This window comes from Choloepus didactylus, chromosome 27 (genome assembly GCF_015220235.1).
Source record: "Choloepus didactylus isolate mChoDid1 chromosome 27, mChoDid1.pri, whole genome shotgun sequence".
Classification (NCBI taxonomy): Eukaryota; Metazoa; Chordata; class Mammalia; order Pilosa; family Megalonychidae; genus Choloepus; species Choloepus didactylus.
This window is the reverse complement of record NC_051333.1, coordinates 6,808,726-6,915,572: the sequence shown is the minus strand read 5'-3', so window position 1 is coordinate 6,915,572 and position 106,847 is coordinate 6,808,726. Positions and strand designations below refer to the sequence as shown.

General features: G+C 56.0%; 4 protein-coding genes and 1 long non-coding RNA gene across 10 annotated transcripts; 1 reads left to right on the top strand and 4 right to left on the bottom strand.

Annotated features, from left to right (window-relative positions):
• Positions 1 to 15,653: 15,653 nt before the first annotated feature.
• JOSD2 (Josephin domain containing 2) lies at positions 15,654 to 20,891 on the bottom strand. Of its 3 annotated transcripts, none has more exons than XM_037820307.1 (5): positions 20,510 to 20,649; positions 19,753 to 19,915; positions 18,197 to 18,322; positions 17,157 to 17,351; positions 15,654 to 17,051 (listed from the first exon to the last, which is right to left on the bottom strand). In XM_037820307.1, exons 2-5 carry the CDS (start codon positions 19,896 to 19,898, stop codon positions 16,952 to 16,954), a joined length of 567 nt encoding a protein of 188 aa, XP_037676235.1. In that variant the 5' UTR covers positions 19,899 to 19,915; positions 20,510 to 20,649; the 3' UTR covers positions 15,654 to 16,951. The 3 variants fall into 3 exon arrangements, with proteins under 3 accessions (XP_037676235.1, XP_037676236.1, XP_037676234.1); XM_037820308.1 differs by having other exon boundaries at positions 19,753 to 19,912; positions 20,510 to 20,640; XM_037820306.1 differs by lacking the exon at positions 19,753 to 19,915 and having other exon boundaries at positions 15,658 to 17,051; positions 20,510 to 20,891.
• A 75-nt stretch (positions 20,892 to 20,966) lies between these two features.
• On the bottom strand, positions 20,967 to 23,401 carry ASPDH (aspartate dehydrogenase domain containing). The gene is made up of 7 exons (XM_037820305.1): positions 23,269 to 23,401; positions 22,748 to 22,892; positions 22,405 to 22,489; positions 22,149 to 22,298; positions 21,845 to 22,065; positions 21,612 to 21,766; positions 20,967 to 21,140 (listed from the first exon to the last, which is right to left on the bottom strand). Exons 1-7 carry the CDS (start codon positions 23,321 to 23,323, stop codon positions 21,097 to 21,099), a joined length of 855 nt encoding a protein of 284 aa, XP_037676233.1. The 5' UTR covers positions 23,324 to 23,401; the 3' UTR covers positions 20,967 to 21,096.
• A 1,803-nt stretch (positions 23,402 to 25,204) lies between these two features.
• Positions 25,205 to 81,436, bottom strand: LRRC4B (leucine rich repeat containing 4B). Of its 3 annotated transcripts, XM_037820370.1 has the most exons (4): positions 47,833 to 47,971; positions 47,342 to 47,448; positions 45,198 to 45,529; positions 25,205 to 27,685 (listed from the first exon to the last, which is right to left on the bottom strand). In XM_037820370.1, the coding sequence occupies exons 3-4, from the start codon at positions 45,492 to 45,494 to the stop codon at positions 25,871 to 25,873; spliced, it is 2,112 nt and encodes a 703-aa protein (XP_037676298.1). In that variant the 5' UTR covers positions 45,495 to 45,529; positions 47,342 to 47,448; positions 47,833 to 47,971; the 3' UTR covers positions 25,205 to 25,870. The 3 variants fall into 3 exon arrangements, with proteins under 3 accessions (XP_037676298.1, XP_037676300.1, XP_037676299.1); XM_037820372.1 differs by lacking the exons at positions 47,342 to 47,448; positions 47,833 to 47,971 and adding an exon at positions 80,212 to 81,436; XM_037820371.1 differs by lacking the exons at positions 47,342 to 47,448; positions 47,833 to 47,971 and adding an exon at positions 58,281 to 58,625.
• Positions 32,892 to 34,219, top strand: LOC119521749. Its single transcript, XR_005214420.1, has 3 exons — positions 32,892 to 33,031; positions 33,299 to 33,420; positions 33,940 to 34,219. It is a non-coding gene; the product is annotated as an uncharacterized LOC119521749 (long non-coding RNA).
• Positions 81,437 to 89,822: 8,386 nt separating the features above from the next.
• SYT3 (synaptotagmin 3) lies at positions 89,823 to 103,601 on the bottom strand. Of its 2 annotated transcripts, XM_037820321.1 has the most exons (11): positions 103,557 to 103,601; positions 102,793 to 102,936; positions 101,333 to 101,498; positions 97,788 to 98,310; positions 95,454 to 95,835; positions 95,064 to 95,282; positions 93,370 to 93,490; positions 92,471 to 92,642; positions 92,255 to 92,387; positions 90,540 to 90,608; positions 89,823 to 90,334 (listed from the first exon to the last, which is right to left on the bottom strand). In XM_037820321.1, exons 3-10 carry the CDS (start codon positions 101,481 to 101,483, stop codon positions 90,543 to 90,545), a joined length of 1,767 nt encoding a protein of 588 aa, XP_037676249.1. In that variant the 5' UTR covers positions 101,484 to 101,498; positions 102,793 to 102,936; positions 103,557 to 103,601; the 3' UTR covers positions 89,823 to 90,334; positions 90,540 to 90,542. The 2 variants fall into 2 exon arrangements, with proteins under 2 accessions (XP_037676249.1, XP_037676248.1); XM_037820320.1 differs by lacking the exon at positions 103,557 to 103,601 and having other exon boundaries at positions 102,793 to 103,492.
• Positions 103,602 to 106,847: the final 3,246 nt, after the last annotated feature.

Sequence of the window (106,847 nt, the reverse complement as noted above, 5' to 3'; positions counted from 1 at the left end):
TTTGACACAGGAGCACCGTTCTCAGCACACTGTCCTGCCCTTGCTTTTCCTCTTTCCTGGTATATTTTGGACACCTGGCGGCCCCCGGGGCACGTCCCCGTTCTTTGTCACAGCTGTGTGGTGCCCACGGGGAGGGCGTGTCACAGTTTATTCAGCCAGTTCTCCCTGAATCAACATTTCCATTTTATACAAGTGTAGAAATAACTAGAATCAAATCCCAGAAACAGGGTGGCTGGGACCAGGGAAGGGGGCGTCTGTAAACGTGGTCGATGCGGCACATCACTCAGCAGAGTGGGAGCCCCTCTGCTCCCGCCGCGTAAGGGGGAGGGCGTTTCGTCGGGGGGAGGGAGGTGTCCTGCCACCCCGAGGACACCAAGAGGTCAGCGCCTCTGTCCCGGTGTCGGTCGCCGAGAAAGGCCCGGCGCTGACGCACGCAGGAGGAGGCGTGTTGGGGTCGGCCTCAGGGGTCTCCATCGCGTGGGCGCCAGGAGGTGGGCCAGGCCGGGCTCTGGAGGATGCACCGGGGCTTCCAGCGACTGCTTACGTGTGCTCGGGGGTGGGGTGGGGGGCAGCGTGCCCGCTGTGGTCTGCTGGCAGGGGTGGGGGTTCCTTCAAGGCGACTCCGAGAGGGGCTCAGTCCCCAGTTGCATCCTGTAGAGGAGCCGAGCTGACTCCCCTGGTCCCTAGCGCAGGGATTCTTTGAGGGTCCCAAGAAAAGGCGGTGGGTTGCACTCAGACACTCCCACCACGCCGCCCCGCGGCCTCACCAACTGCCTGCCCACGGGTCTGGGTTTTGGCCAGCCTGCTGGGTTAAAATGTTCCTCAGCGCAGTGCTCATCGCACAGCTCTTCACAGTGAGCTGGAGCGCGCTGGGGCCGTTTTAACTTTTCCGAGGGTTCTTGTTCTTTCCATCATTGAATCCGTCCCTGGTCAGTCACCCGGGGCTTCGGGGCTGAGGATGTTGTCCAGGCCTGAAAATGCTTCACTTGCGGTCAGAAGGTCTTTCTTTGCCTGGGGTCTTTCTTGAAAGCCCCTCCCCTGGCCCTGCCCCGCCCTGCCCTGTGGCGTCTCAGAGCCCCCCGGGGGCCGCCACCCCCTGCTGCGGCCTCAGCCCAGGGCCCCCAGGGCAGCCACTGATGGTGGCTGGGCCAGCTAGGTTCTCTCACACGCCTGCTGGCATCGCGGGTTATCGGTTCACGAGCTTTTGTGACTTTAATACCTAAAACTGTCCCAGAGTCACTTGGACCTTCCTTTCCTTCTCTGCTGGCAAGAGAGAGCGTGCTCCCAGGTTTTTTCTGTCTGTGTTCCATGTGAATTCTGTCTTCTCCTGGATTATCCCACAGACTTTTACTGATGCTTTTCTGGAACTCCTTCACAATTCAGAGTTCTTAACTTTGTTGAATTTGCAGATGGATATGCTCTCCCCAGTTATTTACTGCTCTGTTTTGTTATTTTTTAAAATGTATCAGGTTTTGGAATTGTCATGTATCTGAGTGACATTCTTTTCCTGTAGGACTTTTTCTCTTGCTCTCCAGCTGGGAAAGATATCCATTGCGTATTCTGGTCAATGTCTGAGTTAGTTGAGGTTCCCCAGGGCTCTGTCCTTATTAAACTTCTCTTCCAAGTCCCGCTTGTTCCTGGAGAGCTCGTTCGCCGTTTTACTTTATTGGTCAGGGCATCCAGGGACATGGTACAAAACTTGAAAGATAAGGGCGGGATCTACAGCAGAGAGCCCTCAGCTCAGCCCTGGCCCCTGACACCCCGCACCCCTCTGGAGGCAGCTGAAGTCTCCAGTTCCTGTGCATTGTTCTGGAGAGCATGCATCTAACAAGCAAACGTGAGTGGAAACAGTGGTTGCTCTTGCTTGTTCTTTTAAATCTTTCTCCCTCCACTTGACTTGTGCTAGAGTTTCCATCTTTGAATATAAACCGCATCCGCATTCCATGATGAGTGTGGCCCTGGGCTTAGTTCATTGTCTTTATGGAATGACTTTTGGGTTGTTTCAAAGGATGCTCTGGAATACCTGTGCGCCTGCCTCATTTCACACACACGTATGTCTGCAGGACACGTGGCCCGACGGGGGGCTTCTGGGGGGCAGGAGTGGGGTGTGGGGGGTAGGATGGGCACCACCCCATTGCAGCTCCAGGTCCCACTTATGGCCCAGAACCAGCTGGGTTCTAAAACCCTCTTCACCAGCAATCCCCAGACCCGTTGTCAGCCCAGATCCTGCTCCCAATGTCTAGACCCCTGGCCCGTCTGCCTGGCGGGCACCTTCCCTTGGCCCTGCCATGAGAACTGCTATAGAGCTCATTCCCTGCCACCCGGCCCTCCGCCAGGGCTCCTGCTCCAGTGAGTGGTGCCATGGCCTTCCCAGTGTTGCCGGCCAGAGCACTGCCCTGCCCCAAACCCTTCCCCTGTGCACCACTGTCCCTGTCCGTCAGCATCCTCCCTGTCTCGTCCCTTCATCTCCACCTGGGGCCCTGGCCCCAGCTCAGGCCTCGTCCTCTCCCACCTGGACCCTCACCTAGCCACCTCCTGGCTCCTGGCCTCTGGTCTAAGATGTGCGTGCACCCTGCATTGACAACACCCCCTTTTTCTACTTCACCCCTTGGATGCCCTTCTTTGCCCCACAGAAAGTCACCTGCTCCCCTCCTCCACGCCTAGGGTTTCAGGTTGGCATCTAGATGTTCTTAATACATATTGCTATGACAAGCAGTCATTTAAAATACACAAAATTAATTTTGGAGCTTTGGAAGACTCCCCCCAAATTGCGCATTTTAGCAGGTGGCTTGTGGACAGTTTTGTAGGCTCCTTTGTTTAACCCATTACAAAGGCTCATGGTAGGATCAGGGGTGAGTGACTGAGGCCTTTTTAGCTGTCAGTTCATCTCCCTTTGCACCCCCCTTCTGTTCAGTAAGGTTATAACAACGTCATTATGAAGGAAACGGAAAGCTGCCTTGGCCCTGCCTCTGGGATGTCAGTCTCCCAAGCAAATGTGTGTGAACCGACCCCGGTAAGTTCCAAATGTATTTCCATGGTGCGAGCGTTGCACAGTGGCCCCTCAGAACATGTCCATGTCCTCACCCACAGAACCTTTTTTGGTAAAAGGGCCTTTGCAGATGTAATTAAGTTAAGAAGTTTGAGATGAGCTTATTCTGAATGAGCCAGGGGGCCCTAAGTCTGATGACAAGGGTCCTTATAAGAGACAGAAGAGACAGGTAGGAAACGGGCCTGTGATGATGGAGGCAGAGATGGCAGAGGTGCAGCCATGGGCTGGGGAGCTCCTCGAGCCACCAGAAAACAGAAGAGGCAGGAATCTTCTCTCCCAGGGCCTTCAGAGGGAGCACGGCCCTGCCGGCACCTTGGGGCCAGACTCTGTCCTCCAGAACTGTGGGCAAACAAGTTTATCTTGTTTTAAGCCACTGAGTTTGTAGTAATTTGTTACGGCAGCCACAGAAAATTAATACAATGGAAATGCAGGAGAGAAGCCACCCCAAAATGACCTAAAACACATATAGTCAGAGCAGTAAGTTGACAAACAGAGAAGCTCGCTGGGTGTACTGTTTATATATCGATAGGAGTAAACATTTTCATTTCTACAGAATTTTGCAACTTCTTCCCCCCTCCCCTGCACCCACCCAGGAGCCTCTCGGGCGTTTCCAGTCCCTGTGCTTTTTTGTTGGCCCAGTCTCAGAGTCTAATACAGCTGGGTTGCAGTTCCACTCTTTGTCACTAGGTGGCAACAGAAGCTTCCACCCAGTCTGAGAATTTCTTGGGCAGCTCCTGATGGAGAGCAGGGCCCTGCAAGGCCGGGGTTCCCGCGAGGCCTCTCCTGGCAGCTGCTGGTCCTCGTTTGCTTATCGGAGATGCGGGAGTTGGGCCAGGTCCGCCCAGCATTACAGGCTCTGTGCTGCCTGAGGAGGAGCAGATGGTGGAGGGCTGTGGAGGGCAACAGAAGCGGGTCCTACGGCCAGAAGACAGCCCCCTCCCCACCAAGCCCAGGCAGGAGCCGAGCCCTGGCCCAGGCCCTTACCTGCCGCGCGGCTGTGGCAGCAGCTCCCCACGCACCTGTTGCTCATCCTTGGAGACCCGTGGCAGGCCCGAGGCTCCAGGCAGCGTCCGGGGTCCGGGGCAGACAGGGAAGAGAGAGGACGGGTGTCACAAGGGCCCCTCCACCCCAGCCCATGGCTCGGCAGCCTTGCCCAGGCCACCCGTCCTGCCACGGAGCCTGGGGGGCCCCAGGCAGACCCCAAACTGCTCAAAACCTGGGAACCTTGGGCATGAGTCAGCTACAGGGAGGCAGAGAGCAGGGGCTCTGGGGTCACCCCAGAACCCTCGGGGAGCTGGGGGTGCCGGGGCCTCCTCGAGATGGGGAGGGAACAAGGGAGAAGAGGCGAGCGAGAGTGGAGGGTTCCGACAGAGCAGGGCTGGGGGTGGGGAGGAGAAGAGATTCAGAGAGGAGAGAAAGGGGAGATGGGACACAGGGATAGAGAGAGAGAAGAAAGGAATGGAAGAGTGCAGAAGACAAGAGGAAAAGATTCAGAGAACAGAGGAAGAGAAAAGATACAGAGAAACTGGAGAGAGGCAGATGGAAGTGAGGATAGAGAAGAAAGTGGGAGAGAAGGCAAGAAAACTGGTGAGAGGGAGAGAGACGAGGACTCCAGAGAGGAGAAGGGGGGGGATGGAAGGCGGAGGAGGGAGGGAAGAAAGGGGGCAGTGGGGGGGTGAGAGAAAGGTGAGGCCGAGGGGGGAGAAAGGAGGGGAGAGGGAGGCAGAGAAAGAGGAAGGAGATGAGAAAGGAAGGAGAGATGAGATTAAGAAGGGGTCAGAAGGAAGGGGTCAGGGGAGGGAAGGAAAAGAAGCGGGAAGGAGAGGCCCACAAGCAGGAAAGAGGAGAGAGAAGTGGGGACGAAGGAGCGAGGGACAGTGAGGAGATGGTGGGGTGGGGTGGGGCAAGAAAAAAAAGAAGAGAAAATAGAAAAATAGAGGGGGAGAAAAACGGAAAAGGACAAAGAAAAAGGAGACGGGTGAGGGATGAGAGAAAGGGGAGAGGAGATGAGGGAGAGGAGGGAGCAAGCAGGAGGAACAGACAAGGAGAGTGCAGGAAGGAGACCAGAGGAGTAGAAAAAGAAGAAGAGGGAGGGTGCTGGGAGCGAGGAAGAGACGGCAGAGCAGGGAGAGGGCTGAGGGGAGGCACCTGCAGAGGAAACAGAGAGAAGAAGGGAGAGTAGGAGAGGGGGAGAGAGCAAGAGGAGGCGGCAGGAGGAGAACGAGAGAAAAATGGAGGGGGGTAGAGGGCGAGTTGGAGAGGGGCCCACATGTTAAGAGAGGAGGGCGTGAGAGGAAGAGGGACAGGGAGAAAGAACAAAAAGGGATGTGTGAGAACGTGAGAGCAGTGAGAATGGGTTGGAGAAGAGGGAGGGAAAGGAGAAGCAATGGAGAGAAACAGGGAGAAGAGAGGGAGGGAAGAGAAAGAAGTGGGGGAGAAGTAGGATGATGCCCCCAGCAGGCAGAGACAGGACGAAGGCGCACACGTGTTCACACACGTCACACACCCAGGACAGAGCCTGGAAGGGTGGGAGGGTCGGGAAGCCACTCCGCGTGGTCAGAGCCGCCGGGGGTGTCTCCAGGGGAGGAGTCAGAGGCCGGGAGCGGGATGGATGGAGGGGCGGCTCCCAGGGCCCTCCTGACCTGCCTGTGGGCAGGTCCCCAGGCCTCGTGGAAGCCTCTCCCTGCATCAGCCCCGATGGTGTGACCATGCTGTGCCCGTTTTGGTGACCGGGAGAGAGAAGAAAGCTGGGAAAACGAGGCGCAGGTGCAAAGCAAAAGGCGGGCGGAGAAGGGTCAGGGTGAAGAAGGGTGGGGGGCACTGGGCACAGAAAAGCAGAAGGGAAGGGAGGGACAGGGAGAGACAGAAGGGAGAGCAGGACAGAAGAGAAGAGAGGGAGAGTGAGACAGAAAGAGAAAGACAGAAACAGGAAAAGAGGAGAGAGGGGAAAGCCATGTGGAGAACGAGAGCACAGACGTAGGGGAGAAGCAGTAGGGAAAGATGGAGGGTGCGGGCACCTGGGAAGGGAAACCAAAGACAAGCGAGAGCAGCGCAGGTATCCAGAGCAGCGCGGGGGAGAGGGACAGAGGACAGGGTGCAGCCAGGGGAGATGGACGCCGGGCCGGGCTTCCAGGCCAGCCCGGGGACGGGGAACCCCTGGGCCCTGCATGGCATGGCTTTAAGAACCTTAAAGGCATTGACGTGCTGACGAGAACCTGAGGAAGACGTCGGCTAACACGGAGGGGAGGTGGGAGCCCGGGGAGGTGGACAAGCAGGTTTCTCTCTGTCTTTAGGGAGGGGGGCTTGCTGATCCGAGGAGACTGGACTCACTTTGGACCTTATCTAGGCGTCACGGGGGACTGAGATCAGGACCCAGGGTCCTCACCAGAGGCCAAGGCTGAGGGGACCTTCCTGCAGAGAGCCACCCTCAGGCAAGGTCCGGCCTGGGTCCCCATCTCCTCCACAGACCCACCAGCCTCGACCCTGGGCCCACGGGAAAATGATGGGAAGTTTTCCCTGGAGGAATATTCCTTTCACCCCATAAATGTTCAAATCTGACTAGCACACAGGGCCAAGAGTAACCAGACACACAAGGGAGCCAGCCAGGCACCAGGAGCAAGAACCAGCAGGAGGACAGACTGATGGCATGCTGTGATTAGACGCAGCCCACGAGACAGTTGACAGTCGTTATCGCTTCTTGTTAGAAATAATGCTTCAACAACCACGTCTGCTGGGGCCAGCAGGGAACAGGGGGCTCCCAGAGAGAGAGGGGGAGAGAGAAGGGGCAGGTAAAGTGGGGAGAGGGAGGAGGGAGCGTCCTGATATGAGCCCCTTCTGAACCCCGAATCCGGCCCGGTGGCCGAGGTGGCCCAGTCAAGCCGTGAGACTCCCAGGACCTGGCAGGACCGGGATGTGCTCCGTAAGCTGTGAAACCCGAGTCAGGCACCATCTGTTCTGAGGCCAGAAAACATACCCGCTGCCCTGTGGGCCCCCAGGCAGGGCCTTCCCAGCTGGGGGGTCAGCAGAGAACTGGGGGGCCTGGGGGGGGAGGAAGGTGTGAGGCTGAGGCAGGTGGGCTGTGCGGGGTGGGGGGCTGGGGGTGAGAACGGGGAGGGGGGATTGGGAGCCAGACACGGGCTCTCAGGGCGGGTGTGGGGGAAACAGAGACAAGGACTGGGAAACTGTTCAAGGGAAATAAAAAGCAGAGACTGTGTGAGAAGAAAATGGAGTTTATAGCTTTGTAAGGGGGGAAGAAAGGGCATGAGGGGTCGAGATGGAGGTGGGGGGCAGAGCTGGGGGGGCAGGAGGGGAAGGGGGTAAGGAGGCAATGGAAAGACGTGAAGGGAAAGTGAGTGAGGGGGAGACGGGATGGAAAGGAAACGGGAACCACATGTGGGGGGAGGGGATGGAGGGGACGGGGGGGTAAGAGCCCAGTGGGGAGACAGTGGCGAGGATGAGATGCGGCTGCCGGGCCAGAGCGGGGCCGGGGGAGCAGCCTAAGGCAGAGGGATGGTGTGCAGTGCAGATGGACCCCCCGTGTCCCCCCAGGACAGGAGCCGCCGGCAGGTCCCGGCCCAAAGCGGGGGGCGGGGGGGGGGACGGCAAGAACACCTAAGGAAGAGAAACCGGCCAGAGGGACGAGTGTGTGAGTGTGTGAGTGTAAGCACGTGAGAGTGAGTGAGAAATAGTGGGAAACACTGAGGATCAGAGTGAAATCAAAGGTCGAGAGGAATAAAGAGAAGATGAGTGTGAAAAGGGAGAGTGGGGGGGGAGAGGGGGGCGAGCAGAGGCAGAGAGGGGGAGAGAGACGGAGGATGGGAGGGGGAGGCAGGGTGGGGCTCAGGAGGAGGGGAGAAGCCTGGCCCCGAAAGAGCAGTTCGGGGACAGCAGGAAAGAAAACGAAGAGAGCGGACAGGGAAGCAAAACCGGGCAGAGCGCAGGCTGCCAGCGGCAGGGCTGGAGAGGGGCTGGGGGGGCTGGGGGGTGCGAGTGCGGGAGGCTGGGGGGGGCAGCGTCCCCAACCCAGGGGTGGGGGGTGGAGCCCAGAGAGATGGGAGGCGGAGAGCGAGGAGAAGGAGGGAGGGGAAAGAGACGGGGCCCAGTGGAATGGGGCGATTTTGAAAAGAAAGTGGGGAACAGAGAGAGAGGAAAAGAAGGGAGGAGAAGGTGCGTGTGAGAGAGAGACAGGAAAAGTGAGACCGAGTCAGAGAGAGGGAGAGAGAGAACTTCAGAGAGCAGGAGAGCCCCCCCCCCCGCCTCCTGCCCTTACCCCCAAACGGGCTTCACCCCGTCCCGCCTCCTAAAGGGGGTGGGAACTCCGCGTTTTCTGCCTGGTTTTTCTGTAAACCCACAACTTCTCTAATAAAAAATAAATGTAAAAATAACCCAGAAGTTCAAGGTGCAGGATGGGCAAGTGTGTCCTCAGCCACGCTGGCCCCGAGGCCCCTGTGAGGAGGGAGGCAAAGGGGCTGGAGAAGGGCGGGTGTGGAGGGGGTCAGAGGGAGGGTCAGGGGGGAGGGAGAGAGAGGGAGAGACAGACAGACGATAGCCAGGCAGACAGGCAGATACCGGCAGGACCTGGGAGAGGGTCAGAGGCAGAGAAGCAGAGACACATGGAGATGGAGACATGGAGAGGGGACGGGGGGGGGGGGGGGACGCGGTGGGGAGGAGAAGGGGAGGGAGGGAGGGTCAGAAAGAGAGCGAGATTCCGAGAATGAGAGACAGGAGACAGACAGACAGACCGAAATGGAGAGAGCGCGTACAGGAGAGAGACCTCGAGCAGGGAGAGAAAGGAGGAGGGAGAGAGAGAAGGGAGGGTGGAGAAGGGCGGGGAGGGGGCAAGGGGAGCTGAAGAGAGGGCGAGACACCCCAAGAGAGGTAAAGAGCAGGAGGCGTTGGGAGAGAGCGCCCTGGGACAAGTCCTCTGCCCGGCGGGAGCCTCAGTTTCCCCATGTGGTTTGCTTCCAGGTTCCACACGTTGCGGGCAGGAGGGCGTGAGGACAGCAGGAGGGCTCTGTTCCAGCACCTTCCTGACCCAGCTGCTTTAGTCCGCTCTGCGCCCACGAGGGACCGGCGATTATTACCCAGTCACCTGACTGAATTCGGCTCCATCTGGTAGCACCCTGGGGTGAGGATGGGCGCCCCCTCCACAGCTGTGGCGACTGAGAGCGCAGAGGATAGACAAGCCCCTTCTTCTGGAAAATTCACAGAAGAAAGAAAGAGAAAGAGACGGAGCCAGCAGAGCAGCAGCGGGGAATGTGTGTGGGGGTGTTACGGAGGGTACAGGGTGAGCCATCGGTGTGTGTAAATTCCCTGGCACACAGCAGGCACTCAATAAATGCCCTTTCCCTTTCCTGGTGGAGAAGGGGAAGGAAAGAAGGAGCAGCAGAGAGGAAGGGGAGGGGAGAGTAGAGGGTGTGGAAGGGGAGGCCATGCACATACAGAGCCTGGCACACAGTTGGTGCTCAGTAAATGCCCACTCCCTTCTTCAGGAGGGTGAAGACAAGTCAGAAAAGAGAAGAAACCAACGCAGAGAGAAACAAGGAGCCAGGACAGCCGGAGGGAAGGGGGCAGGGGGTAATTTGCCAGGTACACAGTAGGTGCCCATTAAGTGTTAGTTCTTTTCCCCAGAAGAAAGAAAAGAAATGGAAGATAAGGAGGAGGAGAAGAAGAGGAGAAAGAGGGGGAAACTCCAGCAAAGAGCAGGAATAGAAGGAGAAGAGAAGCCATGAGAGGAGGAGATAATATATGTAAAGTGGCTGGCTTACAGTGGGTGCTCAATAAATGCTCATTCCCCTCCCTGGCAGTGGGCACCGAGAAGGCAGCCAGGAGGAGGGAAGCAAGCAAAGAGGAAAAGATGAGAGAGAACAGAGTCTGTGAAGTGAGGGGACTGTATATAAAGGAGCGGCACACAGCAGGTGCTCAATACATGCAGTTTCCTCCCCCAGGAGAGAGCTGGTGGGGCAGAGAGGAGGGGGAGAAGCTGGGGGAGAGAAGGATCCAGGAGAGAAGAGAGGAAATGGGGAAGAGAGCATACAGGTGAGGCAGGGAGCACACAGGAGGCACTCAATAAATGCATGTTGGCCTCCTTGGAGGAGACACAGACGAACAAGAGGGAAAGGAAGGTGCAGACACAGGTGAAAGGAAAATAAGGTGTTGGCCAAGGAGGTCGCTTGCCGAGAGGAGGCGACGGGTCTGGAGGGGCAGGAAGGAAGAGGCAGTGGACGCACAGGTGGCGGCAGTGTGGGCAAATCATAGGCACACAGTTGGTGCTCTGTAAGTGCTGGCTCTTGTCCCCAGAAGAGGGCTCAGAGGGCAGAGGGAGGGAGAAGCCAGCCGAGAGAGAGGCAGGGAGAAAAAGGAAAGAGACGGGATTTATAGAGGTATTACAATGGGGCTGTTAATTACCAGACAGACAATGATTGTTCCTTCCCCAAGAAACAGCAGGTGGAGCAGAAAGAAGCCAGAGATGAAGAAATAAGGAGAAGCAAAGGTGCAAGGGAAGGGGAGGAGCATATGAAAATTGCATGGCACACAGTAGGTGCTCAAAAATGCCCATTTCCTTTCCTGGCAGAGAGAAGGCAGAAGCTGGGGTAGCAGAGACCACAGGTGAAGGAGAGTAGAGAAAGCACATGAATAGCTTGGTACACCAGAGGTACTCAGTAAGTGTGTTCCTTGTCTTAGAAGAGAGCAGAGAGCACAGAAAGATGAGGAGAGGATAAAGAAGAGGGACAGGGACAAAGAAGGAGAGGAGAGAAAAGGAGAGAAGGTAGGTAAAGTGCCTGGTACACAGGAGGTGCTCAATTTGTGCCTGTACACACACACACACACACACACACACACACACACACACACACACACACACACACACACACACACACACACACACACACACACCCCGAGAGGGCAGACAAGTCGGAAAGGAGAGAAAACTGACAGAGAGGAAAGAAAGAACCTGGGGGAGAAGAGAATGTGATAAGAGAGGAGACAGTGTGAATTCCCTGGCACACAGTAGGTGCTCAATAGGTGCCCATTTCCTTCCCAGGAGAGACCAGGAAAATCAGACAGGAGAGAAAGGAATCAGAGGGAAAGGGACAGGGGAGAAAAAAGGGGTATAAGGCAGGGAGGCACTATAGGAAATTGCCTGTCAAACAGTAGGTGCTTAGTAAATGTCCACTCCCTCGCTAGGAAGGGAGCCGGAAGCGCAGGAAGAACAAGCAGAGGACGCGGGGGAGACGGAGGGGGTAGGAGGGGAGAGGCGGCCTCTCGGGTGCATACAGCAGGGGCTCTATAAATGCCCGTCCCCTCCGCCAGGCAGAGCAGGAAGCAGGGGCGGGCGACAGCGGGGCCTGGCAGCCGCCCCCCCGCCGCCCCCAGCCCCCCCGCCGCCCCTCCCCCTCCCCCCGGCCGCCCCGCCTCTGGGGCCCGGACAAGGGCTCATTGTCGCCGCCCTGGCGCGGCGGGCCCGGGCCGGCGCTGGAGGGGAGGGACAGGGGAGGGATGGGGGGGGGAGGACAGGGGAGCCGCCCCGCCCCGGGCGCGAGGGGCGGCGGCGCTGTCGCTGTGTCTCCGTCGCCGGGTCTCGCTGTCTCTCCGTCTCTGAGCTGACACCTCCCCTCTGTCTCTGGAGCGAGCCCCCTCCGATCCCCCTCCCCCCAGGGCGGGAGGCAGAGGAGCGAGGAGGAAAGGAGGCGAGAGGAGCGGGGGGAGGTGCAGACAGAAACAGCTTTATTCAGCCGGGAACGCGGCGGCCGGGGCCCCCGTCCGGGCGGAGCTGGAGAGAAAGGGGGGGACCGGGAGGAGGGGGACGCAGAACAAGAAAGAAGGGGTGAGAGAGACGGGAAGAGAGAGAGAGAGAGAAAGGGACAGAAATAAGAGACGGGGGTGGGGAGTGGAGGGTCACAGAGAGAGAAAGAGACAGAGACTCAGAGACGGGGAGGGCAGGGGAGAGCCAGAGACAGATGGAGAGAAAGAAATGGAGACTGAAGGCAAGAGGAGAAAAGGGGAGGGATGGAGATGAGGAGGGAGACAGAGACGGGGGCGGGGGGGGCAGGAGAAGAGAGAGAAGAGAGACAGAGAAAGAAAGGGGGAGAGAAAGGAGATAGGAACAGAGACGGAGACAGAGAAAGGGAGAGAGAGGAAGGGAGGGAGAGAGAGAAGGGGAAGGGATAGATGGGGGGAGAAAGACAGGAAGAGAGAGAGAGGGAAAGGAGGAGACAGAAGAACAAAGAGAGATGGGGAAGGAGTAAGAGAGAGGGAGAGAAAGGGAGAAAAAGAGGGAGGGAGAGAGACGGGGAGAGAGAGGTGGGTAGAGCCAGGAACAGAGAGAAAAGGGAAAGAGAGAGGGAGAGAGAGAGGGAGAAAGGGAGAGAGGGAAAGGGGGAAGAGAAAGATGGGGGAGAGAGACAGGAAGAGAGAGAGAGGGAAAGGAGGAGACAGAGAGAGAAACAGAGAGGGGAAGGGGTGAGAGAGAGAGAGAGAGGGAGAGAATGAGAGAGAGAGGGAGAGAGGGAGAGAGGGGCAGGGGGAAGAGAGACCCTGAGACAGGCCGGAGCTGGAGCGCCCGGGAAGTCGAGGCGGGCGCGCCCCTCTCACCTGGCGTCGGCGGCGGCCGTCCCCCCGGGCCGCGCCGCGCGATTTAAGGGGTACCCCAGGATCGGGCCCGCCCCCCGGCCGGGTCTTATCGGGCCAGTCCTGGGCTCTGCGCGCTAAATCGGGCCTCAGCTGTCAGCACCGGGGGGCGCGGGGACAGCTGTCACCCCCACACCTGCCGCGTGACCGCAGCCCCCTTCCCCTCCCCCACCCCCGCGGCTCGGCGGCCCTTGCTGTCTGCGGGGGGGGTCCTCGACGGGCAGCTGGGACCTCTGAGCAGGGAGCCCCCCACCCCCTGCGGCTCCGGGACCCCCTCAGTGGGCGCTATGGCCAAGGGCGGCCCTGCCAGGCAGGGTTTCGGACCGTGAGAAGTGGGGGGGGGGCAGGGGGGAGCAGGGCGGCGGGCGCCCGGCACCCCAGGGGCACACAGTAAGTGCTCACTCAGTGCACCCGCGTTGCATGGCCTTCCCCAGCTCTGGGAGGGGTTGGAACACAGGGGGTCTGGGGGCCCCGTCCCCCCTCCATGCCCTCCCCCCTCCTGCGGAGCCTCACTCAGACCATATTAGGGCAGAAGCCCCTGGAGGGCCCATCGTGTCACAGGCCAGGAATAGAACCCCGGCCGCCGGGCTGTCTGGGGCCAGCAGGGACAGGTGGGGGGCGGGGGGGGGGCAGAGGGAGAGTCCCCCAGAGAAGGGGCTGGGCAGGGAGACAGAGAGACACAGCTCTGGATCTCTGCGTGGCTGTTCTGTAAGCAACAACTTCTCTAACAAAAAATACACATAGTGGGGGAGAGACAAGACAGACAGACATGGAGGGAGACAGAGATACAGAACTTAAAGGGATTAAGGCAAATTGCTGTAGAGAGACTCGGACAGAGAGAGAGAGAGTCAGGGACCCCGCTGGGGAGGGAGGGGCCAGGCCCTGGGGCACCGGGGAGCAGGGAGCGGGGTGCGGGGTGCGGGGCCGCCCGGTTCGTGCTCACCCCTGCTCCTGCCCGGAGTCCTGGGAGCTGGAAACGCCCCCCAGCGCCTTTATGAGCGTCCCGGGAGGCGGCGTGTCCCTCCCTGATGGGGTGTGACAAGGACCAGCTCTCCCCCACATCCCACCCGAGAGGCCGCTCAGCCCCTGGCCAGGGAAGGTGCAGGAGCACCCAGGAGTGCAGACTTTACAGGGGTCCCACGGGGCAGGGGTGGGGAGAGGGGCCTTTCCAGAATCGGAGCTGACTGCACGGGACCTGGGCCGTTTCCAGGCGCAGTTTCACCCTGCGGCTGCTCGGGGAGGGGACAGGGCCGGGGAAGGTGGGGGCCCTGGCAGGAGCCTGTGGGAAGCAGGCAGGGCCCCCAACGCGGGCTGAGGAGCCGGGACCTTGTCCGGGGGCGCTGGGACCCCGGCAGTGGGGCACCGTGAGCAGGGAAGGGCGGCGGCAGCTCCGGGTGTGCAGACGGACGGACCAGAAGGGGTCCTGAGCTGGGACGGGGGACCTGGGCCCGCGGGCCATGGGGGGAGGAAACGGGAGAGGGGGACGAGTCATCCGCGGTCTGGCCCCAGGACCACAAGACAGGGGGTCACCCCAAGAGACAGGAACGCAGGCAGGGGAGGGGATGGAAAGGAGCGGGGAGCCCCATAAGTCTGGGCAGAAGTGGGGGACCCAGAGGCAACAGGGAGGCTATGGGGCTGCAGGGGCAGGAGGGTCCCGCCTTGGGGTGCATCAGAGCCTGTCCCTTCTCCGCGCAGAACCCCTGGCTCCCAGTCGTCCCTCGGAGGACAGGCCCCGAGGCCCCGGGACGCACTCCCTCCCTGCCCTGCCGCCCCTCGGAACCACAGGCCCAGCCCCTCAGGGCCTTGGCACCGCCGGCTCCTGCCCCACCACTTTCCCTCCGGGGGCCCCTCGCCTCCCCCTCCCCTTCTCTAGGTCTTTGCTCAAACACCTTCTGGGGGACCCACTCCCCAATAAATGGCAAGAACCCGGCCTTAGTTCCTGTCGAGGCCATAAAGAAGGACCTGGAACTCAGGGGCACAACACAACCCAAGCTGATCCTCTCCAGCCCCGGAGGCTGGACGTCGGGCTCAGGCCACAGGCCACGTTCCTTCTGGAGCCCCTGCGCAGCTGCCCTCCCTCTCATCCCCTCGTGGGAGCCTCTCTTCCACTTTTTCTATTTAAATGAATCATCCAAAATGCTACTCTTTTTTTTTTTTTTTTAATAAATTTTTATTGTGGTAACATATAAAACACTATTTCCTATTTAACCACTTTCAAGTGGACAATTCAGTGGCATTAATTTTATTCACAATATTGTGCCCCCATTACCACCATCCATCACCAGAACCTTCCCATCAGCCCCAAAAGACACTGCCCCCGTTAAGCAATTACACCCCATCCCCTCTTCCCAGCCCCTGGGAACCTCGAATCTCCTTTCTGTCTCTATGGATTTGCTCATTCTAGATATTTCTATCTAGGCTGAATCATACAATATTGGTCCTTAAATGCCGGGCTTATGTCACTCGGCACCGCGTTCTGGAGGTTCACCCATGTCGCGGCAGGCGTCAGAACATCCTGGTTTTTACGGCCAAGATTCCTGCGTAGGAAGAGACCACATTTGTGGGTTCACTCGTCTGTGGCGGACACACGGGCTGCCTCCGCCTTGTGGCTCCTGTGAATAAGGCTGCTGTGAACCTCGGTGTGCAAGGATCCGTTCGAGTCCCTGCTTTCAGTCCTCAAACCAGCCAGTGGGGTTGTCGGGTCTCAGGCAGGTCCATGTTCACCTGTCTGAGGTGCCACAGCAGCTGCCCCCTCACGCGCCCACTGACAATGCACTGGAGTGCAAACTTCTGCACATCTTTGTCAACACCAGCTATTTTCCATTCTAAAAAATAGCACCCATCCTGGGGGTGTGAGGTGGAGTCTCATCACGGATTGGGTTTGCGTTTCCCCGTCTCCCTCGTGGCTAACGACGTTGAGCATCTTTCCCGGTGCTTATTGGCCATCTGCAGGTCCTCTCTGGAGAAACACCTGTTCAAGTCCTTTGCCTGCTGTTTAATTGGATTGTTTGTTTTATCATTGTTAAGTTGTAGGTTTTTTTTTTGTTTTTTTTTTTGATATATCCTGGGTATTAAACACTTACCAGATACATGATTTACAACTCTTCTCTCGCCTTCTGTAGGTCGTCTTTTCACTTTCTTGACAACATCCCCTGAGGCACAAAAGTTTTCAGTTTTGACAAAGTCCATTTTACCTGAATTTCTTTGTTGATCGTGATTTTGGATTGCCAAGTCCAAGGCCATGAAGATGTCTTCCTGTCTTCTAAAACTTTTTTGGTGTTAGCTCTTATATTTAGATCCATTTATATTTGATCCAGTATATATTTATATTTGACCTATATTACATCCATTTGTATTTACATTTGATCCAGTTTTGAGTTAATTTTTGTAAACGGTGTGAAATAGGGGTTCATTGCCTCCACTGTCCCTACCGGCCATATGGGGCTTGCCTCTGGGCTCACAGTTCTCTTCCACTTGTCCACCTGTCTGTCCGCAGGCTGGCACCATGCTGTCTTCATTACCGGAGCTTTGTTGTAAAGTTTCAAAGTTGGGAAGAGTGTGACTTCTAACTTTGCTCTTTTTCAAGATCACTGGCCATTCAGGGCCCGTCCCATTCTCAAGGACCCACCGGATAATCCAGGATCATCCCCCTACTTTAAAGTCATTGGATTAGCCGCCGGAACTCCACCGGCAGCCTCGGCTCCTTGGCCGTGGCAGGAATGGGGTGCTGGGGACTGCGGCGCAGAGTCTTGGGGCTGTTTTCCTGCCTCCCGCCCCCCTTGGTCCCTCCTCAGCGCCGATCGCCCCAAAGACGGTGATTGCACCTCTCTGTTCCCGGTCTGGCTCCCATCGGAGCCACGCCTGGCACAGGAAAGCCTGCCCTGGATGGCTGGGCCCAGCCTGAGCTCTGCAGGTGCCAACCGGCCCCATTTTACAGACGAGGAAACTGAGGCCCTGAGAGGTGGGTGAGGTGCAGGAGTCGCCCGCTGGGAAGTGGCAGAGCTGACCGGGACGGCGTCACCCACCACAGTCTCTCTGGTAAATGGGAGACCTGAGCGCAAGGGTCCGCGGCCCAGTCAGACGCAGGCAGGTGGGGGCAGCCAGAAGGTTTATTGAGGCAGCGGTGGGGGCGGGTTGGGGCCCCCGAGGAGCCCCCGCAGTGTGGGACCCGGCCCTTCCCTGGCACCCGGGAGCCGGACAGGGTCGTGCAGGGAACCCCAGGCCTGCAGGGGGCCGACGAGCCCGGGTGGCCGTGCTTCCCTCCTCTGGGGGTCAGTCTGTCCGCAGCCAGGAGCCCTTTCCCTCCACCTCCTTCGTCACCACCAGCAGCACCTCACACGGGCCCTGCGCCAGCACAGCCGCCAGGAAGGCCCTGGGCAGGAGACAGGGGAGACTGAGGCCCGCGGAGCCTCGGGAGCCCCCCGGGGGGGCCCCAACCTCAGCGCTGCCGCCCCTGCCCCGGCCCTGCCCGGCTCACCTGACGCCGTCTTCACCCCCGAGGGCCTGAGGCGCCCGCAGCTTGGAGTCCAGGTTGTAGTAGACGCCGTCCACCTGGCGCAGTGCCACCCAGTGCCGCCGGCGCAGGGGCAGGGACAGCAGTCCCAGAGACACGGGCGAGGGCAGGTTCAGGATCAGCCCCAGCACCTGGGGCAGGACCAGCTGGGACAGGGGCCTGGGGGGCGGGAGGACACTGCCGTCAGCCGCTCGGCCCGGCCCCCAGCGCACACCCACTGGTCAGGGGCACATGACGCGGGGTCGGGCATGGGCCTGAGCCCACCCACAGGCTTCCCTGAATCAGCCCAGTCTTTGTTTCCTTCCATTCATCTGTGCACCCACCCATCCAACCCCTCACCATCCAGCCAAACGCCACCACACCAAACCTCCCACCGACCCATCCAGCCCCTACCCAGTCGATAACTTACCTTCCACCAATCCAACTCCCCATCTGCTCTTCCCCCAAACCCTGTCCACCCATCCATCCGCCATCCTGCCGGCCACCTACCCAACAACTTATCCAACGTCCATCCAACTCCTCACCCACTCTTTACGCATCCACCCCCATTCTCTACCATCCGTTCACCCACCCACCCACCTACCCACTCATCTACCCGTCTATCTGTGCATCCACCCATCCATTCAACCACTCAACCACCATTTGCTATCCCCTGCCTACCAACCATCCATCCTTTATTCGGTCAACCAGTTAACCACTCATCCACCACCTATTCAGCACCTTCTAACCACCCATTCATCATCCAACTTACCCAGTTACCATCGATCCACCCATCAGCTCATCCCGTTGACCATCTCGTCACTGCGCTCCTCCTACCACCCACCCACCAATCCACCAGCCCACCCCCCACGCGTGCATCCGCCTCTGCAAGCCTTCCACTCCTCCATGCTCCCTTCCTCCATCTGTCCCCGCTTCCGCCATTCCCCTCCTCCCTGCTTCATCCCAATTTACTGAGCACCCTCTGTGCCTGGCTCTGCACATAAGCTCCCACCCTGGGTCCCTACCTCCTCCGGTCCCACCACACGGCCGCCAGGCCCAGCCCCTGCAGCGCCGCCATGATCACGTTGACGTCATAGTTGCCCGTGCCCAGGAGGCTGCGATGGGGGTTCAGCCGGGAGTCTGGGGCCAACCTGGTTGGGGGGTGGTCAGAGCCTGGGTTGGGGGCCCCTGGAAAGGCCTCACCCTCCCCACAAAGCCCAGGGCCCACCTGTCACCCCAGCTTTTGGACTCTTCCCTTCCTTCAACCCCTACAACTCAAGAGCCCCCAAGTGCTGTCCCCAAGGCACCAGCTCAAGCCTCCTCTTCTCCCAGACTCCCCCCAGCCTCCAGTCCGCCCCCTTCACATCCCAGGGGGTTCGCCCAGAGCTGACCCCACCTCACGCCTGCACATGGGCCTCCCGGGCTCCCCAGCACCCCCAGGAGACAGTCTTAGCCCCTCAGCCTGGATTTCGAGGCCCTGCCAGGTCCGGTCCCTGCCAGCCTTGTAGTTGCAGCCCCATCCTACCCCTAGCCACCTGCTCCCCAACCCCATCTCCTGCGCTCCTGCACCCCATCCCCCCCCCGCCTTTCCTCCAGCTGTTCCCCCAGCCCTGAGGCCCATCCTGTCACCACTTGTGTGTCTGGGCCTGGCTGCCTGTGAACAGTGGACCTCTGTTCTCTGTCTGGGCCCTTGGTGGGCAGGGCGGGGGACAGGTGGAGTGGGGAGAAGTTTGTGTATTATTTTACTGAGATCTGCTTCCCTCACCAGACTGAGGGCTCCCTCCAGGGCAGAGCTTGTGTCTGACTCATGCCTGGCTTGAAAGAGTTGACTGATCCCTATTCCCGAATGACGGAGATGAAAAAATTACATAATAACCAGTTTGAAAGACTAGGACTGACTGAGGATGCTGGGGAGCCACAGCAGGGCTGCGAATCAGCTCTGAGGCTAAGGCGGTAACTGATTGGAGGGGAGAGCCTGGAGGCTGGGGTGAGGATCCAGGCAGGGGAGGACAGGGCCTGAACCAGGGCCGGGGCTGTGAGCACAGAGTGGAGAAGACGAGGCAGAGAGATAATAAAGAAGCAGTGTCTGAGATCCTGAATAGTGAGGAGGAATGTGCCAGGCTGAAAGAGGAGGAAGCCATTCAGGCAGAAAGAATGGCAGGTGCAAAGGCCCCGAGGCAGCACCGTGAGGCTCAGTCAGGGACTGGAGAGAAGTTTCGATGGAGGGGAGCAGGGAGAGATGAAGCTGCAGCAGCGGGAGGGGCGGCTCTGGGCCCCGGGGTGGAAGGACTGGAGGGGAGAGATTAGAAGCTGGGAGGCCAGAGAGGAGATGGGGATTGGAGTCCAGGCAAACAGGGGTGAGGCCGGAGCTGGGGCTGAGGCCGCGGGGACGGGGAGGCGCGGGAGACAACAGTCTCCACCTCCGAGTCCCAGGGTTCAGCCCGAGCGGGGCGAGCGGGGCCAGCGGGGCTTCAAAGCGCCCGGGCTCTGCGTCCCTTCGCTGTGAGCCCCGGGGGTGGGGGCGGCACCGCCCTCCGAGCCCCGCTTCTCCGGGCGCCCCATCAGGGCGGGTGGTGACCACCTCTTGCAGATCTCATCGGCAGCCTCCTGGCTAAAGAGCTGCTGCTGCAGGACGTTGTTGAGGGCGTGGACAGCGCACAGCTCCAGGCGTTGCCGCTCGTGGTACACGGAGGGCGGGCTCGGCTGAGCTCCCGGGGCCTGGGACATGCCGCCCTCGGCTCCTGCTGGGGTCGGGGTAGAGGCTACTCAGGGGCCGGGGTCTGGAGGCCCGGAGGCTGCGGCCCTACCTCCCAGCAGGCCTCGGGGCACCGCCATTGCTGACCCTGCTCCCTGGGCTGTCCTGGCCACAGGGGTACCTCCATCTCTTGTACCCAAGACAAGGGCTTTCTTCAGCTCACCAGCAACAGAGGACCCCCCCCCACTTCCCTAATAAAAGGGTCCCTAGCAACGGAGGAACCCCCGTCCCCTGTCTCTAGGTAACAGGATCCTCTCTGGTTACTTAGCAACAGAGGACCCCCTCCCAACAGGTAACAAGTCTCTGCTCTGATTACCTAGCAATGGGATCTTCCCTGTCTCTAAGTAACAGGGTCTGTTCTGGTCGCCTAGCAACAGAAGACTCCCCCTCCCCTGTCACTGAACCACAAGCTTCTCTCCTGTCACGTGGCAACAGCGCCCACTCCCCACTCCCTAAGCACCAGGGGCCCCTCTTCCTATTACCTGGCAACTAGGCCCCTTTCCCGGACACCAGGAAATAGAGCCATTTCCCCGACCCGTACCCCAACCGCGGCGCTCCCCCGTTGCCAGGCAACGCCCCTCACCCCGCCTGCCGTTCCGCTCCCCCGAGCCAGGGGCTCCCGCATCCCCCTGGGCGGTGGCTCGGCGCTCCGAGTGCCGGGCGGGAAGCGCGGCGCTGACGGGGCGGACGGGAGGGACTACAGTTCCCGGCGGGCCCCGCGTGCCGGACTACGACCCCCAGAGGCCGCCGCCTGGCCCGGAAGTCCACTGTCGCCTCCAGCGAATATGGGACCACAACTCCCGTCGGCCCCGCGGCGAATTCCGGAAATACGCGCCCCAGAGACCTTTCTCGCATAGCGGCGAAAGATCACGCATCCTGCCGCTTAGAGGATTCTGGGAGGCGTAGTACGTAAGGTTCTCGCGATAGCTCCCGTGCGTTTTGCGCCCTATTGTGCCCGCCTCCCGCGATGGCGTCATGTACAGTGTACGGGCGCGGCGTGACGTCAGAGGAAGGGACCGGGAACATCGACACCGGAACCGTGCAGGGGGAGGGGCCTCCGAGCTTTACTGCGACAGGAGAGAGGGGTGGGGGAACGGAGGCCAGGGCTGCGTGGGAAGGTGGTGGTGGGAGGTAAATGAGACGAGGATGTCCCGGAAAGGAGGAGGCGACTCAGCAGAGATGGATCCCCGGCCTGGAGGGGAGCTGGCAGCAGCCTGCGGGGGAGAGATGGGAATTAGAGACTGAGAGAGAAGGAGAGGCAGAGAGATAGGGATGAGAGACAGATGACTGGAGTTGGGGGGACAGTGCTGGGGGAGGGGACAGACCAAGGCGAAGGGTGGGGGTCACCCAGAGAGAAAGGACTGAGAACCAGAGGGGGTTCCCATAGAGAGGGGCAGACCTAGAGAGAAAGAAGGAGGCAGAGGCCCAGGGAGAGAGGCAGGAACCTGTGTGGACAGAAATACATAAGGAGGGAGAGAGTCTGAGATTGGAGAGGGTGGGCAGGGGCTCAGGGGACAAGGACAGAGAGAGATACATATAAAGATTCAATGACATGGAGGGAGAAGTTCAGGAGACTCAAATAAAGAAACAGAATTGCAGAATGACGCAGCCCAAGACCCTAAACTCTGCAGAGGACAAGTCCCCAGGGAGGAGGCCACAGGCCCTGGGGAGGGACCTGGCCATACCCAGGAGGCTGCGCCAGAAGGCAGTGACAGTGGCGGAGCCGGTGACTGCTCCGGGCTCAGCAGGGTTCTCTCTGCGGGTGTGCACGGCAAGCCTGCGGCCTGTGGGGCCCGGGGGGCCGCTCAGCTCCACTTCCACCACGTGCATGTCTGTCAAGCTGGGCGAACAGGGAGGTCAGTCTGGCCAGCCTGGCTCCAGCCCAACGGCCCCGCACCCCCTGCTCAGCTCAGCTCACCTGAGATCGGCCACAAGCACCCCGATTACGCGGTCGAAGCCCAGGTTGGGGGCAGCCAGGGCAGCGGCTGCCATGGTGTTGGAGTTACGGGGGGCCAAGGGGCATAGCCCGCGGACGGGCCCTTCATAGAGCACCGTGCGAGAGCCAGGCCTTTGGGCTGCGGCCAGGGGTCCCTCGAGCCGGAAGCCATCAGGGTGTGTGGCCATGGTGACACGGAGGTTCTGGAAGTGAGGGCTGGAGTGAGGGGCAGGGCCTGGGGGTCTGCAGGCCCCCTCCAGTTCCTGGGGAGCCCAGTGGGCCTCACCTGAAGGCCCCCAGCCGCATCCAATCTGGCAATGTCCTCGGTGCCCCACAGGGCCCCCCGGGCCACAAACACAGCATGGTCCCAGCGGTGGGAGGCCTCCAGGAGCTGCCGCTCTGTGGCCTGGTCAGCCAGGGCTGAGGGGGACCCCACCTGGGGCAGGTGAAGGAGGGGTGGGTTGAGGCCCAGCCTTTTGGGAGGGCGGTGGGAGAGGCGGAGGGAGCAGGGGCCTGGGGGTATGGGTCGGGGTGGGGCTCACCAGGAGATTGGCATGGCGCAGGATTTGTGCCCCAGAATCCTGAATTATTTGGGGGTGGGCCACCTCCACGACGAGATCGGGGTGCCTGGAAGAGGGGAGAGATGGGGAGGCCTTGGAGAGGAGTTAGGTCTCCCCACGCCCCAATTCCTTCATGGTCTACAGCAGCATGCCCCTCAGCCTAGCCTGGAAGGGGAAATGGGAAGGCTGGGCTGGCCCCATTTCATATTTGGGTGAACCAAGGACCAGAGACGGCGAGGAACTCGCCTGAGATCACAAAGCAGCCGATGGTGAGGGAGAAGAGAAACTTCAAGGAGCTCCACTTTCCCACCAGGAGGTCACTGACCTCTCCCTGAGGTCAGCGAGGCTCCGGAGCTGCAGAGATGGGGGCACAGTGTCTGCCATTCGTCCTGGGTCCCGATTCCAGACAAAGACAAGTTCCAGGCCCAGTTCTGGGCCCTGAGCCAGCAGGTGGGAGACGAGTGATTGTCCTGGGAAAGGACGGAAAGGAGCAGGCTAGGAGTCAGAGAGAGAGACCCAGAGAGAGGGGGACAGAAGCCCAGAGAGAGGGGGACGGAGACCCAGAGAGAGGGGGACAGAAGCCCAGAGAGAGGGGGACGGAAACCCAGAGAGAGGGGGACGGAGACCCAGAGAGAGGGGGACAGAAGCCCAGAGAGAGGGGGACGGAGACCCAGAGAGAGGGGGACGGAGACCCAGAGAGGGGGGGACGGAGACCCAGAGAGAGAGGGGGACGGAGACCGAGAGGGGCTGTGGGAGGGAGGTGCTCAGACAGGCAGGGGCAGATAAGGGACAGACGGAAGGGGCTGGGGGCTTTGGTGCATCAGGTCCAAGGCAGGAGGGACTCACCGAGGCGGCCGTAGCCTACCACCCCCACCCTCCGCGGGCGGCTGCTGAGAGCCATGCCCGTGGATGGGGCGTCAGCGGCCCGTGCTCCTGCGGCTGCTCACTGACCCTGTCACAAGGCCTGGGCAGCCGCTGATCTTTGGACATTTGACCCTTGAGCCTCCCTGGAACCTTCCAGGGCGGCCCAGAGTTGGGGGGTGGGGTGGGCTTATTGGGATGAGAATCCTCCCCTGCTTTCCCGAGAGCACTGGGCACAATGATTTGGGGTTCCAGGGCTCCCGTTTTATCCCGGCCGTTCTTTGCTCTGCTCCGCACCCTCCTCCCTTCCTGCTGATGTGGAAAATTTCCTCTGCAGTCCCCCGCCCTCCTTTCGGGCCAGCCAGGTTGTCATGGAAACTGCATCCTGCTTGGGGTGGGGGTTGAGAGGACCGGGAGGGAGGGAGAGGAGACAGTGACAGGGGACCGTGGGCTCTCGGCTGTTCACTCGCTCCTGCCCATTTTTCTCCCCTTGGTTCTCTGGGGCTCCGTCTCTGCCCTCCCTGCCTCTGTCTAGTTCTGTTGCCTGCAGTGTCTCCCTGAGTCTCCATCTCCCCAGAGCCCCCTCCCCACTGCCTCCTCTTGGCCTGGCCTCAAATCTGTGCCCCCTCCTGCCATCCTGCCTCCCTGCACCCCCCTCTCCCCAGCTTCATTCTGGACACTGAGGGGCTGGGGTCTGCAGAAGGCCTGGCATGGCCCTTGTCCCCATCTCTCCCAGAAGAAACGGGAGCTCACGATCCAGTTTATCCTAGCCAAGCCCTTGCCTCCGTGGGCCCAGTCTCCCCAGGGCCCCCTCCAGCACCCCAACCTCTCTCCAGAGCCACCCTCCCTCCAGTCCCATCATCCTTGGGTTCACCTTCACTCAGCACCTGTCCTCCCCTCCCCCAGTCAGGAGGCCTCGGGACCCCCACGTTGTCTTCTCAGCCCCATCCCCTTCCCAGTCTTCTCCCTCCTCCCGTGGTCCAGGGAGGAGCCTCTGAGGACTGGGGCGTCCCTGAGTGCCCCCAAAATGAGCCCCGGCCTGTGCCTCCGGGTGCCTGGCATCGGAAATGGCGGAGGCTGCGGCAGCGCGGCTCCCTGCCCCCCACCCACCACCTGGTGCCCGCTGCAGTGTTGCTATGGCAACCAGGATCCGCGCTGAAAGAGAGAAAGAGGGGGTGCCGGGTGCGGGCATGGAGGGTCCCGGGCGGACAGGAGGCGAGAGCAGATAGGCGCGTCCCGCAGGGCCCGGCCGCCACACTTCCCGAGGGCTGCAGCGATAAGGGGAGGGTGGTGGAGGGGGTACGACGCTGGGTGGGGTGCGTGGGGCCCTCCCGCCGCCCTCGGACTGTCGTCGCCTTGCCCTGGGCCTGGGGGCCCCCAGTGTCAGCCGGGACTGCCGTGCGGGTGGGGCAGGCTGCGCCGCGGCGAGCGGAGGACGGGGGCTGGCAGCCACCGCGCCCTGCCCAGGGCCTGACGCTCGCGGCTGGGGGTCCGGCCCTCTATCCCCCCACCCCCCCACCCCGCAGGAAGGCACTGGAAGGCCCAGGGCTGGCGCTGGTCCCTCCCTCACCTCCCTGGGCCACGCCCGATGGCAGCCCTGCCTGGCCCCTCTCTGGGCTGCACCGTGCCTGCCTCGGGGTGCCCTGGGACACCCCAGGCTGGGACCCCTTCCCTCCTGCCCGTGCATCAGAACAAGAGACAGAGCTGTCCCCTGCTCCTGAGCTGCAGCACCAGCCCTCTTCCTTCTGTAGCTGGGGCGGGGGCAGTGGAGGTCTGGGACCACTGGATTCCCTGAGCCCCTGAGGACCCCTGAGTGTCCCGTTTTCTCCCTCCACTCTCCAGCCCGCATCCACTTTATTCTCTCTCTCCTCCATGCTTTCAAGACTCCCCCCCCAAAAAATTTGTTTTTTACTTTTCCGTGTTTTTTTTTTTTTTTAAAGTAATTACAGAGCAGGTAGTCGACGCAAACCTCCCTTCAGTATCAAAAGAGTCTGTGGAGCAGGTTGGGGCCAGGCCGGGGCTGGGTGACGGGTGGGCGAGGCTGTCCCTCCTCCCCCGCCAGGGGCCAGGGGCCTGGGGTGCAGCTCAGCGCTGCAGCGGGGGCTCTGACTGCAGGGCCTGTCTCTGCAGTTTCGGGGGCCGAAGAGTGGGGGGGAGGGACAGGCGTCAAACTGCAAAAAAAAGAACCGTAAAAGGAGGGTCGTTGGGGGGGGGGAGGGGAAAGGCCCCTCCCACCAAAAAGCTCCTGTCTCCCCTGGAAGGTCCGGGGGAGGCCGGGAGCAGTGGGTTGGGAGGGCCAGGAGGAAATGACGAAGGGTTCTGGCCACTTCTGGGTCCCGCATCCCGTCCCGGGGGAGCTGGGAGGCCCGAGCGCCCCCTCAGAGTCCAGCGGCGGGGGACACCCTCGTCCTCGCTGGGGTGAGCGGCTCCGGGGTCGGGGGGAGTCCAAGTCCCCACGGGGCTCTAAGCCGGCCGTTCCCCAGCCTTCCCCAGGAGGTCCAGGGGGCTGGGTGCCCAGGGAGGGGCCCACGTCCGGGGTCTCCGAGCTCCCCTCCCTGCCTGCCCTGGTCCCCCCCCAGCCCCAGCTTCAGATCTGCGTCTCTTGCACGTTCTCCTTGGAGCCGCTTTTGAAGAGCAGAGGTTCGTGGATGGAGTTGAGGCCGGGCGGCCCCTTGCCCCCGCAGCCCCCGCCCCCGGGGTTGCTGCTGTAGTGCGCCTTGAAGGCGGCGGCCACGTAGTGGTGGTGGTTGAGGTGGTCGCGCTCCAGGGCCGGCAGGGCCAGGTGGCTGTCCCCGCCCCCACCGGCCACGGACACGGCGGTGGCAGCGGCCACGGACACGGCCGAGGCGGCCGGCAGCTCGTCCTCCACGTTGATGATCTCCACGGTGCGCGTGGGCCCGTGGTGCTTGTGGAGCTGGTGCTGCCGGCGCAGCTTGTAGAAGGCCACCAGCATGACGGCCGCCATGAAGGTGATGGCCACGAAGCAGCCGATGATGATCTTGGTGGTCTTCATGACGTCGTCCAGGTCCTTGAGGGCGTTCTCCGTCACGTCCGTGATGGGCACCGTGAACGCCTTCTCCGTGGGCCGCGAGGAGCGCGGGGCAGGGGCTGTGGTGGATGACGAGGCCGGGCCCGCCGGGTCCCCGGGCCGGCCCCCGCCCCACGCGCCGTCCGTGGTGGGCCCCGGCGGCTCCTTCTCCGTCCCCCGCGGCTGCAGGGCCTCCTCTCCGGTCTGCGTCTCCAGGGTCTCCACCGTCACCGTCGTGAAGTAGGTGTAGCCGCCGCTGCCCCCGCCGCCCCCGGGGCCGCCCCCACCGGCCGCCACGGGGTCCACGGCCGAGACGTTGAGCGTGGCCGAGGCGGTGGTGTTGCCCGCCGAGTTCGTCACCATGCAGGTGTACTGGCCCGTGTCCTGCACCGTGACGTTGGTGAAGTTGAGCGTGCCGTCGTGCAGCACGGAGATGCGCACGCGGTAGGAGCCGTGCGTCATGAGCGTGCCGTTGGGCGTCAGCCAGTTGACTGAGGTCATGGAGGTGCCCGTGCGGCACTTGAGCTCGGCTGCCATGCCCTCGGTGACGTTGAGGTCCGTGGGCGGCTCCACGATGACCGGGGCGTAGCAGGTGAAGTGCGACTGGTCCAGCTCGCCGATGTAGCGGCCCTTGAGGCCGGCGGGCGCGTGGCAGCGGGCGCAGCACGTGGTGTTGCTGGGCACCGTCTCCTTGAGCCACCAGCTCAGCCAGAGCACGTCGCAGTTGCAGTGCCAGGGGTTATGGTTGAGGTGGACCCGCTCGAGGCGGTGCAGGGGCGTGAACAGGTCGTGGGGCAGCGACATCAGGTTGTTGTGCGACAGGTTGAGCTCCTCCAGCGACTTGAGGTCGTCGAAGGCGTTGCGCTCGATCGTCGCCACCTGGGCGTGCATCAGCCACAGCTTGCGCAGGCTGGTGAGGCCCTGGAAGGAGCCGGGGCGGATCAGGTCCAGCCGGTTGCCCGACAGCTCCAGCTCCTCCAGGCGCACCAGGGCCGTCAGGTTGGGGATGTCCTTGAGGTTGCACATGCCCAAGTTGAGGTAGCGCAGGTTGACCAGGCCCTCGAAGGCCGCCTCCGAGATGTACTCCAGCCGCTTGAGCTCGCCCAGGTCGAGGCGCCGCAGCGAGGGCACGCGGTTGAAGGCGTAGGAGGGGATGCTCTCGATGGGGTTGTTGCGGAGCCAGAGCTCGCGCAGCTTGGACAGGTACTCGAAGGCCTGCGTGGGCACCGTCGTCAGCCGGTTGTCGAACAGCTCCAGGGTGTTGAGGCTGGGCAGCCCGTTGAAGGCGCCCACTTCGATCTTGCGCACCAGGTTTTTGCTCAGCTGCAGGATCTCCAGGTGCCGCAGGTGTTTGAACGTGTCCGTCCGGATGACCTGGGGGAGGGGGAGACACCCGTCAGTACGGCTGGCCGGGGCGCACGGATAAGGCCACAGGTTGGTCCCCACGCGGCCCGGCCACCCCCCTCTCAGGTGTCCGCCCAGGGGGAAGGAGAGTGGCTGTCTGGGAACCCCAGCTCCCAGCCACAAATGACCCATGTGTCCATCAGTGGGACAGGGCATAAGGAACCCGGGCCATACGCAGGCACCGGACGCCACCCAGCGATGGGGAGGAACGAGCCACGATATACGCAGTGGCCTGGAGGAATCTCAGCCACGCTGGGGAGCCGAGGGAGCAGGCAGAAAAGAGCACAGATGCTGGTTCCACCCACAGGGTGCACATGTTGGGAACGGGCCGGGCCGGGTCTCTGTGTGGGTGTGCGAGGGGGTGCAGGGGGCGGAGATGGACCAGGAAGGGGCCCGGGGAACGTTCGGGGTGATGGGTCACACAGGTGTACGTCCACTGCCAAAATCCTTCAGCTGTACACTTAAAATGGGTGTGTTTTATTGTAGTTAAGTTATACCACAATAAAAGATGGAATGTGGTGATCCTGGCAGCTAATCTGTACCGAGATGTTCTCAGAGCCCGACCCTATTCTAACAGCTTTATGGGCAATAACTCGTTTAATCCAAACAGCCCTATGAGACAAGTACCACAGGGGGTCCTCGCTCAATACCTGTGATTCCAAAATCCATAAAACTCTGAAAACCAGGAGAGTTTTCATCACTTTGGCGCCACATCCCTTTTGGTGGCAAAACCCTGGTCAGAACTCATGCGAAGCTGTTTAAAGCATTTACTAATCCCACTCATGTGACTATTCAAACATTTCCCTCTTGAGACCTTCCTGCATTTGATTAGCTGTAGGGTCCACTGTGTTGTATGATTTGTGGCATAGACTGCATTTCTAATATGGGAGGGTGCAAACACATCTGGTCTTGGGTTCCACGTGAGGGATTATCAATCACTTCCATCTGGGAGGAAATGTACTGAGGCACAGAGGGGTGCAGTGACTTGCCCGAGGACACACAGGAGGGACCCGCAGACCTGGGGTTGGCTGGGGCAGAGGAGGCAGAATCTCACGGGACCCTGAGGCCGGGCTGCCGCCAGACTGCGTTTTGGAAGCCTAGTTAACGACACGAGAATGCTCGATCAGAGCATATTGTGTGATCACAGCTTCATAGAAATAAAAAAGATGAAGAGTCAGGAGTCTGTGTATATACAACCCCCCCCCCCCCAAAAAAAAGGCTGGGAGGAACTACTCCACATTGTTCTTACTAGAGAATGCCAGGTATTGGAGGATTATGGGCCATTTCTATTCTTCAGTTATTTTTTTTTCTCCAACGAACACAATTTACTTTTATAATAGGCAGGAAATAACCTTAAACTACTTAAAAAAAAAAAAACGAGCCTTGAGAGGCACCCACATCCTCAGCAGCTGTAATATCCAAGCACAATTACAGTCATAAAGTAACAACAAGCATGGTCCAAAAGAAATACAGTGCCAGCCACATACATAACTGTAAAGTTTTTAGAAGCCACGGTTACACAAAAGAAACAGGTGAAACTGATTTAATGATATACTTTATTGCACCCACTATATCCCAAATATTGTCATTTCAATATATAATCAAGAAAAAAAATTACTATTTTTTTTACATAGCATATACTCTTTTTCATACGAAGTCTCTGCAATCCAGTGGGCGAGCATGTCACACCCAGGCGCAGTCCGGGCACGGTGGTGGCGCGGGGGCTGCCAGCCTGTCCTACCCGCCCTCGGTGCTGGGCGATGCGCTGTGAGCACATCCAGCCGCCAGCAGCCCTGCATCCTGTGCAGAGGACTTGGAGACACAGGGGCGGCTGGTCCAGCCCCTCGCCACCTCGCACGGCTGCCGGGCCCCGATGTCATCACCGCCACCTCGGGCAGGTGAGGTGGCAGCCAGGGGCGGCCACGGGGCAGGTCCCCGCCGCTCTCCAGGCCACAAGGGCACCAGGGGCGCCTGTGCCAGCCGGTTTCTCCAGGGGACTCAGGGGCTTTCGCCCTCCTCGTTAAGGTTACCAATTGGCATGGAGTAGCGGGCTCCCCATCACTAGAATCAGAGCCCTGAGCCTCCCACCCGTGGTGCACACGCTGCCACCACCTGCGTGCTGAAAATCACGGCCACCGGCCTGACACTTGCCGGTGCCCAGCCCAGCCCGTCAGGAGTGGCATCCCCAGGCGGCTCCATCCCCACCTCTCCATCCTGGCAGCCCACCTGGATACAGCCCCAGAAGGGTCTTCTTACATCCCCAGCCCACCTATTCCTGCCCACGACCCTCCTGGAGCCCCTTGTGGCTCCCAGAGCACTGTTCTCTGTGTCACCTGTGACGGCTACCAGGACCACGGTGGCCGGGAGACCCCTCCTCTTCCACCGCCTCCTCCCACACCCCCTGAACACCGCAAACAGGCTCCAGCCTCTGGGCCTTTGTGTTTGCCAATCCCTCCCAGGAACACCTTTCCTACTTGTTTTTCCAGGCTCCTTCCCATTTGCACCTCAGTACCCAGCTCCAGCACCAGCTGCTCCTGAAGGATGTCCTGGCTCCGTCCATGGGTCCCAGACCAGGCCAGGGGCCCCCACTCTGCCCCCTGCCCCGGCACTGAGCTCACCCACACGGTTCTCTGCATCTGCCTCACCCAGCACAGGGGCTGGGACCCTCGGGGAGGGGACGAGTCTCAACTGCAGGGCGTGGGACACAGCAGAGCCCCTGAGGCTTTAGGGCAGCCTCCTGCCCGTGTCCTGCAGAAACCAGGTTTCCTGAGGGGCTGTAGGCAGCCCTGTGCCCAGCAAAGGATTCTCTGTGGCCTTTTCAGGGTGAAAGGGACAGTTCCAGAGTTACTTTGGAGCCCTGAAACTTTTGGAATTCTCAAGCCACTTCCCCTGGCTTACAAGGATGGTGCGATGGGATGTGGACTAAAGTGGGAAATGCTGAGTACCGAGTGTGGCCGCTGCCATCCACCCTCCCACCCCTCTACCCGCCTCCCCCATTTAATGAACATTAACTGGAGCCCTGTGTGCCAGGCCTGAGCTGGGTACCACGGTACATAAGGTAACAAGTAAGACAGCTTTTCATATAATTTTTTTTTCTTGCTGATAAAAGTAATATGTGCTCACTTTAGGAAAAAGCATATAAGAAGAAAAAGAAAACCAGACAAAATACCTCCAGTCCAAGTTAACTTATAGTAACAATTCCAGTACACTTCCTTCAGATCTTTTTTTCTCTGCACATGATGCAGAGAAATATTTTTTCATTGCCTTTTTAATTTTTACAAAATTGTGATCATTCAGTGTACTCTTTTGGGTCCTGTGTTTCCCCATAATAATACTGTATCCCGAGCATTTCCCCATGTCATTATATATGCTTCAAAAACATGATCTGAATGGCAAATATAGAATTCTTTCCCAGGGGCTATACTGTAATTTTAAAAACAAAATTCCTACCTGTGGACATTGAGATGGAATTTACAGAACCATCTTAATTTTCCTAAATATGTTCTGCCTTCTCCGTGCCTGTCAGGGAACATGGATGCTGTTTCGAATGGGGGGAGACCCTGGTGAACGCCATGCTGCCTGAAGGGGGTGGGCTGCCGGGTGGGAGGCGGCCCGCGGGCCCTGGGGTCTCTGCCCGGGCTTGAGGCTGGGCCGTGGGTGGGGGGCAGGGGGTCTCTACTGTCTTGGGAGGAGGAGGGGGCTGAGAAGAACCCGAGTCCGGCGCCTCCTGCATGTGCCTGTGAGATGCTAAACCGCAACAGCTGCAAAAAGGTTCCGCGATCCGCCGGGCAGGGAGGCAGCGCGCTCTCTCCGGGGGCCGCAGTGCTCGTGGTGGGTAAGGGCCTGGGAGGTCCCGGGGAGGACGGAGCCGCCACAGAGCCCCTCTCACCAGAAGCCTTTCCTCCCGGCCCTGGGAAACACCGGCGAGGCACAGAGCAGGCCCTCAACTGCCATTTCCACCACTAATTATAACAGTAAGAGGAGGAGGAGGAGGTGACAACTGTCACTGATCAGTTGGCAGGGGATGAGGGACCTGGCGGCAGAGGGATGGCTGGTCCTGGCGCCAGCAGGACCCCCCCGGAGGGCCCCCCACCGACCCCATCTTGGGCGGCCCCTGGGGTCTCCCTGTTCCTGCTGAGCGGAGCCCACCACATGCTCCCAACCTGCTCCGCTCTCCTCCCGGTCCCTGTCCTGGGCGGGCCCCTCCAACCCACCTTCCCAGCCGGAAGCCAGAGAGCCGGGCTGCAGCCTTGCCCTCCCCCGGCCCACCCACTGCCGGGTCCACGGGTCGGCCAGCAGTCCCGACAGTTCTACTCTTCTCATTTCCCACCGCCATCTTCTCTTCTGCCCCCATGGCACAGCTCAGGCCCTCGCCCCCGTCTCCCCACCGCCCTCCAGGCTCTCCGGGCCGCTCTGTGTCCGGGGTCTTGCCACGCCCAGAGCTGGTCCTGCCTCCGCCCTGCCCAGGGCCCCTCCATGGCTCCCAGCGTCCTCGGTGCAGTCCAGCCTGGCGTGGGCCGCCCTGCCTGGTTTGAGGTCTGCCTCCCCCCGACTCCGTGGCTCCCTCACCGGCAGTCCTCTCTCCAGCTGCGCTTTCGGCCAATGTCAGTTCTTAGAAGTCACCAAGCACTCCATGTCTGCACCCGCTGCTCCCTTTGTCAGTGCCTTTCTGTTTCCGTCCATCCGGAGGACTCCTGCTCATTCTCTCGGACCCAGCAAAGATGTCTCCTCCATTTCTCATTGCTCGTCTACTGACGTCTGCCGGGCAGTGGGGACAAGGCTGCTCTGAAGGAGCAATCGCAGGGCTGGGCTGTTGGTCCCCTTAGCTGTGAAAGGGCGTCACGATGCCCCCGTCGCGGAGCTGTTCTGAAGATTCAAGATGATTGATGCACTCGCTTAGTGCAATGCTTGGCATCGGCGGGAGCCCCCTGCGTGCCAGGTCCTGGGCTGGGCCTTTCACATCTGCCAGCTCACCTGCCAGCAGGTGTTCCGAGGCCTACTGACGAGGAAGTGGCAGGGCCAGGAAACCCAGGCGGTGCCCTTGGCCCTCGCTTTCCATCTCCAGCCCCCCGGGCCTCGGCGGGCCCAAGGTCTGCAGCCACACTCCACGGGAGCTCCAATTTACTCTGCCGGCAACCCTGGGACCCCATTTTAGAGGCAAAGAAACCAAGGCTTGGCAAGGTCAAGTGACTCAGCAGGCTGCCCACTAGGAAGCAGAGGAGCTGGGATTCCTGCCGGGAGCAGCTGTTTGCCAAGTCTCCTGCCTTCCCTGGCACCTCCGGATGGAGCAGGCCCGCGTCCTCACAGAGCCTGAAGGTCGCTCTCCACTCATTGTGCTTCGCCCCAGTTGAGACAGGAAGGGAGTGCGTGAAGGAGAAGGGACACTCCCAGCGGGGGTGGGGGGGACCCCGTGCCAGTCACATTAATGATGCACTCAAAAACCAAGCGGGATGGGGGTGTTGCTGCAAAGGGAAGCCTGGTTTTATTAAAAGATGTGCCGCAGGGTTGCTTTAAATAGGGGGCCCCTTTATTTTTAACAGAATTCCAAGCTATTCTCTTGCACCCTCCTCCTCTTCTCTGCAGGGTGCCTGTGGAGCAGCCTGGTGGGTGAGAGTCTGGCTGGGCTCAAATCCTGGCTTTGCTGCTGACCAGCTGTGTGACCTTGGGCAAGTGTCTCAACCTCTCTGAGCCCACTTTCCTCACAGGTACCCTGGTGATAATAACCCCACAGGGTAATTGGGAGGCTTGGATGAGATAGTGAGCATGGAGTGCTATGTATTTTTAATTGTGAATTCAGCTGATAACGAACATTCATGTGCATCCTGTCTCTGGGTTTCTGGTCGCTTTCCCAGCCATCTCTCCTCCACAGTGGCTGTCAGAATAATCTAACATGCAGCTCAGATGCCACCTCCACCCTCCCATGGCTCCTCATCGCCCTCAAACCAGCATCAGAGGCCCTGCGGGACCAGCCCCTCTGCCCCCTCCTCCGCTCCAGCCATGTGGCAACTCACGGGGCTCCCTGAACTCACCCTGCTCCTGCAGCCTCTCCGCCTTTGCACAGGCCGTGCCCTCTGCCTGGGAGGCCATCCTCCCCCTTGTTCCCTGGCACATTCCAACAGCCCTCCCTGGGGACACCTGCTCAACTCCTTCCTTGCCCCTCACCCTTGTTAGACCCCATCGCACTGGACTGTAACCTGGTTTAATGTGTCTGTCCCCTTGTCTAGGTGGTGAGTCCTCAGCAAGGCTCACTGAATGATTTCTGCATTCTCGGCACCCAGTGCAAGGCCTCGTTTCCAGTGGACATCATTCGAGGTCTGTCGAGAACACCCCAGCTGTGTTGGTTGATGTGCACCTGCAGGCCTCCTTGCCTGGGTGACAACCTCAACATATTGAAACCCTCAGTGACAGAACACGGGCAGAAAGAGCACTGGAATTCTGGTTTTTGCTTTTGATTCCAACTTACTCTGCCTTTTGCCTTAAAGTCTATGAGTCTGATATTATTAAACTGACACCATCTTTCTTTGGGTTAGTATTTGTCCTCTTTTTATTTTCAACCTTTCTGTCCTTATGCTTTAGGTGTATCTAAAGCATAGATTTGTTTTAAGTTCAGCCTGAAAATCCCCATCTTTTACTTGGAAGTTTAGTTCATTTACATTTATTGTAATTACTAATATATTTCTGTTGGCCTAATTTCTGTAGCCCATTCTCTTTTCCATTTTCTGAGATCTTTGGGGTTGAAAGAAGAGTTTCTTCTTATTCTACGTCCTCCCCTCCACTGTTTAGAATTTAGATACTCTTTTTTTCACTGGCTACCCTTAAAATTTAACATGCCTGCTTAAGACCAAAGACTGTCAATTTCTCTCCTCTCCTCCCAAACAATACCACATAACAACAGCAATCCCTTCTCTGAGTCCAACACAATGTGCCGTCATAGGCAGGTTTCCAATAATGGAAAAGGGAGGGGACTGAGATTTGTTAAGTGTCCACTGGGTGCCAGATCCTGCAATGAATGCTCAGAGGTCATGGCCTCATTTAATCCTCACAGAAATCCTCTCATGTGGGGGTTGTCAGTCACATGCCTGCCTCCCCTTGAATTTCAGCCCACAGCTGAGGAAACAGGTTCAGAGAAATAAAGTTACTTGCCCTCAATCTCACAGCTCCAAAACTGCAGAACCAGGAGACAAAGTCCACTTCTCCTGAATATAAATAGCAAGGTCTCCACCACTACCACCCCCTGTAAACTAGGAGAGTTGGGCTGCCAGTGGGTTTCCATGTGGTGTCTGATCTGCAGAGCCCGTTCATTCATACATTGACCTGTGAACTGATTTGATCATTCAGCAAACATTCTTTGGGTGCCTGCTGTGTGCCAAGCATCATGCCCGGCTCTGGGGATCCAGAGTAGACAAGACAGCTGCAGCCTTGTCTTCCCAGAGCCCACCTGTGAGCAGAGAGGAGAGACGCTACCTGCTAATTATGCAAACAATCATTTAAATGGCAACGGTGGGAACAGATGGCAGGGTCTACCCTGGTTGCAGGGGTAGAGATGCCTGGAGCCCCTCCCCAGCAGTTTGAACCCTCAGACCAGGTGATCTCAGAGGCCTCTGATGCCATGGGCCATGGCCACTGACAGAGAGGGACTGCCCCTTGGGGATGGGTTATGAGCAGGTCAATACCCCTGCCTTGGGCTGCACCTGAGGTCCCTGGCATGTCGGATGCTGACACTCTCGAGACTGCAGAGGACTGAGGCTTGGCTTTGGTGGACTCTGCCTGGAAGATGCTGCACCCAGAAGATGACGCACCCGGAAGACACCGCCCAGAGTCTATGTGCTCGGCCAGGGGGCCTGGAGGGTGCTCTGTCCCCTGGGGTCCTGCCTCTGGCTGCCACCTCACTGCCACGTCCCCCATCCAGCTCGTCCATTCCTCAGCCCGCATTTGTTGAGTGCTACCCCACCCTGCCGCTCCGTGCTGGGTCCGGGTTCAAGCAGGAATCGGGCAAGGAGCTGTGGTCCCTGCCTGGAGCCCGTAGTGATTGCTCTCGGCCCCCCTGGGGGCCTCTTCCCCATCTTTCAATCCACAGCAGCCTATTTGGAGGGCTTTCCACTTCAGTGGTGGTAGGAAAACATTATTAAAGCTTAAAAAAAAAAAAACCACCGTGTTATGTCGGAGTTTTTAAGAAAATAAACTTGTCAAGAAATCCCTTATTAAAAATTTAATCGTGGTAGGCAAAAGATTAAGTGAATTGTTCCTCTTAACACTATCAGGATAAATTGTTTTATACATTTCAAATGTAATGAACCGCTGAAAGTTTAGTAAGCTTATTGTTGAGGGGTTCTGTCGTTTTTTTTTTTTTTGCATTCGTATTTTTACATTCATGATTTTTAAAACATTATCTTTTGCACCAACCGTTTTTATGGCGACCTCCCACCTTTCTTCCTTCCCACTGAGATGAGGGGCTTGGATCTGTTGTGACGGGTGGCCTCGTGGCCCCGTGGGCTCCCACCTCTGCCCTGAGCTGCTCTGGCCTGGACTCCACCTCTCGGGGCCTCAATTTCCCCCTCTGCAAAGCGGGGACAGACACAGAGCCTGGAACAGATGGGCGTTGGGAGAGCAGAAGGCAGCCTTCCCTCAGTAAACCCCAATGCTGTCACCAGTTCTGTCAATATTAACCCCCCCCCCAAAGCCCCCAAGATGGATCCTAGACGAGCCCCTCTGGATGCCACAGGCCCTCATCGTGCGATCTCAGCCAGGCAGGCACCCAGCTCACCTCGGAGGGCCGTCCCGGGACGGGGCAGCTGCAGCGGGCCCCTGGGCCCCCCCAGAGACCCGCTGGCCCCCACCATCGCCTGTCAGGAGGTGCTGGAGCTGCCCCGGCTCGCCAGGCCCCAGGGGCCCTGCAGCTTCCAGTGCCCCCTCTGCCCCCAGCTTCCCCCCAGCCCCCGCCCTTCCCCCCCTCTGCCTTGGGGCAAATCCCAGACCTCTTGGGCCTGTTCCCCACCTGTCAATTGGATGTTATATGGGCTCTGCCCGAGGACTGGGGTGAGGACTAGATCACATGTCCGGGGACTGGCGCACTGCCTGGACCCAGGAGGTGCCCTGTCGGTGCCCACCCCCTCCTGGGGCAGCACCCAGCCCCTCCACCAGAGGTCCTGGTCACCAGGGCTTCCCGAAAAGTCCTTCTCTTCGCGGAGCTCTCCTGACCATTCCTGCCTGGTGGTGCCTCTTGCTGAAGCACCACTCACTCCTCCAGTGGCCCCGTCCACCCTCCATTCACCCATGGACGTGCCCTGGGCCTGCCCCTGTCCTGGGTGCCACCCTGGGGAGTGCAGACGGCGTCTGACCCTGGGGAGGGAACAACACGCGCGCTCAGGTCTCATCGGAGGGGTGTGCCGACCGCCCCAGGCGCCCAGGCCCTGGCTAAGGTGGCATCTAACACCGCCTGCCCCACCCCCTCTGGCTTCTTCTGTAGTTGCCGCTCGGCACTCGCCCCTGCCTGTGCCGCGCTCTGGTGTCGGCCCCTCTCCCACCAGCTTCAGGGGGCAGGGCTGTGTGCCTGTCTTGCTCCCTGGCCTAGAGCAGTGCCTGGCAGGAGCGAGCCGTTCCTGAAGGAGGACAAGGAGACGCTGTCCAGACGGGCAGAAGGGGCACCTGCAGCACAGACAGATGCACAGACAGGATGGGGGTGCTCGGCAGCGGCTGGCGGCCAGCAGGGGGCACACCTGAGTTTGGGGCGGCCGGGGGCACCCAGGGGCCTTGGGGCTGCGAGGGAATGACAGGCTATTTCAGAGCTGAGGGGTGACGGGACGCCGGGAGGGACGTGGGAATGGACGAGGCCTGGCTGGGGCCGAGGGGCAGCTCTGGGAACGGTGCCAAGGAAGCCCAGTCCCACTCGCTGTGGATCTGGGCAGAGGTCTCAGCCTCTCTGTGCCTCAGTTTCCGCATCTGTGCACTGGGTCTGACACAGGGTTGCTGTGAGGTTGCCACTCGCTGGCCATGGAAGGGGCTGGGGACCTGCCTGGGGGCCGGCACCCCCGTGCCCCACCTCCCGTGTGGCAGGGGTCATTAGTTCCCTTTTCTGGACAAGGGGGCCGCTAAGAGAGATGACTTGCAGCCTCCAGCCTGGAAGGGGCTGCCCAGAGAGCACACCGTGAACGAAGAGAGGGATGCGGTCTCCGCTGAATAGGAGGGCGAGACCCTGCCCCCTCCTAGAGCTGTCACGAGGGTCAGAGGCCACAGTGGCTCTGCAAGTGGCCTTGTGAGGTCGTTAACTTGACAACTGTATTTTGGGCACCTTCGGTGTCGGGCCCTGTGCCCAAGGCTGGGGCCAGCAGTAACCAAGACAGACCTGCATGAGCATCACCCCCAGATCCGGGATTTCTGGGGGTCCAGTGGGACCCACCCTGCATGGGGCTCAGAGGAGGAACCCCTGAGGTGCTGACCTGCTGAGTGGAGAGGGACAGCTGTGGGAACGCTCTGACCCTACCACTCGCCAGCCCTGCTCAGCACCCGGCCCATGGGGGCACACGCCAAGTCGCCATCGTGTCTCCTCTGCCTTGACAAATTCTGCAGCCCCAGTGCCTTGGGGGCACCAGGCACCTGTGGCACTCAGTACAGGTCTCTTCAAAGAACGAGTGCACAGAATCTTCTCAGCAACCCCAAGGCATGGGGACTGCTGTTATCCCCATTTCACTGACGACAAAACTGAGGGCCAGAGAGAGTTGACGGCAGCCTGAGGCCACACAGTCAGGGAGTGATGGAGTTGTGATTCAAACCTCAACTGTCCTCCACAATCTTACGCGCCGCCATTAAGAAGATGAACGAGAGGGTGGAAGTGTGTGCCAGGCAGAGGGAACAGCACGTGCAAAGGCCCTGAGCTGCGAGAGAGCAGGGGGCCTGGAGCCTGGAGCCCAGAGACCGGGGAAGGGAAGTCGAGGGGCACTGTGGGGCCTGGTGACAGGGACAGGATGTCTTGGGGCTGAAGATTAAGGAAGCGGACGCTCTCGAGGGCGCAGACTCCCACGTGTGGCGTGTATACCCTTCTCCGAGCCACCCCTGCCAGCCCCAGGGGAAGGGGCTCTGGGCGTGTGGCCCAAGGCTGCTCCAGACTCTTGCCCCGAGCCGCAGCATTTTCACCCCTGAGGTCAGCAGGGAAGTTCCACAAAAGTCTCTTACAGCTTGAACAGCTTCTAAATCTAAAACCAGGCAGGGTTCAAGCCCCCAAAATGGGGAGCAGTCCAAACACCCCACGCACAGGGACAAATGAATCATGGTTTGCCCATACGATAGATCATTACAGAGTGGTAAAAAATATACAAAAGAAAAAGCCACAGCCCCATGCCACGAGGATGAATTTCCCCAACAGGGGGGCAGCGCCAGCCCAGGAGTTGGACCCCGTGGCTGCCGCAGGGCGGAGAAGGGAAAGCGTCACGGCCGGGGGGTGACTGGGCACTTCAGGGCCCTCCTCCGTTTCTTGGCCTGGTGGCGTTTACAGCCTGCTCCCTCTGTGACAACCTCTGGAGAGTGACATCCATGTTTTGTGCTCTTTTCATCATAGAAAAGGCTCAGGAGAAACCGACAGTTTATGCACCCCATAAGGCAGGTGTGGAGACTGAGGCTGATCCACGGCCGCGGGGGGAGAAGGGGACCCCCGCCTCGGCGTGCCCCCGAGGGAGCCAAGGAGGAGTAGCGGGGCTGGAAGGAAAGCCAGGAGGTGACACGCAGGGCGGCCTCTCCTTCCCGCCCGGCTCCCCCTGGCCCCACGGGCCCCTCGTGGGCCTGCAGGCAGGGGGCTGTCCTGGGTGACCCAAGAGAGGGCCCTTCTAGATCCCACCATCCCCTTCCCCGGAGAGCTGCGGCCGGGGAAAGCCCGCCAGCCAAAGACATGACTTCATGGGGCCACGCGGGTCAGGCGCCTGGAAAATCTCAAGCTCGCGTGTAATTGAAAGGCCGTTCCTTGTGGTTGTCTTGGTAATGCACTAGGGGTGTGTTTTTCTGTTGTCGTTTTTTGTTTTTGTTTTTAAGTTTCTTTCTTTGCAACAGCTTTAGCTTCCTGATGCTGGAACCCCCAGGCTGGGCCAGCCACCGGGAGCCCCTGAGCCTCCGCGTCCACATCCACAGGACGGGGGGCGTCATCCGCACTCAGGGAGTCACCCCAGACCTGCCTCGGAGGGCGCCGGACAGCCTTTCACTTCTTCTTCCTTCTCCAGGGAAAAGCGGGCAAATCCCAGTACGGGCTTATTTCTTTAACTCGTATAACATTTTGTACTTATTATTTTTAAGCTTAATTTTTCCTGATTACAAAACGTAATAAATGTGATTGCTGAAGAAAATTTAGAGGCGAGAAAAAACATAAAGAAGAAATTGAATCTCTCTCATAACGCTACTGCCAAGAAAAAGGCGCTACTAATGCTCCTTGGTGTTTTTGTGTTTTTTTCCCCTTCAATTAATTTCTGAAAACAAATTGGAGCTCCTCCTTGCATCTTTTGTAAGCCCAATATTATATTTTGGGCATTTTGCTGTGTCACCTGATTTTCTTTAAAACTGCATTTTGAACAGCTGCATAATATTCCACCGTAAGCCAGTGCAGTGAGTGATTTGTTCCACCGCTGCCTGTCGTCGGGAATTGGGGCTGTCTCTGCATTCTGGCTCTCGGGGGCGTCCTGAGACCCGGCTCTGGGAGTGGGTGACTCACGTCTCAGGACAGGGCGGTGTCTCCTGGTCAGGTGCCTTCACAAACACCATCCCTGTGAGCTGGTGGGGGGCCCGAGAAGGACACGGGGCGGCTTGGGAGAGCTTGATTAAACGACTAGCGAGCAATGGGCCCGGGTACAAGCCTGCAGGATGTGCAGCTCCCCGAGGGGTCCTGAGCAAGGGTCTATGGTGGGGGCTGCTGAGGCCACCTGGTGTCGCAGCCCAGGGACTGGGGTGGGAAACCATGGTAGGTGCCCCCCAGGAGAATCCTGTGGCCCTTCGAAACGCAGGGCCGGGTGTGGACAAAGAACGCGATACGGAACCCAGTGGCGCTTACATAAGTTAAAGACAGAAGCGCACAGAGCCACAGTCAGTGTGCTGTGGAGAACACGCAGCAGAAAGATCCCAGTGAACACTTCAGGGAGCTTCGCTGTGGGGAGGAGGGGACAGAGGAAGGGGAGGTGGGAGCAGTACTCAGGGGCCGGGCGGGGAGCCCATGCTGGCACCCGACACGCACCCGACACGCACCCGGGGCCGTGGCTCACTGGAGGGGCGGCGTCCTGGCCGGCAGCGTCACGGGCTCTGGGCTTGCGCCGTCCAGGCCCATCTCAACAATCTGAGGACCCAAGGAGGTTGCTGATTTTTTTTTTTTTTAATTTATTATTTTGCCCATGAAAGCACTAAAACAACCACCCGCACCACCTGCCATCCCCATCAGGTCAGAGAAGGGCGTTTTAACCTGCCCACAGCCGGGGAGAGGCCGGCGCAGCTGCTCGGGGCATTCTGAGTTGTGCAGATCTCCTGTGCGGTCTGCAGGGCGACTGAGAATGGCGATGGGCACCTTCCGTCCGCCCCAGTCCTCACCTGGCTACGATTCCGGCCTCAGCCAAGGACCCTGGGCAGGGAGCTCGAGAGCTGGCCGTGAGTTCGCCAACGACACTGGCTGAGCGGCTGCCCCAGTGCAGGGACACAGCAGGAAACAGCCCGAAGGCGGCGACCTCAGGGAGGCGACAGGCCAGCCCCCAGCAAGCACCTGCGACACGGGGGTCCCGAATCTCAGGCCTGGGCCCACCTCTCAGAGGCTCGGGGGCCTCTCCCGCTGTGGGGGCAGGTTTGGGGCCTGGGAGCCCCACAGAGCTCAGGGTGCTCGTCTAGAGCTCCCCCCTTCCGGGAACTAATCCCAAGGACAGACTTCCGCAGGTTACAGAGAATGGGCCCTGAGGGTGTTCCCTGCAGCGTTTGTAACAGTCAGAAAGTTGGAAGTAATGACTGTGGGCGGGAATACTCTGCAGCAACTCTAAACCATGCTGGAGAAGCCTACAGTCCCCGGAGGAAGATGCTCACCGTGGAGCCAGCTGCAAACAGGTAGGAAAAGGTGTGATCCCATTTTTTCTTACAAAACACAACAACATACATGTGTATAAAACCATCGCTGTGCAAATCTGTGCCTCTGACATGCACCCAAGCCTGTGGGATTCCGATGGCTCCCCTCCCGTTTACTTAGGGATATTTTCTAAATTAACGTGTATTCATTCTGCAATGAATAATTGAAATATATATATGTATGTTTACACATGCACAGAAAGAGCCAAGAAGATATTTAAACAAAATGTAAACGATGATTATTTACATCCAGGTAGTGGGACTAGAGGTGACTGCTTCTCGTTTGTGTGTCTGTGTATATATGTAATTCAAAAGTTATTTTTTTTTAACAAAGCACCCACGATTGCTGTCAGGAGGCTCCCATTGGTAGCAGGGCCTCACCCAGGAAGCAGCTCACCTGCACACACTGTAAATACACTCGCCGCCCACCTGCAGGGGCCTGGGATGTGGGGAGGTGGTCTCCAGAGTGGAGTGCAAGACCCCAGGGGCCAGGAGAGCGTCAGAGTTTCTGTTCGTATTTTCTCATCCTTTAAAATGTCCCCTTTTTACGTAGGCTGTAGAGTGTGCAAAATACACGCAGGCAGCAGGCTGTGCCCGGCTTATAAATACATTACGCTAGGTCCACAGTCAGCTCACAGTTCGGGCAGGGGTTGAACAGGTTTGGGGACCACCGATCTGGCAAAGTGGGCGACGGACACGCAAGCCAACAGGCCCAGCACCAGGGGCCGGCGCAGAGCAGAAGCCTTGGCCTTGTCTTTGGCCTCTCTCCCTCTCCCTCTCTCCCCCTGCTTTCACTCTGCTGGAAAATTCTGATGTCTCGCGTTCAAAACACAGACGCGGCTCTGCCTTCTCTCACCTCCCCCACGCCCGGCACCTCTCACCTGGGCTCCTGCACCAGCCTCCTCGCTGGCCTCCCTGCTCCTGCCTCCAACACTGTTCCCCGCGTGGCAGCCAGAGCTCCAGGTCAGAGGCCGCCTGGCCCAGCCCCATCTCACGCGGAAGAACCCAAGCCCTTCCCCGGCTCACGGCACCCCCACCCCATCCGGCCCCAGCCTGTCCCTGACCCGTCCCTCCCTCACCTCCTGTCCTCTCCCGTTGCTTGCTCCTCTCCAGACCGTCAGCCTCTTTGCTGTCCCTGCTTCTGCCCCAGGGCGTTTGCCTTGCCTGGACCACCCTGCCCCAGACATCCCCAAGGGTCCCCACCCCCCACCCCCGCCACGAGGCCTGCCCTGAGTCCCTCTTTTCCTGCCTGCAGCCCTTAGCGCCCTTAGCACACGATACAATTCCCTTATCTACATGCCCTAGAGTGTGAGCTGAGTGGGGGCGGCTGCTGTGGTCTCTTTTGCCCATGGGTACATCCCAAGTGCCGAGAACCGTGTTGCCCACAGTAGTTCCCTACCCCGAGGCGACCAGAGCAAAGTCTGGTGGCTCCAGGAGCTGTGGGCCCAGAGAGGAAGGGTCGGTCGGGGCAGGCTCCCTCGGGGCTCCCCTGAGCAGAACCCGGAGCTGTGGGATGCACTGGAGTACCCTGGAAAGGTTGCAGGGCCCGGGGGAGGATCTGGTTGTCAAAAGTAGCCCTGGGAGGGCTGTAAGCAGGAGACAGTGCCAGGAGGTTTGCATGCGGAAGCGCTCACCGGGGCGGGGGCTGGAGGAAGGCTGGGGCCATGAAGGGGCCAGGAGGCGGCTGGGGTTCTTCATGAGTGTCCTTACAAGAGTCTGCAAGCAGGGACACTTGGTCCACCCCTGCATGCCCAGCGCCTGGCGTGGTACAAGCAAACGCTTGTGAGCACAGGGCATCAGCAGCTCTGCTGCAAGGGCGCTGCACGGGCGGAGCGCTGGCTGTGGACTCACCGCCCCCGGGAACTCACCCTGATGCTCTCCCAGCCCTCTCCACTCCCCACTGCCGCCGTGCTCCCAGCTTGCAGGCAGCCCAAGGTGCCCTTCCATTGCTCCTTGCTCCTTCCTGCCTGAAAGGGCAGCTGCCCGAGGCAAGGCAAGCCTGGCCCATCCGGCTATCACCTGGGACAGGTCAGGACAGGGCCCGCACTTAGCTCTGTGGACGGTCACGTGACCAAATGCAAGCCGGAAAGGGGGGGGGGGGGTCCGGGCACAGGGGGCAGGCCTGAGGCGGGGAACGAAGAGCAGGGCAGCCTGGGCAGAGCAGCTGGAGCTGGAGCTGCAGCTGGAAGGGTGTGAGGGAGACTGAAAGAGAACTGGCAGAGAACCTGCTGGAGGGGCCAACTAGTGGGGCCTGGGTCAGGTGCAACTGGTGGGGGCTGGGGTCAGGGGTAACTGGTGGGGGGCTGGGGTCAGGGGGACAGGGTCCTCCAGGAGCAGGAGTGAGTGGCTGGACGCGGCCCTGACCACAGGATCCCGTCCCAGCCCCCAACCTCCCAGGAAGGGGCATCCTCTCTTTCCCACAGAGGGGAGCGTGGGCCCCAGGGTCTCCGAGACAGTCAGCTGGGGGCCCTGCTGACCTCTCTGCTCCCCCTTAGGGAGCGACCAGGAAGACACACAGCTGGGGAGAGGGAGGGGAGCTCTTGGAGTCTGGGACCTCCCACTAGGCACCCCTTCTCTCCTGGCTTTATGGGTTCACAGGGGAGTGGGGGACCCACAGCGGGGTCCTCCAAGTACTTTTAACACAGGGGTTCTCAACCAGGGCCCAACTCTGCCCATCCAGGGAAATCTGGCGCCGTCTAGAGGTGGTTTGGGCACTGGAGAGGGGTGCTACTGGCACCTAGCGGGTAGAAGCCAGGGACGCTGCTCAACACCCTACACTGCACCAGATGGCCCCCCACAAGGACGATCCAGCCCCAAATGCCCGAGAGCTGAGGCTGAGGGGCCTGTCCCCAAGTAACACAGCCTGTCCCCAAAGTGTCACCCATGGCCGATCACAACCACAATCACAATGAATAAAACGGCAACAACCAGGACGTCATCTGGGAGCTCACATCTCTAATTTCTGCATCACCTCCAGGAAACGGGCGTGGATCCCTTCTTTCACAGAAAACGACGATGTGACTAACTTGCACCCACCGAGTGCTTGCCAGGCAACTGGCACCCTAAATCCCCAACAAGGGGGAACTCAGTCCTCAGACCAACCCTGCCAGCCGGGGTGCTCCCTCCTCACCCCCATTTCTCAGGTGAACAGAAGGAGGCTCAGGGCCCAGCTGCCACTGCCCGAGGCCACAGCCGGCCACCAGCTCTGACCGGCCCGAGGCCCCCAAGGAAGGCGGCACCAGGGCTTGGGCCCAGGCCCAGGGCGTTCCATGCCTTGGGGAGCGGGCAGGCAGCCCTGCTCCCAGGGCCCCCACAGACAGGCTTGGGGACCGGAGCCTCGTGCCCAAGAAAGCCGGGCAGCCTGGCCTCCCGCTCCGCGCTCCCCCCAGGCCGCCCCGCCCCACCGTCTCACCTGGATGCCGTTCTCCTGCAGGTTCAGGTACCGCGTGTTGACTGGGATGCTGGCGGGGACCTCGGCCAGCTCTCTCCGCGTGCAGATCACCCGGCTGGCCTGGTTGCTGCACGAGCAGGCCGCGGGGCAGGAGGTGGCCGGCGGGGAGCCCCCTCCAGCGGCCGATGTCACGGCCACGCCGCCCCCACCGGCCCCCAGGGGTGGGGAGAAGAGCCAGAGGAAGAGCAGAGCCCCGCGGGGCCAGGACATCCTACCGGGCGGCAGTGGGGGGCGCAGGGAGCCGCGGGCGGGTGCCATCGTCAATGTTCATGCTCCGCGGGGGCACCGGGGGGCTGTGCGGAGAGAGGGGAGAGGGGCCTCCGTGAGCCGCGGGCCCGGGGCCGCCGGCTACCGCCCCCACCCCTGCCCAGCCCAAGGGGACAGGCCCCATCTCATCTCATCTCCCCCGCTGGGACGACTTCCCGGCCCATTTTGCAGAAGGGAAAACCGGGGCTGGGGAGAGGAGTGCTGGCCCGGGAGGCGGGGAAGCTGGGGTGTGAACCCAGGATGGAAACCACAGTTTTCTTCACGGTCTCATAAAGAGAGATTATTAGGTGGAGGCTGACAGGCAGACGAGACAGGGTGGCAGAGGGCAGGGGAAGCAGAAGTCAGGGCCTTGGAGTTAGGGTCCGGCTCCCACTGCAGCACCCTCCTCCCCAGCCTCGGTCCAACACCCCCACCCCAAGAGGCCAAGACCCCCAGCACTCTGGGCCAGCCCCTGCTGCTGGGCCTCAGCCCCCCTCGCCTTGCCCAGGCCCCGGCAGTGGGGTGGGGGGACTCACCAGCCCTGAGGGGGGTCTGAGCTACACTCAAAGGGGGAACTTGGGGAGAAGGAGCCAGACAGGAAGACAGTCAAGGTGACAGGGGAGGGCTGAGGGGAGACTGGAGTGACCATGGGGAGGAGGTGGCCGAGCGCGGCCTGGGATGGCAGCACGGCTGGGAGCCCCCATTGGCCCTGGGACTGCAGGTGCAGGAGGCAGGACAGGAGGGGCCTGAGCCCGCAGCTGCGGCAGGAAGGGGCCAGGGCTGGAGTTCTGGGAGGGGAGTGGGCAGAGGGGAGGTGGGTGCTCTGAGGACTCCCGGCTGCACCGCTGGAATCTGGCCTCCCAGCCCCCCTTCCACGGGACAAGATGGGGTGGGTGGGCCAACAATGGTGACGACAGTGGTAACAGCCCCTGGTACTGACAAAGCCCTTCCCGGGCACCAGGTCTTTTGCATGGGGATCCCACTGAGGCCCCCCAATCACCACAGGAGGATACTGTCAGGGCGCCCCATTCCCAGACGGGGACACTGAGGCTAGGTGGGGGGTCTGGAGCTGCTGGTGAGAGGCAAAGGGAGATTTCCGCCCGGGGTCATCCCTGGCCCCGCTCCCTCCACGCGGTGGCTCCGAGTAGCTGCCCACGCACTGCCACGCCAGGCCCGGAGAGTCCAGGAGAAAAGGGGAGCCGTCCACGTGGACACACCCCCAACGCACCCCACAATGAGCGGAAGGGCATGGCCTGTGCAGGGACTCAGCCCCGGCAACACACACACTCAGTCCCTTCTGCATCCCCCAAGATCATTTTAACCCAGATAAAAACGTGCAGGGCTGTGTCTGAGGGTTCGTGTGAGAGTGAACACGAATGCGAGAGGGAAAAAGGGACGGAGAGACGGGGGTGGGGGGCGGGAGGTGGATTCCATTTGTACCCCAGACTCATCTTTCCACCTGCAGGGCTGGGACCGCGTGTGTTGTGTGTTGGTCCCTGAGCCTGTTTCTACAAATGTCACCAGCGCTGGTGATCCTGGGAGGGAGGTTTGCCCGCTGCTCCCACCTCCACAGGCTGGCGCCGACCCAGCGTGCACCCTCTGCGCCGAGGGGCCGGCACCCGAGGCTGGGGGGCTGGGAACCAGCACGTCCAACGACGCGGGCACCCCCACCCCAGGTCCTCCGTGCTGGCCGCGCAGCCGGGTTTCTCCCTCCGCATCTGTTCCCGTCTCTCCTGCCTTCCCCCACCACGGCTTCTGCGGGCGGCTCAGCCTCCTCCCCTCCCGCCCTCGCCCTCCGCCATCTCCCGTCCTTGTCCCCCCTCCCCCCAGCACCCCCACCGTGAGGGAGGGACACTCACCCCGGTGGTGGCTCGGCTTCCGCTGGGCCCCCCCCTCCACATGCCTCCAGCCCGCCGGCCGGGGTCTCTGCCCCCCCAGTTCTCTGGGGCTTCCCGTCGAGGTCGTGCTGGGGGGGGCGCAGGGGCTTCTTGGGTCTCCCCACGCCCCCCCCGCCTGTCGCCCTTCCCAGCCCCCGGGGGAGGCCGTCCGTCTGGGGGCCACTGCAGCACTGCTCTCCGCCTCCCGCCCTGCTCGCCTCCTCTGGTTCCTTCCACCCCCACCCCCCACCTTCTACCTTGACTCCCCCCCACTGCCAGCCTCCGTCCTCTCCACCCACGGACCCCGCACCCGGACCCTCTCCTTTCTCCCGGCCCCTCTCGGCCGCCCCCTCCACCTCTGGTCCCTGTCCACCTCCTGTGGCCCCCCAGCCCCCGCTCTCAGGCTGCCTCCCGGTCTCCCCTCCCCTGGGACCACCGGGCCCCTCTCCCCTGCTCCGCCATCCCTTCCTCACTCTCGCTCCATCCCCATCACCCTCTGGTCGGCTGGGAGCCCGGCTCAGTCAGATTCTCTGTCCGTCTGTCCGTCTGTCTTGGTCTCTCTCGCCCTGGCTCTGTCTCTCTCTCTTTCTCTGCGATTACAATTTCTAGTCACACGGCAGTGCAGAGCCAAGCTGTGCCTCAGCTCCCTGCCCCCTCCCTTCTCTCCTTCCGAACGGGGAGGGCGCCGCTCCTCCCTCCTCCCGCCCCCGTCCCCGCTCCCGGGGAGGTCCCCCTCCCCCGCTAATCAAAGGCTCCGTTATCTAATTAACCCGTTGGTTCTGGGCAGCCGGGAAGGTCGGGAAGCAGGGGAGGGAGGCTGCGGCCGGGCTACCCGGGGCGGGGGGGCTTGGGTCGGGCCAGCCCGGGCCTCGGAGCACACACGGTCTCCTCAGCCGGAGAGCCAGGATGGACCGCCCAGGCCGCCCCACCCCACTGGACACAGCCGCCCTCCCGCCGCCCCCCATGGCAGACAACCTCGTCCAGGTCCACAGCAGGATCCCCAGACCCCAGACACTCTCCAAGGCCCCTACCCACAGCACACAGCCATTTCCTCTGACACCCCAACGACAGACACCGGTGAACCCGACCCACACCACCGCCAACCTCCCCCACCCCAGGGCCGGCACCCTGGCATGCCCAGGCGCCTCAGGGACACCCACCCTGCTGCCAACACCCCTGGATCCACCCATCTATGCATCTGTCCATCCATCCACCCATCTGTCCATACATTCATCTATCCATACAACCATCGGTCCATCCATCTGTCTGTCCATCCACCCTTCTGTCTATATATCCATCCATCCACCTGTCTATCCATCCATCTGTCCACACCTATCCATCCACCTGCCCATCTGTCCATCCATCCATCCACCTGTCCAACTGTCCATCCGTCCCTCCATCTGTCCAGTCAACAGGACTTACTGAGTCCCACTGTGGACAGTGGCATAGCTCCTGACCAATGCCAGGAAACCACAGGCCACAGAAGACAAGCGCAAGAGCAGAGCACAAAGGGTACATACATGTCAAGGGCCCTGGGTTCAAATCCTGCCTCTGCTGCCCCGTTGCTGTGTGACCTCAGGCAGGGAATTCATCGTTCTGAGCTGGTTTCCTCCACCTGAGGCAGGGGTGGTAAAAGCCCCCACCTCATAGGACAGCTGGGAGGATTCAATAGTTGAAAGCACAAATGCTTCAAACGTCTGTGGAATTGGCCCTTTCCCACCTCCAGCTCGTACCCCTGGCTATCTCCCTGGCCCAGCCACACCACCACCTCTCGCCTGGACAACCGCAGTCGCTTCCCCACTGTGCTCCCCACTCCCTCTCCCCAAGTCTGTTCCAGCAGCCAGAGCCCAGAGAGAGCCTGTCAACATCCCAGTCAGGTGCTCAACAGCCTCCTGGGGCTCCTGCCTCAGTCACAGCCAAGCCCTCCCTGGCTCACTGAGCCCGTCCGCCGCCCAAGCCATTTCTCTGACCTCACCCCCACCGCCCCTGCCCACCAACCATGGCCACGCTGGCCTCTTGGCTGGTTCGGGAACAGGCTGTGCGTGCTCTGGCCTCTGGGCCTTTGCACGCGCTGCTCTCTGCCTGGACGCCCTTCTCCAGCCGGCCCCAGGGTTCCTCCCACGGGGTGAGTGGGTCTGACCTGACCACCCGGGGCACACAACACTCTGTCCCTCTCCAGCACCCTCTCTGCCTTATTTTTCCACAGCACTCTCGCCATCTGACCTCCTATCTGCCCACTCGGCTGAATGCAGCCCCCAAAGGCAGGGGCTGCGTCGGTCTCGTGCACCGCGGGTGCTCACTGAGCATCGGGTGGTGGGATAGAGGAAGCGGCTGCCCCTGCATTCCCTCCCACACTCACACAGACACCCTGCCCTGCCACAGGGTCTGGGCCACGGACTGTGCTCAGAGGCCCCCATCCTGGACGCCTGCCTAGCAGAGGCAGCACGTCCACATGCCATCGACACCATGTGCATCCTGGGACATGTCCACGCCGCAGCACCACCTGCCCGGCTAAGCCTGGGTCCTGCCCCACGGCCCCTGTGCCCTGTAGGAAGCCTATGTCTCAGCCACCACCTCAGTGGGCCCTGCAGAAAGCTTCTGCACATGGCTGTGCCTGCAGCACCTGGCCCGGCTGCCCCCAGGCTCTCCTTGCTGGCACAGATACCAGGAAAGTGGGCTCCCTGCTCCGAGACTCCCACAGAGCCCGGCGGAGGGCAAGCATTCGGCTTGCACAAACTCTCTGGACAGTGAAAATGACAGTTATGTCCAGCACAAACTCGGCCTTGAGCGGACATCATCCTGGGCACTTCACCGAGTCTTCCTGTCAGCCCCTGAGACCGGACTGCTATCACCCCCATTTCACAGACACGGAAGCTGAGGCCCAGAGGGGCCATGCCTCTTGCCCAAGGCCCAAACACAGGAGGAAGATGCCCCTTCAGCTGGGCCTCGCCAGGGCCGAGCGGCCCCAGCAGCAACCAGGCTTGCCCCTGGCCTGGGCACCCTCCCACGGACAGGGGCCTTCACTGAGCACTGCCCACACCTCCGCCTCGGGTGTACCTGACCCCACTGGAGCAGATTCAGGGCCAGGGGCACTCACAGAGGACCCCCAGCCTTGTGGTGCCCAGCACGCAGACACAGCCCCTTGCCACCCCCTCATCCCATCCCCCTGGGAGAGGCCTCAGCGCAGGGGCACCCTTGTTCCCCACGGGCACGAGGCCCCGAGGAGAGAAGAGGCACCGATGGCAGCAACACGCGAGGCAGAGCCTGGAGATCACCAGCCCTCACCTGCACACGAGGGGGCCAAGGAGAGGGAGGAGATGGCGAAGGGGCAGGAGGACACAGAGCCACCCACAGAGCAGGGCAGGCTGAGATGCAGGCGAGGGCAGGGCACGGAGGGCCCAGGCAGGTGGGATGTGCGGCCGAGGCTTCCCCAGCTTTGCCCTCCTCCCCAGCCCCTGCTCTGAGAGATCAGGGACAGCCTGCGAGGATTCAGGTAGATGGCAGACGGAAACTCGGGGGCCTGGGGGAGGTGTGGCGAAGAGAGGGAGGCAGGGGCCATTCCTGTCACACACACTCATTTTTCTGGGGAAGTTCGGAAGACTGGAGAGAGATATAGGCAACTGCCACCACAGCAAGAAGGGTAGGGGTTAGATCTAAAGAAGAACTTCCCAAATGTGAGGGACAGGGTGGAAGCAGAGTTGGAGTCAGGAGGGTGAGGAGACCTCAGAGCCACCCTCATATGGAAGCCCTGCCATATGGGGAAGGCCCGGAGCTGTTAAGGTTGGGGGTACAGGTTTCGGGATGTATGAAATTTTATGTTTCCCCTTGAGCCAGCCTAAGTCCTGACCACTTTTAAAGTCCCAAGAATGAACAGCTCCTACTGTTTTAGGCAGAAGAACCTTGGGAACAGGCAGTTCAGGCTCATGATAGTGCTGATGAGTTCAGGGGCTGGGGACTCAGCTGGGGACTTGGCTACACCTCCAGCTGCTGGGGGGCACACGGGGGTTCTGGGGTCCAGAGCGAGACTTGCTTGGAGGAGGGGCTGCAGCGTCAACCGGCCTTTTGTTTAGTCCCTATATTTGTTTAACAAATGTTGACTGAGTGGCTCCTGCCGCCTCTGTGCCTGCCCCTTGGAACCTGGAGGAGTTGTGGGGTGCAGAGGGGGTGCCGGGTGGAGGGCGGTGTGGCAGAGGGCGGGGGTGGCTCTGGGAGACAGGGCCGTGGGGTGGAGAGGAGAGACAGAATCAGCTTTCACCGGTTTAAAAGTGGCAGAACTTGGCGGAGAGCTGCAGGAGGTGAGGAAAGGGGAAGAGGCTGGGAAGGAGCGGTGCAAGGACAGAGCCTGCACACACCCCCCACCCCACCTCACGGCACGGGCTGCCTGGGTCCCCGTCGCAGCCCCTGGCCGTGCCCTGGGGATGAGCCCCATTCCCTGTGGCCAGGCAGGATCCCCAGACCAGGTCTGGCACACAGCAGGTGGCTAATAAATGTGAGCTAGGACTCGGAGCCTGGCCAGTAGGTGGGAAAAGAAGAAAGCCCGGGCTCCAGTGCTACGTTGCCACCAGTCTTCTGCTGGGAACCGTACCTGGCTGTCACTCCATTTCCTCACCCGACCCCACAGGACCAGCAGCTGTTCACCCACCGCCACGGAACCATTTCACATCCCGTGTCCGTCCCGTCCAGGAGAACTCATGGCTGAGATGGGAGGTTGCAGCCCTGCACCACATAGCTCATCAGCCCCCGGCCCCACGTGGCTATAGATCGCTCAGCATGTGGCCAGTGCGACTGCGGCACTGAACTTTTAATTTAACTCGACTTAGCTGAGTGCAGATGTGGCCAGGGGCCCTCGTGGCCAGGGTGCCGGACAGCCCAGGTGTGAGCACGAGTGTCCCAGCTGCTTCGACCCGCCTGCCTCAGCCCCACAGCATGGCCTCTCCCCCATCGGGCCCACCTGCCTCCCCGGGCGGCGTAGGGGCCTCAAGGGGCCCCGGGGGTCAGAGCCACTGGCCGCAGGGAGCACAAGGGCCTGTGGGGATGGCACCTTCACTCCTTCAGGAGCCCGTGGGGCAGGAGCAGCAGTCGCTGCTCTACAGGAGGGCCTGTTGGAGCTCCGGGAGGCTGTTAACGCACATGGTTCCTGTCCCTGTCACCCTGAGATCGAGTCCTGCACCTCCAAGTCACTTGCACTCTGGGTGACTCAGGAGTGGGGTCTGACACTTCGAATCGAGTGGATCCAGCAGAGAGGAGGCCTGGCCGGGGTGAGAAGATTTCAGCTGAAGCTTCGGCAGGCTGAACACAGTGCGTCAGTGGGTGGAGGCATCACTGGGTCCACTCTCGGCCCTCATCCAGAAAAGGCCTGCTTGGATTTGTTTTCTATCTCAGGGTTCTGCACGCCTCTCTCTTTTTTTTAAAAGGGGTTTCTACCAAAAAATAACAGAAAGTTGAGAACCACTGGGCTGGAACTGTTCCTCTCAGCCACTGTTGTGCAGACGCTTGTTAAGAAGCAGGTCTGATGCTGCAGGTCCAGCGGGCCTGGGACTCTGCATTATTAAGGGCTGAAGGGTCTCCCTGTGCCAGTCTACCTCCCACTCCACCCTGTGTCCGCTCCCCCTGCCAGGCTCTGGTTAGGGGGTGGTTCAATGTGGGAATCAGCCAGATCAGGGTCTGAACCTCAAATGTCACCCTGGGAAGGGCCCCCCACCCCACCTGGGGTTCGCCTTGCTCATCTGTGCAGTGGGGATGATAGACGGCCTCCTCCAGGCTGCAGTGGGGCCCATGGCTGGCAGGGAAAGCATTCCGTATCAGTCACCCTAAAACTGAAAACCACCCCCCTTCTCCATGCCAGTGCACCGGTGTTCTAAGAAGAGGGACAGCAAGGGGGGGACCCAGGCAGGCAGGTGGGCCCTAAGCCCTGACACGGCCCCCTTCTCACTGAGGCTCTGTCCTGCTGTCTGTGAAGTGACGCCGAGGACCCTGGCTCCACGGGGATCCAGGCGGCAACGTCCAGGTGCCGGGCCCTTGGTCCGCAGCTGTCTTAGAGCTATCCTTGATTCCCTCTGGGTTGGAAGAAGAAGTCTTTTCCCCACTTTGTGACTCAGTGTCCCTTCCGTGCGTAAGTGAGGGGCTGGCTGGAGCCAAAATGCTCACTTATCAGGGAGTAGGGGGCCCAGACAATCTCCGGGGGGGTCTCCCCCCAACCCCCCAGGAGGATCAGCAGGGGAGTCCTCCCCTGCGTGCTTTGGGGGTGGAGGCTGAGAACGCCTGGGCCGCAGGAATGCTGGTGTCTCCTTTGAGCCCACTCTTCTCAACAGCTGATGATTATTATGAACAATCCCAGTTTCCACATGGACGTCCCATGGACCTGCAACCCCCTGTTCTGGGCCTCAGTTTCCCCTCTGAAAAGCAGTAGCCTCTGCAGGGAGAGGAAATCCACAGGGCGGCCAATACTTGGGCTGGGGGCCTGCCTCCCTGGGCCTCAGTGTCCCCCTCTGTAAAGCCAGGGCTGACAGTTGTGCTGCCCCCCAGGACAGAACCCACACGACACCCAGGACAGAGCCCAGCTCCCCAGAAATGACAGCTCCTGTCCTTCTGTCTCCAGCCCCACCTTGGGGGGTCCTAGGAGGGGGAGGGCAAATCTCCTTCACGTTTACCACCTGGGGTTTGCCCTGCACAGGAGCTGTGGCTGGCACTGCTTTCCGACCTTTGTCGTAGTGTTTGAAAAAGAGCTCAGGGCCCTGGCTGAGGGGGAAGGGAGACGACAGGGCGAGAGAGGGGCCCCGTGGCCCAATGCTGCGGCCCCAGACCCGCCTCGCCTGCCCTCCTCCCCGCCCGTGTCCCACACAGGGTTCTCATGCCTGCCAGGACCACCCTCAGCCCCATACCACAAGCCTGCCACCCCCCCACCCCTCACCCAGCATCCTCGCTGTCTGTGGCTCTTGTGTGGACGCTGGCAGTGGGGTCGTCCCATCCTGCTTCTCACTCTCCTGCACCCCTGACGGGCAGAGCCAGCCCACCCTCAGGTGGGAATGGAGGGACCCTGAACCCAGAGACACGGTGGTTCCCTGGCCCTGCCAGAGAGGGGCGAAGGCCTGGATGCCACCCCCGGCCAGGGCAGTGGGTGGGACTAAAGCCGGCCCTGGGCGCGGTCCTGGTGCAAAGATGCCCCCATCGCCAGCACCCTCATCTGGAGGTGGAGACCAGGGAGACCCCCACCCTCTCCAGGAGCAGGGTGTTGCAGCCAGTGCTGGACCCTGAGGGTGACCCTGGCCCAGCCCTCCATAGCCCTCAGCCCCCTTGAACCCAGGCAGCCCAGGGGGCACTGTCACTCTGACAAGTGGGAGCCCAGCCCCTTGGATGAACCTGGATCCCTGTCCCCCACCTGCCGGCCGCAGTCCAGTACACGCAGACAGCCAAGAAGGACTGACCACAGTGACTCCAGGACTCCGCGGGGGACTGGTGGCATCCAGTGAGCCCCTGGCTGAAGGGCCTGTCTGTCCCCCACACCCTGGTGGCCCCAAGAACCATCTCCCCCAGACGTGGGGAGGCAGTTAGGCCAAAGCAGGGCCCAGTTCCGAGAGGCTCAGAGCTGGGGCAAAACTGCTGGGAGTGCGATGAGGGAGAGGGAGGGGCAGAGGGATGAGGGACGTGGCAAGGGGACCCAGATCTCCGAAAGAGACCCAGGGAGGAGTGTGCAGGGCGCACGGGGCAGAAAGAGCAAAGCGCGGAGGAAGCGAGAGGGAAAAATGGCAGAGGCTGAAGACCCAGCAGACTCTGGAACCACAGATGGGCCACGTCCGCCCAGCGGCCAGAGTGGGCAGCTGCGGGGAGCCCACCAGGCTATTGCCCTGGGGCAGAATCCTCAAAAGAAGCTGGCAATCTGGATATGTATGTGAAATCTTGAAATAATTTTTAAAAATGTTGACGATGGAGTACACATTTGAAAGTGACCTTGTGGCCCCCAGGGAGCAGGGAGATGCCCTGGGGGAGGGGAAGATGGCAGGAGAGGAGGGGAGAACTGAGAAGAAACAGCACAGCATTGGATGCAGGGACCCAGGGATCCCAGCTGACGGCGGGAGAGAAAAAGACGCTGGAGGACCCCCCAGGCCCAGAAAGATGGGGGAGGACAAGAAGGTAAGAGCAAAGGGGCACCCAGGAAGGGGGGCCGCAAGACCCTGGTGACAGACAGGGCCTCCCGAGGACATGTTAGGACCCATGTGGCCTCCGACCACATGTGTGTGAGCAACACGCATGTGCTCAGGGGCAGCTCCAGTGGTGAGAGACGTGCCAGTGAACCTCTGATCCCTGTTGTCTTACTTCGGCTCCCTCGGGGACGGCCGTCCCTGGGACCCGCTCTCTGGGGCTGGCGGGCGTCGCAGCCCCTGCGTGTGCCCTCACACATACCGCCACCGGGTTACACACCCCGAGGCCCGAGGCCACCGCTCACCTCCCACTGGGTCCCACAGCCTCTCCCGGCCTCTGCGTGTGGTCTCGGCACCCACGGCTCGGCCTCCCCCTACTTCCCCGGCCTCTGGCTGACTCTGGGTCTCTCCACTTCCACATCTGGGGCTCTGGCTGCCTGTGAATGACTCTGTGTGTGTGTGTGTGTGTGTGTGTGTGTGTGTGTGCACATGCACCTCTGCCCACACATGCCTGTCTTTCTCACACTCTCTGGCCCTCCGCCTGAGGCCGATTTGGGGTCCCTCTGGCCGGGGGGGAGGTATGCCTGCCCTGCTCCGGGCCCCCTGGGGGCGCTGGGGTCTGGCCCGCGGGCCCTGAGTCTGCGGCTCCCTGTGTCTCTGCCTCGCCGGCCCGTGTGGCAGGGTGTGCCCCGGCTCCCGACTCCCCTTTCTTTTGGAAATTCAGTGAGTAACTGGCGGTCTGACTGCAGGGTGCGTCCTCGCTGGGTGTCTGCTGGGCTCTGCAGGGCCCTCCCCTCTCTGGCTGCCCCTTCCCTCCTGGTGCCAGCGCCTCCCTCCCGCCTTTCTGCTGATTCAATGTGTCCCTCCTATCTGTGTATTTGGTGGCTGGGATGAAGCGACCCAGGGAAGTGAAGGAGGAAGGTGGGAAGGGGAAGAGGAGGCTGCGAAATGCAGGTTAGAAGGAGCCAGGCGACCAGATGCTACAGGAAGAGGAAGGCGGCCGGGGTGGGGGGCCGGGTGGGGAGGTGCTGCTGCCGGCTGCCCGGGCAGGAGGGGCGCCGGCTCCGGCTACTCCCAGCTGCCGCTGGAGCCCGAGTTCCTGTCTGGCGGCTGCGCGGCCCGGACTGGGATGTGAGGTGCATAGCAATGGGGCGCTGCGGAGACTCCACTGCAGCTCCCAGCTGGGGAGGGGGCGGAGGGGCAGCCCTGAGCTCCCGCCTCCCCTCCCCCTTCGCAGCTGGGCTCTCCCCAGGGGAATTCCCCACCCCTGAGGGTTGGCCTGAGGCTGTAGGGAGGGCGCCAGGGGCACTCCGGGGCAGCGGAGGTGGGGGTGGGAGAGATGGCGAGAGGGGGAGAGGGGGGCACCATGGGCACTGGGGACCTGGAGCCTTGCAAAGAGACCGGCCGGGCCCCTGGCCCGAGAGGAGGGGAAACCCATGAAAGGGACATGAAAAAGTGGGAGGGGGTCCCATGAGTGAGCCTGGGCCCTGGGGTCCCTGGAATTAGATGGTGAGTTCAAAAGAGACAAGCATCTGAGAAAGAGAGGTACCAGAGAGGAGGGTCTCAGGATTGGGGTGGTCTGCGGGGTGAGGGGACAGAGATGAGGATCACTCAGTGGAAAGGGTCAGAAAAGGGGGTCCCAGAAAGAGATGGATCTGGGGAGAATGGGGCAGAGGCTTGGGGGTGCCAGGGAGAAAGGGGCAGAAGCAGGGGTGCCAGGGAGAACGAGGAGAAGCAGGGGTGCCAGGCAGAAAGGAGCAGAGGCTGGGGTGCAGGGAGAAGGGGTGGAGAAAAGGGGTCCTGAGAGGAATGGGGCTAGGAGAGGGGGTTGGAGGAGAGAGGAGCTAGACTTAGGGTCTCAGGAAGAGAGGGTCAAAGTAGGGGACTTCCGGAGGGAGCGGGTCAGGATGGGGGTGGGGGGATCCTGGGGGGAAGCTGAAGTGCTGCTAGAAGGTCCTTGAAGAGCAGGTGCGAGGATGGGGAGGAAGGGAGGCCCCCAAAAGGAGAGGGTGAAGGAAGGTGGGAGAGAGGTTGGGGTCCCAGAGAGACACGTGCCCAAGGACAGAAGGCCCTGAGGCCGAATGGGGTCATGGAAAGGGGGGTCTTGGGAAGAGGGAGAGGCTGGGGTTCTGCTGCCCACCAGTAGGGTCTGGGTGACTCCAGAGGGAGAGGGGCTGACGGCTGGGGAGGGGGCTGTCTCGCTCCCCAGCCACCCTCTCCGCTTTTCCCATTCTCACTTCCCAAACTCCCCGGTTCTCCCCGGTTGCCACGGCAACCGCTCCTGCCAGGCGCGGTCACCAAGGAAACCCCGTGCCCGCCTCTCCCCCTCCCCATCACTGCCGTGCCCCCCGCCCAAGCAGCAGCAGTGTGGAGGGTGGGAGGGGCAATGGGGGGGTAAGAAGAACCAGGACTCCCGCCCCAGAAAAGGGGGCCCAGGCCTACGCCAGGCGAGGCCCCCCACCCGAAGCCTCCGTCCGCAACCCCACGGCGGGATGCGCAGCGACCGCGGATACGCGCAGCACCCTCCCCGCCCCCCCAACAGCCCCGGGCAGGCGGCGACCCCCCAACACAGAACCCGCCGGGCCCCGAGAACCCCCCCGCCCGCCTCCCCCACCCGCTCCTGCTCTTCACCAGGCCCCGCCCACTGTCCTCTGCCGCCCCCCCCCCCCGCCCGGAGCAGGCCTAAAGACCACTGTCCCCCAATTACAGAGTGCCCCCCACCCGGCCCCCAGGTTCCGCCCTCGGCCCCTGGCCCGGATCGGCACCTCTCGGCGGCTACTCACATGGAGGAGAGGGGCTCCTTCCGGGGGTCAGCATGCCCGGCCGCGGGGGGAGGACCCCCCCAATGAGGCTCGGGGATTTGGGGCGCGAGGCCCGCGGCGGGGAGGCACGGGGGGGCGGGGCTGCGGCCGGGCCCGGGGTCTCGGGGTCTCTCGCTCTCTCCCCCTTCCCCGGCTCCTGGATGGGGAGGGGGCTTCCGCAGCGGCAGCGGCGGGGCTCGGGGGGGCCGCTCTGCCTCCTCGCTCGCCCGGCCCGGCGCCCTCGCCAGCCGGCACGCCGCCCGCCTTCCTTCTTGCCTTCCTTTCTTTCCTTCTTTCTTCCCTTGCTTCCTTCCTTCCAGCCTTCCTTCCTTCCTTCCTCCCTCCTCGGGCCCGCCGGCGCCGCTCTCCCCCCACCCCACCCCCCCAGGCCCCGGCCCCGGCCCCGGCCCCCGCCTCGGACGGTGCGGCAGCGACCGAGAGCAGCCGAGAGCGGCGGAGACGCGAGCGGAATACTGATGATGGTGGGGGAGCGGGAGGGAGGGGAGGGAGGCAGGGAGGAGGGCGCCGGGAGTTGGGGGAGAGGCTGCCCGCGAAGAAGAGGAGGGGGGAGAGGGGGGAGAGAGGGAGGGAAGTGGGGGGAGAATGGGGAAGGGAAAACAAGGAGGGGAAGGGAAAAAAAGGGAGAGGATGGGTAGGGAGGGAAAAGGGGAGGGACAGAGGGGGAGGGAGAGGGGGAAGAAAGGAGAGAGGGAGAATGGGGCAGGTGGGTAAAAGGGGGAGGAAAAAGAGAGGGAGGAGAAGGGAGAGGGAAGAAAAAGAGGGAAGGAGAACAGAAGAAAGGAAAGAAGGGAGAAGCATAAGGGGGATGGAGGAAAGAAGAGGGATGCAGGGAAGAGAGAAGGGGGAAGGAGGGAAAGTGGGAGAGATGTGAGAAGGGACTGAAACAGGGAAAGGAAGGGAGGAGGCTGTGTAAGGGGGAGAGAAGGAAGCAAATAGGAGGAGGAATCTCCTCATGCCCCTTCGATAAATATTGGTGAAATGACTGACAGGGCAATGGAAGGAGGGGAGGGAGGAAAAGAAAGGGGAGGGTGGGATGGAGGGAGAAATTCCAAGGCTGGGGAGAGAAGGAGTTAGGCAGAGGAAGGGGGCAGAGGGGAGGAAAGGAGAGAAAAATAATTAAAGGGTGATGGGCAGGGAAGTAGGGGGAGAGAAGGGGAGAGGATTGGAAAAGACAACAGAAGAGAAGGCAGCAACCTGTTGGGGGGAATATGGGGAGTAGGAGGGGGGGGAATGGGGGAGGCGGGGTAGGTGCTGAGAGAGAGGCAGGCCAGGCCGGCCTGGGAAGGGGGTAGGGAGGGGTGGCCAGAGCCTGTGGGAGAGAAGGGGCAAGAAGGGGCCTTTCTCCAGGTGCCCTGGCTGTGCCCTCTCCATCCACACAGACCTTCATTCCATAGGAGCCACTGCGGTTGGGGTGGGGTGGGGGAGCTGGCGGATTCGCATCCAGGGGTCTGGGGGCCCCCAGGGCAATGGAGACAGGCTCCCCAGCCTCCCTCTCTGCCTTTCTCTCACCTCCCCCAGGTGTTGGCAGCAGGTGCTGGGGAGACACTTGGAGCTGTGAAGGTGGTGCTGCACCTTGGGTACCGGGATGTGGGGATGGAAGGGGGGCCTCCCAGAGGTCACCTTGCCCCTTGCCCCATTTGCTCCCCGTGTCCACTGTCTCCCCAAAGGCTCGGGCACCAGGGTTGGGGGCATTGGGATTTCAGTGGGAAAGAAACCCAGAAGGGAGCTGCCAGGAGGCAGGGAGAGCCCCCTGTCCAGGCACAGCCTCTCCTCCCAGGTGCGGGGGTCAGGGCAGACCCTCAGGCCTTCTGTCTCCACCCCAGGGTCCAGCTACCAACTTAGGATGGAGGAGAGAAAAGAGAAAGGGCCCCTCCTGAGCCCCAGGATCCCAGAGGGCCCGGCTCTTCCTCTTCCCCTGAGAGCCCCAGGCAGGAGGAAGTGTGGCCCTCCCCACCTCAAACAGCAGAAATGGGGAGAACCAGGGGCCAATCTGGGGACAGGGGTTCGGGCTGCTGGGAAGGAAACGGGGCCAGGCAGACGTCTCACCGAGCCAGGCTCAGAGGAGAAGTGAGGTCACACATGGGTGCGTGAGAAGCAGATGTGGGCTGGAGGTTGGGAAAGGTGAGATGCGAGAGCCACAGAGAGGAGAAACGAGGAAAGGAGAGGAGGGGAGAGCAGGCAGCGACAGGTGGTGTATGCACCCTTGGGTGCTGCACCCAGAAGATGGGGCCGCCAAGCTCTGGGTTACAAGGCTGGACAAGTGTACGCCCAGAACATCTACGAGGGAGGCACGGGCTCGGTGGCAGCGGTCACAGCAGCAGCCAGTGGCTGCCGTGTGCTTGCTACAGCCAGCTGCTGGACAAGCATCTCCTCTGTTCCCCACAGTGTCCCTGGAAGCGACACTGGAGACTGGTGGGCACCAAGCTGGGGTAGGCTTTGGAGGCTGTGCTGTGCAGGGGTAGCCCTCTCGTCACTAGGGCTTCGGGGGGAGGCCAGAGCAGTGGTGGGAGGGCAGGAGGCAGGGGACGTCTACCAGCCAGTGGGGAGGCCTCCTGGTCCATGCAGCCCTGGCTACATGGCGTGACTGGAGAAGAAAAGATTGTACAGCAACCACCAATCAGAGCCTGCTCCCTCCCAGCCTCCATGGAGCTCTCCTTTCAGCAGAGAGGGTAAACTGAGGACTTATTTCAGAGAATTGGTATATGCCGTGAAGAAAATAAGAGGGGAAAGAAAAAGAAAGAAAGCAAAGCAAAGGAGCAGGGGACTTCGGGTGATCAGGGTGGGCTCCCTGGAGGAAGTGGCTTTTGCACCGAGACCTAAAGATGAGGAGACAGCCTCTGGGAAGATTACTCCAGGCAGAAGGAACAGTGAGTGCCGAGGCCCTCACAGGGCACCAAGCTTGGCATATGTGTGAGAAAGAAATAAGCCTAGTGTGGATGAAGCAGAGCAAGAGCTGAAAAAGATGAGGATGGAGTTTCAGTTCAAACTAGGTTTCAGTTCAAACACAAACACATACCTCAACGCTACCCTCTGTCTTCTAAACTGTGCCCTAAAGCTGAACCCTAGTCTCCAACCAAGCGTCAGTTCTGAGCAGCCTCCACCCTGGCCCCGTTCGCACTCAGGTTGTGGGGCACCTAGTGTGCGATAAGGGTGGGGGGAGTTTGGCACTGAACCTGGGGACCCTCATAGTAACAGAGGTTCACAAGGCATTTTCACTGTCTCAAAAAACAAACGGGAGTTACACATTTCCTTTGGGACAGGCTTCACAAGTCAACCCAAACATCATGTTCCTCTGCTTCAGGCTGTCATTTTATCCACCCTGATCAGAAGTGCTTATCCAGTATACCTCCGATAAATAAAATGGGGGAAATGAATGACCTTTTCATTTAATATAGTTTGTTTTGGTCAGAAAGCCTTTCAGTGGGGATTCACCGGGTACAAGTCTCAAGGCCTGGTGGCCCGCGCTTGGACATCGTTCAGGACACCTACTCCGAGAGCTGCCACGTGCCTTGACCTGCACTGGGGCCCAGACAAGACTGTCCTGCGGTGCTGAGTTCTGGGAAGGCAGCACCAGCCCAGGGCCCGCTCAGCTGGAGCCCAGATTTTAGCCTCAATCCTGATGTCACTCTGCCTCTAAGCCAACCCCAACCCTAACTCTTAGGGACGGTGACTGCTGAAAAAGGTACCTAGAGTTGGATGGTCAATTTTCACAATAAGATAACATCCCTGCTGCCTGCTTGCCCCGCTTCCAGAACACATGTATTTGTCCCTAGTCAGGGTGGCAGACTATTTCCAAAGGTGGCTGTGACAATTATCTTCCTCCCACAAGCTCTTCTTACAAAGCGACTGTCACGTGTTCCGATGTCCCCTCCCCTTGAAACTGGGAGGGTTCCAGGGACTTTTCCACCAACTGGGCCTGGCAGACTTGATGCTAAGGGACTTCCGAGGCTCGGTCATAAAAAGGGATGCAGCTTCTGCTTCACTGGCTGGACACTTGATCGCGAAGCTCCCAGCCAACGTACAAGCAGACTGACCGCCCTGAGGCTGCCACGCCGGGAAACCCCCACCCACTCACGCGGAGCGGCCACAGGGAGTGGTCCCTAGACAACAGGAAGAGGGGAAGATGCCCGGCCACCCCTTGGCTGCCTTAGGCCCCCTGTTCCAGCTCCAGCCCCCGTCTCACTGCAACCACATTAGAGACCCCAAGTCAGCCCCTCCCCGCCGAGGCCTTCAAAAATTCTTGACTCACAGAAATCCTGAGAGATAATCACTTGATGTTGCTTTGTGCAGCGACAGGTGACCACAGCCACACAGGACACTAGCACTCGGTCCTTCGCCAACAGGATGGCTGCAGGTCACCTGCTCCCAGCTGCCTCCATCAGGGCTGCAAGAGAGACTGAGATGGGCCCGTGCGCCTCACAGCTCTGGGTTTCTAAATATCATTCCCACCGAAAGGACCCCGTCTCCCTGGAGAGGTGGCTGCTTCAGGTGTGGGCTGGGCAAGTGCAAGGCAAGCCCAGGGCTGCTTTAGTGCCAAAAGACAAGAAGATGCTCAAAGAGTCAAGGGGTCAAATCAGAAGGACACAGGTGAGCCTGAAGGGGTCGCTTCAGCTTCCAGAGGAATGACTATAATTAATGGTAACGCACTGTGCGCGCACACACATACTCACACACACACTCCCCCCCACACACGACGGCCTGATAAAATTAGATCATCACCATCTTGGAACACACAGTGCAAGGATCATCAGGATATTCACAGTTGGTCGAGGCCCCCCACCGATGACACACACCATTGCAGGGGGAAAATCACACCTGAATCATGGGGAGATCCAGAGGTCCCCATCTTAACAAAGCGATGAAACAGTGCCCTAGTCCCTGGGACAGACAACGTGACGGTGTAAGAACACAGCATCACCCGCAGTTTTCTTGCCATGAATGTCAAAGCTGGCACTAATGAAGCCTCTAGGCCCATGCTTCCAGGGCAGGGCGGGGGGGCTGCTCCTCTAACTCATGGCGGGCTGTGGCAGTGCTGTGATGACAAACAGGGAACAACCAGCCCTCTGGTGAGAAGCTCCGCTTGGTAGTGTTTGCTGATTTCCCAGCATGGCCAATTCAAGCCACCCAGGTGAGGTCACTGAAGGCTGGAGAAGACATGCATCTTTCTCGTTCTTGGAAGTCAGTGCCAGCTGGCTGCAGAACACACTGGTTACAGGACATTTAAAATTCCAAAGGAAACGTAGTGGTACTTGACATCTCTAGGACACCAAGTGCCCTACCAGCTCCAGGTAGCTCAGTTTCAGCCTTAGGCCGTACTCCATGTCTTTGGATGACTTCATATCTGTGTGACGCTTTTGGAAGTTCTATCATAAAAAGCGAGTACCCCCCAAAAACCATTGTTGGACAGGAAATGAGAGGTGGTGGTATCCAATCTGATTCTGAGGTCTGAGAGATTGTGCACTTTTCAAGGTAAACATATCCCATTAGTAAGTAATGTTACTAAGAATGAGATAAAACATTTTTCTTTCAGTTGATGCATATTCCTTTTCCAATTGGCTACTAATTTGCTAGGACATGAATCCTTGAAAATATGGACCTACTTAATAAATGGACCTGGTAGGGATTTCTTTGGGCCTACGGACACCAAGAAAACATGACCGAGGGCACCGTGAACAGAGAACGTTTGGGAACCTCTGCTCCAGACCTAATTTCCACCTTACAGGACGGAGAAAGGCTAGAGGAACAAGTTGAAAGACATCATGAAGAAACGATCGGACAAATCGGGAACGTAGGGCATTCTGCAAGACAACTGACCTGCTCTCTTAAAAAAGTCAGTATCATGGGGGAGAAAAGGTCAGCAAAGTTGCTCCAGATGAAAAGAGACTGAAGAGCTACCATAATCAAATTCAATGCACAGACCTTGATCGGATCTTAATTTGAAAAAAAGTTTCAAAAAACCCTAAAAGACAGTATCTGGGCAATTGGGAAAATGTGGATTTGGACTTGAGGGTTGTTTCCATGGATGCGACAAGGGTATGATGTCGTGGTTATGTAGGAGAATGCCCTCATTCTGCAGGGGTTCAGGTGGAAGCATTAGGGGGTGAGTGTCACACCTGCAACTTTCACATCAGGCAGCATCCGCAAGGTTAACAAGTGTTGAATCCAAGTGGAAGGTGTATGGATGCTCATTTAAAATTGTTTTCAACTTCCTGGATATTTGACATTTTCCATAACAAAAACATTGGGGGGGGGGTTCAGACAAGAGAAGTAACATTTAGGGCAGGTTGTCACCTGCAGTCACCACACACACACACACACACACACACACACACACACACACACATGCATCTGCAATATCTCTTTCTCTACGTCAGCACTGACACACGCTCTAGTATCTCCCATCTTGAAAACCATCACCACAAAGGTCTCCTCCTCCAACACCGCATCCCCCTGCAGTTCATCAGCTGTGCTCATGTCCTCTTCTCTCTGCGAACACCAGTGGGCAATCCCCGACTCTGCTAAGCGGCTCTTATCAAGGTCACCGGTGACCTCCACATTGCAAATCCAACAGCCACTTCTCGAGCCCCTCCTGCTCAGCCGCTTGGCAGGCTGGGTACTGTCCCTTCTGAAGCCAGGTGTCCTCTTGGCTGCAGTGAACTAACCCCTTGATGGCCTCCTCCCTCACCTGGCTGGGCCTCCTCAGACTCCTTTGTTGGATTCTCCTCTTCCTTGGCTTCCAAGTGTGGGGGTAGAGCCAAGGGTCCAAGACCCCTTCTGGCCACCAGGCCCCTGTCTAAATATCACCTCCTCAAGGGGCCTTCCCTGTCTAGCTTATTTGAAGACACTCTCCTACCCACTTCTGGTTACTCTCTATCATGCTGTTCTATTGTCCTCACAGCATTTATTAATAACTGAAATTTTCATATTTGTTTGTTTACCTCTCTTCTCACCTGCTGTTGTTGACCACTGCAAAGCTCCTTGAGAACAGAGGCCTGGCCTATCCTCGGTGATTACTGCCATGCCAGTGTCTATAAAATGCCACACAAATGATACATTTTCATTACATTTCTTTAATATTATATGCAATCCAGCCAGTCTTCTACACACTTTGAATACTATTCTTGAAATACAGCCGTCACCCAGGATAACAAAGCCTGAACTGACTGCCGGGTCTCTGTGCCTGAGACGGACGCCCAGCTCTCTCTAATACTCCCAACCCGCCTGCAAGAAACAAGCCACTGACCTCCTCGATTCAGGTTCAGAGAGGTAAAGTTCTTACACAAGACCACACAGCAAGCAGGTAGGAAGTCTGGATCCCAAATTTGCTCTATTCGATGCCAAAGCACATGCTCTTTATACCCTGCCACACTGTTTGGGGCATACTTGAACCAAAAATATTCTTTTCGCTATAAATGCAATACACTGGGAGCCCCTGCCTACGGCCATAGTGGAGTCACTGATTCTGCCAGGAGCAACTGGACAGAACACGAGGAACAGGAGGACAACAGGAAGAGGACAGTGGTCTCCGAAAGAAGAAGAGTGCGCAAGGCTTCCTAACTGGGAGCACTCCCTGACGTGTGTGTCAGGTAAAGACATGAATCTAGGGTATAGGTACTACTTCTAAAAGTCAGTAATAAAAAGACAAGCAGGGAGATACAGCCAATGCAGAGCAGAGCAGTCTTGCTGAGCTGAGGAGGCAGAGAGCGGGGTCTGGGGGTGGCTGGAATTTGCAGAACTGGGCACTGAAGAAGAGGGAACTGCGTGATGTAGGAGCCCCAAAATCTGTGTGGGGTCCTCACAGGTCCTGTCTATGTAGGACAAGACTCCACGAGGCCCCACAGAGGGCAGCATGACAGGCAGGAGAGCTGAGCAGATACACCCAGCCAGAATGGAAGGGACTAGCAGAGAATGCAGACAAGTCATGCTCAGGAGTCAGGACCACATCCCGGGGGCGAGGCTACGCCCAGGACGAAGAATACCAGCCCAGCCCGAGACGACAGAAAACACTTGCCCACAATCACCTTTCAGAACAAAACTCAATACCTATGAAAGGAAGACAGCAGAACATAGGCTCCATGCTCAGTGTCATCCACAATTTACAACACACAGCAAAAAAAGTACTAGGCTTGCAGAGAAGCAGGTGAAGTGTTCCAAAACCAAGAAAAAAGCAGTCGATACCGTGAGATGACCCAGATGGTGGAAATGACAGACAAGAATCTTAGAGCAGCTATTATAAATGGGTTTAGGGACTTCAAGGAAAAGATGGCACAGTGAGTGAGCAGGTGGAGGATCTCAGCAGAGATACAGAAACTGTATAAAATAGAAATTCTAGAACTTACACAAAATCTTTGAGAAAACAGAGGAGAAAGGAACACTTCCAAAATCATTTCTCAAAGTCAGCATAATCCCAATACTCAAACCAAACATTACAAGAAAAGAAAATTACAGACCCGTTTCCCTCATGAACATGGATGGTCACGTCCTTAATGAAAGAGTAGCAAATCTAACGTAGCAATATCTAAAAAGATTAGTGCATCATGATCAAGTCAGGCCTAGACCAGGAAAGCAAGATTTGTTAAACATCCAAAAGGCAGTGAATGTAATTCAACACATGACAAAATAAAGAGAAAAACCAGATGATTATTTCAGTCACGCAGAAAAAAATGTAAAACTGTCTTTATTCAGACAACATCACTGTGTATGTAGAAAACCCTAAGGAATTTGCAAAAACAACTACAAGAATGAATATATGAATTTAACTATGTTGCAAGATACAAGGTCATTAAAAATATTTTATACACAAGAGCAAAATGAAAATCTAAAATCCCACTTAATTTTATCAAAAATATAAAATGCTTAGGAATAAGTTTAATAAAAGATGTGCAAGACTTCCTCACTGAATGCTATAAAGCAGGGCTACAGAATAAACAGCTATACCATGTCCATGGACTGGGAGACTCAGTACTGCTAAGACGTCAATGCTCCCTGATTAGTTTGTAGATCCAATGCAATCGCAATCAAAATTCCAACAGGGTTTTAGTAGAAACTGACAAGTCCAATCGAAAATTCGTGTGGAAATGCAACGGCTCTTAAATAGCCAAAACAATCTCGAAAAAGAAGAACAAGGTCAGAGTCTCAAACTATCTGATTTCAAGACTTACCATAGAGCAGCAGTAATCAAGATATTGTGGTTTTGGCCCAAGAGTAGACAATTAGGAACAGAATAGACTTTTTATATAAAGCCCAATTTATAATCAATTGATTTTCAACAAATGGACCAAAGTAATTCAATGCAGGAAAAGAAAGCCCAGAACAACTAAAAAAATGTATGGAAAAAAATTAACATCAACCCCTACCTCACACCACATGCAAACACTAATTCAAAATGGATCATGGACCTAAACACAAAAGTTAAAACTATAAAGCTTCAAGAAGAAAATATAGGAGAATATTTTTGCAACCATGGGTGAGACAAAGATTTCTTAGGACACAGAAAGGAATAACCATAAAAATTTGATAAATTAAACTTAATCAAAATTTAAAACTTTTGCTTATCAAAGGCACCAGTAAGTAAATGAAAAGGAAAGCCAAAGACCTGGAGAAAATATTTACAATATGTGTATCAGATATAATTCTAGAAAATATAAAGTACTTCTAAAAGTCAGGAATAAAAAGATGAACAACCCTATCAAAATAAGGGCAAAATACTAGGACAGACACTTTGCGAAGGAAGAGATGAAACTGGCCAATATTTCAAGGCTCAACATCATTAATCATCAGAGAAATGCAAATGAAGGGGCATAATAAAATACCACTTCACATCAACCAGCACAGCTCAAATTAAAAAGAAGAACCACAGAAAATACTGGTGAGAAAGTGGAGCAACCAGAACATCCATATGTTGCCGGTGGCAATGTAAAATGATACAACAATGTAAACTGATACAGCCACTTTGGAAAATGGTTTGGCAGTTTCTCACAATGTTAAACATACACTTAGCCTTTGACCCAGCAATTTTACTCCTACATGTTTACCCAAGAGAAATGAAAACACATGAATACAAAAGATTTGTGCAAGAATGTTCATAGCATCCTTATTCATAACAGACAAAATCTGGAGGCAGCCCAAATGCACATCAGCAGGAGAACAGAGAAACAAATTGTGTATTTGTACAAGGGAATACAATAAAAGCAATGAAAAGGAATGAACTGCTGATAACCATGATTCAACAACATGGATGGATATCACAGAGATTATTAAGAAATGAAAATGAAAAGACAAGCCATAGACTGAAGAAATATGCATAATACACATATGTGACAAAGGGTTCACATACAAAATATATCAAGAATACCTACAAATCAACAACAAAAAAGACAACCCATTTAAAAATGGGCAAAAGAAATCAGATATGTCCCATTTTTGCATAAAGTCGACACCCCTTTTCAACACGAACAAGTTAGGGTGATCACTGCCTAGACATCCCTGAAATTCAGGAAAGTGATTAAACTAGAGGAAGGGGTAGCAACAGAGAAGATGGAATTTAACAAAAGATTATGAATACTGAATCTCTATATAATTTTCTTTTTCTTAGTTGCTGGGGTACTAGAATAGCTAGAAGAAAAGAACTGAAATGGTGGCACTGTAACCCATCGCATCCTTTGAAATTTCTCCTATAGCTACTTGTTAAATTGTAATTTGAAAGTTATCATCTTTTTGTACATATATTATATTTCACAATAAAGAAACAACTGAAACTGTGGAACTGTAACTCATATCATTCTTTGAAATTTGTTCTCTACCTGTTAAATTGCACTTGGAAAGTTATCACTTCTATGTATTTATGTTATATTGTACAATAAAAATATGATTTTAAAAATGGGCAAAAGATTTGAACAGAAACTTCATAAAAAAGATTATATGAATGGCTACTAAGCACCTAAAAAATTATTCAACATCATTAATCGTCAGGAACATGCAAATTAAAAGCACGAGATAGCACTTCACAACAACTAAAATGGCTAAAATTAAGAAGATAACACCACTAAACGTTGGTGAGAAGGTGGAGAAACTGGAACTCTTATACACTGCTAGTGGGAACAGAAAATCTTATGACCACTTTGGAAAAGGGGTTGGCAGTTTCTGATAAAGTTAAATATAATCTATGCTATGACCCAGTAACTTCACTCTTACGTATTATCCAAGAGAAATGTGTCCCCACGCTCCACACAAGCACTTGGTGGGAATATTTAGAGTGTCTTTATTAAGAACAGTGCCAAACTGGAAACAACCCCCAAGTTCATCCACAGGGGAACAGATAAACCAACTGTAGTCCATCAACATTTAAACATTATTTATGTATCTACATTGTACATTCACACAATGGAATGTTATTTAGCAACAAAAAAGAATAAACTCAGAGACAGAAAGTAGATTAGAGGCTACTAGTGGATGATGGTGGAAGGGAAGGGGGAGCTGTTGCTTGAGTGTTTGTAAATGTTGGGAATCTTTAAATAAAAAAGAATAAACTACTGATGCATTCAGCAACATGGATGAATTTCAGTAAGTTGAGTACTAAAAAGCCAGACACAGAGGAGTACATACTGCATGATTCTATTTATATAAAGTTCAATAGAAGACAAAATTAATCTGGTGATAGAAATCAGAATTGTAGTTGTCCGTGGGGGTAGGGATTGATGGAAATATTCTATTACCTTGATTTGAGTGTTGGTTATATATGTGTATAAATTTTCCAAAGCTCACTGAACTGTAACCTTAATATCTCTGCATTTCACTGTATGTAAATGGCTCCTAAAAATAATTCATTGACCTCTACCTTATATCATTCAAAAAATAAATTCTACATGGATTAAGGATCTAAATCTAAAAGGTAAAGCAATACAGCTTTTAAAAGAGAGAAGCATAAGGGAGTATCTTCATGAACTTGGGGCAGGAAAGATTTCTTAACCGAGACCCAGAAAAGTTAACCATAAAGGGAAAAAATGGTAAATTTGGACTACGTTAAAATTAAGAACTTTAGTTCATCAGAAGACTCCATTAAGAAAGTGAAAAGGCAAGCTACAGACAGGGGTAGATTCTTATTTGGAATATGTAAAAAATTCCTTCTGATATATAAGAAGAAATTAGACAATAGGAAAAAATGGGCCAGGTCTCATTAAATGCCAGTGAGAAGACTGTATGGCCACTCTGGACACAGCCTGGGCATCTCCTCCAGGGCCCCGGCTTATGCCACTAGAAATGCATCCAGGACACACACAAGGCCCCATGGCAATGTCCCTCGCAGCAGCCCAGACCTGAAAACGATCCAGTGTGCACCCACCCTAGGGTGGACACATAGATCCTGGAATATTCACAAAACGGCCCACCCACCACAGTGAGAACCAAGGGTCTACACTCATGCAACAACACTGAGGACTCGCACAAGCAACATGGAGTGAGAGAAGCCAGGCACCAAGAGGGCAGCTGTGTGATTCCACAGACAGGGAGGCAGAGTCACCCAGAGGAGCTGAATGCAGGACGGGGGTGCCCTTTGGGGGAAGCTGATGCCTGGAAGGAGCACGGAGGGCCCGTCTGGGAGCCTGGGAATGTTCTAGCTCATGATCTGGCTGCCAGTTACACGGGGATAATTTGGGTATTCTTCTCTATGTTTTATACATATTTTAAAGGTTTACTTTTTAAAGTAAAGTAATTCATAATCTTATTAGCTTCCTATTCCTGCTATAACAGATTACCACAAACTGAGTGGCTTTAAAAACCCAGATTTATAACCTTTCTGGAGGTTGGGAATCCACATGGGTCCAAGTCGTCGGCAGAGCTGCACAGCTTCTGCAGGCTCTAGAGGGCCATCCGTTTCCTTGTCATTCCCCGGGCCACCTGCATTTCTTGGTCTGTGGCCCATTCCTTCATCTTCAAAGCCATCACTGCCTTAAGTAAGAGGCTCTTCCACAGCTCTTTCCTGGATAATCCCATCTCTACCTAAACTCTACAAAGACCCCTCTGTGTGAATGACTGCTCTAACTTTCTGATCCTTCCAAAGCACTAGCAAAAAGTTGTCCAGCCATCCCCTTGGCTTCCTCTCCAGATCCTGCTTTCCTGACAGTGAGTTTCCTAATTTTAGCATCTTTTGCAATCTGGATAGGCTGAGAAATTTCCCAAATCATCAAGTCTTGGTTCATTTTTGTTTAAGAGCTCCTCCCTCACTCTGGCTCTTTCCTCTTGCACTTTACCATAAGGAGTAAGCAGAAGCCAGGCTGCACCTTCAGCACTTGGCTTGGAAATCTCCTCAGCTAACTACCAGGGTGGCCGACTTGTCCTCTGGGAGTTCCAGAGCAGACAAAGACTTCAAAAGGCTCCCCAAAGCGGGGCAAGTTACAAGTTCTGTTACCAGTTCTGCCTCCCTCCTAACTAGGGGAGACAGCTCTGCCAAGTGTTCTGCAACTTTGTGACAAGGATCCTCTTTCTTCCAGTTCCCAACAGCATGTTCCTAATATCCTTCTGAGAGCCTTCAATGTCCATATTTTGACTAACAGTCTGTTTATGATGATCCAGGTTTTCTCTAGGACAGCACAGTTTTTCTCTACTAAGCTTTTCACTTCCTTATGAGCCCTAACCTGGGAAGTCTTTAACATCTATATTCCTTCAGACAGCCTGTTGAGGTAAATCCAGGTTTTTTCTATCAAGTGCCTCAAAGTTCTTCCAATTTCTGCCCACTGCCCAATTTCAAAGCCACTTCCACATTTTTTGGGTATTTGTTACGGCAGCACCCCACTTCTGGTACCAAATGCTGTATTATTGTCTTATAGTCCTGGAGGTCAGAGGTCCAAAATCAGTCTCACTGGGCTAAAATCAAAGTGAATTCTTTCTAGAGGCCCTAGGGGAGAATCCATTCCCTGCCTTGCTCAGCTTCTAGAGCTGCTTTCCGTGGCTCGTGGCCCCACACCACTCCAACGTCTGTTCCAGCGTCCCCTGGCCTGCTGTCCCTCTGCCTGTGCCATGACATGGCCTTCTCTCTGACCCTCTGCCCCACCCCCCCTTAGAAGGACGCTTGTGGTTACCTCAGGGCCTCCTGGATAGTCCAGGATGACCCCTACTGTCAAGACCCTCAACTCATCATATCTGCAAAGTCCTCTGCCACGGAAGGCACATTTTTACAGGTTCCAGGAGTTAAGACGTAGACATCTTTATTCTATCTGCCACAGTGACTATGAAAGAATCACTAGAAAAACAAGAAGAGCAGAAAAAATTTTCCATACACAATCCAAATACAATCACTCCTCAATAGTTTAGTGCATTTTCACTTAGCCTTTAAAAGCATAGTTAGATTCATACATCATATAAAATGTTTGCATTTCACTTTTGTTCACTGAACATTATTATCTCACAAGCATTTTCATGCTAATATTTATTCCTCACAAATGTCATTCTATGCGGCTGTGTACTATTCCACTGAGTTGAGGTAGCACAATGAACATAACCATTTCTGCTTCTTGCTGGATACCCTTGCTAATTTTATTTTTAAAACTGTTATAAACACCATCATGATGAACCTCTCTGTGGAGAAGTCTGTGAATATTTATGCACCTAAGGGCAAAAACATTTTTCCTGCACTTGACACCAACCACCAAATTGCTTTCCAAAAGGGTGGTATCAATTTACATTCCGATGGTCTTGAAGGGACTGGAATGTCTGCTTCGCTGCACCCTCACAGCATTCAGGAGAACGTTAAAACAGTAGTTGCTCATTTGATGGGCAGAAAAAAGAACCACTGAGTTCTTTATGCTATGCCCTTGGGCTTTATCACAAGGAGCTAAATGAAACGGTTATGTGAAAATCACTTCAGCTTTTGCTGTAAAGTTTTGTTAATGACCCAGTAATTCAATTCATAGGAACCTATATTAAGGAAAAAATCAGAGAAGTAGACAAAAATGTATGAACTAGCACCATTTATACTAGTCAAATTTGAAAATAACTTAAATATTAAAAATTAATAGATTATGTGTGATCTGGGGACTGTGACTCTACCTGTATCCTGTTGTCTTCATTTCTAATCATTCCTATCCTATTAATCAATTTATTCATTCCTGCATGCATTAATTCATTCATCTCATATATCGATTCAGCTCTGTGCTGGTAGTTGGGGATATAGTGAAAAACAAAACAACAACAAAAAGCTGTCCTCATGAAGTTTCCAATCTAGTCCAGCAGACGGACCTACCTCAGTGATGGTCTCTTCACCCCGGATTTCCCATCTTTAAAATAGGGGAACTCCTAGGGGATAGATACTCTGTGCCCTTCCAATTCCAACTTTTAAGCCTCTTGTCTATTACTCCCCTTGCTGGACTGAAACCTCCTTGAGGGAGTGTAGTGGGCACCATCTGTCTTGTCAGCCCAGCGTGTGTTTCCTCCTCTTCCTGATGACAGCCCCCTCGCTTCCCTTTGGCAAACTCTCCCAGTCTTCCTTTCATTCTGTGTGATTTCTGATTTTGCTAGGGCTATCCCTATTGTAAGGATTCAGGGCAGCACATGGCACAGGCCTGACCAGTGAGAGCTGAATCCTCCCAGCCAACGAGAACCAATCCTGGGACCTTTTCTGGGGTAACCAGGAAAAGGTGCTGACTTAACATTGGGATTGGTTGGTTAGTAGAAAGGCAACCTGGAGCTGCCAGTAGCTATCTTACCACCCTCAGGGCTGCTGCACACATTTGGGCAATTCGTGTGCCGCATAAACTCTGCCTGCACTCCTCTTGCTGAACCACACACCCTGGATGCAGGCTTGCGCCAGTCAGAAGGGTGCCTTTTTGAAATGTATCCATCCAGAGTTAGTGGCTTTTTGTCATTTGTCCACATCAGGGGCCTGTTTTTTTTTCCTTTACTTTGCTCATATGGCACCTAGTGATCCTGCCATAGTTGAGAAGAGGCTCCCGAGAATGAATGCAACAAGAAGGAAAGCAGAATGGAGGAATGCTGAGCCATATTCCTGACAGCAACTTTTGAGTGCTTGATGCAGCCATTCCTGATGCTGACTAGTCCTGAATTTTTAGGTACATGACTCAAGAAGTTTGCATTCCATTCCCCTTTTTGGCTTAAATGAGTTTGCACTGGGATTCTGTTACTTGCAAGCGTAACAGACTGGTGCACACTGAGAGGTAGTGTCTGCCTGCCCTGCTCAGCACATTTGCATTGCTTCCCTGTGGGTGCCGGTTTGCTGGACTCTAAAATAAAGAGGTTGGGTCAGCAGTGGTACTGGACTCCTACTACATGAAGTAGGGAAAACAGAGTTTACTAACTCCATTTTACAGCCAAGATTTGTCCAACGTGACATAAAACAAGCACACAGAAGTGCTAGGATCTAAACCGTGGGCTCTGTGGCTCCAAATCCTGTGCTCCATTTCCAGACGAGGAGGCTGAGATCTGTGTAGAGGGAGTGACAGGATGGGTGGTTGGTGGCAGCTCTTATAATTCTCACCTGGTGCGTTCCCCTATAGATTGTGCTGCCCCTTGGCTGAGAGTAGCTATGAAAGCATTTTGTAAAAAAAATCAATATATATTTCCCCCATAGGATTGGCAAAAGCTAAGCTGATGGATGTGTTAAGTGCTGATAAGGCCCTCTGCCCACCAGTGCATCCCTCCCTTGCATAGTCCTGCCATGCATGGAGGGCACACCCTGCTCCTTAGCTTTGCCCATGGTCCTGTGATTTGCTTTGGCCAATGGCCTGCGGGTGTGTTGGTTCAGAATATCAGCCTGAAGCAGCCTTGCACACTGCCACTGGTCCTCTCTGGCCTCTGCCACTGCCGTGACAAGCTTTGCCCATAGCTGATTCCTCTTCAACCTGGGCCCAGAATGAGACACACAGAGCAGATCTGAGCCAGCCAAACCCACAGCACACAGCTGCCCGAGACAAGCCCAGGCTAGATCGGCCCACACGTACACAATAACAAATCATGGTTGTTTCAAGTCACTGAGTTTTGGGTATTTGTTATACAGCAACAGCTGACAGTTACATGAAGTGTCTATTAAAACTGAAATGCCTATAACACATAACCTGATCATGCTACCTCTCCTTACTGACTGTAAGGAAACATACATGAACCCAATGAAACTTGTATAAAACTACTCAAATACTGCCTGTGAGAGCAAAGAAACCACGAGTCCAGCAATAGGGGAATGGATAAAGAAACTGAGCTTTCTGTATTCTGTAATACCACTGCAGCTCTTAAAAGGAATGGGACAGAACTATCTAAATAAATCTGGGTAGATTTCTAAGACATTGTTGAGTTAAAAAAGCAAGCTGCAGAACAATACGTACAATATGATCCCATTTATGTTAAAAACACATTCACATGCTTGCTCAAAACACTACTACTCATTTACTACACAATGCTATTCATACACATTACTAGACATGTATACACTTTTAGATAAAGAGCTGGAAGGATCCACCATAAACTGATGACAATGGTCACTTCCAGGAAGTGACTGAGACTGGAGAGAGGTTCTCAAGCAGGACTTTCACTTTAACTGTAACACTCTTTTTAAAAAAGCAAGGAAAAAAATTTTTTTAATTAAAAAATAAAAAAAGCAAGGGCAACTAACTACCCCTGCATTACTTGCACAATTGAAAATTAATTTTTAAGAAGGAAAGAAATATCTATGAACACATGAGCATTCTATGAAAATAAAAGGCTCTATTTTAATGACCTTTAGAGGCAGGCATGCCTGAATTCAAATCCTGCCTCTGCCACCAGCTACCTGTGTGACCCTGGACAAGTCACTATGTCACTCAGAACCTCTGTTGTCTCAAATGTAAAATGGGGATGTTCATTTATATTTAATAGATTGGCATAAAAAGTTAAAAATGTAAATAATGTCAAGTTCCAAGGATAGTGTCTGACAAAATAGTGTGCACTCAGTCGAGTGTTAATTCCCTTCCTTTCTATTTCCTGGCTCCTTCCAATCATAACGTAGCCCCTAACCCACAGATGGTGGGCACATCCTCAGTACGTGTGCCCCTGTGGTCAGCAGAGTGACGGCTGCCCACAGAAACCCACGTCCTAATCCCTAGGACTCGGGTGTAAGTGAGGGTAAATGGCAAAGAGGAATTAAGGATGCTGGTGGAATTAAGGTTGTTAATCAGCTGAATTTAAAGTAGGGAGATCGTTCTGGAATATCTGGGTGGATCCAACATTAGGGACAAAGGTCCCTATTAGTGGAAGAGGGAGGCAGAAGAGAGAGAGTCAGAGAAAGAGAAGTGATGACGGAAGGAGGGTTGGGGAGAGGCCGAGCTGCTGGCTTTGAAGGAGGAAGAAGGGGCCGTGAGCCAAGGAACGCGGGCAGCCTCCAGAAGCTGGAAAAAGCCAGGAAGCAGGTTCTCTCCTAGAGCCTCCGGAAAATGAAGCAGCCCTACTGCAACCTTGATTTTAGCCCAGTGAGACCCGTGGCAGACTGCTGAACTAGAGAATTGTTAGATAATAGATTTGCATTGTTTAAGCCACTAAATTTGTGTTAATTTGTTGCAGCAGCCACAGAGGACTCATAATGCCCCCTCATTCCCACAACGACATCTCTATTTTTCTGTGCAGAACCCCTCTTCCCCGTCATTAGTCCCTGTGAATCGGGTGGGACTGAGCTTCTCCCCTGGGGAACGGGCACCTGACCAAGACCTGTCCAAGCAGAACCCCGAATACCTCCGGTCACAGGGGCTGGGCTGGGGATGGGCCAAAGCACAGGATTTGGCTGGGGTGGCTGAGCTGGTTGGATGGAAGCCTAAAGAGTCTGCCTGAACATGAGGCCAATCAGAGTTCAGAGATTCAGAGAGGCACATTCTGGTGACAGTGTTTGAGCCTGGATCCAACCATGCCTGAAGCTCTGGGCTAGCTATTACTTTTCATTTACATGAACCAATAAATTCCCCTTCTTTTCCTTAAGCCAGTTTGAACTGGGATTCTATCACCTGTAAGTCAAATGACCCTTTGAGAATCCGATGAAAGCTGTGAATGCTTTCTAAGAGAAAAGCACGAGCAGATGAAACTTTTGACTCCCTGATGTCAGGACCCAGGTTATGAAGTTCTGCTCTGTTTCCAACTTTATCACCAGCAAGGTGTCAAGCAGAAGGAGAGAAGAGAGAATATCTGGAGAGAGGCCAGGATGCCCAGCCCCTCCCTCCATTCCTAGGAGGAGCTTTGATATGGGTCATAAGCTAATGACTGGATCAAGGAATTAAGGGAGGGCGCTCTCCGTGGGATGTGCAAAAAGGCTTTTTGGGATCATTTCACACTTAGCCTTTTTCAGAGAATACCTCAGCCCCTCTTTTGGGATCTACTGGTGCGGTCGCAGTTGATTTGTCTGGGGGGGGGGGGCGGCCGGTTGCTGAACCCTCGGCTCTCGGCGTTGCTCGGAGGGTACCGGCGGCGGGGGCTCTTTCCCGGAGGCGAGGGCGAGGCGGGGGACTGGGCCCGGTCCCCGGCGGAGGCGTGCAAGGTGTGGAGGGCGGCGAGAAGGGAAAGACAAGACACTCTTCCTCCAGTAGGGGTAGAACAAAAGGGGGGGTTTATTCAGGGGGGTAAAGCCAAGAGCGTTTATTAGGGGTGAGCACAGGTTATATAGGCTGGCATAGAGGGCGGGGGTTGTTACAAGCCAGTGCTGAGGGGATAAAGGCTAGGATTGGTTCTGAGAGGGTGCGGAGGTTAGGATTGGTTCTAAGAGGGCACGGAGGGTAGTTTGAAAAGGGGCGGGGAGTTGCTCTGGCAACGGTGTCTGGCAACAATGTATGCGCACTGGTGGTGATGGGAGTTGCACTGGCAACGGGGAGTGTCCGGGCAAGATAAGGGGGTGGGGAAAAGGCGGTTCCCTCCGGCAAGCCTCCCCTAACGGTGGTATTTTGGGTGAGGAAATGGGGCCTGCCTCCGGCCTCACTTTCTCAGGCCTGGGGGGCAGTGGAGGGCGCTGTCGCCCGTGCCCACCACCCTCCCCAGGGGCTGATCAGGTCCCCCAGCCCAGGCCCGCCAAGTCAAAGCACGTAATCAGTATCCCGCATACTGGGGTTAAGATGAAGGAAATGTCAGCATCTCTTGGATCTCCTTCCTGGATTAGTTCTTTCTCTCTCCCCTCTTTCCACCCTGTGACACTAAAAATCAGAGAGGTACAGTGAACTGCCCCAAGATACACAGCAAATAAGGGAAGCAGGTTTTGAACTCTGGCCTAATTAATTTCTACATATATGGAGTCCTTCAGTGGCTTCCCTTTCTTCTTAGAATAAAAAAGAAACATGCTGCTACAACCACCAGCCCCTATCAGATCTGGCCCCTTCCTCCACACTATCAGCTTGAGTTCCACTCCCTCTTTTCTTTCTGTCTCTCAAACACACCAACACGCTCCCTTTGCCCCTTGGAAAACCCAAGGAACCAGCTGGAGCAATCAGCAAAGCATGGGCTTTCCAAGTATTTTTTTGGAAAAAATCTGATATTGCAAGGAAGCCAACATGGGAAAAACCACAACGCGGATTCCCTTACACTCATTCTATTATTTCGTATTTTTCACAGTGAATGATATGGTCCTATAATTTTCCTTTCTCTGCTCTCCTTGTCGGGTTTTGGTATCCAAGTCAGGCTAGGATCATTTGGCGAGGGGTCCTTATCGAGTCTCTGGAAGAGTCTGTACGAGACAGGAATGATTTCCACCTTGAATGCTTAGCGAAACTTTCCAGCAACACTGTCCAGTTTCAGAATTTTCTTTGTGGTAAGTTCTTTTAAATTTACTGATTCAATTTATTTACCTAATTGAATATTATGTTTATTCTTAAGTCATATTTGATAAGTTAGTTTTCCAGGAATTTGTTCATTTAAAGAAATAAAGCATGCTTTAAAAATGTTTGTCTGATAATTCCAAAATTGCAAGCATTGGTGGGTCTGTTTCTAGCACCTGCTGCTTCTGCTGACCCTTGCTCACGGTGTTTTGACTGCTTGGTGGTACGTGACTACGTGCTACTCACCTTCCTTGAAAATATGTTTATAGGAATAATTTGAGGATGTTAATGAATTTCTTGTCACCAGAGAATTTTTGGGTGCTACTGTCAAGAGTTCTGGAACACTGTTGGCTTGGGACTTTAAATTCACAAGCTCTAGACCATCCAAGTAATAGGCTGCAAAGGCACAAATGAGGGACAATTCACGTCCAGCTCTCCTTGCCCTGAAGGTCTAGCCCTTGCTTTCCCAGCTTAATGTGGACGCCCCACTTGGGGCGGGCCCTGAGCTTTGATTTTTATTCTCCTCATCTAAGAAACCATCAGAACAGAAGCTCAAATTTACCAGGATTGTAAAATTTTGTCAGGGCTTCGGTGCTCTGCTTACTTCTCTAGGTTCTCAATTTCCTTTCAGTGATGGCCCCATAAATCCTTATGATCTTGTGAGACCTTCAATGCTATTAAGACTTTAAAAAAATCCATCCAGCATTTTCAGTTTTTTTTTTTTTTCCAATGGGAGAGTTGTTCTGAATAACCTAATCTGCCATCAACAACCTTAATTACTCTGTCTTTTTGGCTTTGCTTATTTTTTTTTTCTCCTTAGCCCTTCATGCTACTTGAAGCTATATTATATATTTATTTGTCCACCAAGTAGATTGTAAGCTCCATGGGTGCAGGCTCTTTTTTTTTTTTGTTCACTATCTTCCCAGCACCCAGGATAGCATCTGGCAATACTGAGTATTCAGTATTTGATGAATGAATGAATGAAAAGAGAGTGATTCTGCACATCTCTTTGTGCTGTGGCCACAGTGAGTGAAAGCGAGAGGACCGGAGGATTCAGAAACACAGTCACCAATCTGGCACCTGCGTGGAGACCTTTCGAGACACGATCCCAGCTCAGGACCACAACTTACCAGGGTGGAGTAAAGAAGAAACCTCACGCCCTCCTGGTTCTCGGTATTTCCCTGGATTCGCTGTTGAGCAGGGGTCCCATGGGCCTGTGTGTCCTTTCACTTCCTCTGGGATTCTGCCTTTGCCCACGTGACTCGGTTTCCTCCATTTCCTCTCTCTCTCTGCTCTGCTCTCTTGGTTCACCTCTAACTCGGTCTCTCTCTCTGTGTCCATCGCTTTCTCTGTTCTGTCTCCGTCATACCCTCCATTTGTCTCTTTCCTCCACCATCGGGTACAGTTCCAACTGTCCCTGCCCCTGCCTGTATCCCTACTCTCTAGCCTTAACTCCAGGTCACCAAACCCTCTACCTCGGCCCCCCTTTCTTGTCTCTAGACCCTGTTTCTATGTGCTGCTTCTGTCATCCCCATCCCTTCCATCTCTTGGCATCTCCCTCATCTGCCTCCCTGTTGCTGGGGGTGCTCTCACCCCCTCCCCAGTGCCGTCACCTCTGTCGCCTTCCACTCCGAGTTTGTGCATTCTGTGGCTGTCCTCTCTCAATCAGCCTCCCCTATTTTGTTCCTGTCTCCTCCAACTGTCCCCCACTTGACTTGTCTTCTCTATTTCTGTCCTGGTGTCTCTGAACCTTCTATCTCTGTCCCTGTCACCTCTATTTCTGTCCCTTCTATCTCTCTGCCCCCTCTCTAGATTAGTTCGCTCCTTATCTAATATTACCTCCTGTATCTCTAGCACTGTCACCTTTATCTCTGCCCCCTCGGTCTGAATTTGTTCCTTTTGCTTCTATCACTGTTACTCCAACTTTGTCTGTGGAACCTTCTTTTTTTTTTTTTTTTTTTTCTTTTTTACATTTCCCTCTGTCACCCATTATCCCTGTCCTCTCTGTCTCTGTCACTGTCCCCTCTCATTATCATTCTTCTCTGGCACCTTGACCTCTCTTAATATCTGTCCTTGTCCTTACCTCGCTCCCCTCTCTCACTGCCCTCTTGAGCTCTGCCCCTTCTTCCTTGGTCGCCGACCCAGACCCTGGGTGTCGTCTCACTCTCCAGTCCTCTCAGACTCTGTCCCTGTCCCCCTGGTCATTGTGTCATCCCCTCAGTCTCTGTCACTGGCCTCTAGGTCTCCTCTTTCCTCTGCAATGTTCACCTCCATGCACTTCCCTTTCTCTCGTCTGCCGCTTTCTCCCTCGCCCCTGCCTTCATCCTCTCCGTCACTGTGGCTGGTCCCCCTGCTGTGTTCCGGCTGTCCTCTCCCCCGCCTCAGGGCCCTCCGCCTTCGGGCCCGCCCCCTGGGCCATTGGCTGTCTTTCTGCCCCCTCTATTTCCCTCACGAGCTTCCATCCTTCCTGACCAGGCCCCGTCGCTCTCGCCTCCGGCCCTTCCTCTGGCCTCATCATCATCTTCCTCCGCCGCCTCCCCCGTCTCCTGGGCTTTGCCCCTCAACAGGATTTTGACGGGTCGCATCCCCTCCCAGGCATTTTTAAGGAGAGACGGGGCCGCCTCGAAGCCCACCTGCCGTCAGTCACCCAGGTCTTCCCCACTCCCGCCTCATGCCTCGCCTCGCGCCCTTTCCCGCCCTTTAGCTCCCTCTCTCAAGCTAAAAATGAAAACCGAGCGCGTGCGCACCAACCACCAAGTGAGGGAAGGGCGCGCGCGAACTCACGCGAACTCACGCGCGAGCTCACTCATTCTGGCCTTCGACTCGGCAACTAGTGACGTCACGGAAGTTCTGCTCCGCCTTATTGGCTGTCTCCTACCAGCGCGCGCTTGCGCAGGAAGGCGGCCAAGCGTCGCCACGCGCCAGGTGGCGCTCATCCCTTGCGCTCCCCGACCCTGGAAACCCTAGAGAGACGCGTGTCGTCATGGCAACACTGCCCTTAGCTGATTGGATACCTGCGCTGGTTGATTGGCTCCGCTGATCTGATTGGATGCCAGTCAAGTGGATGCCTGTGTCTGATTGGATGTCAGGGATATTTGTTCTTCCCTTCCTCTCAGTTCGTCTCTACCTGTCGGGTTTCTGCCGTGAGCGCTGGCACTGTGGAGATGGAAAGGGATTTGAGTCGCTAGGCGGCTTGACGCGGGGACGCTGCAGGAGACGGCGGTCTAGACTGGGATTCTCTGAGATACAAGCTTCCCTGTCGCCCCGCCAGAGGGCGTCACAGAGTGCGGGACGGTTGGAGGACTTGGTGACTGGTGATGTCACTGGCGAGCCACTTGTGATTGGCTACATCAGTCCCTGCGCTAAAGCGATATGAAATAATTAAAATAAGCAAATTCGTAGAGTCAGAAACTAGAATACCGGTTACCAAGGGGGTAGGGAATGAGAGTGAATGCTTAAATTGTCCCGATTTCCTCCTTGGGGTGATGGGAAAGTTTTGGTAATGGATGGTAGTGATGGTAAAACAAGGTTGCAGATGTAATTACACCACTAATAATGTAATTGAATGTAGTTAAGAGGGACAATTTTAGTGTGTGTGTGTGTGTGTGTGTATCTGTTACTAGAATAAAAATTAAAAAAAAAAACAACCATAGGGCTGTACAACACAGAGAACCCTAAGGTAAACCGTGGACTATAATTAATAGTACTACTATAATATTTCTTCATCAGTTGTAACAAAATGCGCCCCGTTAATGAAAGGTGTTAATATAGGGTGGTATATGAGAACTCTGTATTTATTATCCACATGATTTTTCTGTAAACTGACTTCTCTAATAAAAAAATTAGTAAAATAACCACTTTGTGCTCACTTAAATGTGCAAAGGGCATTCGCTTTTTATTATTTCTGATGTGCGAACAAGTAACAGTGGACACCTCCTGTGGCTATGGTCCCGTGTAATGCTTACCTGATCTCTGTTCCCCCTGATTTTCCCATCACCCCTCCCCTTGCATAATCCACAATCCTTGGGTGGTCCTGCCCCCTGGTAGGGATGCAAGGGTGGGAACAAGACTCGGGCCTGGCCGGTCAGAAAACGGACTTGCCACCCCCGAGGGGCCGATGAAAGCTAACCTTGGGACTTGGTAGCAGCATTGAGGAAAGAGGCTCTGCCTTTCTGCCTCTGTGAAGATGATGGGATGCAGGTCTGTCACTGCTGAGGTCTCTCTTGGTCTGTGAGGGAAGACGGATGTCTGAGAGGGAAGCCAGGATACAGAAAATTAAATCCCAGGCATGAAAAGAGATATATTCCTGATGATTCATTTTAGTGCCTGGATCCAAACATTCCTGAAGCTAACATTATGGCTCAGTTGTATAAGCTGCATAAATTCAAAAAACAAAAACAATATTCATGACATAGCAAGATTTTTTAGAAAGTTATAGTAATGAAGTCAGTGTGGTATTGATGGAGGCACAAAGAAAGACAAATAAACCAGTGGTACAGGATTGAAAAACCAGAAAAAGACCCACACTTGTTTTATGTCAAAAGTGACACTGCAGTGCAGCAAGAAAAAAAAGTTTAAAAAAAATAAGTATGTTAGTAGATATTGCCAAGAAAAATAAAAAAAAAAAGACTTTTGACCCCTATCTTACACCACACACAAAAATTTATTCCGAACAAATTGTAGATCTAAGTCTTCAAGCTTAAACAATAAAACCTCTAGAAGAAAACAGTGGAAAATATCTTAAGCACCTTCAGGCTGCTGTTCCTCAAACAAGAAATAAACCAACAAAAGAAAGCCCTAATTATAAGGGAAAATATGAGAAATTGGAATATTAGAATAAGAACTTCTGTGCATCAAAAATTCCATTAAGAGAGTGAAAAGACAAGCCACAGAGTGGGAGAAAAATACGTATATATATATACATACACACTGTGGTAGTTTGGAGCTGTTATGTACCCCAGAAAAGGCCATGTTCTCTTGATCCATTCTTGTGGGTACAGACCTATTGTGGGTGGGACCTTTTAATTAGGTTGTTTCAATTGAGATGTGACCCACCCAATTCAAGGCTAGTCCTAATCTTTTACTGGAGTCCTTTATGAAAGAATGAAAGGCAGAAACACAGCAGACACCAGCCATGTGCCTTCCCATGTGACAGAGGAGCCCTGGATGCCAGAAGTCTTTCTTCAGAGAAGGTATCTTCTTGCTGATGCCTTCATTTGGACATTTTCATGGCCTTAGAATTGTAACTTGTAACTTAATAAATTTCCGTTGTTGAAAGCCAACCTGTTTCTGGTATATTGCATTTCAGCAGCTTTAGCAAACCAAAATGCACATGTATGCATACATATTAGATAGATCTTCTGACAAAGGAGTCATATGCAGAATATATAAAGAACTTCCATTTATCAATAAGAAAAGGCAAACAACCCAATGGAAAAATGACTAAATGATGTGAATTGGCACTTCCCCAAAGGGGATATCCAGATGACTAATAAACCTTGGGAAGGTGCTAAATTTCACTACTCACTGGGGAAATGTAAATTTAAACCACAGTACAAAACCACAACATCCCCACTGGAATTGCTAAACTTAAAAAGACTGACATCATCAAATGCTGGCAAGCAACGGAAACACTCATACACTGCTGGTGGGTGTGTAAATTGAGACGATCCCTTTGGAAAAGGGTTTGGCAGTGTCTACTAAAGCTGAATGAAAATACACACTATGACGCAGCAGTTACACTTCTAGGTATATATCCAATCAGAATGCCTACCTTCATTCACCAAATGGCAGGTACAAACACATCCCTAGAAGCACTCTATGTTATAGCCCTGAATCAGAAATCACCCCAATATTGCCCAAAGCAGAATGGATAAATCAGTTACGGAATATTCACATATCTGTTTGATGCAAAGACAATTAACAATTTACAACAATCAGCAGCCAAGTGGAGAGCTTTTATAGATATTACACTGAGTGAAAGAAGCTAGACCCACAGCCTTCACTCCATAAGGCTGCGTTTATATAAGTTCAGATAGCAGGCAAAATGAAGCTGTGGTGTCAGAAATCAAGGTAGTGGTTAACTTTGGGGTGGAGGGATGACCCCAAGGGAGTGTGAGGGGCTCTGGGGGAGCTTATAATATTCTATGTCATGACCCAGGGGCTGGTTGCACAGGTGTGCTCCATTTGTGAGCTTTCATTAAACCATACAGTGGAGACCTGCACATTTTTCTGCATGTATATTACACTTCAATTCAGAAAATTTTAAAGAAAAGCTAGTTTTCGGTTGCTTGCAAGTTGAAGAGCCTTGAGTAATACAAGTGGCCACTTGTGTTTTTGTTTTGCCCTTTTTCAGTTGGGAATTGTGGTAACTTTCTTGTGTTCCCTCCCCCTTCCTACAATGAGGCAGGTTGAGAGTGGTTACAGTTTTCATTTAGCATTAAGTTCCTGGACCAGGAGAAACTCCATGTGGCCTCGATAAACGAAATACCCACTGCCCAGAGATGCCGGGCTTGGAGTCGATCCAGGATTGGGCTGAAGCTTTGGGTTCTCCCTTTGGGAAAGGGGTGAGTGTTTCCACAGTTGCACCTAGGATGGTTGTATTATGCTAGGTAGATGGTTTTATTTATTCAAAAAATTATTTTCATTTTGAAATAATTTCAAACTTCAGGAGAGTTGCAAAAATAATACAAAACCCATACAGAAAATGTCAATATACCCTCCACCCCAGATACTCAGATCCACCAACTTTTAACATTTGCCACATTTGCTGTATCATTCTTTCACTTTTCCCCTCTTTCTTCCAACTACCTATCTATCTATCTATAAGCTATTTAATTTTCTACATATTTGAGAGTAGGTTATATGCATCATGCTCTTTGAATACTTAATAAGCTCATGGACATTTGTAAGAACAAGGATATTCAACTATGGAACCACTTTAAATACAGTTATCAAGTTCAAGAAATTTAGCCTCAATGTAAAGTTCACAGTCTATATTCCAGTTTTTTTGTAGTCCTGATAATGTCCTTTTGAGCCTTTTCACCTCTGTTACTAGATCCAGTCCAGGATGATGTATTTTATGTAATTGTCATTGTTACTTTGGTTTCTTTTTCTTATTAAATGTGGGAATATATTGTGCCAGTTCGAATGTATTATGTCACCCAAAGCACCATTATCTTTGATGTAATCTTGTGTAGGCAGATGTATCTGTGTTGATTAGATTGTAACTCTTTGAGTGTTTTCATGGAGATGCACCCCACCCAGCTGTGGGTGATGACTCTGATTGGATAGTTTCCATGGAGGTGTGGCCCCACCCATTCAGCATGGGCCTTGATTAGTTTACTAGAGCACTACCTAAGCTCAGATAGAAGGAGCGAGCTTGCTACAGCCAAGAGGGACACTTTGAAGAATGCACAGGAGCTGAGAAGAGAGGAGCTACGGATGAGAGACACTTTGAAGACAGCCGTTGAAAGCAGACTTTTGCTATGGAGAAGCTAAGGGAGGAAAAACACCCTAAGAGCAACTAAGAGTGACATTTTTGAGGAACTGCAGCCTAGCGAGGAACGTCCTGGGAGAAAGCCATTTTGAAACCAGAACTCTGGAGCAGACACCAGCCACATGCCTTCCCAGCTAACAGAGGTTTTCCGGACACCACTGGCCATCCTCCAGTGAAAGTACCTGATTGTTGATGACTTACCTTGGACGCTTTATGGCCTTAAGACTGTAACTTTGTAACCAAATAAACCCCCTTTATAAAAGCCAATCTATTTCTAGTGTTTTGCATTCCGGCAGCATTAGCAAACTAGAACACATATATACAAAGTAAACTTTCCCAACTCAACCACTCCCAAGCACACAATTCAGGGAGAGCAACTACATTCACTATGTTGCAGTATCCTCACCACCATTTGTTACCAAAACTTTCCCATCTCCCCAAAAAGAAAACTTGCACCCATTAGAGCCCATTATGTACTAACTCCCCACCCTCCATAACCTGTACTCTACTTTCTGCCTCTATGAATTTGCATATTCTAGCTATTTCATAAAAGTGGTATCACACAGTATCTATACCACAGTGTTTGCCTTATTTCACTCAACATGATGTCTTCCAGGTTCCTTCAACTTATCACAGTTACCAAAACTTCATTCCTTCTTACGGCTCACTAATATTCCATTGTATGGATAGACCATGTTTTGTTTATCCATCATCTGCTGGCGGACACTTGGGTTGTTTCCACCTTTTGGCACTTGTGAAAAATGTGCAAGTATCTGTTCGAGTCCCTGCTTTCGGTTCTTTGGAGCATATCCCCAAGAATTTCCAGGTCATATGGTAGTTCTACATTTAACTTTTTGAAGGAATTTTTTTTAATCCATTTTATTGAAGTGTAATTTAGGTACAATAAAATGCACCAATTTTACACATACAGTTCAATGAATTTTTGGCAAATGTATACAGTTCTATGACCACCTCCATAATCAAGATCTAGAAACAGTTCTATCACCCCAAAACGTTCCCTCTTGCTCATTTGCAATCAATCCCCCATCCCCACACCCCTGGCGACCGCTGATCTGTGTTCTGTCACTGTATATCAGCTTTGTCTTTTCTACACTTTCACATAAATAGAGTCACAATGCATGTACTCTTTTGTGTTTGGCTTCTTTCAGTGTTTTTGAGATTTATCCATGATGCTGTGTGCATTAGTAGCTGCTCCTTTTTAAGGCTGAGAAGTATTCCATCATCTGGACATGCCACAATTTGCTTATCCATTCTGTTGATGGACATTTAGGCTGTCTCCACGTTTCCAGTTTGGGCTGTTACGAATAAAACAGCTTTGGATATTTGCGTGGGCATATGTTTTTATTTCTTGTGGGTAAATACTTGCTGAGTCAATGGTAAGAGTCTGACTAAGTTTAGAAGAAACTGTCAAACTATTTTTCAAGGCATTTGTAGTGGGTTGGAAATATCCATTTCCCAACCCCTAGAACCTGTGAACGTGACCTTATTTGGAAAAAGTCTTTGCAGATGGAAGTAAGTTAAGTATATTGAGATGAGCTCATCTGGGATTTGGCGTGGACCCTAAATCCAGTGACAGGTGTCCTTATAAGAGAAAGGCAGAGGGAGATTTAGGAAATAGGGACACACAGGGGAGAAGGCCATGTGAAGATAGATACAGTGATCACAGCAATGCATCTACAAGCCAAGGAAGGCCAAGGATCACCGGCAGGCATCAGAAACCAGGAGGGCAGCATGGAGCGGACCCTCCCTCAGAGCCTCAGAAGGAACCAATGGTGCCAACACCTTGATTTCCAGTTTCTGGGCTCCAGAACTGGGAGAGAATAAACGTCAGCTATTTTAAGCCACCTGATTCAAGTCATTTGTTATGACAACTCTGGAAACCAAGAGTGGTTGTACCATTTTTCATGGTAGGAGAACTTTGTGAAATGGTGTGTGTGGGGAAATGGGTGTGAATTAAGCAGCCCAGGGTGGAGCATAGTAAAATCTGTTATCTGCAGGGACTGTCCCTTGCCCACTGTCTTGTGATTCTGTGGGGCTTTTGTCAGTCAAGGGACCCCTGTGTTCTCCAGTAAAGAATGCTATGGCTTCGAGGAGATGCCACACTTCATGGTCCCAGCAGGAAGGGATGGGGGTCCTGGGGGTTCTTGGCCAACCCCAGGCTGAGCTCAGTCCTGTGGGACATGTGGGAGAGGAGGAGTCACAGATGGCAGAGGGCTTGCCACACCATGAGCCTTCCTCTTCTGGGTGCAACAGTTGGCTTGGGGTGGCCATGTGAGCCTGGAGCGGGACCAGCCAGGCTCCTTTTCCTGAATGACATGGAGACCCTGGGAGAGGCTCCTCAATTTGTTTCCTTCGAAATTATCCACTGTGAGGGCAATCATGGCAGGTCCTTGTAACTTCCTGCTCAATGATCAGTCCCCTCCCCATGTTTCTTGGCTGGCAGAGCCTGCGCCCCATAATAAAGACTGGGATGGACCAATGCTTGCTTTCCTTGCAGCTAGGGTGGTCAGAGGACCCATAAGGAGAAGTCTTCTGGAGGTGGGGGGAAGGGCATACACATGAGGGAGGCTCCTGCAACCCCCTTTCTGGCTTTGGATGTCACTGTGGGAGAACATGATGTGGAGCTGCAGACAGTTTGTGCTCACGAGGGGAAGGCAAAGTGAATCTTAGAGATGCCAACCCAGTGGTGATGTTACTGAGCAACTGAACTCACCCTGGGCCTGTCTGTCTTTGAAAGACTTGATAATACGGAAAAAAGAAATCTCTTATCATTTAACTTTTCAGTCGAGGATTCTGTTACTTGCTGCTGAAGACATCGTAACAGGTTCAGCATCAAAAGCCTGGAGCTCCAAATGGTCATTTTACTATCATTGCAAAAACCTGACTGTGAATGAGGCCAATAAAGAGGAAAGCAGAGTGAAAGGGTAACTTGAACACCTGGATCCAGCCATGCCTGAAGTCCTATGTATAACCCAGACTCGCCACGTTCAGGGGTCTTTTGATTCTGTTTATGGCTTATGGTAGTTTGGGCTATAGTTTGTCTCCTGTAATCAAAATGGTCCTTGATAATGTGATTTTTTTTTAAATGAAGTCCCAGAGAGATCAATTAAGTTGTCCAGGGTCACCCAGCCAGTTAATGAAATGCATATTTGACTGAATGTGGAGCCCGCATGTTCCGACCCACCTTTCTGGTCCCAGAGAGGACACCAGCCCCAGGTGGGATGAGACCCACAGTGTGTGTTTATTCTGGCATCGAGAGTAGCAGCAATACGGGGTGGGGGTGGTGGTGATCAGCCAGACGCGGGGTGTGGTGACAGAAGGGCAGACACAGGTTGTGTGTGTCCGGGGGGACACGGAGGATTGGTCCACTGACATTCATGATGAGACCAAGGGTCAGGACACCAAATCTTGGACAAACAGCAAAGGGACAGCGAGACAGACGGACAGACAGTTTGGAGGCAGAGGATCCCCCAGACATGCACGGCCCCTCACCTCAAGGGGGAGCCCAGGAAGGGAAGACAGACACAGTGGGGACTGAATGTCCCCCACCCTGAAACAGGGAGCTGGGCCTGCCTCCCACCCTCGCGCTTTCGGGGCAGGAAGGACAGCAGGCCCAGGGCGGCCCTGCACCACGCAGCTCGGACGTTATGGCTTCGAGGAGATGAATTCACGGTCCGGGCAGAAAAGGATGGGGTCCTCAGGGGGCCTGGGCTGATCCTGGGTCTAGGCCAGACCTGTAGAAAGGGGCAAGGGGAGGCAGAATCAGCGATGGCAGGGGCCAAGCCAGGGACCCGCAGCAGCTCCATCACCATCCCGGGGACCCAGGAGTCCCAGGCCCGAGCCCTCTGCCCTCAGACCAGGAGCCCGGCCCCCAGACCCCTCCTCCCTCGGACCCAGGAGTCCAGGCCCCGGCCTCTCTCCCTGGTCTGTGCTCCTCACCCCTCACTCTGAGTTCTCTTTCTCTGATAGTCCTTTGCTGCCTTTCGTGAAGCTGGTCAAAGTCTTTTCCTGAAGACAGAAATCCAGAAGGTTGCAGTTGGGGGACAGAGGCAACCAATCAGCAAGGGTAAGACCTCAGTCCTGTTTCACTACTCATAAGGTTCTTTTTTCACTCAGCTCTGAAGTGATGGGGCAAGGGGTGTTTTCACCCTGTTCTACTGAAGCGGAAACTGAGAGTCGAAGAAGAGAAGTCACCAGAAATATGGGGAGAGGTGAGGCTGGTGGGGAGCCAAGGCGGGGAGGGGCTGGGAGTGGGGCGGTGGGTCAGCTCTGGGTACAAAGACCTCCTGGGGCAGGGGGGCCCTACAGAGCATTAATGGCCTAAACTCAAGGTCAGGGCTGTGTCCAACTTCTCCCTGTGTCTCCAGGAAGCTTCCAGAAAAGTTTGTGGAATGAATGAGTGAATTAGGAGAAGAGTAAGTGACAGAAGTAGGGGGGCTGGGACTAGGGAGGCAGCAACTGGGTACAAAATTGCACAGAGCCCCAAAACTCAGGAATGAAGATAAATAAAATTTTGATATAATCATTTTTTTTAATTTTTTAAAAAGAAATCCATGATGAAAAAAGTATCAACATTTCAAATAAAAGCTAATCCTGTGCCATATCACAGCCTAAGACAAAAGAAAAATGTGTGTCCCTATATACTTGTTTTTACATATTGTTTTTAATGGTTAATTTGGGGGGGGCATTTAAAAAGGTTGAGAAAATATTGAAAAAAAAAATGGCAAGAAAGGATGGATATTCCCAACATTATTTTAAATTTAGATCTTTTATTTATACCCCAAAGGTCATTTTAGTTTCCTGGTTTTAATGGAAACAAATTCATCCACCCTGTTTTCAAAATCTATTTTTTTGCTTTGCTGTTTTTCAAATGAGAGGCCAGGCGTGTTGGGCAATTTACCTTGGTGAAGTGGTGATCTTAAATGATTTTTAATTAAAAAATTATCACACTTCTCACTGTGACCCACAAGGCCCCACGGGGTCTACTGCCTGCACCCCCCCATCCCTCTTTGCCCTCCCCTCCACCCCTGCAGCCTCCAGCTCTCGGCTCTGGCTCCCTGCCCCTGGCTTCACCTGCAACCTCCCCCACACCCTCATCTGAGCTGGCTGCCTCCCCACCTCCAGCCCTCTGCTCAGTGCTCACCTCCTTGGAGAGCCCCTCTGATCCCCTAATCTAATGGGCACCCCCTCCATGCACAGCCACCCACCCACCCAGGTCCCCTGGACCTCTGGAACTTTCACCCTTCTGGACAACAGTCCACAAAATAAAAACAAAAAAACCACCCTGCCACCCTGAACTTGACGTTGGCTGCTCTATGATGAAATTTTCTGTTCTAGTCTACTTAATTAAGTCTTTATCATTTTTTAAAAATTGCCGCACCCTGCTCAGGCAACCACAATCCACTAATTTTCACAGCCGGCTCTTTACAAAACCCTGCTGCAGCCGGTAGCTCCGATTCTCTTCCTTATTTCTACCGAGCCTCGTGGGTCCTAGCAGTGGCTGGTCACGTGCTGAAGAGACGCACGGACCCTCCCCTGGATGCACAGCCCGGGTGAGAAAAGCGCGGCACAGAAAGGCTCAGCGACTTGCTCCAAGTCACACAGCGGAAGTGGCCGGCGCGGGGATTCCCGCCACCCGGCCGGGGCGCACCCACCTCCACGAGCTGGTGCCAGTGCTCCACGGGCTTGCGGGGGTTGGCCAGCATCTCGGCCCAGTGCTCGCGGCCGTGCGCGTCGGCGGCGTCGGGGCCCACGCGGCACACGCCGATCACCTCGTTGTGCCCGATGCTGGGGGGTGCGGGCGGTGAGCGCCAGGGAGGGGCGGGAGCGGGGCCCGGCGCCCCTCCCGCCCCCCGGCCGCGCCCCCTCACCAGTCGTAGTCCACCACCGCGATGCTGAGCCCCACGTTCTCCACGCTCTCGGGGGCCACGTCGAAGACCAGCGCCTCGTTGTACGTGGGGTTCAGCGTGTTCTTCTTGATGGAGGTTTTCCGCTTCTTCAGGCGCCGCCCCTCGCTGATCAGAGAGGCCTTCACGTAGGGGTCTGGGGGCGGGGACGGAGAGTGTGGAACGGGGACTCCCCAGAGGCCCCAGCCCTAGGATCCGGGCCGCCAGCCCCCTCCTCCCTCGGACCCCGGGGTCCAGGCCCCCAGCCGCCTCCTCCGTCAGACCCGGGAGTCTGAGCCCCCTCCTCCCTCAGACCCAGGGGTGCAGGCCCCCAGACGCCTCCTCCGTCAGACCCGGGAGTCTGAGCCCCCTCCTCCCTCAGACCCAGGGGTGCAGGCCCCCAGCCGCCTCCTCCGTCAGACCCGGGAGTCTGAGCCCCCTCCTCCCTCAGACCCAGGGGTCCGGACCCCCAGCCCCCTCCTCCCTCAGATCCAGGGGTCCAGGCTCCCAGCCCCCTCCTCCCTCAGACCCAGGGGTCCAGGCCCCCAGCCGCCTCCTCCGTCAGACCCAGGAGTCTGAGCCCCCTCCTCCCTCAGACCCAGGGGTGCAGGCCCCCAGACGCCTCCTCCGTCAGACCCGGGAGTCTGAGCCCCCTCCTCCCTCAGACCCAGGGGTGCAGGCCCCCAGACGCCTCCTCCGTCAGACCCGGGAGTCTGAGCCCCCTCCTCCCTCAGACCCAGGGGTCCGGACCCCCAGCCCCCTCCTCCCTCAGATCCAGGGGTCCAGGCTCCCAGCCCCCTCCTCCCTCAGACCCAGGGGTCCAGACCCCCAGCCCCCTCCTCCCTCAGACCCAGAAGCCCGGCCCTTTTCCCCCTGGGACCCACCTGAGAAGCCGGTGAGGTCCATCGCTTTGAGGTTAGAGGCTTTGATGACAGTCACGGTGAGGCGCCCGGCCGTGGGGAGGTAGCAGAGTGAGAAGTTGAGCTCCCCAAGATCTGCCTTTTCCTGCGGTTGGGGAAAGGGGTGAAGCGGTGCCCAGCCCAGGTGCCCCCTGCTGCTCCCCGACTCCCTCTCCCGTCCCTGGCTCCTCCCTGCCACCCAGGCTCAGGCTTCCAGTCCACTCAACCATCGCACTCGGCCCAGGCCTGGCAGCCCCGCAGCTGCCGCCTCCCCACCCACCCTCCAGGATGTCACAGCCTATTTGTTCTGCAGGGAGGATGGGAAGGGGCTGGAGGGGAAGGAAGGGAGAGAGAGGCCAAAATGTGGAGAGAGATACAGCTAGGAAGACACAGGGAGAGACCCAAAGCTAGAGAGACCCAGAGGGGTCCCAGGAGCTCCCAGACCCCTAAAGCCCCGGGTAGATGCTCCTCCTGGGTGACCGCATAACGCCACCCCCTGACAGCAATTTGTGTGACAACCTAGACTGGGAGCCCCCGAGGACTGCCTGGGGTCCCCAGGTCCTGATCCTGGAAAAAAGTTGTTGAAGGAATGAGTGAAGAAATGAATGAAGACATGAAGTGATTAGGGGATGAGGAAATGAGAGATGCCAGACACAAGGAGACACAGAGGGGTGCCCTCGGGTGGGATGCCGGGGTGCAGATGGGGGCTGGGGGGACAAACAGTGGCCCTGGGAGCGGGAAACCCTGGCACCAGGCACCCAGTTCAACAATGTCATTGCACAGATGGGGAAACTGAGGCTCAGAGAAGGGAAGGACCTTGAGCATGGTCACCAGTGGGCAGGGCCAACCCTCTCCTGTTGTGAAGACAGAGCTCAAACGCCCCCTCTGTCCCCCACATAGACACACACTGGTCTCCCAAGTTGGCTGTCCATGGGCCTGAATGGGGAGGGCTGCAGAATTGTAGGGTCTAGGTTTTGGGGTGTGGAAGGGGTCAGGATACCCCCATGAGGACCAATAAGCAAGTCTGGTGGAGGGAGGGGGGACGTCTAGGAAAAAGAGGTGCCAGGGGGCAAAGCTCATAAGACAAAGAGGGGCCAGTGCAATGCCAGGGCCTGGGGACCCCAGGGTGCCTGAGAAAGGAAGTGTCAACATATCAGAGTTTGGGAGTCACGGGATGGATAATTCACAAATTCAAAGATTGGGGGTTTCTGGGGTTTAGGGAGTCTGGGAATTGGGAAGTCAGGAGGTAGACAGTTAAGGAAGTTGGAAAAACAAAAGCCGGGAAACTCTGGGCTCAGAAGGTTGGAAGGTCAGAGGGTAGAGGTCATGGGGTCACAGCCTGAGGTTGAGATTGGGTGAGGCAGCTGGGTGGGGGGTGGTGTGTGTCTTGTGTCATCTTGACGGTCACCATCAAAAGGCAAGGGGGGGTGTCAGCTGTTGCGGAATCTGGGGTCAATACGTGACCAAGTGGGGGGCATGGATGGCCAGTCTCCAAGGCTGTTCATGCTTGTATGTTGAGATATTTCCCAACGCCATAAATTTTAAACAAAAAAGGAGCCAGGGGATGAGCAGTTAGAAGGTCACGAGGCCTGGGGCTGCACATGGAGGGGCCTGGGACCCCCAGGGTGGGGAGGGAGGGCAGGTGGGGGGAGGGGCTGCTGGAGTCAGGGGGCACTGACCGAGCCGCCCTCCACGATGTCCCTCCAGAGCGGGCGGTCAGGGGGCTGCTCGGCCAGCTCCAGGAGATTGTCCAGCACCACCTGGCCGATGAGGTCGTGCCGGGAGAAGCGGTCGAAGTCGTAGACGCTGAAGTGCAGTTTGCGCTGGGCCAGCTCGGCCAGGGGCACCGAGAACTGGAAGGTCTCATTGAACACGGGGTTCAGTGTCTTCCTGTGCACCTGGCGGGTGGGCAGGTAAAGGAGATGGCACTGCACCCCCAGGGCTCTCCTCCCTCAGATCAGGAGTCCAGACCCCAGCCTCTTCCCTCAGACCCAGGCGTCCAGGCCCCCAGCCCCTCCTCCCTCAGACCCGGGGTTCCGGGACCCCCATGCCCGCCCGCCACGCCATACCTTGGTCTGGAACTTTTTCTTCCGGTCCGGCAGCAGGTAGATCTTGACGTAGGGGTCCGAGAAGCCATTGGAGTCCTTGGCAGGGAGGTTCAGGGCCTGCAGGACGCGCACCACCAGCTGGTCGGAGCCGTAGAGGTAGCGCAGGGCGAAGCTGATGCGGCCGCAGGGCGCCCCCGCCTCTCCGGCCCCCGGGGCCCCACCGCCCCGCCGGCCGCCCGTCCCCGTCCCCTGGTACAGCTCGGGCTTGATCTGCCCGATGAGCTTGGCCTTTTCCTCGCCGCCCGGCAGGGGCAGGGGTAGGGCGGGCGGCCGTTCCTCACTGCCCGGGTCCGGCTGGGGGATCAGGGTCTGCTGGGTGAGGGGCCGCGGCAGGGCTGGGTACCTGCGGGGAGGTGGGGAGACCAAGGTGGGGTCAGCACCTGCTACCTGGGCCTGCCCCGGAAAATCGGGAAGCCCTCCTGCCTCCTCCCTCTCAGCTTCCTTTTCTGACTGCCAATAAGCACCGGTGAAGCCCCGGACTCCCTCTTCAGCCATCCCTTGGTGTCTTCTCCCCTCCCCCCTCACTCACACCCTTTCCTGGACACCTTGGCTAACCCCCAGGTTCCCAAGACTACCACCAAAGCACGGTTCTGCCCCAGCCCCACCACCACCCACCAGACCCCACACACCCTCACCACTATCCCCCTCCACTGAGCTCAGTGCCATGCTCCAAACCTGCTCCTTCTCTGGGTCTGCTGTGGTCCACCTAGACCTGCAGATCACCCTCACCGCCTCTTCCTCACTCCCCAAATCCTTTCTCTCTTGTTTCCAGAGTTTCCCCATCCTTGCAGCCCCTGCCCAGCTGGGGCCTCATCCCCTCCTGCAGGGACCGTTCCACCATGGGGGACAGTTTGGATGACAAGGCCCCTGGCAATGGCAGAGCTCAACAGGCATGGCTACCCTGCAGCCCCGGCATGTGCTGAGAAGCAGGCCTAGGGCTGGGGACATGGGAGGGCTCCAAGCTATGGAGAAGGGTGCAGAGGGAGAGATGACACCAGTTGTGGGTCATCTGACCTTTTCCTTGCTCTCAGAATGACTTTGAGCAGGTCATTTATCCCTCTCTGAACCTCAGTTTCTCCATCTGTATAATGGGGGTGGGGTGCCCAGCCCCGGGAATCCATTAGCCTCTGGATTCCCGGGGACCTCCAACTCTGATTCCCCTGGCCAGCTCCTTGGGAGGTTGTTTTCCCCTGGACGCCACCCCAGGACCCAGATCAGCTCAGCGTCGCCTCCCACCCCCTCCTCTCCCAGATTCCTCGCCTCGGGACGCCCCACCGTCCACCCAGGCACACAGCCAGCTTTCTGCCCCCAGATTCCCTCCATGTCACCCCCTCCTCTCCATCTCCATGGCCCCAGCCCTGGCTTGGGCCTCGTCCTCTCCTGCCTGCACTCTCAGCCTCCAGTCTGCCCCCACATGGCCCCAGACCTGCTCACAGCCCTCCATGGCTCCCCAGTGCCCCCTGGACAAAGACCCAGTCCCTCAGACTGGCACTTGAGGCCTTGTCTGGTCCTCCCATGTCCACAGCCTCCTCCCTCATGTTTCTGTTTTTGAACTTTCTCTCCTGCCCCGGTGAGGCAGTTCCTAGAAGGCACCATGACCTCCTTGCCCTCTCCCCTTTGCACAGGCTGTTCCCTCTGCCTGGAATACCCAGCTCACACCCAACCTGTTTGCCTGGCTAACCCGTCCCTCCAGGTCTCAGCCGAGACACCGCCACCTCCAGGAAGCCCACACCCCCTCCCAGATGGGGTAGGTGGCTCCTCGGCCACCCCCCAAGCTGCTGTACTTCCACACTGACCTACCCCGGTGGGGACAGCATACTGGACAGTCTATTTCCCCCAGACTGTGAGTGACGGCAAGGCCGGGCAGTTCTGCCGGGCTCACCCCCTTTCTCCCAGCACCGGCTCAGACCTAGCTCACATCAGGCACTCAAAATATATGTGCAGAATTGGAATGATGCACAAATGAACCCCAGGCCACACTGCTGCCCTTGGCTTGGGGTGAAAGGGATGAATTGCCTTCGCCTCAGGTCTTGGGGGTTCAGCCCCATTCTCCTTCACCTTCTTGGCCCTGGAGTCCAGCTTCCCAGCCCCCTCCTCATTCAGACTCAGGCATCAGGAACCCTCCAACCTCAGACCCAGGAGTCGGGGACCCCAGTCCCTTCCCACCCCAGAACCCAGGACTCTGGATCTCCAGTCTTCTCCTCCCCCAGGACTCAGGAGAGACATAGATGGGAAACAGACACAGTGGAGGAGCAGGAGTTCCGAGTGGACCCCCAGCCCAGTTGCCTCTCTCACCTGGTGGTTGGTGCCAGGCTTGTGACTTGCTGATGTGACTGGGCACTGGGCAAGCCCCCACTGGGGGGCAGCAAGAGCAGTCCTGAGCCTGCCCCGCCCTCAGAGGGCAGCTCAGGGGACGTCTGGCTCGGTTTGACCCCAGCAGCCACCACGGCCGCTGCAGCCTCAGGATATGAGTCCATGTCCAAGTAAGAGGGGTCAGGGGGGTCCGAGCCCCCCAGACTGCCCGGCTCGAGCAGCTCAGCGAAGGGCGGGTGGTGGGCAGTGTGGGCGTGGTGATGTGGGCCACCCAGGAGAGGGTGGCCCCCCAGGCCAGCCCCCAGGTGGTGCCCACTGCTGCCTACCAGGCCTGCCAGCCCGACCCCAGGGCCTAGGTCCTTGCGCAGGGGGCCACCGCCCACTGCAGAGCCTCCCTTGTCCCGCCAGGGCACCCAGCACAGCTTCCAGGACACGAAGAGGGAGACGCCCAGGAGGACAATGCCACAGAACGTCACGATGACCGACAGCAGGCTCACGGAGATGTCTGGAGAAGGTGAGGACAGAGGTCAGGGTTCAGAGGTCATCCATCCACAGCTGTCCCCAGAGAGCCAACCCTTAGTATTTGCCACCCATTGTGCAAAGCACTTTACATGTATCGCTTAATTTAAACTCCACAACCCCAAGAGGGAGGTGTCTATATACCCATTTTAAAGAGGAGGAAATGGAGGCACAGTGAAGTTCAGTGACTTGTTTATATAAAGGCAGTAAATGACAGAGCTAGGATTTGAACCCAGCAGTGTGTCCAGCAGTGTGTGTCCAGATTTTATTTTCTTAATCGCTAGCCCACACTGCCTCTCTCTAAGAGGATATAACATCTCAGGCATCTGGCTGTGTGGCCTCAGGAACATATCTTAACCTCTCTGAGCCTTAGAGTCTTCTTTTGCCAAAGAGGAAGAAATCAGTCCTCCCTCTTAGAGTGGTTTTAAGGAATGCAGAAAGTAAATGGCCTGAATGCCTGCATGATATGATAGCGAACTTTTATAGATTGATGACTGTATTATTAACACCTTCCGTAGAAGTCATCTGCCCAAAGTCACACAGCTAGTAAGTGGTGGTATCAGGATTTGAACCTGGGATGCTTAGATCCAGAACCCATGCTCTTAACCATTACACTACAGCACCTCCCAGCAAGTGCTAGATGCTATTATGTATTATGCTATAACACTTTCCAATAAACTGTACTTCCTATGTGAATTTTTACTAGAAAAGTAAATCCTATTGCTGCTGCCCCATGCATCCCAAACCACCCACACCATAGCTGATGCTACTGGATGCTGCTATGTGTTGATATGCCTTTCATGGAAACCTGTGTGCAGCCCAATTCCTTGCAAACAAAGGTTTCCAGCTCATTCAATAATTGGTACCAGGAGTGGGGTTTTTCAGAAAAGACCTTTAAGGAATTGTGATTTGGGGGGGCAGTGGGGGCAAGGGGGATTGACTCCTGGGTCTAAGCTAAAGGGCAGGGAGCAATCCCACTCCATCCAGACTGCAGATTCTGATGGGGAAGCAGGTAACTGAGCCACTGCCAGCCAGAGCAACCAATGGCCTGGCTATGTACTGTCAGTCCAGGTGATGTGCTGTGGGAAGGGGGTTCCTTCTGGTCCTGGACTGTCCCGTGAACCTACATAAGTCAACAGGCCACAGTGTAATCCTCATGAGAGACTGTATCCCATTTTACAGATGAGAAAACTGAGGCTGTGAGAAACAGGAAGTGATCCCGCAAGGCCATGGACCAGGCAGTAGTAGAACCCCAAGTCTCATACTCCCCACTTCAATTGCTCCTTCCTAAGTGACCAACATCTGCTGAGGGTTCTGGGGCCCTGGGGGCCTGTTAGAAACCCGAGGCAAGGGCTTTACCAGCCTCCTTTCTTCCCTTCCACCCTGAACATGAGAAAAATTGAGGAAGGGGGTGATTTGAGGGGAAGGGCAGAGAAAATGGGAGAAAAATTGAGCAGATCTTTTCCCCCACTGCCAGCCTGATCCTGACCCTCCTCTCCCAGTCAAAGCTTCCATCCTTCAAGCCCTGACAGACTTCCCACTCCTGTCTGCTCAGACCAGGCGCAATGTGGGCTTGGGGGAGCCGTGCAGTTGAGCAGGAAAGGGTTAACCGTAACCTTGCCCAAAGAAAGGTCCGGGTCCTGACCGGCTTCTGGGAGGTGCCCTCTGAGCCCTGGGCCTGTCCTGCATGTGTTTACCTGGGGACTTGGGACACGCCCCCTCATCTGATGCTAGTGATGTGATTTTTGACGGGGGCCCTGGGCCACGTGGTAACAGGGGTCGGTGACCGAGGTCAGCCACGCCCACGTGACTGGCTCCCAAGAAAAATCCCACAACCCCAGGCTTGGGCGAGCTCCCCTGGTTGGCAATACTCTGTGTGCATTGCCACATGTCAATGCCATCGCCTGAAGCCCCCTGGGAGAGGATGGTTGGTAGCTCTGGAAGCTTTAGAAGCTCACACCTGGTCCCTCCTGGGCCTTGCCCCAGGCACTTTTTTCCTTGGCTGATTTTAAGCTGGATTCTTTTGCAGTAATAAACCAAACCCTTGAGTATAATAACAGCATTTCTGAGTTCTGCAAGTCCTTCTAGAGAAAGACTGCGGGAGCCTGAAACCTAGCAGTGTACCAGACAACTCTGGGTCAAATTCTGGCTCCGCTACCTTCAGAGGGTGTGAAACTCTGAGCAAACAACAGCAACTCTTCTGTAAAAAAGAGGTCTAACGGCAGAGCCCATCTCACAGCATTGTCACCGAAGCCCTGCCCTGGTCCTCGGCGAGGGTGACTGTTGTCACAGCCTCCCAGCCCATTCTCCCTAGGGTTAAGGGACTGATAACATTCCCTGGTTCTCAGAGCGCCACTGCTCCCTAGCTGTGTGGCCTAGGGTAAGTGGCTTCACCCTCTGAGCCTCGGTTTCCTCCATTGGAAGTGGGGATTATCTGTACCCCAGAGGGTCATTAAGAGTAGTCGGTGAAATGTGCAAAGGAGCTGGCGAGCTGCTTGATGCACAGGACGTGCTCAATCAGTAGATCCCAACACGTACTGAAGGGCCACTGTGTGCCTGCACTGCTGTAAGCGCGTCACGTGTGTTATGTCATTTGAGTCTCTCAGATGTTCTGTGAAATAGTCACTATGATTGTCCTCATTTTCCAGATGAGGAAACTGAGGCATGGAGGCAGAGTCACTTGCCTAAGTTGCCCTGTTAGTAACAGGGCAGGTCGATTTGAACCCAGACAGTCTGACTCAAGAGCCTGTGCTTTTAACTACCATGCAAATGCACAAAGATATCTGAAGGGGATATTTGGGGAGTGGGGAGGGGGGCACAGGGCAAAAAAACAAAAGGTCAGGGGTTGAATGGACCACACAGCTCCTTCTCTTTAAACCAGAGGGTTAGGGAGCCAACAGCAGGCAGGATAGAGGCAAGACTCTAGGATGGACTAGCCTGCCCGGAATCTCCAAACACCCTGGCTGTAGCATAAGCAGGGGGCTAGCCGAGCGGTTGGGGGTGCTGACCTGCATCTGGGCCCCGGGGGTAGCCCCGGATCCTCAGGTCGTTGAATTCCTGGCACCTGTCGCTGGTGTCGGTGTCTCGGACCCGCGCGCAGAGGTCTGAGACCAGGATGAGTGCCCGCCGGCAGAGGTCATCCTCATAGTCTCCTGACATGGTGGCCGGTGGGTCCTGTGCTCGCGAGGGGCCGGGCAGGGGTGCAGATGGGGAACAGGGTTGGGGGGCGGAGCAGGGGTGCAGAGATAAAGGGTGGAAAGAGGAAGAGACAGAAGGAAAGGATAGACAAGGGGACAGAGATTAGGGATGATTGGACAAGGGGACGGAGGTTAGGGTGGACAGACAGGAAGGCAGAAACAGGGACAGGACAAATAAGGGGACAGAGATTTGTGTGAATGGACAAGGCAACAGGAATAGGGCAAATGGCCTTAGGGGAAGAGACAGGGAAGGCCAAAGGGCAGAGATGAAGGATGCACAAATATAAAAGGGGTGGGGAGATAAGAAGACGAAGATTAGGGGTACACAGACAGAGGGACAGAATTTAGGAATGGACAGGTGATGGATGTTCCTTCATTCAACAAATATTCCTTGAGTGCCAACCACACGTCAGGCAATGCGCTGCCCACAGCAGATACAGCAGATTGTGAGAAGTGTCCCCAAAAGGACAACCGGGGGGATGTGACTCAAAGGGACTGGGAAGAGGGTGGTCGGAGGCTCCCTGAGATCTGAAGGGAGACATGGGGCTGGCTGTGGGCAATGGGGTGAGGCAGGGAACAACATGCCAAGAAGTGGGAACAGCATCAGTGGGGACCTAAGGCGGGAAGAGGCTTGGAGCCCAGGAAATGGGAAGTAGGAGGATTGGGGTGGACAGGGTGAGGACCAGGAGAGAGGGGTGGAGAGGGGCAGGTGTGGACGTGGCTGGGGACGCAGGGAGCTGCAGGATGGAGAGAGAGGGACGGTGGGAGAGATGAGGGAGGAAGGCAGAGATCATGGGAAGGGCAAACTGGGGCCCAGGGCAGAGGGACAGATGAACACACAGAAGGAAAGCTGAGGATGGAGACTTGGGACGACAGCGATAAAGTATGGGCTGGAGAGATGTGTGGACAGAGGGGAAGCAGGGAGGAGCGAACGGGAGTGTGGACAGAGATATCTTCGAGAGAGAAGAAACAGTGGCGGGCAGAATGGATGGAGTGCAGAAATAAAGGAGAGAAAGACAGACAGATGAGGGCCAGAAATCACAGATGGACAAGGGAAAGAGGAGGCTGGGTGGATGGACATGGGTCCAGAAAGGAAGTAAGGATGGAGGCATAAATGAGAGGGAACCAGGAGAGAGCGATGAGTTGGAAGGGGGGGGCGGTGCAGGGGAAATCAGGGACAGACGGATCTGGGCTCACGGATGGACAGGTGCCGTGGGGGGTGCGGGCGGTGCAAAAGGCCGGGACTCGGAGACAGGCATGGTCTGACTCACCTGCTCTTATCCCTGCTGGATCCTGGGAGGCAGCGGAGGCGGCGGCGGGCGGCAGCCCATGGGGGATGTAGGGCAGACGAGGGGCTGCGGACCCGTCCCCACGCGCCGGGCGCTGGGAGGGGTGCTGGATCTGGAGACCGTAGCCTGAAGAAACAGCTCAGTCCGAGCCGCACCTCCTGCCCTACCAGGCCAGTTGCCTGACCCCAGGCGACCCCCGGGGATCTAGCAACCCCCTCCACCTCTGGGCCCCCAGCTCCTGTTGAGAGCCTAGAGACTACAACTCCCGGCAGACCTCGCGCTCGCGCTGCTGCGGCTTCATAGACCCGGCGCCGCAGGGGCTGCTGGGAATTGAAGTCCTTACCGCCTCTCCGGCTGCAGAGATGGGAATTTTGAGGGAGGTAGCCGGGGCGGGGAGGGGGGTCGGTTAGCATGCCGGGGTCCCAAGGCGCCGCAGGGGAGGGGGGCGATATCCGTGACCTCGAGAGGCCACGGATTTCTAAGTCCTTGGGGAGCCATGGAAAGGGCAAAAGACTGCCACGCCGGGGTACGGTTGGGCGAGAGGTGGGGTACACCCAGGTGTTCCGGGACCCCCCTTCTAGACCCACGTGCCCCTCCCCCGGGGCGGCCAGCAAGCGCTGCAGCACTCCCACTCCGCGGCCCGGGATCCGCGCCTCGGCACCTCCCCCGCCCCCACGCGCCGGAGCGCCCCCCGGGGCAGGGCTGGGGCGGGGGCTGCGGCAGGGGAGGGGGAGGAGCGGACTCACCCGGAGCCGCCGCCGCCGCCGCCGCCGCAGCCCCGCGCGCCCGCCGCGGTGCCCGCTCGGCTCCTCCCCGCGCCCCTTGTCGCAGGTCCGCGGCTCCTCCCCCTGCACCCCCTCCTTCCTCGCCTTCCAACGTGCGGCCAGAAAGCCGGAATCGCGCGGCCGCAGCCAGGAAGGACGGAGATTTCCCGGGATCAGAGACCCGGTGCGCTTCCACAGCGGGGGACCCACAGATCTAGGGTCACGACCCGCTGCCCCCCGCCAGGAGCCAGAAGTCCGGGCCCCCAGCCTTCTCCTCCCCCAGGACTCAGGTGTCTGGGGTCCTAGCCCCTGCATTCTCGGATCTAGGAATCCGCAGCCCCTCCTTCCTCAGACCCGGGACTCCAGGCCCCTCTCCTGAGCCACTCTGAGCGAGGGTGGTGGGAGGGAAGGCGGAGACTCCGAGATAGATGCGGAGAATCTCGGCCAGGTGGGGAGGCAGCAGCAGAGACGGGGGTTCGAATCCTGCCTGCGAGCACCTGGGCTCTGAGTCCCAGCTTCCGCCTCAGCCAAACGTAGACAGTACAGTCTGTTTCCTAAGGGGCCAAGAGCTTTGCAAAATGAGTCAGTATAGATAAATCATTGGCACCAAGTAGGTGCTTAATAAATATTTCGTAAAAGCAGCACAGGAAAGTTACTGATGCATTAATAGCGCTTAGTGAAAATTGTCGCTGCAATGACCACTGTTGTCCCGGGCTTGTGTTAAGTGCTTGAAAGCATTTCCTCATTTAATCTTCACTTCCGCCCTAGGAGGGCGTCCTATTATGTTATTTCCATTCCCCAGGACACCACCGAGGCCCGTGGAGGTTAAATCCCTTGGGGGAAGGTTGTAGAGGTCCTAAGTGGCAGAGCTGAGATTTGCTCCCCAGATCTACAGAGTCACCGCGACAGCTTGGAGGGGTGACTGGGAGGCCCCACAATCTCCCTCCACAGCGACACCCACATAAACATAATCTCTAAGTTTAAAAGAAAAAAAATGCTTGCTTCTACTGCAAAAGCAACTTTAAGGCAAATCTCCCAGCCTCCCCATAATCAAATCACTCCTCCACAGATGCTGCCTTTTATACATATATATATATTTTATTTTTAACTTTTATTGGTGGATCATTTATTTAGAACACCCCCCAAAAATACGAATACTGCTTTTTTATGCAGAAAGGAGAATATGTCAAATGAGTCTTCTTTTAAGAAAAGTCATTTCCATCCAGTCCCAGGAATTGCTTTTCATTGTGGGATTCACATTGCAGTAACACATATGCACCCATTTCAGGCAGAAAAGCACACTTGAACTTTAGATAATTATTCACTATTTTTGTGAAACCAACGTTCTTCTTCCCACATTCTTCTTTTATAACCCGTTCCGGCACTACTTGTAAAAGCTTCTTTCATCAAATTAATTTGTATCCTCTTTCATTAGAATTTGATGTTTCCATGATCTTTAATTAAACTGCGGCTACCCTGTGAACTGTTATTTGTATACATTTTGCAGCTATTATCACACTGTAGAACCTTCCAGAAATGCCTTCCGGGTTCACCCTGAGCCCCATCTGCATTCTCCCAGATGGACCTGTATTGCACTCAGGCGAGCTCACGTGGGTGACGCTCACAAGTGTGTGCACACAGCTCTCACAGCCAGATCCCCGCCCCCAGCTGGGCCCCTCCCAGAGAGGCAGCCCTGAAGCCCGGGGAGGGGGAGCAGGGGGACATTCAGGAGGGCGCCTCCACCAGGCCCCCACTCAGAGGTGTGCGTAGGTGGGCCCACCAGCCTGAGGCCACAGGCAGGCTCTCAAGACGTGTTCCCGCAGAGCTACTCAGAGTCTAAAGCTGCTAAGGCATTGAGAGGTGGACTGTAGTGCACTGGTTGTGTGGGTGGCTTTGATGACTGAGTGTTGGGGTTCAAGTCCCATCTCTGCTCTCCAGGTGCCGTGTGCCTTTGGCTGAATTGCTTACAGTTCTCAATTCTTCAGATCTCCCCCCTGTAAAAGAGGATAGCAAAGAAAAAAAATTAGGTTCCACTTTATTGAGTTATTTTGATAAATTAATAACTATGTGACAAATTAATTCATATGAAGTGCTCAGAAAAAATGGGTAGCACTTAGTGTTGTCAGCATTTGTATTTACATTCATTGGCTCATTTAATCTTTAACCACCTTTGACATGTGAGGAAATTGAGGCTCAGAGACGAGAAGCCTCCTGCCCAAGGGCGCATAGCTGGAAATCTCAGAGTTGAGAGTCAAACCCAGGTGGGTCTGAATCTAGAGCCCTTGCCTTTAGCCACTCTATGGTTTGCATCCAGGAAGTTCAAGGACGCTTCCTGTCATCTCGTTGGGAGTGTGGGAGAGTACAAAGAGCACTGGACAGGGAGCCAGGGGACAGGGAGAGTCCTCCACGTTCACTCATTTGATTGCCTACTGAAGGCCTGCTGTGTGCCAGGCACTGTTTAGGCACCAGAGATTCAGCTGAGAGCAAGGCAAACAACAATCCCAGCCTGGGGAGAGTTCATGGTCCCGTGGAGGAGAGAGATCATCATCAATTAGCTGCACATAAGCAGATCCTCATACTAAGATTGATGCTATGAAGATAAGTCCAGGGTGCTTGTGCCTGGGAAGGAGGTCAGGGAAGGCATCCCTGAGCAAGAAACGTTTGAGCTGAGTGAGAGGGATGAGCAGATAGAAGCCTGATGAAGATGGCGGAGGGAACGGGAAGTGACCCAGGGAGGAGATGCTTGTGTAAAGGACCTGGCTTAGGAAGGAGTTTGGCACGTTGAGAGGAAATGGCTGAGCCCATAAGCACCATGAGAAAGCACTTTGTTTTGTTGATTACTGTGTCCCCCATGACCATTAACTATTGGTTGAACAAACAAATGAATAAATAAATAAGTGGGTATGTGGAAGGTTGGATGGATGGATGAATGGATGGATGGATGGTTGAGTGATGGATGGATAGAGGGATATTTGAGTGGATGGATGGATGGTTGGGTAGAAGGATGATGGAAGGATGGATGGATGGTTGAGTGGATGGATGGATGGAGGGATGGAAGGTTGAGTGGATGGATGGATGGAGGGATGGAAGATTGAGTGGATGGATGGATGGATGGATGAAGGATGTTTGAGTGGATGGATGGATGTTTGGGTAGAAGGATAATGGATGGGTGGATGGTTGAATGGATGGATGGATGGATGGTTGAGTGGATGGATAATGGATGGATGGATGGTTGAATGAATGGATGTTGGAGGGACTGATGAAGGGTTGAAT

What these genes read in the sequence shown, in the direction of transcription:
- JOSD2 (XM_037820306.1), bottom strand. Translation starts at nt 20,781, where the DNA reads ATGCGAGAAAGGTCTCTGGGGCGCGTATTTCCGGAATTCGCCGCGGGG. An exon ending in GGAGCGGAACGGCAGGCGGG is followed by an intron (nt 18,323 to 20,509) that starts GTGAGGGGCGTT and finishes CCCCCCAACCAG; the next exon opens with GTTGGCCCCAGACTCCCGGC. An exon ending in GGGGGTGAAGACGGCGTCAG is followed by an intron (nt 17,052 to 17,156) that starts GTGAGCCGGGCA and finishes TCTCCTGCCCAG; the next exon opens with GGCCTTCCTGGCGGCTGTGC.
- ASPDH (XM_037820305.1), bottom strand. Translation starts at nt 23,323, where the DNA reads ATGGCTCTCAGCAGCCGCCCGCGGAGGGTGGGGGTGGTAGGCTACGGC. An exon ending in ATGCGGCTGGGGGCCTTCAG is followed by an intron (nt 22,066 to 22,148) that starts GTGAGGCCCACT and finishes CCTCACTTCCAG; the next exon opens with AACCTCCGTGTCACCATGGC. An exon ending in CTTCTGGCGCAGCCTCCTGG is followed by an intron (nt 21,141 to 21,611) that starts GTATGGCCAGGT and finishes TCTCCCCCGCAG; the next exon opens with GCTGCTGCCAGCTCCCCTCC.
- LRRC4B (XM_037820372.1), bottom strand. Translation starts at nt 45,494, where the DNA reads ATGGCACCCGCCCGCGGCTCCCTGCGCCCCCCACTGCCGCCCGGTAGG. An exon ending in TGCAGGAGAACGGCATCCAG is followed by an intron (nt 27,686 to 45,197) that starts GTGAGACGGTGG and finishes CCCCTCCCCCAG; the next exon opens with GTCATCCGGACGGACACGTT.
- SYT3 (XM_037820321.1), bottom strand. Translation starts at nt 101,483, where the DNA reads ATGTCAGGAGACTATGAGGATGACCTCTGCCGGCGGGCACTCATCCTG. An exon ending in CCCCCGGGGCCCAGATGCAG is followed by an intron (nt 98,311 to 101,332) that starts GTCAGCACCCCC and finishes CACCTTCTCCAG; the next exon opens with ACATCTCCGTGAGCCTGCTG. An exon ending in GGACCTCACCGGCTTCTCAG is followed by an intron (nt 92,643 to 93,369) that starts GTGGGTCCCAGG and finishes CCCCGCCCCCAG; the next exon opens with ACCCCTACGTGAAGGCCTCT.